At 40.9% G+C, this 144,179-nt stretch overlaps 2 protein-coding genes across 8 annotated transcripts in view; both read right to left on the bottom strand.

Annotated features, from left to right (window-relative positions):
* Positions 1–6,775, bottom strand: part of LTF (lactotransferrin) — a 21,330-nt gene extending 14,555 nt beyond the window's left edge. Inside the window, exons 1-6 of the mRNA XM_079795718.1 lie at positions 6,719–6,775; positions 3,715–3,878; positions 2,858–2,966; positions 2,370–2,552; positions 1,931–2,078; positions 1,198–1,253 (exon numbers count right to left, since the gene is read on the bottom strand). Coding sequence (XP_079651844.1) covers positions 1,198–1,253; positions 1,931–2,078; positions 2,370–2,552; positions 2,858–2,966; positions 3,715–3,878; positions 6,719–6,761 — 703 coding nt within the window. The 5' untranslated portion in view covers positions 6,762–6,775. The remainder of the gene's footprint in view (positions 1–1,197; positions 1,254–1,930; positions 2,079–2,369; positions 2,553–2,857; positions 2,967–3,714; positions 3,879–6,718) is intronic.
* A 14,306-nt stretch (positions 6,776–21,081) lies between these two features.
* GOLGA4 (golgin A4) lies at positions 21,082–113,512 on the bottom strand. Of its 7 annotated transcripts, XM_079795092.1 has the most exons (26): positions 112,984–113,512; positions 105,006–105,095; positions 96,071–96,169; positions 91,548–91,613; positions 87,152–87,466; positions 83,799–83,846; positions 81,330–81,386; positions 76,615–76,713; positions 76,136–76,265; positions 75,029–75,216; positions 74,654–74,737; positions 72,461–72,608; positions 59,599–59,777; positions 54,389–54,517; positions 53,246–53,401; positions 47,275–51,515; positions 46,650–46,771; positions 45,905–46,035; positions 43,632–43,745; positions 41,342–41,362; positions 41,091–41,159; positions 36,423–36,498; positions 33,376–33,479; positions 28,068–28,154; positions 24,868–24,930; positions 21,082–21,753 (listed from the first exon to the last, which is right to left on the bottom strand). In XM_079795092.1, the coding sequence occupies exons 1-25, from the start codon at positions 113,053–113,055 to the stop codon at positions 24,901–24,903; spliced, it is 6,855 nt and encodes a 2,284-aa protein (XP_079651218.1). In that variant the 5' UTR covers positions 113,056–113,512; the 3' UTR covers positions 21,082–21,753; positions 24,868–24,900. The 7 variants fall into 7 exon arrangements, with proteins under 7 accessions (XP_079651218.1, XP_079651220.1, XP_079651219.1 ...); XM_079795094.1 differs by lacking the exon at positions 74,654–74,737; XM_079795093.1 differs by lacking the exon at positions 24,868–24,930 and having other exon boundaries at positions 112,984–113,510.
* Positions 113,513–144,179: the final 30,667 nt, after the last annotated feature.

Consider the following 144,179-nt stretch of genomic DNA (forward strand, 5'->3'; position numbering starts at 1 on the left):
GTCTGTCTCAGGAGAGCTTGCAGAGAATGTCATGGGTCTGTCCCCAGTGGTTCTGGGTAAAATGTGTCATTTGTGCATACCCAGCTACTGTGCTTCAGAGTGTGCTCCCTCAGGACACTCTCTAACAAGACAGAAGAGGGCACACATAAAGGCATGAGTCGTGGAGCTCTCTGTGGTGAAGGGAAGGACAGGATGGCCCAGGCCATCACTAAGGTGATAGATAAGAAACCCTGGTGGACGGGTTCCATGGAGCATCCATCAGCAGTTAGAACCACTAAACTAGGCATTTGTACAACAGCATAGAGAAATGTCAGGACCGAAGTGCTAGGTGGGAATCCGTGGCAGCAGCATGACTTCTAATGCTCAGTGATGAGGGTTCCTGTGCTCAATTAAAACGTCTATGGGCTTAGAACCCAGGAACCCAAACGGGCCCTGGACATTAACAAGACCACGTACATCTCTGGGAGGGCACGTATCAAGCTCCTTGGCATGGAGTCTGTGAGGGGAAGAGAAAGGCAGTAGACACCGATCTAAAGAGAACTGATTGTATAAACTATGAAATTACATAAAATAAGAACTGTGCCCTGTGGGGAACCTTGATAAGAGTGCGCCATGAGCCCAGCCAGTGTGGCTCAGTGGTTGAGCATGGACCTATGAACCAGGAGGTCACAGTCAATTCCCACTCAGGACACATGCCCAGATTGTGGATTCAATCCCCAGTGTGGGGTGTGCAGGAGGCAGCCGATCAATGATTCTCTCCCATCATTGATGTTTCTCTTTCTCCCTCTCCCTTCCTCTAAAATACATATATTTAAAAACAGTGTTCCAGGAATTGAGGAATCTAATTAGCTCAGTGTTTAGAATTATCTATATATATAAAAGGCTAATATGCAGTATTAGACAAAGTGTCCCCTCGGGAGTTCAAACGGGAGACCGTGAGTTCAATTGCTTGCTATGACGTGCACTGACCACCAGGGGGTGACACGGAACATGGCAGGCAACCAGCAGCTGCGGGGCGCCGAGGGAGCAAGGAAAGGAAGAGGCGAGGGGGGGAGGGCAGGAGGCAGGGAACCTGATCAGCCCTGATCGCGGGCCAAGCCTAGGGACCCTACCCATGCACAAATTTCATGCACCGGGCCTCTAGTGATAAGATAAAAGAAAAGGAGGCAGCCCTGTAGCTCCTCTCTCTGCTCTTACCGAACAGTGTACTGTCTTTGACAAAAGCCACGTCTCCAACCCCATCTTTCAGACACCTGTGAAATGAGAAGGCGCAGGGGCGTCAGCCTGGACCAGGGCTTTCTCCATGGGTGCTGCTCCTCGGAGGGCAGGGCTCGGGGGCTTTGGGACACCCCGACTGAGAAGGCAGGAGGGGCCCCCTCCAGGTAGAATCGGAGGAGGAAGGACTCAGGTGCTGGCCGGAGGCCCCCACCATTCGCCTTAAGAACTGAAAGGGCAAAACCTTGTCTTTCTACGTAAAAGAGGACAAAGTCTCTTACACCAGAGGGCAAAGTCTCAGTATCCTTGGCCATGTGGTTCTTTCTCCCAAGACTGAGTGGGCAAGTGAGCCCTGGCCGGTAGGGAGGCAGGGAGGCCTCCCTCTGCAAAACTGCCTGAGTCCCAGAGGCAAGGGGAGGGGGACAATGTCAGCCTCAGCATGGGGGCAGAAAGGCCCAGGGGGTCCATTGGGCAGTGCTCGCTGTCTCCAAGCTTGTGGGGGGAGGGGGAGGGGGGGCCATGTAGGATAGACTAGCATCAGCCGGGAGCCTGGGACTGGCCGCTGTCTCGTGATAACTCTCCTTCAGCCTGTCCCGCACCTCCTCCCCGGCCCCCATGGGCAGGCTGAGCTCTACCTGGGGCCTCAGAAAAGGGCTCCTGGCCTGAGGACCTGTGGCACTCGGGCCACTGGGGAGAAGAGGACAGTCTCACTCACTTGAAGGCACCGGAGTAGCCAAAGTAGGGCTCCTGGGAGGAGCAGGCACATTTGTTCTCCCCTGTCCCCGCGCACAGGCGACACAGGTTGGGGTACTGTGTCCCGTCCGCGCAGGGCACACAGCTGGCCGAGAAGAAGTTGGCCGCGGCTGTGGACACAGAGAAACGGACCAGTGTGTGAGGCAGCCCTGGCCACAGCCAGCCTCCCTCCCGCGTGTTCCCCGTGGGCAGCCCCTCCCTCCACCCCCGCGGACCTGTCGCCTCTGTTGTGAGGTTCAAGTTCAGACACCAGCTCCCCAGGGCAGCTGGGGCAGCGAACCCTCCAGGTTAACCTTGGAGTCACCTGCACACTCCCCCCGTGTGGTCCCAAAGTGGCCGTGTGTGAACCGCATAGAGACCCCTCCCTGCCTGCAATCACCCCCAGCCCCCAGCCCGCTCACCTTCCTGAAGGGGCGTGGGGGGCCCTGCCCAGTTCAGGAACGGACGAAGCGTGCCCATGGGGATGTTCCAGCCGGCGGACCTGTTCAGGCCGGTGTGGCAGGACTTCACGCCTCGCGTCTGGTTCAGCTGGAAGTTGCTGTCCTTCTTCGCTACGGCCACGGCGTAATAGTGGGTCTGGGGCTCTGCGAAGGGCCAGGGAGAATGGAATGCTCATGGCCAGGACCCAAGGGAGAGGAGCCCCTGGTGAGAGGGGCCGGCAGCTGCAGTTTCTCCGGGTGCAGAGCTGCCCAGAGCCTGTCCTGACCCCCAGGGAGCAACCGGTGTCCTCCCGCAGTGGGTCACCTCCGGCCCCAAGCACCCGGGGACTCTGTGCCTTCCAGTGTGATGCTGTCCGAGACCCCACCTAGGCAGCTCATCGGCTCTGACTCCACAGAGCCCAGGGCCAAGGCCACGGCCACCCCAGCTCTGGGTTCCAGGGGGAACTCACTCTCTTCCGTCCCGTAGACCTCGGCTGCTACAGGCCGCAGTTTGTAGGGCTCCAGGCTGGCCTCAAACACCAGCCCGCCATCCAGGGTCACAGCATCCGCCCTGTTTGCCTGAAAACAAAGCAGCCAGGCCGGCTTCAGGAACGAACCCGCCCTAACGCAGGCAAGTGGGTCGCAGGACGTCAGAAGGTTCTGGGGCTGGAAGGATCTTCCGAAGGGTCAGTTTTGACCATGTCCACTCACGTCCTGGGACAGGCGGCACGAGCCGAGGGGCCCTCTTTTGGGACAAACGGGCACCAGCCCAACTGCTTTAACCCTTGAGGCTGGCACGCTGCCTCTCTCTCAGGTGCCCACCCCCCTGTACAGGGCGGGGCCAACGCAAGTTTACAGTTGTGAGTACGCGAGACACAGAGTTTGTTCTTGTGTTATTATTTCTTAATTATTGGATTCTTTCCCATATGAACAACTGTACACCTACGTTTGCCACACCCTGCAGAACTCTGGTGAGCACGCCCCTCACAGTGGTTTATAAATTTTAATTAAAAAAAGAGACACAAAAACAGTTTATGTTGAGATCCCAGGTTCCCCACACACATGGTCTCTCCACTTTAGAATGTTGATCTCTGCATTCAAAATAGTGTCGTGTCCTATGAGAGAGGCCCGCACCGCACTGACAAGCGCCCAGGAAGAAGAGCAGAGGGAGGAGGGGAGAGCACAGTTTTTCATTTTATTCCATGCTTTCCCCTCCCGTCCCCTCCCCTCCCCTCCTCTCCCATTCCCCTCCCCTTCCCTCCCATTTCCCTCTCCTCCCCTTCCCTTCCATCGATTTGGTCTTGCCCAGCATATGGCGCTGACTTACCGCGATGGCCTGGATACATTCCGTGTAGGAGGTTTTCCTTACGCAGGAGACGAAGGGCCCACCCACTTTTCTCAGACTCCGCTGGAATTCGGAGCATTTTCTTGCCTCGGCTGGTGAGATGGTGCACCATCGAACGCCCCTCCTAGGGGCGGCCAGACACAGTCCTGGGAGAAAGGCCAAGGAGGAAGGGTTCAGAGACTGCCTTACCCTCCCAGGGACTTTTCCAGACTCCGCCACCTCTCCCCGCTCCGCCCCTTCCCTCTCCACTCCGCCTCTAAGGCAGGCCTCTCGCCTCCCCTCGGGTGGAGGTGTCTCCCTGGCCTAGTAAGTGCGCCGTGCTGGCCAGAGGGCTGGTGCTCAATGAACCCAAGGGGACCTTCAGCAGCTCTGGGGTCTTTCCTTCCTGTGACTGACGCGTTTCCCACCCTAGAAAAGTGATGATGATCCCTTGCGTCCGTTGATGGGGTTCTCCCACCTGCCTGGCCCCACCTGCACTTGTGAGGTGGGCCGGAAGGGATTCCTGCTCCTCGTGAGGAAACTGGCTCCTGAGGAGGCTGAGTGGCCGGCTGCTCAGCAGCGGCCAAGTCCAGCCTAGAATCCAGGTCCCTCGAGTGTCGCGTCTATAAGCATCTCCCCAGGGGATGCCAAGGGAGCCAAGGACAAGACACCTGACTCCTGGGGAGTAGCTGCAGTAAGTGGTGGACCAAATGGGTCGGGGTGCCCCCACTGAGACTGCTCCTCCTGCCCAGCCTGCCTCTGTGGCTACCATCTAGGCAACTGGGGAGAAGGCTGCACCAGGTTTGCTCACAGCCCTGACAAGCCACACAGGTCCCTGGCCGGGTAGCTCAGTTGGTTAGAGCGTTGGCCCAATACATTCCCCAGAGAAATGAAAACAGGTGTCCACAAAAAGACTCCTGCATGAATATTCAAAGCAGCATTAATCAGAAGAGCCAAAAAGTGAAAACAACATGGACGTCCACATCCATACAACAGAATTGGCAATTAAAAGAAATGCTGAGCCTGAGCCAGTTTGGCTCAGTGGATAGAGCGTTGGCCTGCAGACTGAAGGGTCCCAGGTTCAATTCCGCAACCAAGGGCATGTACCTCAAGGGCATGTACCTTGGTTGCGGGCACGTCCCCAGTAGGGAGTGTGCAGGAGGCAGCTGATCGATGTTTCTAACTCTCTATCCCTCTCCTCTCCTCTCCTCTCCTCTCTATAAAAAAAATCAATAATATATATATATATATTTTAAAGGAATGACTGATGGGCACGATATCAATGCGCCTCCTTTATGCTATGTGGAAGGTCAGACACAGGAGACCACATATTGTATGATGTCACGCGTATGAACCGTCGATAAAAGGCAAATGCATAGAAACAGAAAGCAGACTAGTGGCCGCCTGATGCCGGGGTGGGGATGAGGATGGATGGTCATGAGGAAGGGGATGGAAGTGTTCTCATCGGGTTTACAGTGATGGTTCCCCCACTTGGCAGCACTGCTGAAAGTCACTGACAGGAGAATTCCGTGCGATGTAAAATGTACCCAGTAAAGCTGTTAGAAACCAAAACACCCGGTTGCATAAGCCCCTTCCCCTTTGGATGTGCCCTCTGCCTCCTCCACTCGTGAGCCAACCCTGCACAGTCAGCCCCGAGGTGTTTGAGGCACCGGGAGGGTGTGTATGAGACTTGTGGCTCCCAGGGCTCAGGGGCCAAGACAACCGAAGATTCCAGTGACAGTGGGTGCGACTCTGAGCCAAAGCCTGGCCTGTGGCCCAGGGCCACATCCGGGAAAGCAAGGCCTCCTGCCTCTCGGCCTCTCCAGGGGGCCCCGCCCTGTCTGCCCCCAGCAGGCCCAGGTCAGGGAGCAGAAGGAAGTTGGCCCTGAGCAGTTGGTCCTGGCCCGGCCCACTCCTGCCTGAGAGAAGAGAGGGATGCCTAGCACTCATGGGAAGGAGTGTGGAGAAGGGGACCAGAAGGCAGGGACATGGGGCACCGTGCTCCCTAGGTTGGGGACATAAGTTCACTGCTGCTCTCTAACTACCCCCTCCCAGCAGATGTCCCAGAGGAGGCTGCACTGGGCTGGCGTGGAACTGGGGGACTTCCCCCCTGACCCCCCCGACCCCCCACTCACAGCCTCGGTGCTGCCCATCACAGTCCTTCCTGCTGCTGCCTGGAGCCTCCCCTTCACTGAGGAAGCCCCGCCCCTCAGACACAACATTACTAACGTCCATCACTGGCCTGTGCCCTCAGAGCACCCCAGAAATTGCTTCAGATGTTTGGGTACAGAACTAACAATTGTTTCATCCCTTCTATGTCCCGTCCCTTCATGTCTGGGCACCTCTGAAACCAGAAATCTCTCTCTCTGCCCTCTGAGAAAGGTCTCCTCGGGAGGTCTGGGCCACCACCCCTGCCCCCGATGCGGGGAGTTGCCTGCCACTGAGCAGGCGGCACCCTGCTGCTGCCCCTCACAGCTGTGTGGGAAGATGTTTGGCCCATTCTTCACAGGAAGAAACTGATGCTCAGAAAGGCTCTGCCTTGCCCAAGTCAGCACAGCCCTTGCAGGAGCTGGGATCTTGAGCCCCAGGTCTGCTGTGTGTCTTGGGCAAGTCACTCCTCCTCTCTGAGTCTCCTTTGCCTCCCACGTAAACTGCCTGTAATGGTACCTCCTATCAGGCCACCTTGGAAAAGAGTTTGAAGAAGAGTCTTTGACCTGGGTGCCTGAAGGAAGGAGTAGGGTTTCACCAAAGGTCCTGGCAGGACAAAATGGGACGGGGTCCGGGAAGACCCCTCCCAGCAGACTTCCTGGAGGAGGCTGCACTAGGCTGGAGTGGAACTGGGGAAGCTCTGTTTAGAAGTGCTGGCTCCAGCTCCTCCCCAACCCCGCAGGACACAGGGACCAGGACACCCACCTGGGGGTGCACAGTGACAGAGGCACCCACCTCACGGGGTACAGAGACCAGGATGCCCACTCGGTGGGGCTCGCCCCCAGGACCCTGCACTCACCAAGGGCCAGGAGGGACAGCAGGGCGGAGAAGATGAGCTTCATGCTGGATCCTGAGGCGACTCCAGCAAAGGCTCTGCCACCTGCACCTGCTCTGCAGCCCTTTATGTAGGGCTTGCTGACATCATGGGTTTGCCCCGTGGCCCAATAGGTGCCCCCTGGCCGCCCCACCCTCCACCAAGTTCCTGGAGGCTGAGAAACACAGGAGGGGAGGGGACAAAGGGGGGCAAGGGAGAAGGAAAGATGCCTGGGCAGGGCTTGGCACCAGGAGAGGGAGGAAGCCCAGCCCGCTGCCACCTGGCAAGTGTGCCCTGGTGCTGCCTCCCGTTGATGTTCTTTCCTCCCCTGGGGAGTCGCGCAGCCCCTGAGTTTGGGCCTCCCTCTGGTCTCAGTGCCTCCTAGAGGGTGGGACACAGAGCCGGGGTCCCAAGGTGAATATTGTTGGATCATCTTGACAGTGACACAGACCCACCCAAGTCTTTGAGGCTCTCCAGGAAGCTCTGAGGTCTCCGCCCTGGTGGGGAGCCTGCCACAGAGAGTGGGTCTGATCAGGGATCCTGCTCTCCGGGCACAGAGGGGGGCCAGGGTTTGGCACTGGAATCACCCGCTGAGTTTGGGGTGACAGGTCCAGGGTCTCTCACTGTTTGGAAACACAGTATCGCAACACTAAGGGTGGCTTTCATCAATAATTGCAATAACTCTTTCAAAAATAGTGAAGAAATATGAAATTGACTAATTCTCAGGAGCGCTGAAGCATTTTTCTACCTAAATTAGCAGCTCCACTCTACCAATCCATGATCATAGAAGAATTAAGAAATGTTGCAACCTGTGTCTCTATCTCTGAGTGCAAATTAGGAAAAAGATTATTTGGGAGGTCAGAGCCTTCCAGACCCTCTTATGTCTGGCACAGCGTTGGCAGGAACACAGATCACCTGGGGCCACAACCAAGAGGCTGAACTCAAGGTGTGCCCTGGAGGCAGGACTGGGATTGGCAACAGAACAGACTCTTTCTGCTGTGTCTGCAGGAGATGGGCCGGCCCCAGGCCAGGGATGTGCTCAGCTAGACACACGCAGAACAGCCCTCCAGGCCCATCGGCAGAGGAAGCAGACGTAGGGGTAGGTATGCCCAGAAAATGAAGTTCAAACCATCTATTATTAACATTCATTCATTCATTCATTCATGCCAGAATTGGTGGGGGCCATGAGGGACACAGAAGAGGGGTCCATCTTTGCCATCAGGAGCACATGGCACAAGGGGACACAGGTAGACACCCCTATCAGGCCACCTGGGAAAAGCAAGGCAGGTGGGACCCAGAGGAAGAAAGACCAGGCAGTTCCCATCATGAGGGTTCCAGAAGAGTTTGAAGAAGAGCCTTTGACCTGGGTGCCTGAAGGAAGGAGTAGGGTTTCTACAGAAAGAGTGTTCAGGCAGAGGAAATAGCCAAGCAAAGGCTCAGAGCACAGACTCAGTGACCAGTGACCCATTACCTGGGCATGAGGGACAACCGAAGGTCACGCTAAGCTCTCTGGCCCAGAACTCTTGCTGGAAAGATTAACATCATCTCCTCTACTACTCTGAGCTCCATCTCCTCTATCCTGGACGGCTCCTCATGCAGATCCTACGGGCACCTAAATGCAATGTATCTAAAATAGGACTCATCCACTTCCTCCAGCCCTGTATCTTCTCTCATATTCCTACCATTTTCCACCAGACCCATCAAATGAAGAGCCTCAGGGTCATCCTCAAGTCCTCTGGCCAGCTAGTGCTGTGTGTGTGATGGGCACTTGATGGTCAACATTGGAAGAACAAATGAATGAGTGAGGAGGAAGAGGGACAGGAAGTAGGCAAAGGCTCCTGCTTGCTACATGTCAAGTTTGAAAAACAGTGAGGCCAGGGCTGGCTAGGCCAGGCTTCCCAGAGCCTGTGTACAAGCAGGAGCTGGACTAGATCTTGAAGAGCCTTTAGGGGGGTAGGATACAGGTTTCCAAGTGCTGAGATAGTGGTATAGTGTAAATATACAGTACAGAGAAGGTGGTCATGGTACAAACAACCACATAATGATAGGATTGGGCACTAGATAGCATGTCATGAGTGAAGGAGAAGGGGCAATTGGAAAGGACACAAAGATATTGACCTATAGCGACTAGTACTATCTTCCTACATCCTGCCTCTTGTGCCCACACATCCCTTTTCTTTCCATTGGTTAACAGGCAGGTGAGGAATGCTCACTCTCTCCCCCACTCCCTCTCCACCCCTGAAATTCACCCAGTGACCCTCTATCTCCTCAAGGACTGGCCCACGTTAAGCCGTCCCAACCGATGGGCAGTAAGCCCCGCAACTTGCCTGATATGGAGGCCTCTAGCTTCCAACCCCAGGAGGAGTTGGGAAGGAAGTGTGGGATCTGGGCAGAACCAGCTCCAAGTAGAACAAAGTAGATCTGCCACTGACCCCTGACCCCTATCCAGTGATCCCTATTGTTACTGATCATTCCTTTGCTGACCACCCTGGAGAGATTGCAGAGAGTGAAAAAGAATAAGGAAGAGATGGACAGAGAGCTCCCTGCTTCTTGGCCAATGTGATAACCATGAGTTCCAGAGCAAGGCCTTCACATTGGCTCCCATGCATAGAGCAAAGGTGCTGGAGAGTATTTGGGTGTGTCTGTGGGTAGGGGGAGTGGGTGGCATTAGGAGAGAGCTCAGCTGACGGGCAGCAGGAAGGAAAATGGTGGTTTTCTTAACTAATATGTCTAGTTGCCAAATGTTGCCTCATTTACAAAGAACCCATAGAGACAAAGAGCTTCTATCTCCTTGGACAGCTCTCTTCCTCCTCCTCCCCCTCTTCACCTACCCCTCCTAATCATATCCCAGGTTTCCCATTTGCCAGACTTCAGTTCTCTGGGCCAGGGTAGCACTCCACACCCCTGGCAGAAATCTGATCTCCATGGGCATCTAATCACCACAGCCACTGAGATGAGAATGTGCAGCAGGCATGGCCCAGGGGGGCTTCCGGGATGGTGCCAGCCAAAGGCACCCTGCATGGTGGTGTGTCTGGCACAGGGCCAGCCATGCAAATTTCTTCCCAGAAGGAATGAGGTCCCTATCCAGGGAAATCCCCAGGTGGAAGCACTGGCCCTGGGCCCCTTTAGCTCCCCCTCCCCTGCGGCTGCATTCTGGCAGGGAGGGGGCCTGCTCTGCTGCCTTCAGCATCCCTGCCTGCTCCCTATGGGGGAAGGTCAGTGGCCTTCAATGAGAAGGAGCTTGAGCTGGGTCCTCAGAGGGACAAGGAGGCATCCTCTTCCTCTATTTCCATGGATGAGGCTGGTACACTGACCCAGGGCATCCTGTCCACTTATCTTTAAGTTCCCGTGTGTTCACTGGCCGGTGTTGCTCAGTTGTCTGGGTATCGTCCCACACACCAAAAGGTTGCCAGTTTGATCCCTGGGAGGGTGTGTGTAGGAGGCAGCTGATTGATGTTTCACTTTCACATCAATGTTTCTCTCTCTCTCTCTCTCTCTCTCTCTCTCTCTCTCTCTCTCTCTCCCTCCCTCCCTCCCTCCCTTCCTCTCTCTCTAAAAATGAATTTTAAAAAAATTTTTTTAAAGAAAGTGACTAGGTGGGTGAGGGCCTGTGCTGGGGGGTGGGAGCAGGTGGGGAGAGGTCGATGGCGGGGGGGGGGGGGCAGGAGAAGACATGTGTGATACTTTCAACAATAAAGAATTTAAATTTTTTTTAAAAAGAAAGTGAGAGGAGGGGCAAAGAAGGGGAGCAGGTGCCCCCTTTTCTTGATCCACCGAGCAGATCTTGATCCTGAGCAAAGTCTTTCTCCAAAGGGTATTAATTTCAAGAAAAATCCATTTGGGAAGAAACTCTAAAAGTTTGGCCACCTGGTTGACCCTCTTGAACAGAGACTTGAAGTCCCCGGAGCATTTGGTGTTTGTAGGGGATTAGGAGGAAGCTGAGGGGGTGGGGGCAATGGCTCTGAATCAATAGTGCTGTTGCCCAATGTTGCCCCATTTGTAAGGGAAACTCAGCAATCAAAGAGCTTTTCTCTGCTTATCCTTCCTGCCCCTTCCTGCCCCTTCTTCATGTCTTCCTCTTCCCTCTCTGAACCGCTGATCCTCATTATGGTCCTCTCCTCACCCCTGTCTGGCAAGGGTAGGCCCAGGCTCTCAGTCGCTATAGGTCAATATCTTTGTGTCCTTTCCAATTGCCTCTTCACTCACGACATGAAATCTAGGGCCCAAACATACTAGTACTATCTTCCTTCATCCTGCCTCTTGTGTCCACGCATCCCTTTTCTTCCCATGGTCATGAGATGGCCTTGGGCCCCTGATCACTCTCTCTGCCTCTTGTCTCCCCCACTGCAGACCATCCCTCGGGGAATCTTTCAAGACCACAAGCTAACAGTGGCTCCAAGGCACTGCTCCGTGCCCCTCCTCTCTTCTCCTACACTCTGTCCTTGAGGAATTTCATCCTCCTCCCTCCTCTGGAATAAACTAAGGCTTTCCCAATAAGCCAGATCCACACATCGACCACCATTCACTCTAGTCTGGTTTCTGTTTGATTTTATTATAGACTGTGTTTATTCAGTAGAATTACTATTCAATTAGAATATTGCCTATTGAAAAAGAAAAGAAAAGAAAAGAAAAGAAAAGAAAAGAAAAGAAAAGAAAAGAAAAGAAAAGAAAAGAAAAGAAAAGAAAAGAAAAGAGGAGCATGAGTTCCTCCCAAGACTCTAAAACCATGACTTTGAATAAGCACCCAGCTAGGCCAGGCCAACTTATTTGAGAAATGCAGACTTAAGTGTGTGTGTTTGGCGGGGAGTGGGAGAAGACCCATTGTTCTTTGGGTAAACTCCCTGTGAGAAAAGATCACTTTCTTCTTGCTCTCCCTCCCACATCTCTCCTTGTCTTCTCACCCCTGCTGTCCTGAACCACATGGCTCTTTTGATCTGGCTACAGACAACTGACCATTATGGACCACCTAACTCAAGCTGCCCAAACAATATTTTTTCAAAAAATTTCTAAATGACTCTCATACAGAAAAGTGTAAAAACATTCACGTACAATTCAATAAGTTATCTCAAATAAAGCACTCATGTAACCACCACCAGGTTACAAAAGGAAACATTGCCAATGTCCAGAAAGCCTCTGCTCAAACCAGCACCCTCTCCCATCCCCAAAATTAACTACTATCCTAATTTCTAAAGCTATAGTTTATTCTTGCCTATATTTGGACTTCATATAAAGGGAATTAAACAATATGTATTCTTTGTATCTGATTTCTTTCATTCAACATGTTTGTCGGATCATCTTTTTTCATCTTCTGACTTCTATTTCATTTTCTAATGATTTATAGTATTAGAAATACAATCTATTTGTGTATATTATCCTTATATCTGGCAACCTCATTAAATTCACTTATTAATTCTAATTAATTGGGAATTTCCACAAACAGTAATGAGAGCTTCATTACTTCCACCCCTCCCCATCATTTTGTATGGAAGAGACTTTGAGTACAATGTTGAATAGATATGGAGACAATAGCATCCAGGTTGGAAAGCTTTCAACATTTCCCCCACTAAATATTTGTAAATTAAGGCATTTCCCTTCGATTCTAGTTTTTAACATAAATGAATGCTGAATTTCAGCATTGAGCTAGTCATTTGATTTTTCTCTTTTGTGATGAATTGCACTGATTTAGTTCTGAATGCCAAACCAACTCTCTCTCTCTCTCTCTCTCTCTCTCTCTCTCTCTCTCTATATATATATATATATATATATATATATATATATATATATATTAGATAGATACTATATATACTAATATATATATACATACTAATATATACATATAGTATATATATATATATATGTATGTATGTGTGTGTGTGTATATACACTAATATATATATATACTCTAATATATATATATATATATATATATATATATATATATACACTAATATATATATACTCTAATATATATATACACTGAGTGGCTAGATTATTATGCGTTCAGAGATCATAATAATCTAGCCACTCAGTGTATATATATATTAGAGTCCCGGTGCATGAATTCATGCATGGGTGGGGTCCGGCCAGCCTGGCCAGGGGAGGGGACATGGGCGGTTGGCCGGCCTGCCTGCTGGTCAAACTCCTAGTCAAGGGGACAATTTGCATATTAGCCTTTTATTATATAGGATATACACTGAGTGGCCAGATTATTATGCGTTCAGAGATCATAATAATATGGCCACTCGGTGTGTGTGTGTGTGTGTATATATATATATATATATATATATACTTTTAAAAGCTGAATATTACCAGACTGGGATATATATATATATATCCCAGTCTGGTAATATTCAGCTTTTAAAAGTAAGCTTTTTGTTGAAATGAAACTTACATAGTATAACAAATGCACACATCATAAGTAGAGTTTGATGAATTTTAAAAATCTGAACACCTCTCTAAAGAACAGCTCTCAATTCAAGGGACAGAATAGCACCAGCCCCCAGAAGCCCTACACAGGCCTCTTTCCAGTCACTACCCCAAGGCGTGACCACTATCCTAACATAGCACACAATGTGTTCGTTTTGAGTGTTTAAGGTTTTTTGCCACCCGACTCTCAGGTCCTTCCTCTACTCCACAACATCTCTCTCCCACCTCTAAGGTTCTCTGGGCTGCAGGGGAAGCCTTCCCAGAACCCATGTGGCCACTTGGTCACTTCCCCGAGAGCTGAAGGTCACAGTGTTGGTGACTAAGGACAGGTGATGGGCTTTGCCTATCAGCAGGCATTGACAGGGGCCATGGAGCGTGCACATGAACTCCAACGGAGGCTGAAGCTTTGCTCTGTTCAGTCATGTCTACTGCAGAGCCTGCCTCTGTGCGTTTCACAGCTCAGACTTATTTGTAGTTGGTTATTGGCCACACCGTGGCCTCTCGGTGAGAAAAGGAGCAGGAAATGTTTACCCTGGCTGCAGGGAGAACAATGGGCACGTTCATAAACCTCAGAAGGGTTTGTGTGCATTTTGCACAATATTTATTATTTTACAGATCACTCTGTTGCCCACAAATGTCAGCGCACCAAATAATTCATTGAGATTGGATCTGAGCAGTGCCATGTAAGATGTGACAATCAAACCTGCGAGAGATCAAGCTGGTTCTTGGCCATGATCCCCTGGCTATCGGGGAAGGTGCAGCTTGACAGGGAAGCAGCAGGTGCAGCGTGGCTGCTGGGGGGACCAAGTGGAGGCTGTGAAAGCAGAAGATGACTCGTAGGATGAGGAACTGGTCGGCAAAGCCTGGGGACCTGGTAGATGAAGCAGAACCCGATGGCTATTTGGAAATGAAGGAAAGTGTCAGGGAAGTGAGCAATTTCCAGGATATTTAGAAATACTCTGGCTTGAGGTTGCTCCTATGAAATAATTTGACCCCCAAAATCAGACGGTCTCAGAGCTGAATGTTTCCTTTGATGCCATTTTACAAGGGGGGTCTCCAAGCCCAAAGGGGGCAGGTGGCCTACTCAGACCTGCCCTGGAAGGGCTACACAGAATCAGCCTCCTTGTCAAGTTGGGGGAGGGGGTGTCGCTTCAGTTGAAACCATCCTCGTGGGGGGCTGGCTTTAGCTCAGATGTTCCTCCGAGTCAAGCCTTCATTTACTATCCACTTTTGCTTGCAAGGGTTCTTCGAGACCCGTGGGCATCGTCTATAAACTAACCAATGAGAATGCACCAAGTGCTACTACCTGCTCCGACTGGCTGGATCATCCCACAGATAGATTCCTGAACAGAAGAGGATGGACGCAAGGAGCACCTCCCACCTGACCTGACCCGACCACCTGACTGCATTTATAGGGAGCTCAAGAGCAGGTCCAATGAGCCTCTGATGTCACCAGATAGGAGAGAGGTAACTTTGGGGATGGGGGTAGGAAAGTGTTAGGGCAAAAGTGGCGCTTCAGGGAGCTGGTAACACGGCGTTTTTCTTTCTTTCTTTTTTTTTAAATTGATTTCAGAGAGGAAGAAAGAGGAAGCGAGAGATAGAAACATCAATGATGAGAAAGAATTATTGACCAGCTGCCTCCTGCACGTCCCCTACTGGGATTGAGCCAGCAACCCAAGCATATACCCTGACCGGGAAACGAACCATGACCTCCTGGTTCATAGATCAACGCTCAACCACTGAGCCATGCCAGCCGGGCAACATAGGGTTTTTCTTGACTCGGGTGGTGACTGAATAAAGGTTCATTTTGTGATGACTCACCTAGCCCTGCAAATCTTAACCCACTTTCTGCATGTATGTTACACTCCAGTAAAAAGTTTGTTTTAAAAGGCACCGTCATGGAGGCCTGCATATGACTGCAGCTCTCTGGGTAGTCTCCTCAGCACCCCAACATGCTGTTCTTGCTTGGGAGGTATCAGAAATGCTTCTCTGGGGGACCCCCTGCAACCTGCAGAACAAAGCTTTTCTGGAAAAACAACCCCCCTCAAACACCAACCTTTGTCAGTGGCTGAAGAGAGAAGGGAGGAGAGAGGAAGATGAGTATTTGTAAACAGACAAAAGTTATGGTACCCCGGTCGACAGTAGGCCCCAGGAGCTGTTCTCTCCTGGCCACACCCCACCACTGCCCCCTTAGAAAAGGAAGGGACTGTGGTGTCCCTGCTTGGAAGGCAGTGCCCAGAGGGCCTGGAATGTTCTGCCCCAGAATGTCCTGCCAATGTCCTGCCCATGTTCCCACACTTGCACCACGCCCTGCGTCCTGGGGGCCCCACCACATGGCTGCCCATCAGAATTAGCTGTGGTCAATGGAGCAGGGACAACAAAGGAGCCGCAGGAGGGATAAGGAAACAAATGAAAAATTGAGTTCTCAGCCAGTGCTGATACCTAAGCCGTGCTATCTGTTGCGTGTCGCATCCCCACCCCGCCCACCCCGAGCCAGGCAGGGCAAGAGCCCGCCACCCTGGGGCAGAGAGGCCAATTCTCCACACCCTGGGGTCTGTGGAGTGAGCTCAGACTGGAGCTCATGCCCTGTGGGCCCGGCCCCTGAGGCCGCTTCCTCCCTGGCCCGCCTCCAGCTCTCCCAAGCCTCTGCCAACTCCCAGGGGCGCAAGCCTTCTCCCTTTGCTTTTGTTGATTAAATTCTGGATCGGGTCAGACCTCAGTCCAGGGTCCAGCTGAAAACAAGGGATCAGGGAAGCTGGCATCAGAAAGTTCAGGGTGCAACCTGGCTGAACCAGAGCAAGTGGCCTAAAGGTGGTGTGAGGTCTGCTGTGCTCTGGGCTCAGACCAGCCCTGAGGGCAATACTGCCCCCACGGAGGGGAAGCAGAGCTCCCTGCTAGGGAGTAACGGTGGGCAGGAACGGGGGTTCTGGGACAAAGAAGCAAATTGTGGTGCAGGATGCCCACTCCCAGGTCCCGTGACAGCTGCTGGTGGCAATGGCGAACCGTGTGCTTGCTTAATGTCAATCCTGGGGATGCTGAGGTCACAGGCCAAGGCTGGCAGAGGTTGTGACTCTGAGGACACTTGACTCCTAGAAAGAGTATGGGCCTCCTCTAAGAGAAGAGTTTGCAGGAGGTGCCTGTCACCTAGAAGGCCCTGCAGCCATATGCTCGGTCCCCTGGGCGCAGCCCTCACTCAGCACAGCCCTCTCCTGCTGACTAGCTCCTCTGCTTCCTCCAGACATTGGCCATCACACAAAGAGTCGCTACCGTTCGCTATGCGTAGCAACCAACGACTAGTCAGGACCGTTGTCACTGGGGCCAAGGCCTCCGATGGAGTTGGGGTGTGTGCTGTGGCCCTTTGTGCAAATGTGTGACGTGGGCTCCAGCCCATGTGCTGGGCTCACATCTCCCTGAACCAAAAGCAGTTGGGTTTTTGTAGTGAAGACAGGGAAGCTGAGCAAGGAAATCATTTCATTGGCTGTGGCTGCAGCAGTTGCCTTATTTAGGAAAGCCCAGTGGGCTGTTTGATTGGCTGCTCATGAGTTTCATTTTCTCAGTTCCACACGTGAACTCTGGCTTAGCTTGGCTTGGCTAGACTACCAAGGCGTTGGAGCCCCTCTGCTACTTGCCTCTTTAATTACCTCAACAGAAGACTGGAAAAAAAATACATATAGTTTGATTCTATTCATGGAATAGTTTTTAAAGACAAAATTAAAATGTAGGTTAGAGTTGCTTACACAGGTGGTAATTATTACAGTAGAGTTAGTAGAGTGGCTACTTCTTCCAGAGGAGAGAGTTTGATAGGAAAGGACACTTGGGAGGTGGCCTTCTAGAATAATGACAATATTCTATTTTTTAATTTGGTGGTATTTGATTTATAACTATTCATTATGCTGAGCATATGTGTTTTATCCACTATTCTGTCTGTATGTTGCATGAAACATTTTTGAAAAAAAGAAAGTCAGGTCTTAAAAGCCAGAATAGACATGGGATGCAGAGGTAGCCCCGTGCATTTGGGGACAGACCTGTGAGGCAAACAGATACAGACAAATGCAAAGGGAAACTCATTCCAGCCATGAGAGCAGCCTACCTTGTGCTTCACTGGTCAAGCAAGGATTGCCAGGCACCGGGAAACATCAGTAACATAAAGAAAAATATTAACAGAATACCACCTCCAGAGAAAGCAGAGCTGTAGGATAAAGAAGAAAATTGTTTTTAACATCGTAATTAGTATCTTCAGAGAGATTTAAGAGTAAGTTTCATTCAAAGACTATTTTGGTTAAAAGGTTAATATTGAATTGATCAGATGTAGAACCATGAGTAAGTTCAGCTTAAAAATCTCATTATTCTAATTATAAATGTACCAAATTTCAAGAAATTATTTTAAAGATTTTTTATAACTTCACAAAACTCCCTTTAAAATATTTGAAATTTTTGCATTAATAAATGTATCTATAAAAAATAAAATAAAAAAATAAATGTATCTATATTGATTTTCTTTATAAGTATTCATGTATTTACCAGACTCAAAAAAACCTTCCAATTACTTATGTAACTCCTTATTTACTGAAGGTTGATAAATTTAACCAATTAAACTTATATATAACACGTATGGTAAATATTCCAATATTGTTTATAAACAATAAACGTTCAGTTTAAGATGACAAATCTAAATAAATTCTTCAATCATAACTTTTAAAATGAATCCACCAAAAAAAACACAAAGACTCAAAGGTTGAGCTGCCTGAACCTGGGCAGCTTTGGCCTCTCACCTTCCTCCCCGAACATGAGCTTCAGCACTCACTCCAGCTTCTCCAGCACCCAACTCCCAGGCCTGGGCTCCCTGCAGTCACACAGCCACTGGCCCGGCCCCGATGGCCAGCAGCGTGGCCAACACCTACGCAGGCGCCAGGGACTCGGGCTCCAGGATCTCCGTGTCCCACTTCAGAGCGGCTGGGAGTCCCCAGGCTTGGCTGTGGGGGTGGCCCAGGGTCTAGCAGGCATAAGGGGCATCCAGAGCAAGGAGACTAGGCAAGGCCTGAATGACTACCTGGCCTCCTGCCTGGAGAGGATGAGGAGCCTGGATGCTGGTGATCAGAGACTGGAGAGTAAAATCCAGAACACCTGGAGATGAGACCCTGGATCAGAGACATTCAGAGTTGTGATGGCAAACAGGTTTGATGTCATGTGTGAACTCAGCTGATTGTCAGTGGCTGCAGAGTACTGAATTGCGAAGTGTTTCGGTAAGTTGTTTGCATTGAAGGGCCTCACATGTTCACCCCCTCGGTGAATTCACATGTGATGTTTGAACACTTCTAAAGAATGTAACAACATCCACAAAACCTAACTAAAGAGGGTCCCAAATGAAGGCAGGAGGGAACTGTTATACAAGAGATGGTGTGAATCTCCCCAGCCCTGAGTTCCGGGTTTGGCCCAGGTTCTGACAGCAGCAGAATGCTTGCAGGTTGCCATTTCTGCCCTGGCATCTGTACCGTCACCATAAGGTGATGTTCACATGTATGGTGTTTGAACACTTCTAAAGAATGTAACAACATCCACAAAACCTAACTAAAGAGGATCCCAAATGAAGGCAGGAGGAAACTGTTATAAAAGGGGGACGGGAGGAATGCGGCTGCGGCTGCACCCACCCACCCTCCGTGGAAAGTATGTGTTAGGCACAGCTATTCCATTTGCCTTTGACATTTCACATTTGGGTGAAACCCAGTTTTGAAATGTAGTGTCCTCAGAGTGTACTGGCTGAGAGTGTTCATCCAGGCATCACATCTCTGGAATGTTAGAGGAAACGATGCCAGGCAAGCTAGGCACACAGCAATCTGAAATGTGTCCATGTGTTTGGCCCCAAAGGCAGTTGAGAGAAAGGTTGGTCCTGAAATGTATTTTCAAGAGTGTCAACAATGTGGACAGTAAAAGCAACATGGAGTACTGAATAAAGGGACTAATTACACATGACCTAAATGTTCAACAATGGAGAAAGGGGTTAAATGATAGCATATGCATAGGATAAAGTATTACGCAGCAATTAAAAAGTTTAAAGGAAATTTTGATGGCCAACAATATAACAGACATATAAATGTAGGCATGTATGCACACACACACACATATATGTCTTCCATATAGCTATTCATTCTTAGAAAAAATACTCCATTATTAAATGCACCAAAGTAACAGAGGTAATAGTTTTTAAATCTTTCAAAAATTTTTATTGAATTTATTGGAGTGACATTGGTTAATAAAAGTACATAGGTGTACAATTCTATAACACAGTGAGTAATATTTTGGTGGGGGATTCTGGAGGATTGTTTTTTAAATATATATCCTCCAAATCATCTACAATGAGCCCAAATTTCTTCCTCTCTCTCTAAAAATCAATTAAAAGTATTTTTTTAAATGTCCCAGACACGGGGCTTGCCTGGGGTGGGAATGGCTGGCGGGGGTGCGGGGGGGAGATTGGGAAAAAGAAGACAAATGTAAAACTTTAGACAATAAAAAAAAAAAAAGTTCCAGACAGATGAGACCCCAGCACTAAGCACAATGTAAGGCTTTGTCCTTTTTGCTGGAAAAGTAACAGGAGAGTATCACCATTATTCTTAGTCATGCCTGCACTGAGGAAAATGAGCAACTCCTGTTCACTCCTTCCCCCGCTCCGTGTCTAAAATCCAGCTTGTGTGCTTTCTCCAGGGTTGGCAAACCACAGCCCGCAAGGCAAATCCAGCCTGCCACCTGTTTTTGTAAATAGTTTTATTGGAATACAGATAATGTTCATTCATTTATGTATTATCTGTGACTGCTTCTGTACTGCAGTGACAGAGGTGAGAGGTTGTCACAGAAACTGTATGGCCTATAAAGCTGAAACCATTTACAATCTGGCCCTTGACAAAGAAAAGTTTGCTGACCTCTGCACTCTTTGATATGCTCATCTCAAGAAATGAGCTAGGGAGAAATTGTTGGAAGTTGTAAATGAATTTCACTAAGAATCGACAATCCACCCTAGGGAAAGACATTATGTCTGTTGTCAGAAATTCTTCAGTGGGACAAAATTTCACTCTTGAGAAAATCTTGATTTAAAAAGAAAGGAAAGAAGAAAGAAAAAGAGGGAAGGAGCAAAGGAAGGAGGGAGGGAGGGAGAGAGGGAGGGATGGAAAAGACCCTCTTCTTCCCTTGCTGGAACAATAGCCCTCCAAGCAGTCAGCTGTGGGCTATGGGAAGACCCCTGGTCATCCACCCGCTCAAGCCCCCCACTCTATCACAATACAATACACAGCAAGGCTAAGGTCCAAAATGTCTGGAAATGAGATTCCACCCTAAGGCAGAGGTTAGATAATACCTAGAAACTGAACACTGTATTTGCTAGAATATAAAGAGTGTGTGAAACCCTCTGAACAGTTCCATCTCTTGGTATCCAGAAATGTCTCTCACTAAGTTTTAAAAAACTCAGAGTATGGCCTAGTCCAGGAAGAGAAAGTGTCTCCAGGTTGGCAGACGCATACCATCTAGCATATACCATCCGTGGCCACGCTAATTTTGAACATAAAAAAACTTTTCCAGCCCTAATTGGTTTGGCTCAGTGGATAGAGCGTCGGCCTGCGAACTCAAGGGTCCCAGGTTTGGTTCCGGTCAAGGGCATGTATGTACCTTGGTTGCGGACACATCCCCAGTGGGGAGTGTGCGGAAGGCTGATCAATGTTTCTCTCTCATCGATGTTTCTAACTCTCTATCCCTCTCCCTTCTCTCTGTAAAAAATCAATAAAATATATATTTTTAAAAATAAAAATAAAAATAACTTTCCAAATACTCATCTTGACAAACAGTTCATTATATTCACCCAGATAGAAAATAAGTTCTTAACTATTTTGAAGTAGATTTCAACATAGAAAAAAAAAAGCATAATCAGAACATTTTATATAGTAAATAAACTTTATTTATCTGTTCTTCCGAGATGACATTGCCAACAGTCACAGGTTTGCATACAATAGTTATGTGTTGACTATTTACAATTTACAGTAGTATTTTTTCCTCTGAAAAATATAAGTACAAAAGCTAAGTAAACAATGAGGTACTGCAGTTTGGATTTCTCATATGTCATAACTTAAAGAACTAGTCTTCAGTAAATTTCAACAAATCAATCTGGATAAAATAGTAAATTAAATGCTCTAATTTATCAGAAAAAAAACCCCCACTAAGTTTCACCTCAAAATGTATTGCACAAGTCTTTTTTAAAAATCACTTTAAAAATAAATAGAAAAGGCAAGCAGTTCTTCTAAAAGAGAGACAAAAAGAATGGAAGAAAGAAACATTTAGTGAGTCCATAAATCAGGTTAAGTTATTTTTAAATTTTTAAACAACACAAAACTCTTCCCAGGAGAAAAAAGAAGAAAGAAAAAACTACCACCATTTCCCACTGATACAACCTATTTTAAAGGCTAAATGTGGGCCAATGTCAGATTTTTCTTGGTCTTTTGGCTGCAGGAAGAGCCCTGAACAAGAGCTTTTCTCAAAGAGCAGCAATGTGCACCCTTCCAACCTTGCCCAACACGATTCTCCTCATTTCTTCAAGATGAAGACCGAAGCCATGACTGGAAAAGGAAAAGGAGACAAGGATAAAGAAAAACACATCTTTAAAGCCAACCCTTTGGGAGATTAGTTGTTTCAAGTTAAACTTCAATTATATTCTATGGCCTGGGATTGAAGTAGAAATTTTCTAAGAATTAAGACCTACAGAAATCTTCTAAAAATCAATGTCCTTGGAATGATCTGACCTAGAGTCAGCAATCCTGACAAACAGTGTTTGTAAGTGACACTGAAGCTGTAGCCTTTCACCATATATTGAATGCTACCAGGTCATAGATAGAGAAAGCCAAGAGTCACCATGCTGACTCAGCAGTCTCTCTGGGATGCAGCAATTCAGACTGCAGTACAGAGGAGAGAGTCCCTCCCTTGCCCCAATGTGTGGTTTTCCTAGATACTGCAGTTCTCAGGGGTGGCATGCGTGGCAGCAAAGGACAAATAGCATTTTGGTGTAAAAGCTATGCCTCACCTGAAATTAACAAACTTAACTTTAAAAATGTAAAATGTTATGAGAAATAATGCCAAACCTTCCTAATAAGTTGTCTTAAAATGCTAAAGTCTCATAGTCAGATCAAATATGAGGTTTTAAAAAAGCCATGAAAATAAATTACTGAATAAGACTAATGAGACAAACTTTCATATATATTTACTGAAAAGAGAAACTTTTAAAGTCTTCTCAATTTATAAATGAACAATATAATCCACTACTTATGATGTACTTCAAATAGCATCATATTCTTTATAAAACTAGCTCAATTATCATGTTGGCCCTAGATATCTAGACAAGATAAAAAAAACCTTCTATTTAAATTCCCATGTCAGTTATTATTTCAAAACCTCACTTGAGCTGTTGCAGGAAAAAATTCATGCATGACCCAAAAATGAATGTCAATATCATGAAAGACAAAATGGCTGTGAGGAGTTCTCTAATTTAAAGGAGAAACTAGAAAAACATGACAATAAACAGCAATATGCAATCTCTGAATGGATCCTGAAATTTAAGAAATTATGGAAGACATTCTTTCAGACACTGGAAAAATGTAAGTATTACTATATACTAGATAACAGTATTATGTTAATATTAAATTTCCTGAGAGTGATTATTGTATTATGAGTATGTAAGAAAAGCCTTTGTTCTTAAAGATATTTGCTAAAATGTTTAGTTTATGTTTGCAAGCAACTGTCAAATGTTACAGAGGGGAAATACACATGGAGAGAAAGAGTGAGAATGAGAGCAAGTGAAAAAGTTTGGCAAAATGTTTGTAATTGGTGAATACAGGTGAGGGTATATAAGTGTTTATTATACCATTTTGCACATCAAACTAACAGTTGAGGAGACAGTCAATTAATCAATCAATAGAAATGCTACACAGTAATCATTTCCAGTGATTAATGACAGTACTTAAATGCAATAATGTAATAAGCATGATGAGATACTTATATTAAAAAAGGAAAATTTGCCCTAGCAGGTTTGGCTCAGTGGATAGAGTGTCAGCCTGTGGACTGAAGGGCCCAGGGTTTGATTCCGGTCAAGGGCACATGCCCGGGTTGCGGGCTTAAACCCCAGTGGGGGGCGTGCAGGAGGCAGCCGATCAAGGATTCTATCTCATCATTGATGTTTCTACCTCTCTCTCTCCCTCTCCATTCCTCTCTGAAATCAATATATATATACATATACATATATATATATATATATATATATATATATATGTGTGTATATATATATATATATATATATATACATATATACACATACACATATATATATTAAGGAAAATTTAAGACTTACTGAGTTTGATATGGGATTTACATGACCAAGATAATTCTAGGTAATCACTAAGGCGAATTAATTGATATATATTAAAATCAAAATGAGCCTCAAATGTAGGCAAAAAGAATTTTTAAAGCTAAAGTTTTTTTAAAATGTTGTATATTGGAATTTTAAACCTTGATACTGTTAGCTGAATACTAGCCAAATTAACAATCATAGGAAGTCTTTAATTGTAATTAAGTTTATTAATTGTGATCAGGTTATTTGTGATTTGTGAAAATTCTAGCTAAGTTTGAGGTAAAAATGTTCTCTAAATTTTCAGGGGCTGCTAAGTCAAGCTAATTGCATGAATAATATGTGGAGGTAATTGAAGGGGTGTTGAAATAGTGAAGACGGTTAACTGCTTTGAAATATTTTAGATGCCTCCACTTCACTATAACAACATGAAATCTATATAATAAAAGCCTAAGCGACCATTACAGTGGAAAGATCAGAATGACCGGTCGCTATGATGCTCACTGACCACAAGGGGGCAGATGCTCCACACAGGAGCTGCTCCCTAGCGGTCAGTGCGCTCCCACGGTGAGAGCGCCGCTCAGCCAGAAACTGGGCTCATGGCTAGCAAGCACAGCAACGGTGACAGGAGCCTCTCCTACCTCCACAGCAGCGCTAAGGAGCAGCGAGCAGTAAGGAGCGAGGGGTCACAGTCTGCGAGAGGGCACAGGCCGGGCTGAGAGACCCACCCCCCTCCCAGTGCACAAATTGCATGCACTGGGCCTCTAGTTAGAAATAGCCATCTTCAATTAAAGCAGGCTGCCTAAGGGTCTCCACAGGACAAATGTGTTATTTTGTTGATCCCAGGAAGTAATAAAACTGCATTTATTTTTAAATCAACTTTACTAATTTTCATTATTTCGGACTAGCCTTGACGCTAAGTAAGCTTTACAATATTTTAAATTCTGGATTTGTGAAATATATCACTTCACTTTTACCTAGAAAATGATTTTTCATTTCTTTCTTACAATCTTTATTGACTTCAAAGAACATTCTTGGGAATTAAAAAACTAAAATGAATATAGAATGCCTAAGTACTTTTTTGGATTCTTTAACAAAATTTCAAAAGAGCAATTCTGAAACTTTCAAGTACTATTTAAAGAACTAAAACTCCCTAAAATTATATAACCTTACTGGTGGAGGTGATTGTTAATCTATTAAACAGAATTAATGGAAAACACCTATATTAACCCATAGCAAAATCATATATATTCATTAAACAAAAAAGCAAAAGAATTCCAGAGAAATGGTTAGTATCATGCAACACAGAAGACACAAGACATTATTCTTCACTCACCACATGCTAACTAAGCACAGACTGATGGTTTACTCAGAAGATACCACTGCGAGGTGAAGTATACTACAAAGCCAGGGAGAAAAAAAGCTTATTGGGTTAGTTTTAAGACTTAATATAAAACATAGGTTATATGTGTATATGAGCTTCAAATGATTAAACAGATTCTACTTAAATTTTTCTCAAATCTCCTCAAATCAAGGAAGTATAGGCAAAGTATAAGGAATCTGTAATACCTCCCTCCTATTCTAAATATAACACTATGTAGCTGAGATTTTTACTTGTAACTTTAGTTTAAAAATTTAAACAACATAATTAAAAATGTACTTCCCACTTTTAAGTACGTATTGATATGCTACATTAATTAGAGTATAATTACTTGTTTTATAAAAAGATGTATTTCATAATTTCATTAAAGTACACATTCAAATTTGATTTACATAATCTCAATTGACCATCAAAAGGTTATGGGAAAATGTTGATGAATATGACTACAGTATATCTATGTCAAATTGTCATTTCAAATGTATGTCAATTTTATCACTGAGTAGTTCTCTTGTAATTCAACAGTACATCAGGAATAGTTTTAGGAAAGATGACCCATCCCAAATTTCCATTTAAAGGGACCCAATTTCAGCCCTTGCTGGTATTGCTCAGTGGATAGAGCGTCGGCCTGTGGACTGAAGGGTCCCAGGTTCGATTCTGGTAAAGGGCACATGCCTGGGTTGGGGGCTCAATCCCTAGTGGGAGGGCATGCAGGAGGCAGCTGATCAATGATTCTCTCTCATCACTGATGTTTCTATCTCTCTCTCCCTCTCCATTCCTCTGTGAAATCAATAAAAATATATTTTTAAAAAAAACTAAAAAAAAGGGACCCAATTTCAAACATAGTTTTAATACAGCAACCTTCTGCAGTAAATTCTATGTCCTGTTTTAAGATGGTCATAATCCAAGATTATTAACTAGCTTCCTGATCTGCTTTAAAAGAGCATCAGGAAAAAACAGGTGTTGTTTATAAAATCTGAGTCTATTCTTGGATAATGTGACCAACCTTAGAAGTACCACTTTACTTATTTATTTATATTTAATGTGAAGTTAGTAAAAAGTAGCAAAATCAAAAGGCAAACTAGAAAATATTTGCAACACACACAACACAATAAGGTTAATATACTATTGGAAAACTTGCAAAATATATGTATATGGATGCTCCCCTGTGTCTATGCTCGTAAGTATTGAAAAACTGGACACCACCTAAGTGTCCATGAATAGGAAACTGGTGAATTAAATTGAAGGACATCCATATAATCATAAAACCAGCCATTAAAAAGAACGAGGTAGAACTATTTGTAATGAGGTGGCATAATATAAAAATAGGGTAAGTGAAAAAAGCAAGCTGCTGCCTACTCTCATTTTTATGAAATAATTAAGTGATGAAGGAATAATTATTAACATATTAATAAAGCTTAGAAAATCTGGGACAGTCACCACACTATAAACAACGATGGTCTTGGCATGGTGAAACAGCTGGGGGGCTGAAGATCATGAAGGCCTCCCCTTCTGTGTAATGCTTCTGAATTGTTTACAATGTGTTTTGACAATGATAACTTACTACATAATTATTTTAAAAATCAAGAGTCAAAACAACTTTTAAGATTATAAATCAATATTTTACACGTGCAATCTCTTTCACTATGCATCAGTTTTATGGGTTAGAACCAGAACAAATTGCTGACCACTACTGAAAGGGAGATTTGGGCTCAAGATAAGCAAGAACTTTTCTAAGACACACACAATCTGTCTAGATAAGGTGGAATGCTTTGGGAGATAATTACTTATTGGTTTAGTCCTTCTTTCTGGAGATACTCAAATATAGGCTAACCCAGTGGTCGGCAAACTCATTAGTCAACAGAGCCAAATATCAACAGTACAATGATTGAAATTTCTTTTGAGAGCCAAATTTTTTAAACTTAAACTTCTTCTAACGCCACTTCTTCAAAATAGACTCGCCCAGGCCGTGGTCTTTTGTGGAAGAGCCACACTCAAGGGGCCAAAGAGCCACATGTGGCTCGCGAGCCGCAGTTTGCCAACCACGGGGCTAACCCATCACTAAGGAGAAGATCTTTTCTTGCTTCAGTGAGGAGAGAAGAAAAGAGAAGTGCAGTACTGAGATCATGAAACAGGGCAAAAGAAGTTAGGCATGGAGAATTTTGCATAACTTATGAAGTGTGTGTTTGTTCCAATTTAATCACAGCTGACTTCACACAAAGGTTTCTAATAATTTCGTTATCTACATTTCTCTGGTAGGATATGTCACAAGCTCAAAAATGCTTAAATTCACGCAGCCAGTGTGGTTCAGTAGTTGAGTGTCGACCTATGAACCATGAGGTCATGGTTCGATTCCCAGTTTTGGGCTCGATCCCCAGTATGGGGTGTGCAGGAGGCAGCCGAGTGATGATTCTCTCTCATCACTGATATTTTCCTTCCCTCTTCCTCTCCCTTCCTCTCTGAAATCAATTAAAACATATTTTTTTAATGCTTAAATTCTTTCACTCAGAATTACTGTATATTTGAAAATCAACTAAAATAGAATAAAGAACTGCAATCTGTAAAACATCATTATATACTTAATGGTTATACCAGAAAAATGCCTTTTCTATCCTTCCTATAAATAGCCCAAATTCTGGAAATCCAATATAGCATATATGGGCATCAACCTCATATTTGCTATTAAATAAGACAGTTCTTTCCTTGAAGACACCCATTCACATATCTGCCCTAAATTAAACTTTCTTATTGTGGATTCACTCTCATTTTTCAGACTATAGTATAATAATAAAAAAATTTTATTTCTTTTACCAACTCAAAGTCTTTGTAAATAAGACAGAATAGAAGTAGACTAGAGGCCCGGTGCACGAAATTCATACACAGGTAGGGTCCCTAGACCTGGCCAGAAATCAGGGCCGATCTGTGGGGCAACCGGCGGGAAGATCGGGGGCCCCTGCTGGCACCCGCCTTGGCTGGCCTGGGGCCTGCAGGCTTGGGGCAGCTCCTGTGTTGAGCATCTGCCCTGGTGGTCAGTGTACATCATAGCGACCAGTCATTCTGCCAGTTGTTCTGCCATTCAGTCAATTTGCATATTAGGCTTTTATTATATAGGATAAGACAAAGTCATCTTCTATTAGTAACCTATTTTTAAAGCTTACCATTAGTCGAGCATCTTCTCTTTCCAAAATTTTCTGAGTCTGATCATCAGGGAACTTCAGTACAGTGGTTATAACTTTTGCCATGGTCTACAAGAAAAGCAAGAGATGATGACTAATAGACGTTAGAGCAGAAGTCTTGACCCATTCTGACATGTCTGCTGGTGAGATTCTTAAGTGCTCTCAATGGAAGCCACGACCAAAGAAGTATGATGTGAAGGTATCAATCAAGGAAATAACAGCCAACACTAGAACTTCAATTTAAAAGGACTCCTCACAATGTCTGGCTGACATTATTTTAAGAAGATACAATTACAATAGCATTAAGCTATATAAAGTTCTAATGCTCTTGGCCCTTTGTCTTATTAATATACAACTTTATTACTCATTCATTTTATGAGGCTTTTTATTTGTAGAAATCTATCTATTAAGTGATGTATTGCCAATACATATGCTCTAAATAATCAGAATTAGATACTCCCAAGTTCAGCTTTAACTAAATCACATCATATATCTCATAAAAATGGGCTACTGCATGAACATGAACATGCTTAGTAGGTATTTTAAAACATGCAGCACATCAACCTAATAGAAATACAAATTACATTTTAAATAAACACAAGATGTTTTGTTTGGTAGAAAACATGACGAATCAAACAGTACACATGGTGGCTTGCAAAACAAGATAATAAATTGTGCAGATCTAAATAAATATACCGTAAGTCAGACTGTCACCCATAAGCTCGTGGAAAATTCTCCTCAAAGGTTGAAATTCCCTATTTTGTATCAAGATGAGATGTTTTGAGGGAGACAGAGAGGAAAGAAGATACCACTTATGAAATAAGTAGGACAACAAGTTTAGACCTTACATACAGATTCAGGTGCTAGTGCTCTCCTGAGGATTCCTACAGAGAAGGGGAGGATCACACAGAGAACTGACTCTAACATTCCTTGTTTATTGCTACACAGACTAATTGTGTGTGTGGGGGGGGGGGCGCAGGAGGGTAGTTGGGGGTGGAGGAGATAGACTAGATTTCAGAGGAAAAGATGATGTAATAGAGTTAACCAAAAATTTTGGGAACTCACATCATTACAAAAAAAAGTATAATTATTTCCAGGAAGGAAAGAAATAACATTTTAAAACTTCCTATTATGTGATAAAGCCTAGGCAAGGCACTTTACATATTTCTCATACTTAATTTCAACTAAGAGATCAGCTAATAACACAAACCCCAACACAGCAAGATTTTAGTTTCAGCCTCCTTCTTTCTTTTTATTTTTTGCCTCTGCCATTTTGATGATCAAAAAAATACCACTTAAACAACTTAGTTTTTGGAGAATTCCAAAGGCGTTTTACAAAAACCCTCATCCTTTAAATTATATTGGTAAACTGAAGTCTAGAAATGAAGCATAAATGTGGCAGGAAATGGCAAGAGAAATATTAAGTAGTAACTATTTCAATATTCTTTTTATTAACACTCTGAAGCAATTTTAAATGTTTTCTGGTATATTAACTATGAAGGCTGTTTTTAAGAAATAATAAAAATTTAAAATTCAGGAATTTACAGTTACAAGAATTTCTTTAATTTAAATAGCTTATGAAGTTCAAAGTACCCAAAAGTCCATTTATATTTATTATGAAACCACATATACAAGGATACACAAGCATGTCTGTCAAAACAATAAAAAAGCTTTGGCTAGTATCTCTTCACATTTCTAAGTAATGGGAAATGGGAAATCCACCTCTAAATTTGTCAGCAATTTCCTCAGAATTTGCAGCTGATCATCCAGTAAAGGCTTCAAGCTCCTCCCTTCAAGCCAGAAAACACTAATGGAGAAGCCCACCTCTCTGTCATACCTTGGGAAAGAAGCCAGACTGTCTACTCTCTGTACAGTATCCTCAGGCACTGGGAATAAAGTTCAAATGAGCCACCTGGTTTGGAAGTGGCCTCTAGTCAGATTTGCTTTAGGGAGAGACTTCAATAAAAGTTAGGATGAGAAACAATTTCTATTGAAAAGGAGAACAGGTTGAATTTTAGTATCAGTAGTAGCACAAAGGATCAAACCCAAGAAAATGAAAGTGCAACAACAGAAGAAAGGGAGCATACTTAACTTCATACTATAAGAAAGTGTGTCTTACATGTGGTCTTAAAAAAATCATCTGCCTCATGAAACTAACTAGAGACACTGTGTGCAAAGGCAAATGAAGAAATACATGGGGTGACAGACAGATCCTGCTAGACAAGAAACAACTACAAATGAGAATCAAATTGCAGAGGCCAATAGGATTCTGGTTTATTCTAAAGCCATAATCTGGTCTCCATTTCAAATTCTTTAATAATGTGTAAAAAATAGAAAAATCTGCCAAAAAGATGTCTAAAACAACTTTGATCTTTTAACCCCTACTCAAAAATTTCCAGGGCTACCTCCCCCCCACCACCACCACCCTCCAATATCTCCAGGTAAAATCTGAAAGCATTGTAGGCCCTCCACACTGGGCAGCCTTAAGCAGATCACTTCCACCTCACAGATCCAGTGTTTTAGTTGGACCAGACTACGTTTTCCAAAACCCACCTTCAATTTCCTGCCTTGGACATCCTGTCTAGGCTTTCCCTCCTATCTGAGCTCATCTATCAAAATCTAAGCCCCGTTTAAAGCCCAGTAGGCACACCTGCTTCTCCATGACATTTTCCTTGGCCTTCCCACCCTGTGCTTATCTCATTCTGCATCACATATGCTTCACTGAGAACAGTTCCCCTTTCCTACGACTGAAGGTCCCTGACTTATAATGATTCGACCTAAATTTTTCAACCTTATGATGGTGCAAAAGCAACACGCATAATAAATAACATCAAACATTCAACACTTTATTATAAAACTAGTAGCCCATTTGCAGGAAGAATCCTGCAAGTGGCCGCTGCGGCCGCATGTGCTGCCGCTGCCACCGCTGCTGCCGTTGTGGCCGCCGCGCCTGCACCCGTGCGCCACTGCCGCCCGCCCCGCTCCGCCCCACCCGGGCTTTCCCTCTGGCAGCCACCTTGCTTTCCACTTTTCCTCCCTCTTCCTTCTAAATTGTCTTCAGTCTTCACTCCTCCCTCCCTCAGCGTATGCAAATTAACCGCCATCTTTGTTGGGTAATTTGCATACTCACCCTGATTGGCTGGTGGGCGTGGCTTTGGCTGGTGGGGGTGGCTCGGGCGTAGCGAGGGTACGGTCAATTTGCATATTACTACTTTATTAGGTAGGATAGACTTTGTGTTAGATGATTTTGCCCAACTGTAGGCTAAGGTAAATGCTCTGAGCATGTTGCTATGACATTCAGTAGGTTAGGTGTCTTAAATGCATTTTAGACATGATATTTTGGACTTGTGACAGTTTATCAGGAAGTAACCATAAGTCAAGGAGCATCTGTATATGGTAATCTCCTTAAAGTTAGGGATGTCGTCAAATTTCACCTCCCTATCCATCCTGGCGATAAACAAAGGGCCACAGGTAGTAAGTGCTGAATAAATATGCAGTAAATTAAGTCGAAAATCTACTACCAATTTTCAATATTTACCTCTAAAATGTGAATGCAGAATGATAAACTACTCAGCACTTTTAGTGACTAGAAAAATGCCCTGCATGCTGAAGATGAAGAGTAGAGAGAGTACTCCTGGACAAGGATTCCCAGCCAGGTACTAGTTGGGGCAGCCTATCCCTTGAGGACATCCCTCTCAGCTGTCTCCCAAGTCACAATCTAAAACTACCTGCAAAGCCTTGAAAACACAAGCTTACACATGGCTGAACTGGCCCTGCCCCAGAATATGCCTTATGTCTGTGCTGGGTCTTTCTTCAGAAGGACTTAAACGCTGTAGAGATTTTATCCCACATATATTCTCAACCTCCAAAAGAAACAGGCTGGGGCCGTCAGTCTCTTCATTCCACAGACCAAGAAAAGGTTAAATAATTTACTTAGCCACAACACTGGGATCATAGTTTTAAATTCACAAATGAACCAAAGTTGCTAAAGTTCTGAGAAACTTTTTTTTAAAGACATGCCTTTCCCCTTTTCCTGCAATAATAACAAGACAACATAAACTGTCTACCTCACCTCAAACACAGGCTACTATCCAATAAAGACTTAATAAGAGAAACTTATATTTCATTAGCTTTGTTTTAATAAGTTTAGGAGAAAATTGGTATTAGCTACCCTTTGAATTAAAAAAGACTCCTTAGGAAACAAAGACACTGAATCACTATGAATTAATATATACCTCCTGTGATACATTTCAGACTCACAATAGTTACTATTTTACTTTGAAACTATTTGATACAATGAAATGAGATTTCTATAGGTATCAAGGACTCAAAGGACTTCCAGCCCTATATAACTCCTAGTGTTTAGCTGAATCTAAAATCCATAAATTCATAATATTATTTTAAGAGTTTTTCTTATGCCCTTACATTTCAGGTTTTTAAATATATTTCAAATCAATCCCTGAACTGGCTTAACAACCTATGACTCAGTAAACCCCACAGACCTATAAATTAAAACACTGATTGCTTCAAAGAATAGAAAACTCATTGTTCCATTCTCGGCCAAGGTATATAGACAGTGTAAAAGTTCATGTAAGTAAAAACTTGAAACAATATCAGAAAAAGAAATTGCTTTAAATGGAAAATTTTGTTTGAGAAAAGACTCATAATTTTCCTAAATGCATTCAATTCAATTCAAGATATATTTACCAAAAGTCCAATATAAGGTTATTTTAAATGCATTATAGAGGAAATAAATACGCTCAAAGACCTTACAATAAATTTAACATTCTAAAAAACAAATTAGCCAAGCATTATTACTCATATGATGTGGTAATTTTTAAATGATCAATATTCCTTATATGAAGGAATGATTTTTTTACAGTGACTAATGTAAAATATTTGTAAATATCCCTAAGCAGTCAGTCTTAATTATGATCATTTCCAATACTTCCACACTATCCTTAAGTTACCCTTATTCTAACTTTAAGATCCTAAGTCAAAAATAAAAATAGCCACATGTTTCACAAAGTATTAAGTTAATGAAATCTTAAGTTTTAGTATTTAACATCATCCAACAGTATTTTTTATATTAATATCTTATAAACGTAAGAAATATAAGCAAAATCTGCCAATTAACTTATGTGAATTAAGAGCAATAACACAGGTACCTGTCACCTACTATTAGCATGTATGTTCTGTTAATAGTAAACATATGGAATTAATATGCATATTAAAAATGTATTTCCTTTTAAATTAAACCACATGTCAAATCACTAGATATGATTTATACCTTAGTCTCTCGACCCATCATATACTCAAAAAGCACTTTTCGCAAATACTCAAACTCAGTAGGTTCTCCAAAGAGTGAGACATCAGTACGGTACAAATTGCCACCTGTCAAATAAAAAACAGGTCAAATTGTAAAGACAAAACTAGATAAACTTAGAAAACAGGCAAACTAAAAAAACAACAACACACAATTGAACAAAGAGATGCACATTCTTGTATTAATTATATTGTATTGCATGGTATTGTATTGTGTATACATAAAGCATTCCAATTGGTATTCTTCCCTTGTAAGAGAAAACAAAAATTAATATAGCAACCTTATTTCTCACATTTTTCCTCTTCCATCTCCTCCTCCTCTTTCTTTTGGTATGACAATTTTAAGACTATACAAAGATTCCTTAAATCTGAAGTATTATGTGTTGGCTTTAGCTATTCTACAATGATGATTAAAATTTAAAATTAACAATCACTTTTATTTTATTAAGAGTTTAGTATCTCAGAATAGTATTCTAGTTTTCCTAGTATCCCAAACCAAAAAGCACTAAGTTTAAATCAAGTTTTCAAAACTGTTTTTGAAACACAGGATAAATAAAATAACTTGAAAATGCATGAAACATTAATGTCATTATAAAGATTTTCAAATATTTTGATGCAACATCTTAAAAAGACTGCCATAAAAAGTTATAGTTCGTTTGTTAAGCTCTATTTCAACCTAAAAGTAAAGAATAGATACAGTTCAGACAAACTTTAATCTAATAAATTCATAATTATACATTATGTGAAGTCTATACTTGCATCAACTTCCAGTAGTATGGCACACTAGATAGTCTGAAAAGCACTCTGCTACAAGGAACATCTAAATGCTGTATGAAAACATTCTAAGATCATAGGAAAGCCCTACAGGGATAGAGGAACACAGGAAAATAAAACCACAGAATCAATGGGAAGGCAAATGGGAATCTGGGGATGCCTGGACAGTAAAAGCCCATGTTTAAGAGTTTTATCAAGAAGCCGAAGACTAGGGAAAATGTTCTGATGCTTTAATATATAACAGTGGTACCCTTGGAAAAGAACAGCGAGATAGGAGATTAAAGAGCAGCACAGGGCACTTCAGAGGTACAACAATGTTCTAGATGGCAGATTCCTAGGTGTTAACTAGTCTTCCTACTTGATATTTACGTCGCATGTATGTGTATGTTTGGAATACTTCATTTTTTAAATTAAATTTATTGGGGTGACATTGGTTAACAGGATCATATAGGATTCAAGTGTACATTTCTATGACACAAGATCTGTATATTGCACTGTGTGCCAACCACCCAAAGTCAAACCATCTTCCGTTACTATATATTAGGCCCCTCACCTACCCACCACCCCTTCATTTTTTAAAAGTATATATTTTTAGAAGACCCAATTCACTCAAACCACGCTTTACCCAAGAACCAAATAACGATAATACAGTATTTTCTCTTCAAAAAATAATGTGTTTCATCCTTCTAGATCAGTGATTTTCAACCTTTTTTATATCATGGTATATATAAACGAATTCCTAAAATTCTGCAGCACAGAATTTTTGCCGATCTGACCCAAAAAAGGGGGTATAATTTTGATTCATTCACACTGGACAGCTATTCTTGTCATTTTTTTATTCAACAGACTAAGGGAAAAGAGGTAAGTGCTCCTGACTAAATAGTCAGGTACTGCATGTTTTAAAAATTCTTGCAGCACATGGGTTGAAAATTGCTGCTCTAGATCAACAAAATGCAAGAGTTCATAATGTTTTTCACTTTTCAGAAAATAACTGATTTTATTGTTTTAAACGTTAGATTACTTATTTATATCTATTTTCCTGGAGAAGCAATTAATACTTTTTCCTGCATGGTGGGTGCTCATTTTGCTCTTACTCTTCAAAGACCCAGCATGGTGAAGAGAGATGACTGTGCATATTCAACCAAACCACCTGGGTTGTTGAGAGGATTAAATGAGTTGATACACAAAACCTATTTTATAACAGTGCTTGGCACTTAGTGTTATACCTATATGTGTTGCTTATTAAATAAACTACGTATGATCATTTTATAACTTTAACTGAGAAAAAAAATTATGTATGAAATTCTTAAGTTGAAACTACCAAAGAGAAGCAGTCCTGTTTCTCTGCACTGCTGAGCACTGACTCAACAAATCTATGCTGAAAATCACATATGTTGACAGAACTGTAGCAACTAATCTTTGTAGCAGATTAATTAATCTCTGCAGCAAAGAGATTAATAATTAATCATTAATCTCTGCAATGAGCTATAGGAAACTTCCAAACTGGTTTTTCCTTGTTTTTAAAAAGCATTTTGGAAAGAATCCAAAGCAAGTCCTTATTTAATTTAATTAAAAATTGTGTTGTATCTCCTTAAATCCTAGTTTAAAATTTAGTAATTAAATCTTTATTGTAATAGTAAAAAACAGAAGCATGTAAAATATATAACTGTGTATGCCTGCATGTAGTGGATTAGATAAATGTTTGCACATATACAGAAGTCTGGAAAAATATACATAAGTTGTCAACTAGGTCCATTTGGAGAATGGAGACTAAAGTAGGAACTTGCAGTTTTACTTATACACTAAATTTGAATTTTTAAACAACAAATATGCATTAATTTTGTTTTAGACTCTGCTATTCTTTCCTTAAAACCAGCTATTATTGGTGAATCACAAAAGTAAATATATTCATTATAAAAAATTAGATTGGCAAAGACAAAAATAAAAATCATCCATAGCCAAAACCGGTTTGGCTCAGTGGATAGAGCGTCGGCCTTCGGACTGAAAGGTCCCAGGTTCGATTCCGGTCAAGGGCATGTACCTTGGTTGTGGGCACATCCCCAGTAGGGGGTGTGCAAGAGGCAGCTGATCGATGTTTCTCTCTCATCGATGTTTCTAACTCTCTATCCCTCTCTCTTCCTCTCTGTAAAAAAATCAATAAAATATATTTTAAAAAAAAAAATCATCCATAAATCTACCAACAACATGGTAATATCATATGAGAGAGATCATTCTTACCTTTGTAAGGTGTCCCCACAGTTGTTGCATATACGTTCTTTTCATATTTCTTCAAACGGTCTTCTAAATTGTGAATCTAAAAATAACAAATATTTTAATCACATCATAAAATTCACATGGAGACCATATGTAAAAAAAAAGACTGCTGTATCCACTAGATTTTTTATCCCAAAAACAGAATAGAGATAAAATACAAATGGTTTCTTAGATATGACACCAAAAGCACAGACAACAAATATATATATATGTATACACACACACACACACACACACACACACACACCTATACTAATAAAAGGGTAATATGCTAATTAGACCAAACAACTTTTGGATGACTTTCTGGATGTCCTTTCGGACAAAGCCATGGTGGTGGGGCTGAGGCAGAGGCAGGTAGGGGTGATCAGGCCGGCAGGGGAGAGCAGTTAGGATGGTCAGGCTGGCAGGGGAGAGCAGTTAGGGGGATCAGGCCAACAGGGGAGAGCAGTTAGGGAGATCAGGCCGGCAGGCAGGTGAGCAGTTAGGAGCCAGCGGTCCCAGATTGCGAGAGGGATGTCCGACTGCCGGTTTAGGCCTGATCACTGGGGGATTGGGCCTAAACCGGCAGTCGGACATCCCCCAAGGGGTCCCCGATTGGAGAGGATGCAGGCTGGGTTGAGGGAACCCTCCCCGCCCCGCCCCCATGCATGAATTTTGTGCACCGGGCCACTAGTGTGTGTGTGTGTGTGTGTGTGTGTGTGTGTGTGTGTGTATCCTATATAATAAAAGGCTAATATGCAAATAGACTGAATGATGGAAAAACTGGAACAACTGAACAACCGGTCGCTATGACATGCGCTGACCACCAGGGGGCATGTACGGAACAAGGCAGGTGTTGACCGCGGTGGGATGGTGGAGCAGGTGAACAGGGGTGCCAGACCAAGGCGGGGTGCTGGCTGCTGTCATTGGGGCGAGCCTCTAGTGGTTACTGAAAATTCTTTGCTCCCGTGTGCCGCAGTCCCACCTGGCACTCACACCTACTGCTGGCGCTGGCCCCGCTTGCACCCGCAGCCAGTGCCAGAGTCGCTGCTTGCACCTGCTGCCGGTGCCCGGCACTGGTCCCGATCACTAGGCGCCATCAGTGGGTGCGAGCAGCAGCTGCCGGCCCTGATCACCGGAGGGCTTCTCCACCTCCCCCTGCTCCTGAGGGGCGATCAGGGCAGCAGCCGCCGCTCACACCCACTGACACTGCCGGTCCCACTCGCACCCACTGCTGGCACCGGCCCCAATCACTCCGTGCTGTCAGTGGGTGCGAGCAGGGCCAGCGCTGTCAGCGTGTGGAAGCGTTGGCGGCAGGTGTGGGGCTGCCGGCAGATGGGGGCACAGAGGATGGGCCGAGACCCGCCCCTTAGCCTACTGCAGCCTCGTGGCCCACAGTTCTTTCAAGGTGCACGAATTTGTGCACTGGGCCCCTAGTATATACACACACACACATATATATGCATATATATATATATATATATATATATATATATATATATATATATGCATATAGAGTGTCTGGCTGACACTCTAACCATTGAGCACACCAGCCTGGCCAGGAAAATGCCAATTAAAACCATAATGAGATACCAATTCATACTAGGAGGGCTATAATAAAAAAAAAAAAACTGGTTGGTGAGAATGTGGAGAAATTATAGAGTCCTTATACTTCATTGGTGGGAAAGTAAAATAGTTTGGTGGTTCCTCAAAAGTTAAAGATATAATTATTATATTAACATATATATATTGGACTTGAACAAAAGTAAAACTTTTGTGCCTCAAAGAACCTCATCAAGAAAGTGAAAAGACATTCTACAGAATGGGAGAAAATATTTGTAAATCATGTACCTGATAAGGGACTTGTATCCAGAATATATAAAGAACACTTAAAACTCAACAACAACAAAAACAAATAACCCAACTAAAAAATGAGCTAAGGACTTGAAGAGACTTTGCTCTAAAGAAGATACACAACAGATGATAAGATACTCAACACTATTAGAAAAATGCCAATTTTTTGTTGTTGTTAAGCCTCACTTGAAGATAATTTTTCCATTGATTTTTAGAGAGGGAGGGATAAGGAGAGAGAGAAGGAGAGAGAAACATCGATAGAGAGAGAAACATCGACTGACTGCCTCCCGCAGGAGCCCTAGTGGGGGCTCAGGGATGGAATCTGCAACCCTTCAGTGCATGGGCTGACACTCTAACCATTAAGCACACCAGCCTGGGCAGGAAAATGCCAATTAAAACCATAATGAGATACCAATTCATACTAGGAGGGCTATAATAAAAAAATTAAAAAAACTGGTTGGTGAGAATGTGGAGAAATTAGAGTCCTTATACTTCATTGGTGGGAAAGTAAAATAGTTTGGTGGTTCCTCAAAAGTTAAACATATAATTACCATATGATCTAGCAATTCCACTCCTGAGAATATACCCCAAAGAATTGGGAACAGGTGTTCAAATAAAAATTGTACACAATATTCCTAGTAGCAATATTCACAACAGCCAAAAGGTAAAACCACCCAAATATCCATTAGCTGATGAACAGATAAAGAAAATGTAGAATATTCATACAACAGAATATTACTCAGCCATAAAAAGGAATGTAGTACTGATACATGCTACAACATGAATGAATCTTAAAAACATCACGCTAACTGAAAGAAGCCTAATAAAAAAGACCATGTATTATATGATTTTATTTATAGTAAATAGAACAGGCAAACCCATAGACCCAGAAAGCAGATTAGAGGTTGCCGGGGGTGAGGGAGAAGGTACTGAAGAGTGACTGCTCAATGGATAAGAGTCTTCTTTTTGGGGTGATGAAATATATGGTGTTGTGAATGAACTAAATGTCAATGAATCGTGTGCTTTTAAAAATGGTTCAAATGGCCCTGGTCAGTTTTTCTCAGTGTTTGGAGCGTCAGCCCTTGGACCAAAGGGTTGTGGATTCACTATCCGGCCAAGGGCATGTATCTCCGACACAGATTCCCTACCCCTTGTTGGGGAAGTGCGGGAGGCAACCAATTGATGTATCTCTCTCACATTGATGTTTGTCTTTCTACCCCACTCTTATCCTCCCACCTCTCTTTTCCCCTCCTTCTTCCTTTCCACTCTCTAGAAGTCAATGGAAAAAATATCCTCAGGTCAGGATTTTTTTTTAAATGGTTCAAATAGTCAATTCTGTTATATGTATTTTATCACTATAAAAATAACTAATATAAAAACTGTTATGTTAGGACAGTTTGAAGATTTGAGGATGGTAAAGAAGAGACGTTTAAAGCAATAACCTTGAGAATAGATGAGAAAAGTTACAGCGCTAAGAACTAGAAAAAAATAAAGTAAAACTGAAACTTAGTCCTCAAATAGCGTTGTTTCATTCAACTTGTTATAGCATTGATGAGGAAAAAAATTCAATTCCCAGCAGGGCCCACTGTCTGTGTGGAATTTATATATTCTCTCCATGTCTGTGTGGGTTTTCTACAGGTACTTAGGTTCCCTCCCACATCCCAAAGATGTGCACAGTAGGACTGTCTACATTGTCCCAGTCTGAGTAAGGATGGGTGTGGGTGTGAGTGTGTCCTGCGATGGAAAGGCAAAGACTCAGGTTGGTTCCCACATTGGGCCCTGAACTGCAAGGACAGGCTCCGGCCACCCACAACCGTGAACTGGAATAAGAGGGTTGGAAAAGAATTTTACTTGTTTTTATTAATCTATCTTAAATATATATATATATATATATATATATATATATATATATATATATATCTCACATTTATTTCAATTTTCACTATTCGAAGTATTTTGGGTCTTTAGAAGTTTGGTAATATTTTTGTGATCAGAAATATGCCACAGCAACTTAACTCTTATTTAACCAGCCTATGGTAAAACTGATTTCACTAAATGTCATTTTGCTTAAAGTTGCACAAGAACCCATTGAAAATGTTAAGTGATGACTTATTATACCTATCTTTATAAATTTAAAAAATGTATATTATGAAAATTTTCAAACATATTCAATTCAGGAAGCATAGTACAATTAATGCCCATATATCCATCCATCACCTAGTTCCAATAATTATCAAGATTTTTATGTTCGAATTTTAAGAAAACTGGAATATCCTTAGAGATTTAGCCTTCAAACTTAGCCTGCTGACCTGACTCACTATTCCTCCAATTTGGAAAAAGACCACTAAAGATCATGCACCACAGATACACATATAGTGGTGTTTCTATGTTCTGTGCATCCTTCTAGGTGTACACACATGGTCCTATTTAACTCAAATTACTGGATAACATGTGGACAAATCATAGTAAGTCAAGATAATCTAGCTACTAGAAAAAAGTAATAAAGATTGATGTGTTTTTTTCCCTCTGATAAAAGCAAAAATGACTTTCAGAACTTGTTATTACAAATTAAACACAAATTTGTATCCGAAATGTTAAGCATTAGAAATAAGATGCAAATGTTCTTGTTTAGGTATATATAATCATGAATTTAGAGAGATATCCTCTATAAATGTAAAACAAAATTGCAAAGCCAACTATTAAATCAGTTCTTTTTTAATTAATTAAAAGAGATCCAAGTACATACTAACATAAATTAAGGAAGGTAGTTCAAATAAAAGGCACCAATTAGACATGTACCTGTTCTCTGAACTCCTGCTCTTTCAACTTTGAGTCACTGATCAGACTAGTCTTCTGTGCTAGTTGTGTCTGAAAGAACAAAAAAATCACATGTGAAATGCATATGGGTTTCATCACTGTCCAGACACTTTTCTGTACTGCTTGGGAATTTTAAAAAATTAAAAATAGTCTCTTCATGTTTTAACTTAAAACACAGAATGCTCCTGAAAATGCACTACCTTCAGTAAAATTCAATGAAGATTTAGTCTTACCTGTAGTTCCAATATTGTTGCCTGAAAATGGAAAAGAAAAAATGAGTGTATACAATGACATTTTTAAGAAACAATAAAATAGAGTAATATGAAATTACAAGGAAAAAAGAATTCAGTGTTATAGGCTTAAGAGAGTGGTCAGATTTGAAATGAGATTACCTGATTATTTGCTTTTAAATCTGGTCTATTTTGCTATACAAATTATTATATTGTGAATATACATAAACATTGGTAAACACAAGAAAAAAACCTGAAAGGCCACTCATGGAACTTCTAACAATGATTACTACTTAGCAGGGGAGGTGTGTTATCTGACTCTTTAACAACAAGAATATATTCATGTATTTGTTTATATAATTTGTAAAAATTAAACATATTAACATCTATCTGAAGCATATAGGCCCTTTAAGGAAACATCTAAACAACTACTTATGGGAATCCACTCTGAGCTATAATCACAAATTATTTTTCATTGAACTCAGTACTGATATGCAATTCAAGATATCACAGAAACAACAAAAGATGCTTGAGAAAGAAGAGGATAAAAATTTATGAAGAATAAATTAAAAAGGTATTTCTTAAAGTAGGAATAAAAATGAAGGCTATTTTATCTCCTTTCTTATGACACAAGGTAAAGGACTCAGAAAATCTGAATATTAATCTCATAATCTTTCCATATTCTATGGCATCCCAACACAAATCAAACTGTCATTATATGTAACATGAATACTTATTTTGATACCAAAGAAAAGAACATGTATTCTTCTCATAAGAAGTAATATTTTATAGCACCTGGTTTATTCACATCATGATCAAATAGGAAAAAAAAAAACTACAACTTAGTAGCTATTAAAGAAACAGAGAAAAGCCCATTTAGCTTGCTCAGTGCTAATAAATAAGATATAGGTACCAAATGGCTCAAAATAGCAAAGCACTTTATCCAGGCTTCTTCTCTCCAGTTTGGGAAGGTTATCCATGTAAATGGTGTCTGGAAAATTGTTACCTGGTAACTAACATTCTGTAATGAATTATCTGTAACTCTCAACAATGAAGACATGAATAGCGCCTACCTACTTTCTCAAGGCCCTCATGACAGTGCTATGAAAAGACCACACTGGATGAGTGAGAATATTTTCGGAAGTAGAATGGTACACTGACAGGATTCTCAAACTCAAGCCTACATGCCCTGTGAGTGTACACTTATTGGGGTGCACAATGGGACAGGAAGCCACAGGGTAAATATGGCTCATCTTTCATAGAATCAACTTAACTTAAAGACAGGTATTGCCCAGCCAGAGTGGCTCAGTTGGTTGACCATTGTCCAGTAAACCAAAAGGTTGCAGGTTCAATTCCTGGTAAGGGCACATGCCTGGGTTGTAGGCTCAATCTCACGGTCAGGGCATGTGCATGAGGCAGCAGATCGATGTTTCTCTCTTTCCCTCTCCCTTCCTCTCTCTAAGCATGTCCTCAGGAGAGGTTTAAAAAAAAAAAAGATTGGAATTATAAAAATGCCTTGATACACAGTACCAGATCTCTTTGAATTCAGTCCAATATTTCAAAATAATCTTATTACATTTGTATCTGACCCAATAACCAAGAAGAAAAATAGGAAGTGTTTTGCTTTTTTTTTTTTTTTTGGTAGAACTCACCCAAGGATATATTTTTATTGATATTTAGAGAGAGAAATGGAAACATCAATGTGAGAAAGAAACAGCAATCAGCTGCCTCCCATACACAACCCAACGGGTATGTGTCCTGACCGGGAATTGAACCTGACATCTTTTTGGTGTACCAGAAGATACTCCAAACAACTGAGCCATTCAGCCAGGGCAGGAACTGTTTTTCTTAGTGGTATATAATTTAAAAAATTTCTAAGTGACTACAAAGCTATATTATAGAGTAGCATTAAAATTCACATGAATTTTTAACACAAAAATATAAACACTTAAAATTATCACACTTTCTATAGAGCATTTTAGCTATGCCTCTGGACTGTGGGGTTCATTTTCCTCTGCTGTTTTTTCCACAGAACAGGCTGAGAAGTACTAGTATAACCAAAATGGCTAGGCTTTAAAGTCTGGCAGGTTGAGTTTAAATTCCCAATACAACATTGATTGTGTGAGCTTGAACATTTTATTTAACCTCCTTGAGCCTTAGTTTCACTGTCTATAAAATAAAGGCCAGGTTTTTGTTAGGATTAAATGAGGTAGGTATGTGTGTTAGTAAGGGAGTCAAAAACTGGAAATGACATTTTCAAGAAATGTGTGACGCCAAGTCTTGTTCCTCTCACTTTATCATTGCCAGGGTTTTCTTCCTGCTGCAGCCTTTGCTGGTATTTCTTCTGCAGCTCCTCAAGTTGAGTCTGCAGGTCCATTACTTTTGCAGTCATTTCTTCTTCACGAGCCTTCAGAATTAAAAAATGTGTTAATAAACATTAAAAAGAACACAGAGAAACAATACGGTATAAAGAAAACTACCTCTGTAAGAAAAAACAAACAAACACCTAAACATTTTTTGAATCACATCTGTGCTAAAAGAACATTTGGAATTGCAATACTGATCAAATTTAAGTAATATGGGGTTTGCTGAGAATTATTAATATCCTCTTTTGGAATGTTTATATTTTTACAAAGAAATTCTTCAAGACAGAGTATGTAGTTGGGGCGTTTAGATGAGGACTATCTGTTTAATCTCAAAGTCAACCCTAGTAGACCTTGCAGTTGAAATCTGGGGCCACACTGTCCAATACAGTAGCTACTAGATACCTTAGAACTGTGGCCAAAAGCACCTGAAATGTGCCTAGTCCAAACTGAGGTGGATGGTAAATGTGAAAACTATTGATATCAAAATTTAATTCATATGTAATTTTTATACTGATTACATTGACAAGATAACGTTTTTATATAATTAGTTAAAATATTAAAATTAAATTCATCTACTTATTTCTTTAATGTGGCTACTAAAACGTCTAATTACATATGTGGCTCATATTTGTGGCTTGCATTATATTTCCAATGGAGAGTGCTGGTCTAAGACACAGGAAGGGACTTGGGGGAGAGCAAACCCAATTCCTTTGCCACCCTCCACTTCCTGCCCAATTGCTTTGCTACTCTAAGCCCAAAGCTTGAAGGACCATTCCCTTAATTTTCTGTAGTAAACAGCAGATTTTCAAGGATTAACCATACGAAAGGCTAACTTCTCTCCCTGCTCCCTCATCCATCCCTCTACCTACACATTTGTTATGACCTAGGAAAATCTACCTTCTGCTACCCCACACATCCAGAAACAGAGAAGTTCACAAAAGGGAACTCTATAGCTGTGGTACAGTTTACCCCCTGCAAAGTGCTCTATGAAAGTATAAGAAAATGTGAAATTATTCCAATCTTTTCATAATGAGATCTAAAGCTCAAAAAGTATAAAAAGGTGTCATTTATATGCATGTGTCATACCCTGGAATTCCAGCCTTTTCAATTACATTTAAAATTATTAGAATCTATTCCTGGCTGAGACTTCTATTGCTGCCATAATCCGTTGAGGCATGATTCTCTGATTTATGCATTCTTAATCATCAAATGGTTCATCAAATAAGGCTTGGAGTAACTAAATAATCTGCAACCCAAAGAATAATAATTTACATTGTTTTACATTTTAAAATGTTCTGGAGTCCCTCACTAGCATTCATAGCTTATCTTCACACACAAAAATAACAATGATAATCCACCATTAGTGGAATAAGTACATTGAAGTATTCTTTCACTAAATATAAAAAATCTGGCTGATGCATTCCATTTTCCCCCCATCTTTTTCATCCCTTGAAACCAACAAAACAAAACTAAACAAAAAAAAAAACAACATGCAAATTGGGTAGGGATGAAATAAAGCTAACTGGCTCCTCTGGAAAGATCCCAGCCTAGCTAAGTAGCCACACTAAAACATACATTTACACTTTATTCAAGCACAAGCTCTCATTGCTTAGTCTAGTTCTCTCACAATTTAACCTAACTTTGGGAGAAAGACAACTAAGAGAATAAATTCTTTCCTTTAGTAACTCTATTGCTCCAATGCCTGCCAACGGGGCTGTACTTTCTAGTTACCAGAATCTGATCAGGAACTACAGTCTTGGCAGAAATCAATTAGACTCCTTATAAATCTGCATACAGTGTAGAAACACAAATTTGGATAATATTAAACCAAGAAAACAGCCCTAGCTCGTTTGGCTCAGTAGATAGAGTGTCAGCCTGCGAACTGAAAGGTCCCAGGTTCGATTCCAGTCAAGGGCACATGCCCGGGTTGTGGGCTTGATCCCCAGTGGGGGACTTACAGGAGGCAGCCGATCCATGATTCTCTCTCATCATGGATGTTTCTATCTCTCTCTCCCTCTTCCTTCCTCTCTGAAATCAATAAAAATATATTAAAAAACAAACAAACAAGAAAACAAGTAACAAACCTCTACATTAAACACATACACACACAACAGGAAATCCGACAGCCCAAGCCCAATCTTCTTTAGCACTACCATGAAATATCTTACAGCTAAATTTCAAAATAGAGAAAATAAGGTACATCAAGGATTTCTTCGTATCTTTTAGCTGTTCTTTTTAGATCATCTTCTTTGTCTGCAATTTTTTTATATAACTGATTTGTCTCTTCTTGATGGTTTTCCAAAAGTTCAGCCTCCACTTCCTGGGCTTTATCTAATAAATAAAAAATGGACACACACAAGAAAACACATTAGGTAGGAATTAATATCTATGTCCCAATTTAGTAAGAATCCATGTTCCAAATAAAATTTTATAAAAATCAACTGATCAGCCGAAACCGGTTTGGCTCAGTGGATAGAGCGTCGGCCTGTGGACTGGAAGGTCCCGGGTTCGATTCCGGTAAAGGACATGTACCTTGGTTGCGGGCACATCCCCAGTAGGGGGTGTGCAGGAGGCAGCTGGTTGATGTTTCTCTCTGATCGACGTTTCTAGCTCTCTATCCCTCTCCCTTCCTCCCTGTAAAAATCAATAAAATTTTTTAAAAAAAATCAACTGATCAATGTGCCCTTCTCACAGAGCAGATGTGTCTTTACAAGGCAATTAATTTGCTAATGCTTTCAGGTTCATTTACCTGCTCCTCCTCTCAGTAAGGCAAGCCACGGCCAGGCAATGAAAGTTCCCATTACAGAACTATCTTGGGCAAGAATAATTTTTCTCCAATTTAATTACTTAAAGCACTTAGCACAATATGAAAAGACTGAGCTTAAATTACAAATAGTCTCTGCGGATACTGATTTGTTCTTTATTGAATTTAAATTTTTCCTTACCGATGGTTTCTTTTAGAGTTGTTTCCAGCTCCTGTTCCTTTTGTGCCAGCTGTGTATGGAACTCCCTCATCAGTTGTTTCAATGTGGAATTGTGCTTCAATTCAAGATCTTCCTGCTCCTGCCTGGACAACAAAAATAGAAGGTTAACTAATGCCATGCAAAAAAAATAAGCTGTAAAGAGTTATCCAGTCTTCATAATAGTGCATACAATCTGATCTCAGTAGGGCACACATGAGTATGTGAATCTGTGTATGCATGTGTCAGTATGTATGTCAGTATATGAGTGCAAGTGTGTGTATGAATGTGCGTGTGTGTCTGACACAGTAAACTTTGGAAGGATATGTAAACTATGATTATCTCTACAAAATGGTTGTGGAAATATGAAATTTTTTCTGTTCCACTTAAAATTCCTTGATTTTACAGGAAAAATAAAGTTTTTCCCCCTAAATGGACATGGAGAAACACTGCCTCTGCCTGGAATTGTTCTTATTTCTCCTCAGTATTTAACTTATTTGATTTACTAATACTTCAGGTAGGTGAAACTTAACTGTATTAGGCACAAAAAGGGGGCTTAATTAAGAAGGACTGCCTTCAAAATATCCATGTTTTAAAAAAAAAAACTTACTTGATTTTCTCTTCCATTTCTTGTTCATATTCTTTCCTTGTTATATCCAATTCTTGCTGATGCTCCTTCCGCAACATTCGAAGATCTTTCTGCAACTTCACAATCTCCTTGCTCAGCTTCTGCTTCTCCTGCTCTGCCGCTGCTAATTTAAACTGCAGGTCACTGTGCTCAGTCTCCATGTTACTAAGCGATTTGGGTTGGACCACATGAGATTTGGACTTTTCTTCAGCACTTTCCTCCGAATTTTCTGTGGCTTTATTTTTTCCATCCCTCTGTTGTTGCAAAGCCTGTAGTTTTTCATATTTTGAGGTCAACGCTTCCATTTCAACTCTATGTTCTTCCTTCTCTCTTAATAAGTAGGAATCCAGCTCTTTTATCTTTTGCTCCAAAACCTGACAGGTTAGTTCCTTCTCCTGGAGGGTTTTCTGGACATTGTCAAGCACGTTTTCCAAGTTTTGCTTTGCCCCTATGTTATGTTTACCTCCTTCTTCTTCCATGTGCTGGGATACTATCAAGGAATATTTGCTTTTTCCTTCAAGTTCTTCTTGAAGATGATTAATCATAACTTGATCCTCGTGTTGCTTTGCTTCAGCATGCTCTAGCTTTATTAAGAGCTCCTGGTATTTGCACTGCATTTCAGAATGAGAAGAAATGGTCTCTTTTTTTTCCTGCTCTAGCCTCTGCAATAGCTTTCCTTTTTCGATTAAATTGCTTTGTAAAACACTGATTTTTTCCTCACATGCCTTCTGCACACAGCCTTGGGAATCAGCTTCTTCTTGCTCAGTACATGCTGCCACGTTTTTTGCTGATCTGGGTACAACTGGTGTTTCTGACTGTGGTGAACTTTCCACTGATTTAAGTTTTTCTTCCAATATGTGAATTTCTTTTTCTCTTTCCTGCAATTTTGTATTTAGCTCACTCAAATGGCTTTCCATATCTTTTTTATATTGCTGTTCTTTCTCTTCCATTTGAGATAATAACTGCTTCTTGATGGAAGCAATTTTTTGTTCAGCTTTCTTCTTCAGTTCTGCTAATTTTGCAGCACTCTCTACCTCAAGTCTATCTTCCAATGCCTTTAACGCCTCTTCTTTGCTTTTCACACTTGAATTCACATGTTCCAATTCTTTCTTCTTATCTTCAAGTTCAGATTTCATGAAAGCCACTTGCTTTTCAAGTCTAAAGACCTTTTCTTCAGCTTCTTTGACCCTGTTGTCTTTTTCTTCTCCTAGCTCTTGAATGTGCTGAAGTTTCTGAACCATTTCGTTCTGTTCAACATCCTTTTGTTGATTATAAGTTTTAAGAACTTCATTTAAGGACTCAATTTCATTTGTTTTCTGAGTAATATGCTCCTCTAATTCCACAATTCTTGCTGTTTGAATTTTTAACTCAGTCTCTAAATTACACTCCTTTTTCTCCATCTTGTTATTCTTATCTTCCATTTCACCCTTTAAACATTCAAATCTTTTATTTTGCTGATCAAGGTCTTCCTTCAATAAAGTTATCTGTTCATCCTTTTCACTGGCTTCCTTTGTTTTTAACTCAATCTGCATCTGTAATTCTTTAATAGTATTTTGATACTGTGTAAATTTTGACTGTGCTTTTTTCTTCCATTCTGAGAATTTGTTAGATAAGTGATCTACCTGTTCAAGAGCAGAAATTTTCTCTTTACTCAGAGTTTCAACTTTCAAAGATAAATCTTGCACTTGATCCAGCAATTCACGCTGCTCCTTATCATGTCGCTCACTTAGTGATGAAATGGCTGCATCTTTCTCAGTTAGACTGATACTGTTCTGAAGTTGAGCATTCAAATCAGTTAATTGTTTATTAAGACTACAGATCTCAGATTTTTTTTCTTTAAGCTCTTCCTTCATCAATGTGACAGCATTGATGTTTTCTGATAACTCTTTCTTCAACTGTGTAATACAAGACTCTTTTTCAGAGGCAGCCTGCTGCTGACTGCCGCCCTCCCTCTGTAAGGCTTCTTTTTCTGTTACAAGACCTTGGATATCGGCCTTCATGCTCTTAATTTGATTTTCTTTTTCTTCTAACTGGTGGGTAGCCTGTTGAAAAGAACTGTTGAGTGTATTTTGCTCTTCTGTTAGCTGTCTAAGCTGTGCTTCTAATTCAGAAACTTTGCAAGTTTTAATTCTTAGTGCCTCCTTAACTTTAGTTGTGTGATGTTGACAATGGGAAATTCTAGAGAGAACCGCATTAATCTTACTATTACTGAGGTTGATTAGTTCATTTGTTTTAGCTTGTAGTAAGGCTTCAGTTTTCTTAGCATAAATATCCAGCTGAACTGCTAGTTCCTCAGACAGGTTTTTGAATTCCAAGCTTTTGTCTTCTAGGTTTTTCTTACTTCTTTCATGTAAAGATTTTAAACTCTGAAATTCTTCATCTGTGGCTTTCAATTTGTCAGTCAACTCAGAAACCTTAAGCTTATCTTCTTCTGACAGTTTCTTCAGTTCAACTACATGCTCCTGAAGAAAAGTATTTTCCTTCAGAGAATGCTTCAAGTCACCTTCCAGCTTTTCAAGTTGCGCTCTCAGTTTCGTTTCATTTTGTGAGAGAGAATTTGTGTGAGCAGACTTCTGGTGGACTTGTTCTTGTAACTCCTTTATTACTGTATCTTGCTTACCACCTTCCTCCTTCAGCCATGCTATCTCCTTGCTCATCTCTTCCTTTTCACACCCAATTATGAGGATCTTTTGCTTCAGTTCTGCTACCTCTTGTTCTTTTTCCTGTAACTGGATTTCATGTTTTTCCTGAAGTTCTTCAGCTTGCTGATGAAGTTTCTTCTCCCAGACTGAGATCACATCATTGAGTTCTCGCCTATGCACCTCAGTAAGACTTTCTATTTGCTCCCTTTGGTTTGTTTCTAGTCTTGACACTGCATCATTGATTCCAGCTGAGTTAGCCTGTGCCATTTCCAAAATTTTGGCATTGAACTGTTTTTCTTTCTGACTAAGCTCTAGAGCAGTATTTTCAAGCTCTTTTTTAAGCTTGGCTTCCTGATCCAACAATTTCTTCTTTAACGTTTCTTGCATCTCCTTTGCTTTCTGCTTAATTTTTTCCATCTTTTTTTCTTGATTTTTAAATTTGGTTTCATATTCCTCATGCAAAACACTAATACTGTCCTCCTTGGCCAATAATTTCTGTTTGAGTGTTTCAATTTCTTTGCTCTGTCCTTCTCTCATTTGTAAAATTACATTTTCTTTTTCCATCAAGATTTGCTTTGTCTGTTCCTGCTCTATATTACTATCTTTAAGTTGGGACTCATAGAGTTGGGTTAAAGATTTTATTTTTTCCTCCATTTCACTATTCTGTTTTTCAAGTTGCTGCCTTAAATCTTGCACCTGGATTTTGTGAGTGTCTAACTCAGTACAAACATCTTTCTTTTGTGTTTCAACTTCAGCTACCTGTTTTGTAAGAAGAATTCTTTCTGCTTCCAAATTCAACAACTTCTGCTGCAACTGGGCCAACTGCTCCTCATATGCTTTTGCCTGCTCATGTGTGGTGCTCTGGTGTGACTGAAAAAGATCCAGCTTAGCAGAGGCCTGCTGGAGTTCCTTTTCTGACTTTTTAATATCTGCCTCTAAACTTTCCACATGAGCCTGATGCTCTTTCAAATGCTTATCCTTTTCCTTCAGAAGAAGCCCAAGTTGATTAATTTCATCTTTCAATGCCTTCTCAGTTATCTGGATAGACATCTCTTGCTCTTTAATAATATTGACAACTTGTTGCTGGTGATGATTTTTCTGTTCATCCAACTTGGCCTCCAATTCCTGCTTCACTTTATTTGCTTGATTCTTTAGTATAGAAAGTTCCTCTTCTAGCTTGTCACGGACTTTTAATACTTCTGACAGTTCAGAAGATAATGACTCCAATTCTGTTTGCTTCACATCTAGCTTTTCTAATGTCCTTTCATTCATCTCTTCTATGTGGGCCTGGAAGAGACTCTCTTTGTCTTTCAACAATGTTTCTTTTTCTTGTTCATACTTTTCTCTAAGTTTTTCCATTTCAGTCTGATGCTGTTGCCTTAAGTCTTGGAGTTTTTCAGTCCAAAGGTTATCCTGCTGATGCTGCAGGCTTTCCAATTCTGTCTTGTGTTTTTCAACCATGATTGTAATTTCTTTATTGTGCTTATTTTTTTCAGCTTCCAAATGAGTAGCCAAATCTTTTGATTGAATTTTGCTTTCTTGTAAGCTTTTTTCCAAACAACTTTCCAATTCAAGAATTCTCTGTTAATAAAAACAAATGTATTTTTATTAAGTACAGTCTTGTTTATTAGTAAAAATACACATGACCTGATGTCTACACCTATTTAAAGATTAAAATTTAGATAAATAACTCTACATATCACACCAAACACAAGAAAGAACAAACAATCTGTGCTCAATTCCTAAATGAATTACATAACAAAGAAAATATTCTATTTTAAGCACAACCCATAATTCCAGATTCTTTCTACCTACATGGATAACTATTTAAACTACCTATATTTCAAGAATATTTTGAATGGATAGTCAATAAGAAATAAATTATAAAGTAGATAACAATAACCGTTGGTAGAAAGATGGGTATTTTTTCTGTGTTTTTTTAAGGCCTATAATATTCTACTGCTTACATAATTTAATTTTGGAAGATAAATAACATATTATTTTTCAACCCCAAAAATTATTATTCAGGAGATAACTTGAAAAAAGAAGAAACTTATACAAATTTTATCAAAGATTACTATTATCTCATAAAAATATCAATCCTGACTCTGAAAGAAAAGGAGCTAAATAAGGCAGAGCCACAGAATGTCAAAGCAGGTCTTTAGGAATTATCAAATCCAATCTCTTCATGTAACAGGTAAGAAAATTAAGGTAGCCCTAACTGGTTTGGCTCAGTGGATAAGCGTCTGCCTGTGACTGAAGGGTCCCGGGTTCGATTCCAGTCAAGGGCATGTACCTTGGTTGCGGGCACATCCCCAGTGGGGAGTGTGCAGGAGGCAGCTGATCGATGTTTCTCTCTCATCAATGTTTCTAACTCTCTATCCCTCTCCCTTCCTCTCTGTAAAAAATCAATAAAAATATATTTTTAAAAAAATAAAATTAAGGTAAAATTAATTTACAAACCTAGCAATTGGAAGATCTAGGCTTGAGTACCCATTCCCCTCCATCATGCCATCTATATAATAAAAGCCCAGTGACCTTTATGGCGGAACGACCAGTCACTATGATGCGCTGGCCACAGGGGCCACCACCAGTACCATTGTTAAGCCTGATCGTGGCGGGCTGGCCGGACCTCATCCGTGCATGAGTTCGTGTGCTGGGCTTCTAGTCTTACATAAATGTTGGAAATGGGAAAATAAAGCAGTTCAGAATTACAGGTAAGTATGACTGTTTCACTATCTAAATCAGAATAAAAAGTCTAAATAAATGACATCAACTTATTCAAAACAAGGTGTACATTTCATATACTCCTGAGGGGTGGGCCCAAGGGCCTTAAAATTGTGCACATTGAGACATGTATACAAATATGTTTATTATAAGGCCATGTTTAATATGGGGAAAACTTAAATGTCAAAGTGGGGCATTGGGATAACTAAACTGTGATACAAAGAATAAATTATGTCCAGGACATGACTGAGATAAAGCTGGACAGGCAGGAAGGTCCCTACAAAGTGAGGCCAATTCCTAAGGACCAGGGTGAGTAAGCAATGGAGTGGAGATGTTAACAGAGTGTTAGTGCAAAGAATCAGCCTGAGTGGCTGACAGTACTGCAGCCAGCTATAGGCAGCGTCAGGAGCACCCTGCAGCAAACATCAAACCTCTCCCATTAATAACTATTACTATCAAAACTCAAGTGCATGTATATGCAAATCTAACTCAGTAAAACAAAGCTTCTCTACAACTGGAGAGAGAACATAGTTCTCATATTCAACCAATTTGAGCTCTGGAACCTGAATATTATATAAACTTACAGTTCTGTAAGTCTCTGCTTCTTGCTGAATGTCCTGAAGTTTATTTTCACTCTCTGTGAGGATTGCTTTTTTCTGCAACTCTAACTCTTCCAGGGCCAGAGATTCTTGCTGTTCTTTTTCATGGGTGATCTTCAAATATTCTGATTGACACTTTTCCTGTGCCAAAAGCAATACCACCTTAGACTCACATAAATCTTCAGCATTCCCAAAGTACTTCTATAGGAATCATACATTTCATTTGATCTGCACAGCAGCCCTGTGACGTAGGCAGTATCATCACCTCTCTCTTCCCATGTTCTAGTCTACAAGAACAAGACACTGTGCCTTTTACAATGTGGTCTGGCCAGTCTTTGCCACAATTACTATTGATATGAAAAATCTTATTCCAGTAACCCCACTACATCTACTAGTTTTCCACTACTTAAAATGTTGTGGAAAACACTGCTGAATGTGAAACATCACACAATCGCCACTACCTCTTCTCTGCACTCCAGAGTTTCCTTTTTAAACTCTAGGCAGAGAAACTAGATTATAAATGTATGTAATTTGTGAGAAACAACTCTTTATAATAGAAAGTCCAACATGAAAAACCAGTCAAAATCAGAGGATTACGTAAGAATAGATGAATTTTCCCTAGCTGGTTTGGCTCAGTGGATATAGCGTTGGCCTACAAACTGAAGGGTCCTGGCTTCTATTCCAATCAAGGGCACATGCCCGGGTTACAGGCTCTATCCCCAGTAGGGGGCACGCAGGAGACAGCTGATCAATGATTCTCTCTATAATTGATGTTTCTATCTCCCTCCCCATTCCTCTCTGAAGTCAATAAAAATATATTTAATAATTTAAAAAAAGAATACATAAATTTGAACCATACAATTCCTATAAAAGCCTACATAATTATTTTCGATGATCTGGGCTCTTTTACTGTCTCATCAATCCTGAAAAGCTTCTTCTTTGATTGACCTTATTATTTATAAACATTCACCATTTGATAAGCTCTGACAGCCCCTTTTCTGCCTCTATCCTATCTCTTCTTGACTCAAAAGTCAATGCTGCCAGCAGTCTGACCCTGGAAGCCAGGGGTAAGGAGACGACAACTTATAATGCTGTGAAGTTGACCTATAGCAAAAACAAAATACTTACAAGAGCTGCTTTCATTTGCTCCTGAAATTCCCTTTCTTGGGTCTGAAACTTCTTGGTCATCTCCTGCTCTTTGTTGGCCAACTCTTCTTCATGAAGTTTCTGTAGTTTAGCAATTTGTTCTGAGGATTTCTAAAAATCAGCCAGAGAGTTAAAATGAAACATCCAGAATAAAATGTTACTCTACAACCAAATAATACTTTGTTACAGTTCAATTTTCAAGCTACAGCTTTTTAAGAGGAAAAAACAGAAAATACTTCCCATATAAATCAAGTCACCAAAGTCACAAGTTCAAAGAGAAATCAGTAAAGTATTGCTCATTTAATATTACTGTTGCAGTAGTCAGTCCTGTGGGGTCAATGCCCCTTTTCCACATCTTGCAGGGATTCCCTCACCAATTGGGAAGTACAGTAGAGGAAATAAGGATGTTCCCAGAGAGGGCGCTCCACTATAGTCAAGCTGCCCAGTCTGCACCAATCTAATTATGTCTAGCTTTCCAGACATGCACTATTTATCAAAAACGATTGACCTTGCCCTGGCTGTTGTGGTTCAGTTGGTTGGAGCATGGTCCCATACACCAAAAGGTGGTGGGTTCGATTCCTGGTCAGGGCACATACCCAGGTTGCAGGTCTGATCCCTGGTTGGGGGCAACCAATCAATGTTTCTCTCTCATATCCATGTCTCTCTCTCTCTCTCTCTCTCTCTCTCTCTCTCTCTCTCTCTCTCTCTCTCTCTTCCTCTCACTGAAATCAATTTTTTTACAAGCCACTGACCTTGTTCTTTCTCTAACAGAAGACTTAATCTTATACAAATGTGAAACCTCCCCTAAATAAATATTTTAATATAATCAAATAAAATTACCAACAAACTAGGGTGAGGGGTCCACTAGACAAAATAAAAATGTAAGAAAAGCCAATACTCTTCTGAAAAATAAGAGCAATAAGAGGAAGTTATCAAATCGTAGAACATATTATAAACTAGAATAATTATAACCATGTAATACAACACAGGGTCAGGAAAATCAGTGGGATAGTAAGGAATCCAGGGAGGAAAAAAACCCATATGTAGCATTATAATAATTCAGTATGTAATCAAAATAGCATGTCATGTCAGAGGTAGTAACATGGATTCTTTTAAAAAGTGATTTGGAGACTATTTAGTAGTCATTTGGAAAAAATTAAAATTGGCTCCCTACCTCACCCTTTATACTAAATAAATTCCAGTTGGATCAAAAATTTAACCATAAAAAATAAAAGCATATAAGTGCCAGAAGAAAACACAGAATTTTCAAAAATGATCTCAAGTAAGAACATATTTTTAAAGGACAATAATACAATAGCATTTTTTTTTATGTGCCTTAGGCATGAAACAGCTCTGGCCACCGACACAAGCATCAAGCTAGGATGAACTAAGGACTGTACATCTGCTTTGCCCCTGATTGATATAAGAGCAACACCACCAATCAGGTGTCTCCTTGCCCATTGCCAGGGGGTTCCAATAGCATTTTAAAAAAAGAAAATTTTCCACATGGCCAAAAACAACTAACAACATAAACAAAGTCAACAAGTAAAACAGGGAAATTATTTGGATAAAAGCATCTTATATCTGAACAGATAATCCCTACCATATGTAAAAATCAGTAAGAAAAATTCTAAGAACCCAATAGGAAAATGAGTCAAGGACTTGAACAGGTAGCTCTAAAAGAAAAACTATAAATTCTTTTTAAATATATAAAAATGTGTTTATCATACTGGTAAGAGATATGAACATTAACACTACAATGATATCTTTTTTTTTAACTAATGAGCTTGGAAAGATAACAAAGTTAGGCAATACCATCTTTGTGTAGGGGGAACATACTCTAACACATTACTTGTGAGAATATAAACTGTCCTTCATGGAGTTTGTAGCAACTATGCAATAATTTAAAAATAACATAAATCTCTGCCTAATATTCCACTTCTAGGGAATCTACCCTGAAAAAATACATATGTGATCAGATAAGAATACTCATCTGCAATAGTGAAAAATATACTAAACATCTATTAGTAGAAGACTGATTAAATTATGATACATTCATATAATAAAATCCAGGAGAAACCAAGATGGCGGCATAAGGTAAACACCTAACTGTTGCCTACCACAATTTTGAAACTACAACTGGAAAACAGAGCGCACACCGTCCAGAACCACCAGAAAGCTGGCAGAGTGGAAAACCTACAACTAGAGAAAAACAGAGAGGGGGACGCTGAGCCTCAGGAGCTATGGAGGTGCGGAGATCCATGAGCGCGGAAAGGGCGGGCGGCTGAATACGAGGCAGGCTTGCTCGCAGCGCGCGCGGAGAAGGAGGGCAGCAGACGCTGCGTGGCTAGCTTTCTCGTTTGGGAGAAAAACAAAACCTCCCGACCGCACTGAAATCCAGCTGCGGTCGGGGAGAAACTGGTCTGTTTGGCAGCGGACGAGGCTCGAAAGCTGCCTTCTCTCAGAGGCGCGCAGCCATTGATTAGGGCACGAAGAAACCTGCCCGCGCGGACGGAAACCAAGTTTGTCTGCACCATTCTGAGACTCCGCCTTATCCAAGCTGAGCACAGCCCTCCCAGTGGCTGGATTTCTGGTTCGGGAGAAAAACAAAACCTCCAGTCTACACTGAAATCCAGCCCCAGCTGGGGAGAAACTGGTCTGTTAGGCAGCGGGAGAGGCTCGAAAGCTGCCTTCTCTCTGAGGCGCGCAGCCATTAATTCGGGCACGGAGAACCTGCCCCTCTTAGGGCGGAGCAGACGGGAAACCAAAGCTTGTCTGCGCCACCCTGAGACTCCGCCCCATCCAAGCTGAGCACAGAAGCTCTCCCAGTGGAGACACTGCTGATCCTCACAGCCAACTGGCTTGGAGATCAATTCCCGCCAGTGATACCAACAATCCCAACCACTCTGAACTCCAGTTTCTGGGGACACGCGGGGGACCCAGACGCCTACGGGACTCTCGGCCGGTCGGAGAGTGAGAGTGACTTTTCTGTCGGTGTGGACGACACCAGACTTCAACCACTCTCATAAGGGACACATTCAAGAGGCAGACTCAGTGAGCACCAAAGCCCTACTGTGTCTCCAGCACAGCAATTCTTCTGTTATAGACACAGCAGGCCCTCACAACCAATTGGACTGGAGGTCAATTCCTCCCAGTGAACCAACAGCAATCAGGGCTTTTAACTACACCAAGACTTTCCACTCAGCCCACAAAGGGGAGTACCAAGAGCGACCACCTAGGGTGATAGGGGAAGCTGAGCTACCGGCCCCTATAGGTCACCGACCACACAAAGCCACTCCATCAACACAGGGAGGCAGCCAAAATGTGGAGACATCGCAGTATGTCACAAGTAGGAGAGATAGATGAAAGCAAACTAATGGACGACACAGTGTTCAGAACCGTATTTATAAGGTTACTCAAGAATCTTCTAAAAACCGCTGAGAAACTTGAAGAGACCTTCAAGGACCTTAATGAGAATACCAAAAAAATGGAAAAGGACCAGTCAGAAATTATGCATACACTGTCTGAAATAAAGAATATACAGAGTAGACCACCGCACCCGAAGAGTCAAACCAAAGATCTGGAATATGAGGAAGAAAATAACACCCAACCAGAGAGGCGGAAAGAAAGAAGAATCCAAAAGTATGAGGATAGCATAAGGAGCCTCCAGGATGGCTTTAAGCGTACCAATATCCGAATTTTTGGGGTCCCAGAAGAGAGAGAGCAAGATACTGAAAACCTATTTGAAGAAATAATGACAGAAAACTTCCTCCACCTGGTGAAAGAAATAGACATACAAGTTCAGGAAGTGCACAGAACCCCAAACAAGAGGAATCCAAAGAGGACCACACCAAGACACATCATAATTAAAATGCCAAGGGCAAAAGACAAAGAGAGAATCTTACAAGCAGCAAGAGAAAAACAGTTAGTTACCTACAAGGGAGCACCCATACGACTGTCAGCTGATTTCTCAACAGAAACTATGCAGGCCAGACGGGAATGGCAAGAAATATTCAAAGTGATGAATAGCAAGAACCTACAACCAAGACTACTCTACCCAGCAAAGTTATCATTCAGAATTGAAGGGCAGATAAAGAGCTTCACAGATAAGAAAAAGCTAACGGAGTTCATCACCACCAAACCAGTATTATATGAAATGCTGAAAGGTATTCTTTAAAAAGAGGAAAAAGAAGAAAAAAGTAAAGATAAAAATTATGAACAACAAATATCTATCAACAAGTGATTCTAAAAATCAAGTGAATTCAAAATCTGAGGAACAGAATAAACTGGTGAACATAATAGAATCAGAGGTATAGAATGGGAGTGGATTGATAACTCTCAGGGGGAAAGGGGTGTCTGTGTGTGGGGTATGGGAAGAGACTCGACAAAAATCATACACCTATGGATAAGGACAACGGGGGGGGGGGGGGGGGGGGCGCGGAGGGAACCGGGTGATGGGGAGATCTGGGGGGAAAAAAGGAGAAACAATTGTAATAATCTGAACAATAAAGATTTATTTAAATTAAAAAAAAAATCCAGAGCAGTCTTTAGAACAAATGGGCATCATTGCCCTAGCCGGTTTGGCTCAGTGGATAGAGCGTTGGCCTGCGGACCAAAGGGTCCCGGGTTCGATTCGGTCAAAGGCACATATCTTGGTTGCAGGCTCCTCAGGCCCTGGCCCTAGTCGGAGGCAACCAATTGATGTGTTTCTCTCACATCAATGTTTCTCTCTGTCTTTCCCTTTCCTTCCACTCTGCCTAAAAATTGATGGAAAAATATCCTCAGGTGAGGATTAACAAAAAACAAAAATAAATAAATAAATAAAAATAAAACAAATGGGCATCATTATCAATTACCAATGATAAAGAATAATCTCCAAGGCAGATTATTAAGTGAAAAAGCAAAATATAGAACAGCATATATAACATGCTATCTTTTGTATTTAAAAATTAAAGAGAAGATTTTAAAACATAAAAGAGAAATTATATGCAGAGACTACCTCTGGGACGTATATCCAAAAAGATATAAGCATTTCTCTATCAAAGTGCTTTTTTCCTATATCCTGAACATCATGAAATGGTCAAGTTCTAAAATACAAAATAACTCTTCTTTATATGCAAAGATTATCAGAAAAGCATAAGACTCAAGTTTTCAAATTACTGTAGCCCATTTCAATCTAGGATTATTCTTACTTTCATTACATCCACAACCTCCTGTTTCACCCGACTTAATTCCTGTTGAAGACTGGTGCGTTCCTCCTCACTTGTTTTTTCAAGAGCTTTTATTTGTTCATCCATTTCTGCCTTCATTTTTCTCCGTGATTCTTCTGTTTTTTGGGCTGTACTCAAAGCTTTTTCAAGTTCCTCAAAAGCTATAATGAAAACAGCAGAAAACAAGTATCTCAAGAAATACTATCATTGAGCTAAAGTGTTTTACATTCAATTTAAAGAACTAAGAGCAGCAGAAGCAGGACAGGTTAAAAAAAACTCATCAGTGTTTAAGCCAGGAGATACTTCTGAGTGGTTCAACAAAGCCACAAGAAATGTTCAGTCACTGAATCCAATTTGTTATCGAGTTCTGGATTAGGATCGTACAACTGTGTATATGAACTGAAGCTCAGAAGTCTGAACCAAATATTTAATTACTAATGGTTCCCCACTCTACCCACAATTGCCCTTATGGATAAGAAACTCAAAGGCTTATACCTACTTCTGTACTATGTAATTTTAATTGCTTCTTTTGTTTGATATGCAGTTATCTATTATCAATAATTAGTTAATATTATTTATTCACTAGCACATTTTTAATGTAAAAGTTATTCTTTGATGACTCTTACTTTTAAAAACCTGTTAACAATATAGTAAAGGAACAGAATGTTGTTGTTTTTAACATATACTGGCTGAATCACATAATTAAACAATGTATTTTAAAATGAAAACTACTTCCTATATAAATTTTAAACTAGGAAGGTTAACTAGAAAACTTTACCTAATTCATCGGTGTATAGAAAAGTACTACCAGCAGGGAATTCTTAGGTGAAATAAGTAAAAATTCAGGGCCTGCAAAAAACAAACATCTAGCCTAGAGTATTATGATCTTCAAGGAAGCCAAACAGCTCACCCAGATCAAACAAAATTAGATGTGCTGGGTGCAACAGCTGGGTAACTTGGCACCAACAATATGTATGTATGTATGTATGTTTATGTATATTTGTGTGTATATGTATATGTGTGTTTGTGTATGTGCATGCCCATGTGCAATGTATACGTATGTATATGTACATGCACACACACTCTCTACTGGCATAATGATACCCTGTAAAAACCTACTGCTTTTATCATTCTAGATTATTTTCTCTAGCCCTCATAGAACAGAAGACATCAGACTTCTCTTTGCCACTGAGATGGACTATAAATAAAACATCAATTATTAAGACAGGTTTTAATCCTATCAAGAAATGTATGTCAGGGGTGATAGTTCATTGACATATGTAGGGCATTTTTACTTCTGGTGGTATAAGAAATGTGGAACTTTAACCTATGGCATCTCCGGGGAAAAGCCCTTTTATTAACCACACCGTGGCTTAATAGAGAGTGGTTTAAGCACAGCCAAGTTCATACCTAAAGGTAGAATCTGTTCTAAAGCATTTTCTTAATAGCAAATTGCATTAGTACAGAAAAAGGCAAGAAAAAGGCTGAATTCAACTAACAACTGGGAAACATAATTTACATTGCTTAACATTTAAACAAAAACTTCTCTGGACAACCATGTATCTTTGATATAAAAAGCAAATCTATCTGATTTATTCATTTTATATGTCCAAAGCATAAAACTAATGCTGACACTCTAAATTTCAAAGAAACATTAATTAGCTGAAATTGTTTTTAAAGATTCCTATACTAGTTTTACTGGTATTTGTCTGCCAACAGCAAGATGATAATTCTTAAGATATAAATATATTAGAAAATAAAGTATTTAAAAGACAACGTTGTCTTTGTTTAATTTAGATATTCCTTTACTATAAATTCTTTACTATAAATCCTGGCCAGTGTGGCTCAGTTAGAGCATTGTCCTGTACACCACAAGGTTGTGGGTTTGATTCCTGGTCAGGGCACATACGTAGATTGCCGGTTCAATCCCTGGTTGGGCATGTTTCTCTCTCACAATCGATGTTTCTCCCTCCTTCCCCCCTCTCTCTCTGCCTTCCTCTCTTTAAAATTCAACAAACATATCCTCCCCTGAGAAATTTCTTTTTCAAATTCTCATGTCAAACATAAAAAAAGTCTATTCCTACTAAGAAATTTCATTTCCTAATTTCTTATAAATCAAGTTAAGTGATCAATTATGGGAAAGAATCTGTAAGAGTGCTCACTGCTTAGTTTGTGCTGAAGGTTTAAATGTGGAAAAGGAAAACATGTAAAAAGGAATGATAACATTTTTGAATGCTTGGATGTCATCAGCATCTTTGCATTACTGTCATTATTCAGCATGTAAAATTATAACTTAGCATTTCAAAGCACTTCTCAGAAGTATTTTAAATCAGGCTCTGGAGAACTCGAAGATAGTTTTTATATTCTTTCAGCAAAGTAGAGTTTTAAATGAAAAACTTTTGCCAATTAAGCAAAATACAACAAAACTGTATATAGTCAATTCCAAGTGAATTTTCTTTGTTTTTGTTTTTAAAATTCCAGAATCCAGTACAGTATAAAAATAGATGTAGTGCTCTCACTTTTTCAAACAAAAAAATCCATGCCACAAGTTTAGATATAATCTTCCAATAATGAAGTTTTCTAATCACAACCAGAAAATTTTATAATATTCCCCTGCATTAAATTCTAATTTTAGTGTTTAATCCACTGCAAAGGTTTTCTTAAGTCATTTGATTATCCATCAGAATAATTAAAATAGGATAGATCTGGTTCCACAGTTCTTTCCATCTAAATGTAATCTTCTCTCCCATCTTCTGCTACCATGTCAGAGAACCATATAATTTTACTAGAGGCCTGAGGCACAAAATTCATGCAAGGGTAGGCCTTCCTTCCCCCTGCTGCCAGCACCGGCTTCCCTCTGGCACCCAGGACCTGGGCTTCCCTCCAGCTGCCAGCAGGCAACTGGGACCCGGGCTTCCCTCACATCCCCCACTTCGTCCGGAAGGTCATCCGGAAGGACAGCAGATCTAATTGGCATATTATGTTTTTATTATTATAGATACCTAGAGTTCTTTTTTTTTTAAGTTTTTATTTATTTCAGAGAGAGGAAGGGAGAGAGAGAAATAGAAACACTGATTGGCTGCCTCCTGTACGTCCCCTACTGGGGATTGAGCCTGCAACCCAAGCATGTGCCCTGACTGGGAATTGAACCAGCAACCTCTTGATGCAAGGGACAACACTCAACCACTGAGCCATACCAGCCAGGCTACCTAGAGATCTTTTAATTCAATGTCCTCATTCAAATGCAAGAGATGAGGCACCCAATTTTTTCCTCAGATGATAAATAAACTTGAATATATAGGCTTGATGGTAAAACTTTAAAGTTGTATTTAAGAAACAACCCTTACCTTGCATTATTTTTAAAAACTAAGAATACTGATCAAGTTCAGATGAGCAATAATATATCTTACTAAACCAGAATTTTTGGACCATGCAATTACTGATGGCTTCTAACTCAACAAAATATATCATGTTATACCTCAGACAGATACAAAAAAAACTCAACTGCTTTCCATTCTCATCCTCCTTTACAAAAATGTTAAATACAAAAAAAGCATTAAAACACATTGCATATATCCACATATAGGAAACATATTTCAAACCCAGTCAGGATTCTACACTGTATCACAAATGAAGCCACCTCCTTACAGGAAGTCTGTCTTCAATAATGAGTCCCATTTCAATGCTGAAGGAGGATACACTGAGAGTTTACTTACTAACCAGAAACATCTCACTTTCTGATGTTGCAAAAACCAGGTACAATAAATTGGTGTCCCAAATGAAACTATGCTAGGACTTTAATGTGAGTACTAAAGAAGTATGTTCTGAACATCTACATAGTTTATCTTGCAATTACCAACAAAGGACAAGTGAGTGGAGAGAATGAAAGCATACATCAGCACAGCTGACAAGTCTCTGCCAACATGCAAGAGTGCTCAGGAAAACCACGGTCACAACACACACCAACGGGACGCTAAGCACAAACTGCCACCGGATGTTGCAAGAACACACTGTGTTCTTCCAAAGCAAAATTCAATGTATCTCAGGCAATTTTTATTTAAAAAAAAAACAAACTTTGAAAGTATTTCTGGCAAAAATTTAATGGTCCCCCGCCAAAAGAAAAATATGGAGGCCTTTTATTGCTAGCTCCTCACTTTCCACTTTGAATGAGGTTCATTCACATCTATGGGAATTATAAAAGGGACAAATGCTCACTGCAAGAGTTAAATGAGAATTGTTGGCAACAGCTCAATAATCCAACCATTCATTCATCATATATTTTGGATCTTTGCCATCTGCCAACCATATGCAAGGCACTGGGTGACATAAAGAAAAATTTTTCACACACACACAAAAGTTGAAGTAGTAAGAAGGGGAGTGAAATAAAAGAATAAATCCTTAGGAAAAGGCAGGAAGAATGTGGCATTTGCTTTTGCCACTTCACCACCTTTTCCTGTCCTCATCCTTAATGCCCTTACTAACCGTATAACAAAAGCCAGAATTCTGAGATTCCAGGTTGCATTACGGGTTTGTTGCACTGTTCCAGAGGACGTTACTATAAGAATAACAAGACCCACTTCTACTCCCACTATAGGGAATAAACAAACATGCAGAAATGAGGAAAGGTTGCCAATCCCTCAATGGAATGTTGATCCTAAGACGCTGATTGAGAACATCAAAAAATGAGTAAGTAAGCTAGCGCCTAAGTCTTTATCCCAGTTTAAAAAAAAAAAAAAAAAAGCTACAAAATGCATGTGATATTAAACTAAAAAAACACAGGTTATACTACAAAATGAATAAAATGCAAATTAACAGAAAAAGCAACCAAAAGAATTTTTATCAGAATTCCCATCTAATCATCAAGACTTGTGAATAAAAGCCAATCTAGTGGCAGTTTCCAAAGTGTGATCCAAAGATCCATGGGTCCTGAGACCCTTTCAGAGGGCCTATCAGGTCCTCCCTTTTCCAAAACATATCTACATGAGAGGAGATTTTCTTCATATATTTCCAACAAAACAACATATCACAACAGATTAAATGCAAAAACAGATATAAAATCCAGCTATCTTCTATTAAGCTAAACAAAGAGATTAGCAAAAATATAAAACAAGGCCACTCTTCACACAAAATTTTGTTTTGGAAAATACAGGTGATTTTCATAAAAGTATTTAACTAATATGTAATATAGGCTTATAGCTGTTATTTTTAAATGAACTAAACAAACATTTTTAAATTTCTAATACAATAAATATCACTACATATAACCCACATAAACAAAAGCTCTTTGGAATCCTCAGTAAGTTGTAAGAGTATAGAGAAGTCCATAAAACGAAAAAAATTTGAAAACCACTCCTCTAGAATTTAACTGAAAATAAAGTAATATTACCACCCAGTGGCACAAATCAGACACTGCAATATTTATATACAAATTGGGGCCTTCGGATATTTAATAAACATCACATGTACAATGGAGATCTACTTTTTAAACCACTTTCCAAACTGCATAAGAAGATTCATTCTGTAGATCAATTATACTTTGACTTTTTAAAATGTATAGATCTATACAAAGTTTCATGTACTTTATATTAACCATATAGATTTATCTATCAATAAACCTTAAAAACATCAGTCTGATCTTAGAAAACATTAGGCTAAAGCTGAGTAAATGAAGATACGATTCTATAGCAAAGAAATGTGTTGTTCTGCTTGCTGATGCTTTCCAGAACAGTGACAGTGCCATAAACAAATGCAGGGTAACCATGACTACCTAGATATATGGGTGCATAGCTACTACTGTAGAAATGTGTTGAGCACCTACAAATACATGACTATTAAATAAACAATCTATAATGAATAAAACTCTAATTCCATTTAAAATAATACACTTTCCATCAGATATTCATTTAGTGCCAAAATATGTAACTTACCTAACATGGCAGACTTAACTGTACTTTAAAACATAATTTTTTTTTTCTTTTTGCCTGAGAAACATGGAATTTTCTTTGTAAGGCTTATCCTAAGCACCATGATAAGAAAACAAATAGCCCTTACCCCAATCCTGTTCATACAAGGCTTGGGAAAGGCAGCATGATTCACTTATTGGCATGTGTGGATGTACAAAAATAAGATGTTTTGTGAGACTTAAGACTCCAAGAAAACTCTGTTACATAAATTATCAACAACTAACAAAGCACTTAAATACACCTGTGATTTTTGTTTATTATATAAATATGCATAAATCTTATACATTACTTAAACATATAAGCTCTATTTTAAAGGGTCTTTCAAACATCAAATAAATACGTTCTACTGAATGTCTTTGGTGTATCAAACCTATATTATACAAATTAATTTTAAAAACTTATTTTCTACACAAACACAACATGGCAATAAAAAAGCAAAGAATGTCATAAGCTAACCTAAGTTTTTAAATGCAGCCAATCATATAAAACACATAACTTTAGCAAAGACAGGGTGCATGAAAGGGAAACAGAACTTACAAAGATAGTGCATTCTGGAAACTTTCCTAATCCAAGCAGAATATTTTATTCATCTTGCATACTTGTAGGCAAGGACATTTTAAAGGAAGGGTAGGAGTTAACATTCTGACATGAGTTCTCTTTTTATATTGGCTTTATTTAAATCACTTAAAGGTAACTAACAAAAAAAAAAAGACTAAAAGTCTATAGGAAAGAATTAACCCTGAGAAAAAAATGAAATATGAAATGGGCTGTATCACAGGGTTGTTATAGTATTATTCATAATAGCAGAAATATAAAATAATCTAGACATTAATCAGTAGGGAAATGGTTAAGTAAATGATGTGCATGCATTCTGACACAGCCACTAAAATGTTAGTACTTTAGCAACGTGTAAAAGTACTCCTAATATAACATTAAGTGGAGAAAAAAGGAGCATGCAAATTAGTATATACAATATGATAAAATATTATTTACAATAATATAAAAATAAGTATTAGAAAAAATACTTAATGTAAGTGTACTGAAACAACAGTGATATACTTTCATTTTTTCTTTTTTCCAGTGTTTTTTGTAATATCCTGTATTAGTAACTAGCCAGCTACCCTCACCTCATATCCTGGTTGAAACACACACACACACACACCACCACCACCACCACCACCACCACCACCACCACCACCACCACCACACACACCACACACACCACACACAAAAGACCTAGTGTGAATATTAGTAGCATTAACATTCTGTACTGGTACTGTATTGAAGAGATAATCTAGACAATTAGTAATAATACCTAGCACCCATAAAATACAGCATTATGCACTAAAGCTAAATCACCAGACTTCTCTAAGTTTAAAAACCTGTTTACTTAAAGATATGACTATCTGTTCTTAAATGGCGTCTTGAAAGAAATACTATCAACAGTTGTAGTAAAATGCTTATAACAAGTGGATTTATTTGGCTTTTTTTACCAAATAAAGTAAATAATTTTAACAGGACAAGAATGATATAGTATGATACTTTAAAAACATGCCTAACAATTCCACTAGAAAGTAGAATAAGTACCATAGGTTGATATAGCATCCTAAATTAGGCATGTCACCATGTTCACATAGTCTCAATATTTTATAAAATTGTCCTTTTGAAAAATAATAAGCATTCCAATTTCCTTTGTCCTCCAACATATGGAAGGCACTACAGTTCATCTAGAAAAACTAAGAAGAGCAGTGCAATAGACTGTTTTCCATTAAAAGTATGGGGAATGTAGTTGAACCAATTTTGACCTCCAGAATAAGCAAGCCAAAGAAATTAGTTGTCTACTAATATCTACATGTCAAAAATTATTAAATATATCAGAGTTTAACTTTTTACAGTTGAAAATACATTAGGAGAGTTTGTATTCTTTGGTAATTATTTTATGTAGATATTAAAGGCCCAGTGCACGAATTTGTGCATGGGTGGGGTCCAGTCAGCCCTCCCCAATTGAGGGGGGGTCAAGGGGGGCCAGAGGCGGGACCAGTTGAGGAGAGGGGCCACGGGGGGTTGGCCAGCCAGCCCCATCCCCTGGTTGAACTTCCAGTTGAACTCCTAGTGGAGGGGACAATTTGCATATTAGCCTTTTATTATATAGGACAATTTACTTCTAAAAACCTTAACTGCAAGCTTTAATATTGTTAATGTTTCCTTCTCATGGTCAGCTCTTATGTATTTAGCCTTTGAATTTTAACTCTAAAAAAAAGAAAAATATTTAAAAGAGCAATTGAATTCTCCAAGAATCAGATGATGTTCACAGACTATTTATAGAAACTCTACTCCCTTTCAAAGACCTTTTCTTACGTTTAGTACTAAGTTGGAATTTTTTGTCAGTTGGCATATCCACTTTATATGTGAACTGCCTAAGAATCACTTTATATATGAACAATTCAGTTCAGACTCAATTATGACCATTAGATGAAATGCAGTTGGTGTCCAAAACTAGTTACCATAATAGACTTAAAAGACAGTATCTTCAGTGTGAAATAAGTCTGTTATAACTTTCTATCACAGCCCTCAATAATTATGACCCAAAATAAAATTTTAAATATCTATAAAAGCACTTATAACTGTGGTCCAAAGACTTTCCAAAGGGAATGTATATTAAATAACTTTAAGTCTTAACCCTATCTTTATTAATTAATTTTTAATATTTTGACAGTACTATTAACAGAAAATTTTCTCAATTTACAGGCTATCAATTATTTACAAGAATAGTCTTATGTAATTCATATTTAAAGACAAAATACATCTGAATTTTGAAGAAGCAAGAGGAGGAAGACTGTATTATTAAAAAGGTGAGTAGAATAGTTATCTAGGTAATTTTTACCCCACATGTGAATTACCTATAATCCAGTTTCTACATTTCTGAAACTGCATCCTGGGAATCAAACCCTCACCAAATTCAAAGACCCTTTTTTTAAGTTTTCATCCTATCTCCCCCACTTCTGGAAATGATTCTGATATTCCCAAAAAAAAAGTATAATTTTCCATAATTCCTATGACTTCTTGGTGCCTTTTTAACTGATTTCTCTCCGCTAAACTCATCTCTCTGGTTAAGAGCAGACTCTGAACTCAAAATGCCTGGAATCAAAATCTGACTATACACTTACTCTCTGTGCATGAATGTAAGCAAGTTACTTACCTTCTATGTTCTTGCGTTTTCTTATTTGTAAAATGAGAATAATAATAATACCTACTCCGTAGGAATTGTGATGATTAAATATAAGTGCACACACAGGTAAATACCAGTGAGGCATTTATAATAGAGCCTTGCATAAAATAACTGTTAGCTATCAGTAGGAGCAGCAGTGTATACAAAGTGGGTATATTAATCAACTGAAAATCATTCTGCCACTGGTTTTACTACTGCCACTGCCTTTACTACAATTGTAAAATCTCATCTTTTAGAGAAATCAGCCTCTCCTACAGATTGAATCATAGGCTTCAACCTTAAGCTAATGACTCCTGAAAGTTGCTCCATTTTCTTATTTCTAAATTTCTAAACTAGAGGCCCGGTGCACAAAATGTGTGCACTGGGGGGGGGGGGAGGGTCCCCTCAGTCCGGGACATCCCTCTTGCAGTCTGGGACCCCTCAAGGGATGTAGCAGTGCGCCAAGTGGCAGGCAGCCAGGGAAGAGCCTGAATCAGGGATGGGTGCCGCACTGCACAAGCTCATCCCAGCCCACTGCGCCTGCTGCTACTGCTCAGTAGTGCTGCCGCAGAGTCGGGAGAGGCTCCTGCCATGGCAGCTGCGCTCGCCAGCCATGAGCCAGGCTTCTGGCTGAGCAGCGCTCCCCTTGTGGGAGTGCACTGACCACCAGTGGGCAGCTCCTACATTGAGCATCTGCCCCCTGGTGATCAGTGTGTATCATAGCGACTGGTCATTCCGATAGTTCCACCTTAACGGTCGCTTAGGCTTTTATTATATAGACTAGAGGTCTAGTGCACGAAATTCGTGCTCGGGGGGGCCTGGAGGGGGAGGTCTCTCAGGCCAGCCTGCACCCTCTCACAATCCAGGACCCCTGGCTCCTAACTGCTCACCTGCCTGCCTGCCTGATCGCCCCTAACCCCTCTGCCTGCCTGCCAGATCGCTCCTAACCCCTCTGCCTGCCTGCCTAATCACCCCTAACTGCTCGCCTGCCTGCCTGATCACCCCTAACCACCTTTCCTCAGCCCCTGCTATCACAGCTTAGTCCAGAAAGACGTCCAGAATGACACCCAGAAGGTCGTTTGTCTGTCCAGTCTAATTACACTTTTATTATTATAGACTAGAGGCCCGATGCACAAAATTTGTGCAAGGAACTCAGCCCTCGAAGCCCCGGCTGCCTTGTGGCCCCAGCTACCTCACAGCCCCGCCCACTGATGGTTCTGGAAGGTTGTTCTGCCATCTGGTCTAATTAGCATATTAGCTCTTTATTATATAGGAGGATTACAATGGACATCTGTGTACAAATCCTTGTGTGAACAAATGTTATGATTTATTGATTTATTTTAAATACCAAGAGGTAACATTGCTGGGTCTATGGTAAGGGAATGTTTACCTTTCTAAGAAACTGTAAATACATTTTCCAAAGTGGGTGCAACAGTTTATACTCCCACCTACATGAGAGTTGTAGTGGCTCCTCATACTTGCCAATACTTATTGTCAGTCTTTTTAATTTTAGCCTTTCTAGTGTGTTTTGTAGAAAATCACTGAGGCTTAATCCACATTTCCCTTATGACTAATGATATTAATCATCACATGATGGTATAGATCTTATTTTTGTGATGTGTCTGTTCAAATCTTTTGCACATTTTGAACATTGGGTTGTCTGTATTCTTACCATTGAATTGTAAGACTTCTTCATAGATATTCTCCATAAAAGTCTGTTTCAGACATACGTATTGTGAATAATTTCTCCCTATGACTTGCTTTTTTATTTTCATAATGATGTCTTTTTTCAAGAGAAGATGTTAATTTTAACAAATCTAATAATTACTTTTTATGGTCAGTGTTTCCTATGTCCTTCTAAGCTATCTAGCTACCTCCAAAGTAGTAAAGATTTTCTCCTATTTCTTTACCTGTAAGTTCCATAGTTTTAGTTTTGAGTCCTTTCCTTAGTAGCGGTTTCTTTCTTGGCATCTTATAGTCTCTCCGTATGCACAGAGAGACACCCAGCTCCCGGCTTTCGATGGCAGGGGAGCTGGGTGTCCGCTCGTGCACCAGGCTAAAAGCCTCCGGCGCCTCTCAACGGCCAGATAGGCCACCCCGAGTCCCGCCCCCCAGCCTCCCGCTGGCCCAATCGTGGGCGTAGCAGAGTGATGGTTATTTGCATATTACCCTTTTATTAGGTAGGATTCCTACAAGTCAATTCCATTTGAAAAGCTCATGATTGGCTCAAATTCAAAGCATTTAATAAGCAAACTCATCATTTCACCCCATTCCTCAATTTTCCCATTTAGATTCCCTATTCTGACTTCACACTATTAATTCAGTTTCCTAAGCTGAAAATTTGGAGTCATCCTAGATCCCTCCTTTTCTTCTGCCTCTCTGAGTTTATGAAATACCAAATTCTGCAGACTGTACACTTCCTCCTCCCCAGGCCACAATCCTAGTTGAGGTGGCCTAAAGCACTCAGTCCCTCAAACCTGGATTTCTACCTTTGCTTGTAAGTTTAACTTCCCCTTCATTTCTTTTCTCCATAAAACACTAGCTTCCATACATTATACTTTCCTACTACTGGTTTCTTTTTGCCTTGTACAACAAATCTAAACTAAGCTACTCACCTTTAAGATTTTAATAGTTCCTTCATAATCCAACTTTATTCCCCACTTCAGCAGGAATAGTTTCCAGTTGATTTACACACCCACTGAGGTCACTGTGCCTGTTTATGGTCTTGTAGCCTCTGAAATGTGTGCTGCCCCACCTCACTCTTTATGCCCATCCTATTCATTTGAGACCCAACTCAAAACTCACATCCTCACTAACCTAAAGGCACCAGTTCATTCTGCCATCTCCACTTTCTAATGCCTCTCCCTTCTTTCCTAGCATTACTCAGTATTGTATGAGAGGGCTGGTTGGGTCAAAAATAACTATGCTGGTCCCTACACTTTACAGCCTAGCATTTATTATGTCAAAACATAATGCTATTATGTGTAACACTGAATTAATCATTATTCCTTTAAAAAGCAGACTATAAAAAAAAAAAAAAGCAGACAATAGCCTTGGCCAGTATTGTTCAGTGGTTACAGTGTCAGCCTGGCCAGTTTAGGAGCACATAGCTGGGTTTCAGGTTCAATCCCGGCCCTGTCAGGGCATGTGCAGGAGGCAAGCAATTGATGTGTCTCTCTCACTTTAATGTTTCTCTCTCCCTCCTTCCCTTCTACTCTCTCCAAAGAAATATAAAATAAAATAAATGGGAAAAATATCTTTGGGTGAGGATGAAAAAATAAAAAGCAAACTATATCTTATACTTCGTTTACTCTAAAGCATCTATAAGGTAGCAATTATTTAAGGTAGTGATCAGCAAACATTTTCTATATAAAGAGCAAGATAGTAAATACTTTAGGCTTTTTAGGACACATACGGTCTCTGTTACATATTCTTCTTCTGCTTTTATCCAACTACTTGAAAATGTAAAAATCATTACTAGCTGAGAACCCTACATAAATAGTCCATAGTTTACCATCCCCTGCCTCCTCCAAGGAACAGCCCAGTGTCTTATACAGAGTCTCTACAGTTAAGCATTTCTATCAATCTTTAATTTTTCTAAATGTTGATTGGAAGTCGCACTTTATATGACTTTCGAGCTCTAACATAAAATGAGTAACCCCTGAGTTCTTACCAGCTCTTTCAGACTTTTCTTTCTGCTCCCGTAATTCCTCTCCCTGGGTAGTCATCTGTTTGATGCGACTGCGAAGTTGAGCAATTTCTTCTTCTTTCATCTCCAGGGTTTCATGCATCTGCCGTTTTGTCTCTGCTATTACCATTCCCTAAACAGAAGGGCAGACTCTAAAGTGTTTGCATAACAAAACTGCATCATCAATAGCATGTATCAAACTTATTTTAAAAGGCAGAAAACAAAGTACTTCTTAGTAAATACAGCATAAGAATTTTTTCATTATTTTATAAACTGAAGTTTGTGTTTTTCACTATATACTACACTGTCTACTGTAATAACCTTGGTTACCTGACTTATCAGTGTATTTTTTATTTACTGATATCAGAATAGTAAGATTAATCTTTTAAGTATTAAAAACATATTTTAGTTTAAAAACTTATTTTATAATCTTCCTATGAATGTTTGCAAATTTCCCCCATCTTAGCAAACAATTTATAATGAACAAATACAGCCTTTTGTATTTGGCTCAGAGTCATCATGAACTATAATTATGAATCTGCGCTGTAATGTGGAGAAAGCCTCAGAGGCTGCTGAGAGAGTAAGGTTACTGCTGCCACACTGAGTGGACCAAAACCGTAGTGCAGATCTACCTGGTTTTTCTCTTTACCCTTGTGAAAGTCTATGTATCCACCACTAATTCTTATGTCAGTGAGGAACCTCCATTCCTCCAATTTGCTAATTGCTACTGTCTTCCCACTCTTGGGTAACCTACACAAGAAATGAAGGTCACCAAGTCAGTCAGTCATGACTAACAAAAAATGGGATGGTTTAACTTGTCCTTGAAAAGTAAGATTTTGTGACAGCTATTACCTTAAGAAGATTATTACTTTACTTCCAGGGTTTGTAAACCCCTATTATTGTATGACTCTTCCAGATGGCTAATTAAAGGGACAGATAAAAACCAGGTAAGTGAGGCATTATTATATAAAATTTCAAAACAAAATCATGGCCTTCAGTTTCTTCAAAATACCAAATCACAAAAGAAAAAAGAAAGAGAGAAAGAGGGCAGTGTAACCTATATATTAAAAGAAGTTTTAACAGTCATATCAATCACTTGCAATGAAAGAATCTTATTTGAATCCTGATTCATAAAAATGGAAAAATAATGTATGAGACAAAAGGGAAATCTGAAACTAACTAGTTAATCATATTAAAAAATTAAATTTTTAATGTGATCATGATTATGTGGTTATATTTTTATAAAAAAACAGAGTCCTTTACTTTAAAGATACATTAAAATACTTGTGGAAGAAATGATAAGATTTCTTGGATTTGTTCCAAATGGTTGAGGATAATGGGGGTTGGGAATGTACAAATAGATCAGCCATGCAATGTTAACTGTTGAAGCTGGGTGGTGGGTTCATAGGAATTCATAACATTAATCTTTCTACTTTTGTAAGTGTTTTAAGTTTTTCATAATAAAAAGGCTTTTTTTAAAGTGGGACTTCATACATTCTATAGAGTAGAATCTAGCAAAATGATATTATAGAATGAAAAGATTGCCAATACATTTCAATAGAATGGCTCTGACATGTTCTTAATTGCATAGCTCCTGTAGCTATAAAGCAGCATATTAAAGAAAATGGTGGATGGTGTATAACCAACTGGGAGCAGCTTTTTAAAAAGGACCCAAGAACTTGGGACTAAAAGAGTTAAGTCAAAACTATTTGCCCATGAATTTTTCAGTTGTCATTGCTGCCATAGCTACAGCTGCAGCTCCAACTCTACACTACCAATCTCTTTCTATTTATGCTAATTATACATTACAACTTCTCTATTTTTTAGGCAATTTATCTAAAAGATTATTCTGTTTCCATTTTATTTGAAAGACAATACTTTTATCATCCACATTTAGCAATGCCTTAATTATAAATAACTTTTCTCTGAAACATGTTATATACTATAAATAAATTTCTTTTGCAACAGTTATTCTAATCTATAAATCAAAATACTGAGACCCAGAAATCAGAGAATCAGCTTCACATGACACAAAACTAATGCTAACAGTTATATAAATCTAGAAATTAAAACAAAAATATTTTTCATGGAAGCAGCTGCAATAATTTTGGAAAGCCAAGGTCTGAATGCTTCCAATTGCTTCCAAAAGTGAATTTAGTATCGTAAGTATTGTTTTACCTTATCTTGTTCAAGCTGTTCAATTAAGTTCTTTGCATCACGTAACTGAGTGATAAGTTTAGTCTTCTCAGCCATATGAAGCTCCTAAAAATTTTAAAAATTTTAAAAATTCATTTCCATCTCTAATAAAGCTTCTCCTCATATGAGAACTCTAAACATTTTATCTAATTTGGATACTTCTCATAGTCTAGAAGAAAAGTACACAGGATGTCTCAAAAGTATTGTAACTGCTATGAAGCCCAGAGCACTTGGGTGCCCTCTCCATGCTGTCTACAGGGGAAGGGAGAAGGCTTTGCAGAGGAGGTGCAGGCCACGCTGGGGCCTGTGCATCTAGCTTGATGGGGCTACGTGAAACAAAACTCATTTGCTCTTTACCTTAATCTTTTCTAGCTCTTGAAGTCTTTCATCTAGTTGTTCCTGCAGTGCTTCTTTTTCACTGGTTAACAGTGTACATTGTTCCTTACGTGACTGAATTGTTTCCTTACAACGCTGCAGTAGGTTCTCTTGACGCTTAACTCTTTGCTGAAGTATTTCCAGTGTGTTAGCAGAAGCTCCATCTCCAACTAGTAACAATAAAGCAGCACAGCCGGGGCAGTGAGTAAGAAATACAAGGGCTTTCTCAGAAGAGTTAATTCTGTTAGTACACGGGACTGTCCCAACACTCTGCTATACTTCTAAACCAGATCAACAGAGAAAGGCACCCTTCCTTTGTCTTAGCTCCCATCCCAAAAGGATTAATTAAGTATTCCTTCCAATGTATTCTAATCTCTTCCAGAAAAGAGTTCTGGTAAGTACACCTTTTTCCATTTCCTTACATTTATGAGTGAAGTTTTCACACTTCAGGGGAATTTCAGAGCCCCTTACAGGATGGTTGCTCAGACAGACAGCCACTGTGGCTCTGGCTAGACCAAAAGTTTATCATAAATCTCTTGGAGACAAAGAGCTGGTAAATAAAAAGTAGAAATTTCATTGAATATGCACCTCAAAGCCTCAAAGAGTAGGGAGGACTATACATGGATTTTAAGAAAAAAATTAAATACTCTTTTCCAGTTAGATAGCAAATAATAAGGCAAGAACAGACATGTTTGAATACAGAAATATGTAAGTAATATTATTTTTAAAATTATAAACAAGTACATATTCATTAATCTTGAGTGGAACTATCCTGTTTATATGAAAACTATTGCTAACAATAAAACAGTATAAAAAATAAAATCAAGTATAAGCTAATAAATTTATTTCAATTATAATGAAAATGAGGTGCTACTACTCACAGATTGTCAAGTCTTAAAACAATTACTTTCTCCTGAATAACAACAAAGAACAGAAAAAAGCAACAAAAACTCTTGCATCTTCCTGGAAATGTTAAGATCAAAAATACTTTACTTCTATCTTGGCTCATGTCTAATAGCTCATATCCTAGAGTCTCGCAACACCCTCCTCTGATTTTTAAATTAACATTTTTGACAAGATGAAGCTCACCTACTGCCGCTACATCATTCTCTGTGTTTTCTTCAGTGACGCCTTCAGCCTGTGGTTCCATTTGAGGGAGTGGTTTTGTTAAATCAATATTCATTGGGCCATTTCGTAGCCGTTGTTTCAGCAGAGAAACCTAAGAAAAATGTGCTTCATTAGAAAAAATAAATGATTCAAAAGAAAATATAGCAGTAGTACTTTCTTTACAACAGAGAGAATAGAGTAAAAGATACTCTTTTTGCTATACCAAGGGAAACAATTAAAATAAAAGGTTTACTCCCAATGCAGTTTATTTTTTGTTACTTTCAATTATATCACAGTTAGCCAAAGGATAATAAATCAACAATTATCCTTAAAATTAACTGAGAAAAAGCAAGAGTTTTAAAAATACCCCATTTTTAAAAACATCTGGAACCTATTACATATCCCATCAAAACTCCTTATATTTTTCTTTATCCAAAAATTTCACACTTTTAATCTCTTGCCTGAGTCTGGAGAACACTGATATACTGATCTTTTTCCTCTAAAGATGCATCAAACTCCTCTTGGAGGTGTTTCTTTGCTTGCTGGTCCATTTGGAGCTCCTAAAACATAAAGGATTTTATAGGTAGTTTTTAGCATAAAACAAAAAATACAGACTTGAAGTTTTCAAAATTTAAAAACATAATCTGGATTTGCATTCCTCTTAAGATAAGGTATCAACAACAATAATTAAAATATAATCAGCATTTAAAACATTAGTATTTAAAAAAACTAATATTTACACCAGCAAATAAATTTTGATCCTTCAAGAATATCAAGATCCAAGAATAATATTTTGTAGTTGTAATGACTGCTGAATTGAGGATTAAAAAAAATACTGAGAATAAAAAAAATCCTGAAACTACTACTCAAAATGCTGCTTTCTTTAGGTCCTTAAAGAGCCTTCCTAACTGAATCCAATGATCTTTACCTCTGTGCTATAGCAGTCACCATAATGATCTCCTCAACGTACCTGCTTTCCATGGCTTCAGGGCTCTTGTCTGTATTCCTGTCTCTTCCAGTTTCCTCTCTGCCCTTCCGAGTCCATTGGCCGCTATCCCTCTGGGCTCAGTCCTGTGTCCTCGGTGCTTTTCCCTTACACTTATTCCACTGGCATGCTAGAAACTAACTTCTAGAACAATTTAGATATCCCATCAAAACACCTCTATTTTTCTGGGATTCCTACTTTTCTTACCTCAAGTCTTCCTCTGACTCGATCCATCCCTCACACGTTTGCTAGAAAATTTTCCTCAAACGATATTTTCAAGGACTTACAAGCAACGCCCTCTTCTTACACTGTTTCAAATGTACTAATTCTCAAAACACTGAAGCACGAACTGTCCTCTATTCCCCATCACGCCCACAACGCCCAAAATCTCTAAGTTCATTTACTGGTTTTTTCACTAAAGACTCCAAGCTTGACCTTCCCTCACAGTAGTAGTTTCCTAATGATGGTCTTCCAGAACATGTCCAGAATGAAGTTTTCATGAATCCATTTTTAGAATAAAGGTCAATGTAGAGAGTTTTTCTTAGATCCAAATCTTTTATTTAAACAGCTGTACTTTATTCTAAAAATATGTCCTTCCTAACTTTTTATTTAAAAAAAAAACAACCTTTATGAAATAATGAAAACAGAAGAATCTGGTTCCTTATTCTTAATGTCCACACTTGAAGAAATAAAAGCAGCCCTATGACAATTCTCCTGTCCCCCATTTCTGGAAAGAACTGGAGATCATTTTCCAACCCATGAAACCCACAAGTCTGGAAAGAGCTGTCTTCCATGATTTTGCACAGGCCAATCCTTTAGTCTGGAACATCTGCACTACGATACCAGACTCTGTTACCTGGCATCCCTAACAACCCATAAAAATGCCTCAATTTATGCTACGGTTTTCAGATTTTGAATGTTGTTGTTTTTTTTTAAAACATTCTAACAACTTGACTATATCCTTTAAAAAAAAAAAAGTGATGCTAAGTACTGATTCTAAAGTCCAATCTTAAAATTCAGTATCTTACGAGAAGGGGTGGGGGGGATCTGCATGTTAGCCACTTAGAGATGAAAAAATATGTTCAAGATTTACTATCATCTGACAGTTTATATATCAACCTTAATCACCCAAACTATTTTGTTAAAATGTAAGCCTATAGAAGAAAAGTAACTCTTTCAGAAATCTAAATAAACTGTATTTCCAGTTAAAGTTTAAATCAGTAATGATTTTAAAACTATTTTCCACTTAGTTTATCTGCCATTGAATAAAGTCAATAATGTTCCCTTCAGTGAACTGCTTAAACTAACCCTGTCCAAGTCACAAGAATAAGATACTGAAGTTTAATTAAACTTTTTAACAAAATAAAAAATGGCTATAATGTTACTAAATATGACAACTAATTCAATAATTCTCCTACTATTGACCATTTTGGCATACCCTGGGATTAACATTTATATGCGTTAAGTTTTGCAAAGTCTTTTCTGATTAGCTTCTTACAGAGAAATTTTGATGAGTGGATGTATCAAATACCTTAATTGTTTCACTATATTTATCTCAGTCCTATGTTATCCATTATGTTCCAAGGTGATTTCAGCTGGAAAAAAATGAACCCTCCCTTCCTGAAGTCAGCTTTGAGAAAAGCAACTGCTTACAACAAATAGCATTCGGATGAGCCTGGAAAAAGTACATGCCATACACAGAGAGAAGGACAGAGAAAGGAGGAGACATCTAAGACAATGTCTTCATTTATTCCTCATTTAACTGGCCTTAAACTGTTTCTACTTACCTTTTCACTTCTTTATCTTATTCATTAAAAACACCTAACATGCTAGGTACTAACATAATATTTGCCTATATAGATCAGTTGTTTTGTTTTGTTTGTCCTCCAGAAAATACTAGGAGAGATGTTCATGAACTCTATTTATATATATACTCATAACCACAAGGGGAAGAAATAAAACACTAAAAAATACTTTCAGAATACCTTAATAAAGCAAAATAAAAGTATTGTACTCAATTTTAGTCTGTCTAAATCAGTAAAGTACTACAGAAAAGCATGCATGAGGATTAGGGCATGCAGTGGAGAGGTTGGAGGAAGAGAACATAGGATAGCCTCTTTCTTTGGCAAATATTAAATACTAGTGGCCCGGTGCACAAAATTTGTGCACGGGGAGGGGTGTCCCTCAGCCAGGTCTGCACCCTCTCCAATCTGGGACCCCTTGGTGGATGTCCGACTGCCGATTTAGGCCCGATCCCTATAGGATTGGGTCTAAACTGGCAGTCGGACATCCCTCTCACAATCCGGAACCGCTGGCTCCTAACCACTCACCTGCCTGCCTGCCTGATTGCCTCTAACCGCTTCTGCCTACCAGCCTGATTGCCCCCTAACTGCTCCCTTGCCAGCCTGATTGCCCCCAACTGTCCTCCCCTGCTGACCTGATCACCCCCAAGGCTTTTATTAGTATAGATACCACAAGGGTTAATAAGGAAAGAATATATACATAATGGCTTATGATCTAACAATATAGATAGATATGGAAAAAGTTTTTTAAATGGTGGAATGGGAATAGCATATAAAAATGTATTTAACTAATTTCAGTAATCATAATTCATTTTGGTATATTAGTATTGCTATTCCAAGACTGTTGGTTTATAACATTAGAGTAAGACAAATGAGTAGTTCTGGATGTTCTAATTTATCAGCAGATTCTTCAATAGATGAACAATAAAAAAAACAAAGGGATGCAGGAATGTGTACATTTAGAGACTTTAAAAATATATCAAAAATATGGCCTGGCCCTAGCCGGTTTCGCTCAGTGGTTAAAGTGTTGGCCCTCAAACTGAAGGATCTCAGATTCAGTTTCAGTCAAGGGCATTTACCTCAGTTGCAGTCTCAATCCCCGGGCCCCTGTCAGGGCATGTATGGGAGGCAACCAATCAATATCTCTCTCTCACATAGATGTTTCTCTCTCTCTCTCTCTCTCTCTCTCTCTCTCTCTTTCTTTGTCTCTCCCCCTCCCTTCCACTCTCTGTAAAAATCAATGGAAAACATATCCTCACTCATCAGTTGAAGATTAAAATATATATATGTAATATTTTTACCTGGACAAGACTATAGTGTCTGAGAGACACATGGTGATAAAACAAAGAGACACAACAAAGTACAATAAAAGACAGGATAATAGTTACTTTTGAAGAAAGAAAGGAAACTGTGATTGGGTTAGGAAACAGTGAGGTGTTTTGAAGTAACTGGCAACATTCTATTTCTTGACCTTGCTGGTGATTATAATAGTGTTCACCATATACTGTACACGTAAGCTATATATATTTTTAGCATGATTTTCTATATCTGTTTTATTTTATAATTAAAAGATTTTAAAATGTTCTTAAGTGATGTAGCAGAGATACAGAATGCTATTCTCCAACCAATATAAGCCATTATTGTCCATCCTTTTCAAGACAGGACAGAAGCAGAAATTAGTAAAGCATTATTTCAAATAATAAATATTTGCCTGAATTCTAATATGGCACTGTAAAAATTATCCCCCAAAATTACAATAAACAAAATGTTTATTTTATTTTATCAAAAAGACTGTTGGTTATACACATACATACATACATACATACACTGAGTGGCCAGGAAAAACAAAAAGAAGCCAAAAACACCTAATAGAAGGGACAGTTTAGCCTTGAAAGTTGCCACTGACTATTCATGCAGGTAAATGATATTCTATTGCTAAGACTCCTATTTCACCAATTCCACCAACAATATACAGGCTGTAACAAAAAATGTATACACACTTTAACAGCTGATAGCCCAATTTTGAAAATGAAATATATTTTCATAAACAGTGCATATATATATATATATATATATATATATATATATACACATACATACATACATACACTGAGTGGCCAGATTATTATGCGTTCAGAGATCATAATAATCTGGTCACTCAGTGTAATAATTCAAAGTGTGTATACATTTTGGGGGGATACCCTATATAGCTGAGGAAAACCATGCAAATAAAAACTGTAAGAACTGGCCCCTGGTTTTGTAGCTTGGGTTGGTTAGTTATTGCTATAGCTACTGAAGTACATATGAAACTATCCCAGCATGTACAATAGTTCTGATAAAAACAAGAGATTTAATTACTATTCTCAAAGTACTAATCACTACAACTTACCTCTCTTAATTCAGAAATTCTCCGAAGTGCTTTATCCTGGCTCTGACTTAATATACCCTTTAATTAAAAATAAAAAAAAATAAAGTTGGGTCAAACAACTGCATGACATAGTAATACAAAGCAAGTACAAAAGAATTATTTTTTATATATATTTTATTGATTTTTTACAGAGAGGAAGGGAGAGGGATAGAGAGTTAGAAACATAGATGAGAGAGAAATATCTATCAGCTGCCTCCTGCACACCCACTACTGGGGATGTGCCCTCAAACAAAGGTACATGGCTTTGACCAGAATCGAACCTGGGACCCTTGAGTCCGCAGGGCGATGCTCTATCCACTGAGCCAAACCGGTCAAGGCAAATAATTATTTTTACAATATTACAACTGTTTATCCAAAAATAACCTGAGAATGGAGAACAGGACTGAAAATCTTAAGGATGTAACCATGTTGAAAATCTGTTAAAAAGTTAAATCATGATGCGACAGAACTGTTCTGCATCTGGCTATGGTAGTGATTACACAAATCACATGCAAACCACAAAAGTCAATTCTACTATATGTTAATTTTAAAAATAAAAAAAGTTGTTTAAGTTAAATCAAATTCCAAATGCAATTTAATTTATTTCATTGTACCCTATAGTGGTACAACAATTGGTCAATTACCAATCTGTTTAAAAGGGGTTTTTTGTAATTTAAAAACCGTATTAAAAAAGAAAAAAGAAAAGCCTAGCCAGTGTGGCTCAGCAGTTGAGCATTGATGCATGAACCAAGAGGTAACCAGTTCAATTCCCAGTCATGGCACATGCCTAGGTTGCAGACTCGATCCCTAGTAGAGGGCATGCAGGAGGCAGCTGATCAATGATGTTTCTCTCTCATCTATGTTTCCATCCATCTACTCCTCTCACTTCCCCTCTCTCTAAAAATCAATTTTAAAAACATTAAAAAAGAAAAGTCCAGGAGAAAACCACAAAGAGAACTACAGATTGCTAAATTAGTAATCATATCTAAAACTCAAGAAGCTAAAAGAGTAATAATGAAAGATGAAGTGATTCATCCTTTCCTGCAAGGGGGGAAAGGGAGAGGACAGGAGACAGGAGCTTTTCACTAAATTGAAAATTAAACCTGAAAAGTTATGATCTATGGAAACAAAGTAACTGTATATTCTTGCACAATATATAGAGAGGTAAAGAAATAGGGTAATTTGGAGCTTCACTGATCTGTGTAGATTAATAACAATAAAAAACAGAGATACAGGTAGGCAAATGGTTTGCTTTATGGTCCAGAAGAGTATGACTGGGTTGTATTTGTGGGGCCTGGTAAGTGAATAAAACAAAAACCAAAGGCTTTTTCCCATAAAGCCATAAACACAGGTTTTATTTGGTATAATATAAAATTTTTAAATGCAGTGCTGAGAGAGATGAAAAATTGCAGTGTGTTATTTACAAGCACCCGCTCTGCCATCTAACAACCAGGAAGGGATCCCAGCTCTCCTCCCTATTTCTTACAAGTTGTGCAACAATAAACAAGTCGTTATTCCTCAATTTCCTCACAGGAGAGGTTTAAGGACTAAATACACCATAATGCCTGGCACCCAGTAAGAGCTAAATAAATGTTAGGTAGTATGAACAGTACTGATAATAGTGTTGGCAGTACTTATAATTTTCATTTCATTGGGTGTACTGAAAGGATGTTTGTCAATTTAATAAAGAGGTTTCTAGGAATGCCAATACGGGCATGTATAGAGATGTAGAAAAAAGGCAAAAGTTACTGCGTTTTATCTCTAACACTCTTTATATTTGAGACTATGCAACCACAATTCTCTACCGCCACTTAGTGGTAGAAATACATACACCTAAAAATAAAAATCTATAGACAATTCATAGAAACACAAGCAAGGAACTCACAGAATTTGAGAATAAGATGACCTTTTGAGAACGAATGTATGTAATATTAATAATACAATGAATTAAATCAGAACCACTCCCCCCCAGCTGGTGTGACTCAGTGGTTGAGTGTCAATCTATGAACTAGGAGATCACAGTTCAATTCCCAGTCAAGGCACATGATTCCTAGTAGGGGGGCATGAAGGAGGCAGCCAATCTGTTTCTCTCTCCCCCTCTCTTTTCTTCTTACTCTAAAATCAATAAAAACGTATCTAAAACAAAAATTAAAAATGATGCAACCTGCAAACTAAGACACTAGGAAACATGTCTAAAAGAGCAAAACATGCCATAAAGCGAAACCTCTGAAGCACTTTAGGGATCAGAAACTGGAAGACACCCATCCCTACCATGTAAGATCTCTGGGATTCCTCCCTCTTTCTCTTTATCAAATCTCCAATAATAGTAAAGCAGATTAAATACTTTAATCATATGATTATTACAATTGAGGATTGAGCTATTTTACTATGAGATCCTTTCTAATTTTAACATTATGTATGAATCGATATCATAGCCAACAAATCACTTACTTGTAGCTTTTTCTTCTCTCTCTGAACAGTCTGATAAGCTGTTACAAGCTAAAATAAAGAAAAAGTCATCAATAACATGTCATTCCTAAATAAATGCAATTAATTATTCTAAACTCCACTAAAGCATCTTGTTACAAAAGTCAAAAATAAATAAATCATAATAATTCTTTTACATAACAATTCAACCTAGTTAGATGCGTAGATAGCCAAACTAAATAACATAGGAAATATAGTTCTAAAAAATAAAAGGAGAACTCAACTCTATAAAGATAATAAATCTCCTTTTGATTTTACCTTAGACACATACTTCTTTAAATATCAGGACCTAATACATCGGTGGGAATTAGAGCCTACTTGCCTAAAGGCTGAAGACAGCTCAAACAATAGTCATAGACCAGTACCATCAGCAACAGCATCTCCTGGGAGCTTGCTAAAAACTGAAATTATTGGGCCCTACCCCAAACTAACTGAATGGGAATTGGGGGAGGAAGAGCAGAGAAACACAGGAATGTGTGTTTTAACAAGCTCTCCAGGTGATTTTTTGCTTGACCATGGATCTCTAAAAGTTCCTTTTGGTTATAGGACCTGTGACCATGGCTGTGTAAAAATCTGATGGAAAGAACTCATAACCAACCGTTGAAAACTGGTTCCTAAAGAAATGTTTAACCACGTAATCGAACTATGATATTTAAACATTCTAGCACAACTTGGTGAAATTATATATTAACAAATCTTTTAAACCTGTAAACAAAGCATGTCAAACTCACAGCCCACAGGCTGCATGCCTCGTTTATTTGGCCTGTTAGCCTTTAACCTTTTGCAGTCGGATGTCGAGTGTGACTCGACACGGTTAGCATTAGAATAAAGGAATCGAGAAAAAAGCAAGCGAGTGCAAAGGGTTAAGTTTGACATGCTCACTATAAATTATATAGCACTACTCATCTGAAAGCTAAGCACATGGCCTCAATTTAGATCTTACTTTAGAAGTGCTAGTGGCCTGTGAAGAGATAGGCTGCAGCTTTATGAGAAAGAACTCCCCTATTCTGAGCCTTGCCATTTTCCTTGGAAGGCTGCTCTGTGCCCCTAAATGCCTCTACAGAAATACTGAGTGAAGAGGCAGATAGCATCGGCAACAGAGGTTATGAATACAAAAGAACACACAAAATTCTATCTAAGACTAGGACCCTCCCTTTCTTGTTACCTTAAGACCAGATAGGGGAGGAAAGGTAAAGACAAAGTCTATGGGCTCTTTTCCCTAATGAGCTGTATAACTCTGAGGTAGCACAAATATCAGAACAACCAGAAAGACATATAATCAAATAGGACTCTGTCAACTGCTACCTATGTGACCTTAAGCAAGTTACTTAATCTCTATGATTAAGTCTCTATGAGTCTCTAACCCCTATTCTACAAACGAGAGTTAATTGATACCTACTTCACAGAGATGATGCAAAATTAAATGGCACCATAAATATAAAATGCATAGTGTCTTACACACTTAAATATTAATTTACTGTTGCCCCAGCTTCAAACTTAAAAGCCATAAATAAGCTAGTGGAAATAATATAAATTTAAACAAACAAAAATCAAGACCATTATTAAGTTTGATAGAAATAAAAAATAAGTTTTAAAGGAAAAAGTTGCCTGATTTCATAAGTGCCTCCTGAGATACATGGCTTTCGTGCCCTGTTTATATCTCTGGGTTCCAGCCAGCCTATAGCTTTTAGCCTTATAATTCCTTCCTAGTTTGCCAGTATTGTATAGTTTTTTAAAAATACTTTATATATTTCACCTAGGGGTTTTTGTTCTTTTTGGCTGCAGGGTAAAACTACCCATATTGTAGCCATAATTGGAAATAGAAGTTATGGCTAACTTTACATACTAACTTTGAATTTTATTATTCACTAGTGGCCCGGAGCACGAAATTCGTGCACAGAGGGGGGGGGGGGGGTTCCCTCAGCCCAGCCTGCAACCTCTCCAATTGGGGACCCCTTGGAGGACATCCCTCTCACAATCTGGGACCGCTGGCTCCTAACCACTCACCTGCCTGCCTACCTGATCACCCCTAACTGCCTCTGCTTGCCTGCCTGATTACTCCTACCCCCTCTGCCTGCCTGCCTGCCCCTAACTGCCTCTGCCTGCCTGATTGCCCCTAACTGCCCTCCCCTGCCGGCTTGATCTCGCCTCCAACTGCCCTCCTCTGCCAGCCAATTTGGTTCTGATTGGTCAGTTTCTATGCCAGTCAGTGTCAAAAGCTCCGCCTCCTAGGCAGCCATTGGCTCCTCACACTTCACCCAGATTTGGTTCTGATTGGTCGGTTTCTATGCCAGTCAGTGTCTCTGGGTCTATCAATGGGGCCTGATCAGAAAGGTGGGGCTGATCAGCAGCCCTGGTGGAGGCCTAGAGAGAAATGGAGGTGCAGCTGCTGGCCAGACTGGGAGAGAAAGAGAGAGGCAAGTCCTGATCAAAAGCTGTCCCTGCTTCTCTCTTCAGGCCTCTCTCTGGCCCTGATTCGCAGCGCCCTCAGCAGTCAGTTTTGGGGCACCGCGCCTGCAGTGGAAGCAGACTGCAGGACTGACTTCTGGTTGGTTGAGCCTCAGTCATTACCAGACGTTACGACCCAGGGTTTTTATATATTAGGATTAGTTAAAATTAACTACAATGCTGATTTACAAACTGCTAAGACAATAAACTGTTAGGCATTGTAAAAAAATATAATAAGCCATAGGCAACTTGCTGTAGAAAGGTTTTTCCTTAGGAAACACTGTTTCAACTGCACAAGATGGGGAGAACTAATACAATTCAACCAGAAGGAAAGATACTGAAAAGAGAGATGGGCAACACTACTTCCTCACTTAGACCAAAGAGTGTCATCCTCAGGGGGATAGAAGTTAAAAGATTCATTTGAGGCAAAATTTAAATGTAGATACAATGAGAGTGAAACAAATGTGTCAGAAAATCAAACTACTTAAAACATAATTGGGGTCTATAATAATGAAAATCTGGTTAGCAGAAGAGGTCATGTTGCAGCCACAGCACTTAGATGAACAAGGGAGAGGATGTGAGGAGGAAAGATGATGAACTCTGCACTGGGCGTCCAAGCAGAAAGGCAGAATGTGAGAACTAGAAGGCTACAGACAATAAGCTCCAAAACTTTACTAAAAGTCTTGCCACAAAAGACCTGAAACACTGAAAGTCTTTAACTAGATACTGCCAGAGATTAACCAGCATTAGTAGCCAGCATATCTAAGGAACTGAGTTTTGCCAACCACAGGTATAAAAGCCACACAATAACATGAATTAGAGAACAAGGGGAAGAAATTTTCCTGTAGGCAGAAAAGGCATGCTCCTACCTCAGAATATTTCCCTTTGTAGCTATTCAACCTTCGTTCCATTCTTCGCAACCACTGAATCAACTGTTCTTTGTTGAGGCTGTCGAAGTTCCCTAGCGAATCTTCAGCCTCGCTCTCCATATCAGAGGGTGGATCAAAGGTGGCAGCAGAGAGGTCCAGGTCAAGTCGATTCAGGGATTCTCTGGAAGACGTTCGTACCAAAGACTCTTTTGAAGAAGATCGGAATAGAGATTCCTTTATTGGACTTCGAAACAAAGACTCCATGGAAGGCACCCGGAGCTGGAGTTTCTGTGCAAAAGTCTGTGTGTCACCTGACTGTAACCAAAAACCACAGAATATGTGGGTTAAAAATACACATTTAGACTTCTATTATTCCCTATCACCAGCAATAACCTATTAAAAGCTCTAACATATTCAATTAATATCCCTGACATTTAACATAATACATTGTTTTCTGAAAAATAAGAGACACCTGGTTATTTCTGAAAAAGTGCTGGACCTGGAATCAGAGGACTGGGGTGTAGGTCCCAGGTCTGTCACCGAGCAGTGGAATGACCTTCACTAAGTCACTTCCTTTCAGTCTGCACATCTGTAAAAAAGAAGGAAGCCTTCTGTTCTCTTGTCTCAAATCTCTTACCTACAAATCTGCCCGTTACACTGTCACCAGTATGAGAGTTGCAAGAAGGGAGGGGGTGGGAATATGGGTGAAAAAGGTGAAGGGGAATATAGTCAATAATATTGTACACAACAGTTTAACTGAATTTTTCTCAAGACTGAGACTGGTTGAACGAGATATATAACAATTTACCAACCCAACTCCAGGGAAGTTTCAGAAGAGGGAACTATGGGGATTCAGAATGAGTCACCCCAAGATATGCCTCTGTGCCTCTGTGGTATGCCGACTGTTTTGAGGTAAAGGCAAGTTTAACAGCAGGCCCAAGAGAAAATTCTACCTCTCCCTTAACTACCTAGAACTTGAATTAGGGGTCTTGCCCATAAAAGACTAGCAGATAACCTCTTTTGACCTATCCATAGGGCAGGACAAACTCCTGTTTACCAAGCATTTTCTCTTCTTCTCATCCTGCAATGACCCTGTGAAGCCCCCCATGGCCCCCTACCTCATTCCTAGCTCAGGATGTCTTATATGCCCATGTTTCCTTTCTATCTCTGAACCTGCATGAGAGGTCTTGGGCTCTCTCATGTATGTGGGTTCTCATACACATGTATGTATTACATTTGGTCATTTTCTCTTACTAAAAATAAATTTAAAAAATAATAATATTGTAATAAGTTTGCATTGTGACAGATGATTATTAGACTTAGTGTGGTGATCACATTATAAAGTATATAAATGTTGAATCACCATATTATACACCTGAAATATATACCAACTACAAATAAATAAAAAGCACCCCACCTCTTAAAAACAAAAAACAAAAAGTAAATATTGAGAGACAGATAGAGGCAAGTATACATAGATAGGTTTGTGATAAAATAAGTACAGTGAAGTATCAATGATAAAATCTAGGTGGAGGAACAAAACAAAAAAATAAAAAAAATCTAGGTGGAGGGTATATAGCTGTTCACTTTAAAGTTCTTCCAACTCATATATGTTTGAAAATTTTTGTAATTAACTATTGAAAAATAAAAGGGCAGTATTCAAAAAACAGCAACAAATAATTTAAAATGCAACTTTAATACTGTAATTTATTTTATATTTAAAAATTCATACATGGTTATCAAAAGAATTTTCCTAATAATTAAAAAAAGTAACATAAAAACTGACATTTAAATCCCTGTATTTTGCTCTACTGAATGTAATCAATTCAGTTCTCATTCTGTTTTAATAGCATACAAATTCAAATGAGGCAATACATGGTAAAAAAAATATATAGCTAGAGTGATGTTTTGTGTCTAGCGATGATAATTCCATAGTATTATCAGTAACTAGCCACTGGTCGTTGGGAAAATAATTCAAAATTTCATGCCTGATATCTCATCTATATAATAAGTGAGTAATGCTAAATCCAGGGATTCTCTGGAAGACGTTCGTACCAAAGACTCTTTTGAAGAAGATCGGAATAGAGATTCCTTTATTGGACTAGATTCCTCCTAAACTGCTAAAATACTAACACTATGGTTCAATAAAACCATTTTATAGCTTCTCAGATAAATGCTCACATATTACCTATGGTTTTATAAAAATGTATTTTTCTCTATTGTGTGGTGGCATGTACTAATTATTTTCAAAGATCTGAGTTTTGTAAGTCTGTTTGAAGTAAAAGGTCAGCTCTCCGCGTTCTCTTTTGGAGATAAATGAAGAATCAATTTCTTTAGCTGAGTATTATAAACTGCATTAAACAATTTAAAATTTAATGGTATTTAATAGAAATTTTTCTAAAATACACACTTTTCTGCCTTCTTAAATAAGGACAATGAGTAAACCTTTAAAACGATGTCCATGCCACAATTATTATATTGTGTGCCAAAATTATTAATTTACACAAGATGTCCTACCCAGTATTAAGAGGGTCATAGACAGCTATGCCTTATGAACTCCTGGGCTTGTTTTTACCATCTCTTCTAGCTTGGTATAAATTCTGATTTCCTGCTGCAGTCAAGATGCCCAACCACAATAAGCATTCTACCCCCTTCATCCACATACACTGTTCCTAATTTGCTAACAACCAATACCCAATTTGTCAGAAATCTGTTTAAAGGTAAATAGACTTTAAGTGAAAACATCTCCTTGTTATGAGAATTAAATGAGATCATGTGTGTGTGTGTGTGTGTGTGTGTATGTGTGTATATGTGTGTGTGTGTATGTGTATACGTGTGTGTGTGTGTATATATATACATATATATATATATATATATATATATATATATATATATATATATATATATGTTAATAATGCCTGACAGAGTAAATACTCAGTAATGCTATCTTATTTTTTTTAGGGAAATATTTGTTGTTGTTTTTTTAAAGAAAGTTCAAAGCCTTTAGTGAGCCTTACTTTCTGAATATCACCCATGTTCATTATTTAACTTAATTAAAACTTACGTCTCTCCCAAATGGTTATCTTTCATTTTACTTTTTGCATTTGTAACTGTATTTAGTCTTTTTAGACTATTCTATTTAAGAGAAGGAAAAAAGTATTCCAAAAAATATTCTTTAATAATATTCCTTAAAGATCTTTGGATCTGTCCAGTACCATATTATACACCTGAAATATGTAGATTCGTGCCTCTCAATTTTTACCCTTACCTCATGGCACCTAAAGAAAATGATGTATTTGTAGAAGACTTGGGATTTAGTGGGGATGCTGCTCAAGGCCAGAGTCCACAGGCCCAGGGACTCAGATTATGGCCAGAACCTTATCAGCCTCTCCAAAGGATCTCAGCTCACAAGTGACCTTTTTTTTTTTTTTTCTAATATATTTTATTGATTTTTTTTACAGAGAGGAAGGGAGATGGATAGAAAGCTAGAAACATCGATGAGAGAGAAACATCGAACAGCTGCCTCCTGCACACCCCCTACCGGGGATGTGCCCACAACCAATGTACATGCCCTTGACCGGAATCAAACGTGGGACCCTTCAGTCCACAGACCAACGCTCTATCCACTGAGCCAAACCGGTTTCGGCCACAGGTGACCTTTTCATGGAGTTTGGGGAGCTGTAATTTATACATTTGCTAGACAATACTTTAGAATGTTTAGTCTACATAATTTAGTTAATAAATCACTTAGGTCATAAATTGTATACATTCATGCTCCAGATTCACAAAATTAGAAATGTTATTTCCCTACAAAAGAGACTCCTGAGAATAGCCAGGTCAATGATAATAATCATCACTAAAGCCAAAGTACTAAACAAATGTTCATTTCAGATACTGCCATCATTATTATGTTTTTCATGAATTTTTTCTTTCTTTTTTTGGAAGGAGTCAAAAGAATGTCACTTAGCCCCAATCTCCAAATAACTTTTGAGTATCAAAGATAACCTAAATTCTCTGCATTAGCACATTTAAGAGCAAACTTTAAAATAAATTTCATTTTTCATAATCCCCTTTCAAATTATGTAACGTGACCTATCTTTCAATATGACTTCCTCTATTTTCTTTACAACTATAAAGTCAGATTCCTATTTTCAAAACGTTTACTCTTTACCACAATTAATTTTTTAAATGAGTAATAACAGAATCTTATATGACTGGTGTATATATAAAAATCACATTTTTTCCCAAGAAACCATCAACAAACCTGGATTTACCACACATGTTGTATCAAATGTTTGGACATCACTGTTCCAATGTAAAGTCAAATGCTACTAAAATAGATTGACCAACACTCTGAAAGGACTTGCCATTTTTTTAAATAAAATGAATAACACACCTGAGGAGTCACCAGTTCACTTCCATTAATACTGTCCGGAGATTTTGTGGCTTGGAGAGATATATTCTAAAAAGAACAAAGAAACATTGTAAAGAAAAGGAAAAAAAGACTAAAGTTTTAAAACTGTTAGGAACAAAGGCCAAGTACCAAGCCCTATTAGGTACATTTATCAAACAAAATTAGTAATTCTTCATTTATTAGAATGTCTTCATGCAAGGCAAAACTAGTATGGTAAGTATTTTAGAAAATTCATTTTGCTGCAATATAAATAACTAAATAGCAAAGATTAGTATGTAGCAAAACTTATTTCAAGCTAATCGCATATCTTTCCCATTATAATGTCCCCAGTTTTTCCCCCACAACAAAATTAACATAAGGGTTTCAATTAGCTAAACTCATTCAAACAGAAATCTATCCAGAAAAAGAAATAATATCAATAGTTCCCTACAATAAAAGAATATTCAAATTAAAGTTATTTGGGCTAAGCTCTGAAAATTATCTTGGTAACAAGAAATACAAATGCCTCATTCATTTGAAGCCAACAGTATAAATGACATTGTTGTGACAATTTTCAGAAAAACTTATAATTACAAATAATCTTATTCCACATGTGAATGTTTTAATTTTATCCTGTTCATATGACAAATGCTCCAAATTAAGCAACATTCTGCTGATTACATCATAGTGGCCTAGGTTCTATGATAATGGATGATATTCTTTTATATTCAAAATTCTATATTGCATTCATAATACACTAAGTAGCTAACTGAAATTACAGCTTTAGAAGTAGCTCGTGATAAAATAACTTCAATTCTTTCAACAAAAGCATTTGACCAAATACTAGCCACTACCAGTATGTTTCAATAACTTGGTCTTTAAATAGCACATTTCCCCTACAATTCTACAGCTGACCAATAAAAGGTCAAATATCTGATCTTACTTATTCTAAAATACAAGTGAAGGCACTCAGCTTTGCAAAAGTGTTCTCAAATTTTTGAGCTCTCATTAGGTATTTGATACTAAGAAATTGTTAATTTTTAGGTATGATGAATGTATAGTGGGTCTATATTTTGTCTTTATCTTTTAGAAATATATACCAAAATATTTAGATGCAATAATAGTTCTGAAATTTGCTTCAAATAATCCAGTGGGGATGAGGTGGGGATAAGCTGCATGTATGGAGAGGCTGGTAATGGTATAGTTAGGGAAGTGGGAAGGGATCCTAATAAGATGGGCATGAGTTAATTGTTAACACTGATAATAGACACTATAGGAGGAAAAGAATTCTTATACCACTATTGCTACTATTTCCACTTTTGTAATATGTTTAAATTTTTCCCTAATAAAAATGTAAATACCTTCTCCCTCTAATGTAAAAAGTTATCAAATTTTACTAGTCCAAGACATTTTCTTAAAGTTAGACAGGAGAGAAAGGTTGGAAGAACTTAGTAATTAACTTTTATCTTCCTGTTCTCTGCCATTTCAAAGAATTAAAAGTTGTATACATGGCATATATTTGTATAACATCATAAGTAATGTTTTCTAGCCCTAAAAATATACTACAAACTATAAAATAAAAAAACATTTTATAGGGATCAACAAATCTCTCAGCCAATCAGTACAGTGAAAAGCAATAGTTAAGTTATGCAGAAAGGAAATGAAAGAACTCCATAAGATGGAGTTTTAGGCTTTTGTGTGGGAGAAAGCCTTCACAAGTCTTCTTTCACTGATGTTATACAAAAGTTATACAGAAAGGAAATGAAAGAACTCTTATGGAGTTCTTTCATTTCCTTTCTGCATAACTTAACTATTGCTTTTCACTGTACTGATTGGCTGAGAGATTTGTTGATCCCTATAAAATGTTTTTTTATTTTATAGTTTGTAGTATATTTTTAGGGCTAGAAAACATTACTTATGATGTTATACAAATATATGCCATGTATACAACTTTTAATTCTTTGAAATGGCAGAGAACAGGAAGATAAAAGTTAATTACTAAGTTCTTCCAAACTTTCTATCCTATCTAACTTTAAGAAAATGTCTTGGACTAGTAAAAGAACTGCATATATAGGTTAGAAGAAATAGTGGCAAGAGAGTCCATATTCTATTTTAGGTAAATTACTTGACACATGATTGTAGTCCATACAAAAAAAAAAAAAGCTATTCTACGATTGCTTGAAATATCACCCTATCAAACACAGCATAACATTTAAAAACCTTTCCTCCCTGTGTAATATTTCAGTTTATATGTTATACCATATATCTAAATATAAGGAAGACAACTAAGGGAAGTATTGGCCTATGTTTCCCTGAAATTTAAATTAGGAATCTCTAGAAGCAAAATTAGAGATTTTGTCACTACCTGTAATGCCTTCTCTATTTCTGTCCAACAAATGCCCTTTTTTAATAAAGTTTCATATGATTTGCCTGAAGGACTAACACATTCCCTACATCTGTATTTTCTTCTATTAAGCCTTAATTCCTGTGTGTTGTAAGTGTACTAGTATGTTGATATTTTTATCTCCATATTAACTTATAAAATCTTGGAGAGCAGAAAACCTTGCATTTTCGTCTTGGTCCCAGGACCGTTAACATCTTGAGGATTGGTAGTACAGGCTCAGTAAATGCTTGTTAAATCCTATACAATTACTTCCTTCAGTGAAAGAAGACTTGTGAAGGCTTTCTCCCACACAAAAGCCTAAAGAACTAGCTCAATACAAGTCAATACTCAACAGTCATCAATACTTTCTCCTGGAGGCAATTCCTAGATACAGGAAAACTCTTCTAAAGTGCATTTAATTTAAAAGCACACACAGGTTCCCTGCCAGATTTGTGTTCAATTATGTTTTGTTCAATATTTATTGGTTGCTGAGCACTAAGGATACAATAATTTTTAGATTTACAGGTAAAGATATGTATTTTTTTAAAAAAACTAAATTAAGGAAAAGTCAGCAGCTGGTGAACTCCTAATGTAATGAATTAGGCCCTCACTAAATTCGATAACCTAGGTTATGATATAGTTTCCCTTTGTTATGTGGGGAAAAATAAGTTTTTATCTGAATAAAACTCAATTTAAATAATATTCTAAAGACTTTTAGTCTAAACTACTTCTAATGCCTTCACTTAAAATTTTTTAGCATTTCTTTCATGATAGGCTAGGACTCCATACAAATTACTTTTATGTACTTACTAGAGGCCCAGTGCACGAATTCGTGCACAGGTGGGGTCCCTCGGCCTGGGCAGCAAATGGGGCAATCGGGGATGCAAGTAGTTGGCCTGCGGGGAGAGGGCCCGTGGGAGGTTGGCTGTGGGAGCACACTGACCACCAGGGGGCAGCTCCTGCGTTGAGCATCTGCCCCCTGGTGGTCAGTGTGCATCATAGCTACCAGTCAACGGGTCATTTGGTCATTCAGTTGTTCAGTCACTTAGGCTTTTATATATATAGATGGAAGTGGGCCTAGGAGAAGCTCTTCTTTTTTAAAAAAAGTCTCTATTACTACTACATGAAGTGTAAAACAGTATCATTTTGTTTTTAAATAAGTTGGTAATTTATCTTTAACTGGGATTCCTGTGTCCCTCTCAAACCAGTTTTGAAAATAGTGAGGTGTTACTTGTAGCCAGAACCAAGGAGACCACTTTCCCTAAGTTCCAAGTGAAGGCATCACCAGAACTCTAAGCTGCTTTCTTTTCTAAAACCAAGGTTAGAATGTAGTTTAGGATTGCTAGTGGCTAGCAGACCAAGTCTTTCCTGGCTGCAGGGATTAGTACAGAAATGTTCCAATTTCATCACCAGCTTAATAAATTCAACCAATTCTCATTGTTTAAAAAACAAAAACAAAAAAATCAATCCTAGTTCAATGTCCAATTTAACACCAAAAGCTACCTTACTGAGCAAACACCTCTAAATTTTAACTTGCTAAATTAAGAAATTAGATACTTGAAGAAACAAGTCCACTTTCCCAAAATTATATACAAGACTCAAAATTATATGAATTCAGTCAGTTGAAAAATAATGAGATCATTATTTCTTTTCAGATATTTAATACACAGAAAACTTGTCCTCTCCCAAAATAAGATGCAATTATTTGTTACCGTAAAATCAACTTACCTACTAAATGTTATTTAATTATGGATTTACACAAATGCATTTTTCCCCTAAAAATGTGAGTCACATTTCAAAATATTCTTGGCCTCCACCACAGTTTTCTAACAATGCATACCTTTTTAGTCAATGAACAAACATTCCCTAGGAAGAAAACTTAAAAGAGTTTAGATTAAATGAAGGTAATCTTCACTACATTAATGAAAAGTGTTATTTTGTTGCTGTTAAAGAGTTACCAGAAAACACACCAGCCATCAGAATTCAGCAATTTACTCTTATTTTTTAAAGCAGGGTTAGCAACAGGGCACTGAAGATGCTTTGAGAGATGGTAAGTGACAAGCAACATGAGATTTGCTTCTAGAATTACCGAATTACTTAGCTTCCCCACAAAGGGAATGCAGAAAGCGGTGGAAGGACTCACCACACTGTCAGTCTGTGTTTTAGGCTGTTTGGAGGAATCCAAAGCAAAGATAGTATACTCAGAGAGAAAAGCAGGCTCTGCTATCATCCCGGCTAGTAGCTGTCTCATTCAGTGTAACAAGCAGATGTATAAAAATAAAACAAATGATGAAAAACAAATCATAAGGGCATGTTGCAAAGTTTTCTCACCACACAGCATGCACAACGCTATAATGGCCTTGCAGCACCACGACTACCACCGTCGTTCCACCCCCAAAATAATAAGTGGCTGGGAAAGGTCAGGAATGGAGAGGAGTTGAACTATTTAGGATCTCAAAGCCCAACTTTAAACAATTTGCTTATTGGCATATAAATAATATATACAACAGGCACCACAGCACAAAACATGTCATTTGGTATAAGAGTCTATACCAATTAGAACAATACATGATAAAGAACACAAAGCTTTAGCATAAAACAAATACTGTGCCATTCATTTTTATACATTCAAAAACAGAGCATGGCCGAAACCGGTTTGGCTCAGTGGATAGAGCGTCAGCTTGTGGACTGAAGGGTCCCGGGTTCGATTCCGGTCAAGGGCATGTACCTTGGTTGCGGGCACATCCCCAGTAGGGGGTGTGCAAGAGGCAGCTGATCGATGTTTCTAACTCTCTATCCCTCTCCCTTCCTCTCTGTAAAAAATCAATAAAATATATTTAAAAAAAAAAAAAAAACAGAGCATGGGAGGATAAGACACATAAAACTTTGATTTTTTTTTTTGAGAGAGAGAGAGAGAAACACTGATTTCTTGTTCTACTCATCCATGCATTCATTGGTTAATACTGGTTGATTCTTATATGTGCCCTGACCCAGGATCAAAACTGCAATCTTGGTATATTGAGACAATGTTCAAACCAGCTGAGCTACCCAGCCAGGGCCAAGACATATAACACTTTAAATAATCATTTATCTGTACTTATATTCAAAAAGTTTTCTCCAAGTCTTGGCCAAGTAGGTCAGTTGGTTAGAGCATCATCCCGATACACCAAATGTTGTGGGTTCAATTCTCTGTCTGAGGCACATATAAGAATCAACCAATGAACGCATAAATAAGTGAAACAACAAATTGACATCTTTCTCCCTCTCCCCTCTCTCCCTCCTCTTTTTCTCTCTCTCCCTTCCCACCTCTCTCTCCCCCTCTCTCCAAAATCAATTAAAAGTATTCTCTAATACACACAGAAGAAATTTTGAAACTGAAATTTATAAGTTTTAAGGATAAATTCTATAATATTAGTTCTTTTGATTCTCTTCTGTGCTTCAGTTTTCTTTCAGAAACAGTACAATACACACCAAAATACTAATAATCATAAATTAAATGTATAATAGATTATAATTAAAATGAACTTCTTGATGATGGAGATTATACAAATATACATGATAAAACTGCATAGAAACACACACACGCAATCTATATATAGAAAAGCTTAAGCGACCATTCGACCAGTAGCTACGATGCGCACTGACCACCAGGGGGCAGATGCTCAATGCACAGGCATGGAAACATGGAACAGACTGATGAATCTCAGAGGGAAGCGGGGGAGGGTGGGAAGAGATTAACCAAAGATCTTATATGCATACTAGAGGCCCAGTGCACATATTTGTGCACCTGTGGGGTCCCTCAGCCTGGCCTGCGGGGGTCAGGCCAAAACCGGCAATCTGACATTCCCTGAGGGGTCCCAGATTGCAAGAAGACGCATGTCAGGCTGAGGGACCCCACCGATGCACAAATCCATGCACCAGGCCTCCAGTGATACATATAAAACTGGTGAAATCTGAATAAGCTCTGTGGATGTCACATAATTTACCAATGTCAATTTCCTTGTTTTCACAGTGTACCATAGTTTTACAAGGTGTTACCTTTGGGAGAAACTGGGTGAAGGGTACACAGGGCATACCTAAAAAAATTTTTGTAACCTCCTGTGAATCTATGATTATTTCAAAATACAGTTTAAAAAGTCCTTTGAAACATTAATTTAGCAGCTAATGTGAGTTATATTATCTATTATGTGATATATAATAAAGAACTTATATCAGAAAATAAATATCTACAGCGGGATGGAGGGGGTCAATGGGGGAAAACAGGGAGACATCTATAATACTTTCAACAATAAAGATAAATTCTTTAAAAAATAAAATATACAAAAGGAAAAATATAAATATCTGCAAAAGCTTAAGAGCTTACACTTTTCATCTCAGTACTATAGAGTTATGGGTACTAACTATAGCCTTTACCAACTCTTCATCTGGTCCTATAATAGAGGCCATCTAATAGATAAGGCAAACGTTTTTTAAGTCATTATTTGTGTGTTTATGTTAACTGGTATCCTTGGGTAGGATTCAAGAACTAACTTTATACTAAATCCTAAAATTTAGTATTAGTACTAAAATATACTATTATGCCTGTTTGGCTCTTGAGAATCATCAATCCAAGTTTCTACTCTTGCTGCAAGTCTACTGCCCTGGGAACTCAGCAAGCTTTGAATGAATGTTATTTTAAGTTAAAGGCTATACAAATTCAATTTTTTAAGCTTCCAAAATTAATTTTTGAAATGAAGTCACTCTTGCCCACACAAGGAAGTAACTTAAAATTGCAAATTTAAGAGTACATTTGAAACTTTAAGAGAAAAACACAGAAGCTAATTAATACCCAGTAGAGAAAAACATGTTGACAAACATTCAAAAGGTGCTGCCAAACAACAATTTACATTCTGGCCCCATAACAAAGCAAATTACATTAAAATTAGTTCCCACTGACAGCTACCTCCCTCCACTTGTCCTTGTCAATTGCTTCTTATGTTCATGAAAGTCCCACTAGCATTAATTCTCAAATATTCCTCCCAATAAAATTCAACCTCAACTCAATCTCTTTCAAATTGTTCAAATTCTGATCTAATTGTGCTAAGAATTTAATTTGGCTCTTCCTCACTGAGGCCATCAGTTGAACTTACTGACTGAAGTTGTACGTGCCTAAACATTCATGAAGCTACCTAAAAACTCATATTACATGTGTGTTGAAAGCTTTTAATCTATCCTCCATGTCTCTTGCTCTTAGAAAAAAAAATTTTTTTTTCTTAATCTCTATCTCTGTGTGTTTTGAGTGGGACTACTTGGTATTCTTTTAGAATTCCCTAATTTTCTCTTGAACTGGGACTAGTGTGAGTTTTATTTTTACTTATATTTTTATATGATTTTTCTTTCATTAGTAGCATTTCTACTTAGTTCTTTTTCACATCTACATAGTCCAGTTCTATTTTCCCCCCACAATTTTCTGTTCTTAAGAAAAGTATTAATTCATCTATCTTATTAAAGATACTTGTTTTAAAGTCTTTTCCAAATTGCTCTATTTTTTAAAATATATTTTTATTGAATTCAGAGAGGAAGGAAGAGGGAGAGATAGAAACATCAACGATGAGAGAGAATCATTGATTGGTTGCCTCCTGCACACCCCCCACTAGGGATCAAGCCCGAAACCCAGGCATGTGCCCTTGACTAGAATCGAACTTGGAACTCTTCAGTCCGCAGGCCAACGCTCTATCCACTGAGCTAAACCAGCTAGGGTCAAATTGCTCTATCATTTTAATTTCCCCTGGAGTAAATTTATATCCCAATTCTTGTTTTTATTGGCTGTCTTTTTAGCATTTGTTTTAGAATTTTCATTTACAGGCTCATTTTGAGAAAGTATTATTTTTCTCCTTCCTTCAGTGCTCATCCTTCCTATTCCTCAATCTTATTCCCCAGGTCCCACTTTGGGTTTCCTAACCTATGACAATACTCAGGTTATCACAGACGCAATCACTAAACCATTATGAGGTTTGGTCCAGTTCTTAATCATGAGGCCTCCCTATGGACAGAAGCTTCTTATAAGAGGCCACAGAGAGCTCTAGGCAGCAGTCAGCAAAAGCTTTTTTCAACCTCCTTTCACCAGTGCTGGAAGCCCCACTTTAGCCTCTAGCATGTAGCCCTAAATCTAACTCTGGCAGCATAGAACCCTTCCATCCTTCTTTTTTTTCTTTTTCTTTTTTTGGAATGTATTTTTTTTAATTTATTGATTAAAGTGTTACATATGTGTCCTTATTCCCCCATTACCCTCCTATCCCCCCTTCATGCCCTCACCCCCCTGTTGTCTGTGTCTATTGGTTAGGCTTATATGCATGCATACAAGTCCTTTGGTTGATCTCTCCCCCTTACACCCACCCTCCCCTACCTTCCCTCTGAGGTTTGATGGGTCTGATTGATGTTTCTCTGTCTCTGGATCTGTTTTTGTTCATCAGTTTATGTTGTTCATTATATTCCATAAATGAGTGAGATCATGTGATATTTATCTTTCTCTGACTGGCTTATTTCACTTAGCATAATGCTCTCCAGTTGCAAATGGTAAGAGCTCCTTTTTTATCACAGCATAGTATTCCATTGTGTAGATGTACCACAGTTTTTTAATCCACTCATCTGCTGATGGGCACTTAGGCTGTTTCCAAATCTTAGCTATTGTAAATTGTGCTGCTATGAACATAGGGGTGCATATATCCTTTCTAATTGGTGTTTCTAGTTTCTTGGGATATATTCCTAGAAGTGGGATCACTGGGTCAAATGGGAGTTCCATTTTTAGTTTTTTGAGGAAACTCCATACTGTTCTCCACAGTGGCTGCATTCCCACCAGCAGTGCACAAGCATCCTCACCAGCACTTTTCCTTTGTTGATTTGTTGATGATAGCCATTCTGACAGGTGTGAGATGGTATCTCATTGTAGTTTTGATTTGCATCTCTCGGATGATTAGTGACTTTGAGCATGTTTTCATATGGCTCTTGGCCTTCCTTCCGTCATCTTTAGAAAAGTATCTATTTAGGTCCGTTGCCCATTTTTTTAATTGGGTTATCTTCCTTTTGTTAAGTTGTATGAATTCCCTGTAAATGTTGGAGATTAAACCCTTATCGGTGATAACATTGGTAAATATGTTCTCCCATGCAGTGGGCTTTCTTGTTTTGTTTATGGTTTCTTATGCTGTGAAAAAGCTTTTTATTTTTTATGTAGTCCCATTTGTTTATTTTCTCTTTAGTTTCCATTGCCCTAGGAGCAGTATCAGTGAAGAAACTGCTTCGGCATGTCTGAGATTTTGCTGCCTGTGGATTCCTCTAGTATTTTTATGGTTTCCTGTCTTATGTTTAAGTCCTTTATCCATTTTGAGTTTATTTTTGTGTATGGTGTAAGTTGGTGGTCTAGTTTCATTTTTTTGCATGTGTCTGTCCAATTTTCCCAACACCACTTATTGAAGAGACTGTCTTGATTCCATTGTATGTTCATGCCTCCTTTGTCGAATATTAATTGAGCATAGTGGCTTAGGTCGATTTCTGAGTTCTCTATTCTATTCATTGATCTATATGTCTGTTCTTGTGCCTGTACCAGGCTGTTTTGAGAACAGTGGCTTTGTAATACAGCTTGATATCTGGTATTGAGATCCCACCTACTTTGTTCTTCTTTCTCAGGATTGCTGCAGCTATTCGGGGTCTTTTTTTATTCCAGATGAATTTTTGGAAAGTTCGTTCTAGGTCTGCAAAATATGCCGTTGGTATTTTAATGGGGAGTGCACTGAATCTATAGATTGCTTTGGGTAGTACCTTCCATCCTTCTTAACCAGAGTTCAAAGAGAAAATTAAGTCCTAATGCCTGTTCTAAGTCATCTGCCAGGATCCACTGTATATAATGAATTAATGTGTCTCCTATGAATTAATGTCTCCTATTAGGGAAGGGACCCTAAAAAATTTAGTAGCTCAGGAAATATATGTCTCTCTGCCTTAAAGAGGAGGTTCTGTTTCTATCTTCCAAACACTGTTATATATAGCCGCTAGTATCAGCACTTTTTATTTTTAAAATATATTTTTATTGATTTCAGAGAGGAAGGGAGAAGGAGAGAGAGATAGAAACATCAATGATGAGAGAGCATCATCAATTGGCTGCCTTCTGAACGCCCCTTGATGGAGCCCCCAACCCAGGCATGTGCCCTGACCAGGAATCGAATTGTGTGCGACCTCCTGGTTCACAAGTTGACACTCAACCATTGAGCCATGCGAGCTGGGCCAGATGCTATTTCTTGAGTTAGACTTTATAAGCACAGAATTTTTAGTATTAAAATTTAGAAATTAGAGATAAATTTTTTTTAAACTTTAAAGCAAACAAAAACATAACCTATTGTAAAGAATGATCAAATATCCCTTTCAGAAAGGATTATTTTATAAAGATATATTCACTTAAAACATTTTAAAGCATTCTAGATAAATCCTTTTTTAAAATAGTAATCAAGTTATTTTCAGGGTTTCAACTGTACTGTATGTAAATCAATAAAATACTATAGTATCAACCAATATCCTGGGTATAAGAATGATACCATTAACAGTGATTGTAAAAACAGTATTGGTACTGCAAATTTCATTCAAATTGGTTACATCTATAAACTTAAACTAAGTTCAATACCATTAAACTTAAAATCATAACGTTAAAGAAATGCAATACTGCAAATAATGCACAAAAAATGAGATCTCAAAAGAAAAGTATGCACATTCTTTATACTTTTAAAAAATATGTTTTTATTAATATAGAATGAGAGGAAGGGAGTGGGATAGAGAGATAGAAACATCAATCAGCTGCCTCCTGCATGCCCCCTACTGGGATTCCAGCCTGCAACCCGGACATGTGCCCTGACTGGGAATCGATCTGGTGACCTCTTGGTTCATGGGTAATGCTCAACCACTGAGCCACACTGACTGGGCCATACTTTATACTTTTATACATCTTTGTCAGATCATGTCAATATATGCACCAAGGACATAGTATCACAGTATATATGCCATTAAGTTTTAATGCAAAAACTATACTATCAAGTGTTTATTTTGCTATCAACATTACTAAATAAAAGTTTTAAAATTGTTTAAAGTAACCTTCAAGACAATTTAGAAATATCTTTCCAATTTTTAAATTAGCCATCCCATTCTTAGAAATCCATCCTACAGAATAATAGCATTATAAATGTGTGTGTAAAATGCTCAGTACAGTACTACCTCTAATAACTAAGATATTCAAGAGAACAAAGTGAGCACTATGGACTGAATGTTTATTCCCCACAAAATCGATAGTTGAAGCCCTAATCCTCAATGTGATGGTAGAGCCTTTGGGAGGTAGGGATAGATGCAGTCATGAGGATGGGGTCCTCATGATGGAATTTTTGCCCCTTATAAAAAAAGAAAAATGCCCTCGCCAGTTTGGCTCAGTTGATGGAGTGTCCACCTGCGGACTGAAGGGTCCCAAGTTCGATTCTGGTCAAGGACACATGCCCAGGTTGTAGGCTCGATCCCCAGTAAGGGAAGTGCAGGAGGCACCTGATCAATGATTTTCTCTCATCATTGATATTTCTATCTCTCTCTCCCTCTCCCTTCCTCTCTGAAATCAATTTAAAAAAAAAATAGAAAAGAGCCGAAGCCGGTTTGGCTCAGTGGATAGAGCGTCGGCCTGCGGACTGAAGGGTCCCAGGTTCGATTCCGGTCAAGGGCATGTACCTTGGTTGCGGGCACATCCCCAGTAGGGGGTGTGCAGGAGGCAGCTGATGGATGTTTCTCTCTCATCGATGTTTCTGACTCTCTATCCCTCTCCCTTCCTCTCTGTAAAAAATCAATAAAATATATTTTTAAAAAAATAGAAAAGAAAGAAAGAGACATAAAGCTGCCCCTCTCCCAATTCTCGCACACCTCCACCTTTCCCTAGGTAGATGCACCAAGGAAAGGTCATGCTAGGATATAATGTAAGATAGCTGTCTGCAAACCAGAAAGAGGGCCTTCACCACAGAATCTGCTGACACCTTGATCTTGGGACTTCCCAGGGGCACATGTGGGAGACAACCAATCAATGTGTCTCTCTCACATCAATGTTTCTCTCTCTTTCTCTCTCCCCTTCCTCCCTTCCTTCCACTCTCTCTGAAAAGCAATGGAAAAAATATCCTCATGAAAGGATGAACAACAAAAACAAAAACAAACAAAAATACATATATTTTTGAGGGCTATGTGTCCTCCTCTATAGTACCACTTCAGTGGTACTATAAAGAGAAGGAAAGAAGAAAATACCAAAAAGTCAGTAATCTTTTGGGGGAAAGGAGAGGCAGCACTTTAGCTGATACTGTCCTTTTCTAGACCTGAGGGGTGGTTACATGGGGATTTACTTTGTAATAATTCATTGATTTGTGCATTTATCATTTACCTTCTTTTCTGTTATTTGTGTCAAACTTCACAAAAAGTTAAAAGGTTGAAAAAAATCTAAGCTGAGATATGGTGCCAGGTGCAAGTCACATGGAATGAGTAAAGTTACTTCACAGTTTCCAATCACTAGCTTGAAACTATAGGACTCTTCCCCATATAATGCAACTGAACAAATTGTTATCAAATTATTCTAAAAACTTCAAATATTAAATGTAGAGCATATTATACTCTCCAATTAAGATTCTCAAAGAAAACACACTTTACAAAAACCTAACTACTATTTGCAAAAAAGAATACAATACCACCCAGCTGATGTGGGTCAGTGGTTGAGCATTGACCCAGGAACCAAGAGGTCACCGGTTCGATTCCCGGTCAGAGCACATGCTCCAGTTGCAGGCTTGATCTCCAGTGGGGGCCATGCAGGAGGCAGCCAATCAGTGACTTCCTCTCTCATCAATGTTTCTATCTCTCTATCCATCTCCCTTCCTCTCTCTCTAAAAATCAATAAAAAAGTTTTTTAAAAAATAAAAAGAATACGCCTCAGAATTAAAAATTGACCTGTCAAAATACTTTTCCATTTTGTTATCAACAGTAGCATTACATTTTAAATTAATAAGTTTCTTGTGAGAGGTTTATTAAAGAAGAAACTTAAGACTTACCTCTCTATTGGGTGTACCTTCATCAAATTGCTCTGTAAATGAAGATGTCCTGCTCCTGGTTCCTGTTGGTGTTGAAGAATTGGAGGAAGCCTAGATTTAAAAATTATTGCACAAATTAGAAAGACATTGACTAGTACACTATGTGCTGAATAGTCATTCTCTCAATCCATGATCAAAGAACCCAGGAAAAGGAAAAGAGCAAATACATGAAAACAGGAAAGGATAACTAACACATAATCAACTAGGAAACCCAGGCTACCTACTGGGTCCTTGGTCTGACTCTGCTAGCAACCAGAATTATGATGTTAGCTAAATTAACTTTTAGAGGGCTGTGTCTTCATCTGTAAAATAAGGTTGTGATGGTAAAATAAGATGGTAGTATTAGAGGAAACTAAAACCAGTTGAGGAGTATATGAAAACTCTCTGTATTACCTTTGCAACTTTCCTGTAAGTTAAAATTATTCCAAAACAAAAAGTTCATTTAGCCCTGGCCCATGTGGCTCAGCTGGTTGGCAGTTGTCCAGTGAACCAGAAGGTTGTCAGTTAGACCTCCAGTCAGGGTACATGCCCTGTTGTGGGCTCCATCCCCGGTGCCGGTGCTGGTGCCGGTGCTGGGTCGGGGGCATACAGGAGGCAGCCCATATTTCACTCTCTCCCTCTCCCTTCCTCTCTTTCTTTAAAAATCAATAAAACTATTCTTTAAAAAAAAAAAAAAAGTTCATTTAAAAAATGCGATTGTCAATTCCATCTTTAAAGTGCCTTCCAGATCTAATACGCAATACTATGAAATGCACAGGTAAGCATCTCTCTAGTAAAGGGCCTTGCTTTGAGCCTACCTTACACACTACAGCTTGATAGTGAGAAGCCAGTCTATTTTTTTTTTCACTAACTAAAAAGTTATTTTTTTATTTTTTTATCATTATTGTTGAAATGATTACATGCCCTCTATTTCCCCAATTGACCTCTTCTACTCCGCCACCCCACCCCAGGCCTTCACCACCCTATTGTCAGTGTCCCTAAGTGCTTGTATACACATACAAGTTCTTTGGTTGATCTCTTCCCACCTACCCACCCTCCCCTGCCTTCCTTCTGAGGTTCCACAGTCTGTTCCGTGCTTCTATGTCTCTGCTCAGAATGTCCACAAGAGGGTACTATTGCAACTCCAAATTAATCTATAATAAAAGCTTAATATGCTAATTAGACCATACGTCCTTCCAGACAACCTTCCAGAAGAAGCCACCATGGCGGGGAGAGGCAGAGGCAGCTGCTGCCACGGTGGGGGCTGAGCCCCTTGCACAAATTTCATGCATTGGGCCTCTAGTACAAAATAATATTGAATGTAGTGATTGCAAAATAAAATTTTAAAATAATTAATTTTTTTTTTAAAGACAGGTGTCCAATAAATGGTGTTGGGACAAATGACCATCTATATGGCGGGAGAGAGACACCAATCAGACCCTCACTATATTTTTGAGGGCTATGTGTCCTCCTCTATAAAATATTAAGCTATATTACAGCTTTAAATGATCTTTAAAAATTAAAATATAAAAGAATATATGAGAGTATATTTCTATAATCTCTGAATAGGACAAAGATTTTTATGTCAAAAGCAGAAATCAAAAGGAACAGTTTAATTGGGAGGAGTAGGAAATTATCAAAAAAATATGACAGAAATTTAATATCTTTTTTTTTTTCCCTAAACAGTTCTTTTAACTCCCTAAGTTAAAACTCAGAAAACCACTGACCCAGTCTTCTTTGCACAGAGGGCAGGTGACCAAAGAACACACTCACATGAGTCAAAAGTGAGTGATGTGAGGAAATAAACATTGAAAACTAAAGTTCACCAGCTGAAGAGTATGGAGACGGCTTCATGTAGTTGTACACAGGAGCTGTGCAGGGGGAGACTCAATGCTGCTGCCCAGCTGAGGCAGCTGCAACATTCTTCTTAGTGCAGCCCCCATGTATGGCTGGACATAGCAATCAGCCCAGACTTTCAGGCCGTCCTGGAAATCTGTAAGCTACCAAATATTCTTTAATAAATTCCTTTTCTGCTTAACTAGCTTACAACTAAAAATCCAACATGCACACACCTTCTAAAAGATGAACAACAACAAAATCAACAAGTGATAGATGAAATTAACTATATGCAGAAGTTACCTTAAGGAATAAGATAACCTCTCCCAGGATAAAAACTGAAACAGTAACATCTTAACATTTTAAACAAGAAAATGTTTGAATGTGAAATGAAGCATAAGCCTAACCAATGTCTAAAATGTCTAGAAAATGTATTACTAAAAGTCAATATTGTGCTTAGAAAATGGGAATGGAAAGCAGTGACTGGATAGTGTTTATCCAGGACTGAGACTAAAATGCAAATGTTCAGAGCACTTCAGAAATAGTTTTCACTGAAAATGAGAGAAATTCAATAAATCCTTCCTACACCCAGAACCATAAATTTCAAATCATGCCCGCTTCAAAGGCTGCAGATACTTCAAAGGCTGACACGATGAGAGGGAGGAGCTCCATTTCTATCTACTTTTAAATGGTCATATATAATATCTCCTTTAATAAAAGGACCACTGAGGGGGGAGACAAAAAGATAGGAGAGTAACTAGGAAAGTACTACAAGACTAGAAGGAATAGCTCTTGACCTCTCTGCTGTGATTCCATCATCTCCAAGTAATCTTTGCCTTGATAATTCAGCTTTCCAATTGCCCAGATGCCAGAAAGGGCTACTCCAGACAGTGACCTTCCAATCACTTGGAAAGTACACCACCACTGTGAGTTTTAAAAATTGGCACTATGCCCAGCCGGGTGTAGCTCAGCAGTTGAGCGTCGACCCAGGAACCAAGAGGTCACCAGTTCGATTCCCGGTCAGGGCATATGCCCAGGTTGTGGGCTCCATCCCCAGCGGGGGGCGTGCAGGAGGCAGCCAATCAATGATTCTCTCTCATCATTGGTGCTTCTATCTCTCTCTCCCTCTTCCTTCCTCTCTGAAATCAATAAAAATGTATTTTTAAAAAATTGGCACTATGTCTTTTTACCATGGCCACATGTGAGCCTAATCAGTAACTGAGAGCCTCTTCAGCTCTGGATAAACTGGCAAAATCAAATGTTGGGATTTATAAATTTGAAGACAAGGCTCTAAAATACACTATCCTCAGAAAAGTGGTACCACCTGGCAAAATTTGGCCTGATAACTTGTAAGTCTTCCTCTGGAATTGCAAGAGTACAGATCACATGAAGGAATGGATGTGACTACAAAGTATAAAACTGTACTTGAGCATTTATCCCAAGGTCCTGGATCCTTAATGTGTTATCCTCACTTCAAAATATAAAAGGATTTAGATTCATTCAAAATAAATTTGGTCTAATTAGTTTTCATAGAAAACTAATGAGAAATTTGACAACAGATTTCTAGGCTATCTGTCAAGAAGCCTGATGGTTATATACAAGCTCACAATATTTTTATTGCCAACTGACTGATTATTATTATTATAACAAAGACCCCAACTTCAGTATAAGAAAAACCATTTTAGTCTGCAGTACATAGAATTCTAAGATGATCCCAAATGACCCTTGCCTTGTGAGTCTGATGAGATATCATTCCCCTGATTGTCTGACCCTACATAGCAAAAGGGATTTTGTAGGTATATTTAAGGTTATTAATCAGTTGACTTTGAATTAATTAGAAGAAGATTATCTTGATGGGTCCAACCTAATCACACACCCTTCAAATATGAGTCCAGAGTGCAAAGGCAGAGGCAGAAAGCAGAGATGCACTCCTGCTGTCCTGAAGAAAGCGAATGCCTATGGGGGCCAAGTGGCAAGGAACTCTGGGCAGCTCTTAGGAACTGAAGGTGGTCCCCTTCAACAGTCAGCAAGAAATAAGAACCTCAGTCCTACAACCACAAAAAATTAAATGCTACCACAACCATCTGAGTATGGAAGAGGACCCAAAACTCCAGATGAGAACACAGTCTGGACGACACCCTGATCTTAGCCTTGTGAGATCCTGAGCAGAGACCAGGTCAGACTACGCCAGACTTCTGACATACAGAATGTGAAATAATAACTGGGTTATTAGACACTAAGGTTGTGGTAATTTGTTGGGCAACATTAGAAAACTAATAGTCACCTTTAGAAATAATAAGGCTTAAATGCCTTGTCGGTATATACCATGACTTTTCATTATCCACCAAGACTCTACTCAGATGTCACCATGACTGACCCTTTCCAGAAATGCCTTCTTACTAGGATATGCTGCCACAACAGCCTGTGAACACTACCACCATGCTAGGAGTACATGTCTCTCAACCCCATGGTAGAGAAACTACATCTACCCTTCAAGGCAAATGTAACACCCAGCATAGCACCTTAGCAGGCTCTATTAAATAAATAAGTGCTCTATAATTACATCTCTTATCTCTTTTGATCCTCACAACCAATCTGAAAGGTAAGCAGGGCAGATAGTATCTCATCCCCAATTCCTGATGAGAAAATAAGAAGTCAGAATGATTATGTGGCTTGTCCAGAGTGCATACTGCAAGATATGGGTTAGCACACAGGTCTTCTGATACCCTTATCCACTTTCCCAGTATTCTTTAGATCACTGTTTCTCAATTTTTTCCCCACTGGGACTCACAGTTAAAATTTTTAACAAATTAAAAAGAAACCATTCCACACAGGCACCTCTAAAACAAAAGTTTTATAGAACCTTAATCTTTATGACATAAGATGCCATATTTTCTGACCTAATTTAGTTCTTCATTAAAATAGAAAAAAGCTAATCCCAACCCACTTGAACTGCTTTTACCTTTAAAAAAAAAAAGATATATCAAAAAATTTCTCCAGAAAGACTAAGATTCAGCCCGGCCAGCATGCCTCAGTGGTTGAGCATCGACCTATGAACCAGGAGGTCACAGTTCCATTAGTTCAGGGCACATGCCTGGGTTGCAAGCAGTCCCCAGCAGGAGGCAGCCAATCAACGATTCTCTCTCATCACTAATGTTTCTATCTCTCTCTTCCTCTCTGAAATCAATTTAAAAAGTTTTTTTAAGTAAAAGAATAAAAATGGAAAAACTAGAAATTTTATAAAATCAAGGGAGAAAGAATATTCAAAGATCTGTTTAACTAACAATGAATAAAGAACAGGTTTGGAATTAGACACAGATTAGGGAGAAATATATTCAACACCACCCGAGGGAAAATTTTTAACCTAGACCAATAACAAATAAATCCTCTTGAGTGGGGGGGAAAAAAAAAAAAGGCCTTTCACGCCCTATTAAATTCTTGAGGGCATGGTGCCTTCAACACAAAATAATTTATAGCCAAAACTGAAGAAATGATAATATACAAATTCAAGAGCCTCTGCTTAAGAAAACAAGAATTTGTGTAATCTGTTGCAAAAGGATTGTCATCAAAAAAAGGTGTTTTGTTTTCTTTTTCAATTCATGCATGCAATAAATCCTTAACTCTAAAAACAATAATCCAGAACTACTCATCCTGAAGGGTTCTGAATAGATAAAAATCTGAGGCCAGAACAGAATCCAATTTCTATCAGTAGTTGATCAGTAATGATTTCCTTTTGCATTCTGGATAAATAAATATATATATCAAATGGGAATGTTTTAAATCTTTTGTACACAAAATGATTTTATTTAATCCAGATGCACCGTCTCATCAGAGGCAGCAACCTATGGAAACTGGAAACTCTAACATGTTAGCTTGTAACTAGCTTTTTTACTTCTATTCTAAAAACGACCTCTTTTTACTAAAGCATAAAAGCAATTAATTTTCATGAAGAAAAACTAACATTACAAATAAGAAAAAGAATACTTATCTCACCAGCACCTTTGGGCATATCCTTCCTAAACTACTGTCACTGTTTGTATATAAATATGCTTATATACATATTTTTCCCACAAAACTGGGATCATATGTTGCTTTTTTTTTTTTTTTAAATCCTCACCCGAGGATATTTTTTCATTGATTTTTAGAGAGAGTATAAGAGAGAGGTAAAGACAGAGAGAAATACCGATATGAGAGAGACACATCGATTGGATGCTTCCTGCAGGATCCCCGACCAGGGCTTGGGCTGGGAGGAGCCTGTAACCAAGTATGTGCCCTTGATGGTGGCCTGGATCGAAATTGAACCCAGGACCCTTTGGTCCACAGGCAGACACTCTATCCACTGAGCCAAACCAGCTATGGCCATATGTTGCTCTTTAATCTGTCTCTTAAAACAAGTATCTCTGCATGTTAATAATACTTTTCTGTAGGCTCTCACACTAGCTGTGTGATATTGGGCAACTTACCTCTTTGGGTCTCACTCCTTCATCTATAAAAGATTATCTTCCTCATAGGTTTATAAACAATTAAATAAAATAATCCGTGTAAAATAATAAACAAAATGCTTGGCACACAGTAAGAACACAATAAATTCTGGTATTTTTAAAGGCTGCATAAATTGACCAACTGATACAACTTTCTATTTCTATTGAACAGTTTTAGCCAATTTTTACCTATTAAAAAAATTGAAATGAAAATCCATGTGGATAAATCTTTAGCACATCCTAAATTTTCTTAAGACTAAATTTCTAGAGATGGAATCTTGGAACAATGATATTTTACACTTTCCCAAATGTAAACATCTCGTGACATTCACTAACATGACCACTTCCCTACATTCTTCATTGTTTCTTAAGTAGCTGTGTTTTGTAAAGTCAGAAAAGTACATGGTATGAAAAGTAAAATATTTTACTATTTAAATTTTAGTCACTATTTACATTTTACATGAGAATGAACAAGCCGTCACTGTCCTGCACGCCTGTTCCAATGTATTTCAAGCACTGTTTTACTCTACACAAGCTTTAAGTTTAAGAGAACTTCAATTTCGCAGTTCAGAACAAACTCAATGCACTATGTAGTTCTACGTAGTTGTTTAATAGCTTTAGTTACATAAGATACATGTTTTAAGTGCATTATAAATGCCAAACTAGTCAAAACTCAGTCTTCCTTGTCAAAATTAAAATTAAGAGAGACATTTGCTCAATCTGTTGAGATTCAGAAAGGCAGGGAAGAAATTTTAGCAGGAGCGCTCATCTTCATTGTAGAGACCACGTTCTGCCGCCACCGAAACACACTTTCATTGGTGCTAAGGAGATGATGGTTCCTTTAAATTAACACGCCCCCCTTCTCCGGGAAGCTGTCATTTCCTGAAGCAACAGCATTCGTGAAAAATAAACGTATCGAGACTCTTGAAGCAGCAGCAGCAGCCAGGTCGTGGACAGGCACCAGCCCGGCCGGGCCTCCGTGTCAGCCCCTCCACCCGCCCGGGATCAACCAAGTTAAGCGAAGTGACTAACTCGTGACCGCCTCGGGCGCTGGACCCCGGCCACGCCGCCGCCTCGCTCCCGGTCCCGACGCTCCTGCAAGCAGCCTGGCCTGGAATGGCTCGACCCCTGGCCCTCACCCCGGGCCCAGGGTTGGGAATTCGACTTCCATCTCGGGTCAGGAGTCCTACGGGACCCTGGCCCCTCGGAGAGGGGACTTCAGCCAAGAGGTCAGCTATTTGCAAGGGACCAGGTTTTCCCACGCCGCCCTCATCCCTGCGACGGGTCTCAGCTGGGTGGGGGAACCTTCGAGATGGGTCCAAAATCCTGCAAGTCCAGAGCCCCTCTCGCATATTCTCAGGCCGGGGTCGGGCATGGGGGGTGGGGGGGTGGTGGCGGGGTTGAGAGGAACTCCTAACAGAGGTCAGCGATCGGGACGGATCCGGCCACCCCCACCCACTCTCCTGAACGGAGTTCTGCGGGGGCCGGGAGGGGAGACCCGGGTCAGGAATCATTCCCAGTCCCGAGTGTGGGGGGCATCCTCGGGTTAGAGGTCAAGGGTCACAGAAGAACCTCGCCTCCTGTCAGCCCGGAGCCGGTGTGGAGGGATCTGGGCACGGGGGGAACCGAGGCAGCCACAGTACCTGAGAGGAGGCCAGCGCCTGCTGGAACTGCTGCTGCTCCTCGCTGACCTTTTGCTTCAGTTTCTTGAACATGGCGCAGCGCGGGGTGGGGGGAGGTCCTGAGTGTGAATGAGACCTGAGGGGCGAGTGCCCGGGAAGACCCAGCCGCGGCAGCGACGCCGGTTTCTCTACACCCGGGACCGCGGGGGCCGGGCCCGGCCGCCTACTCTCTGGGCTCGGAGACGGTTCGGACTCTCGTCCTGCGGGTGTTGGCGTCGCCGCCGCCGCGTGTCTTTCTTCTGGGTGCCCCTGGCTGGCCTCGGCCCCCCATCCAGCCCCGACAGCGGCGGCGGCGGCGGCGAAAACGGCAGCAGGTGAACTGGGTGCCCAAGGCGCCTGCGCGGCCGACGTGGAGCTCGCCCCGGGAGCGTGTACGGAGCGCCGTAGGGGACAAGCACAGGCGCGCTCGAGTGTCGCTGCGAACGCGGGAGCGTATTCCCGGGAGAACCTGGGTTCTGTGCCGCCACAGCCATGGCGCGCGGAGAGGCGCTCAGAGCGGAGCCAGGGCCCATCTGAGCACGGCTCCGCGCGCACCGGGCTGGGCGGAGAGGGCGCTACTTCTGTCCTTGAACCGGGCGGGCGGGCGGGCCCGCTGCTGCGAAGCACGTGTGTGAGCGTTCAGGTGGGAGAGGGGCGATCGGGGAACCTGCTACGGGCTCTGAAGGACAGTGTACTTGTGTTCCCTGTTCATGGTTAGGAATTTGTCTCTTCAGGGCCCAGTACTCCGACTGTTCCCCAGAAAACTATACTCTACAAACACTGAATTTCACTGTGTAAGGAAGTTTTAAATGAAAACTTAAAACCTGAGGTTCAGAGAAGTTAAGAATCTCACTGAAAGGAGCACAGCTTGGACATAGTAGAGGCAGCATTTGAACCCAGAACCTTCCTGGCTTTAAAGCCCATAGCCACACCACCACCACACTGCTTCTGGGTCCCTTACTGCAGAGGCGGAGACTACCATTAACACTGTTTCTCTGTGTTCACTCTGTTCCCAAACGATCTACCGATTCTTTCTTGATTGCAAAAAAAAATAAGTATTTTATTTTCTACCTATATTATCAGAGGGTTATCCTCAAATGTGAAAGTGCTACAGCTGTGTTGTTCATATGCCAGATTTGCCAACATTTGAATGGGATGGGACACACACACACACACACACACACACACACACACACACACTTGGGCTGTAGCAAGTACCAGAGATCCAGAATAGATAGAAATATTTGTATTACTACATACACTGTGTTAATGTACTTCATTAGAACACTTTAAAACATATTATGTTTTTGTATTTACTTTTGCAAAAGAACACACTATATGGCATATAAATTAAAGTTATAAAACCGTTGGAAACCTCCCATGAAAGAAAGATCTGCACATCAGTGCCTAAACTTAGATGATGACTCTCCCAGGAATTTAGCCAACTTTCCAGCCTGAAGCTTTTCCTTTAAATAATTTTTTTCTATCTTTGTTTTATATATTTTTTTAATTTTTAAAAATTATTTCAGAGAGGAAGAGAGAGGGAGAGAGAGAAACATCAATGATGGCAGAGAATCATTGATCGGCTGCCTCCTGCATGCCTCCCACTGTGAATGGAGCCCACATCCCAGGCATGTGCTCTTGATTGGAATCAAACCTGGAACCCTTCATTCCGCAGGCCCACGCTCTATCCACTGAGCCAAACCAGCTAGAGCTCTATCTTTGTTTTCTATTGAATTCCCCTTGTAGGCAGAAAGTAAGCAAACTAGGGGAAAGTGAGGGGGGCTGCATTATTATTGCTTTTGCCCATGTTACGCACAGAGAAAAAAGAGCAAAAAATGACTTTCCCAGAGTCATCTGATCTGTGGCAGAACTGGAAGCCGACCTCAAGCCTTCTTGCCCTTTTCCTGGCCTCCAACTGAAATATGTTTAACACTCCCTTCTCTTCTGAGACACGCCCTGCTCAATTTTTAACAGTTTTATAATTGTTTACATGACAAGCCTCGGTCTGTTTACACAGCTGATGACAACAGTTTAATGAGAAAAATCATTGGAAGGGAAAACCCAACACTGGGCTGAGAAAAAAAATTCTTATTTCAAGAATGAGGCTTCTTGGAAACTAGAGGGTTGATGAAATGGAGGGAGAAGGTGTCAAATTCCTTGCTCCTTACTAAGTAAGGACTTGATAATCAGATTCCTGAGTAAACAAACACTTGAATAGAGTGTTTGTGTTGTTAAAAAATAAAACAAAACAGCACTTGCCTCATATTCAAGCTGTATGGGTGGGTTCCCCCAAAGTGGAAAGGCTGGGTAGTGGAATGAATAACCACATAGACCAGTGGTCAGCAAACTCATTAGTCCACAGAGCCAAATATCAACAGGACAACGATTGAAATTTCTTTTGAGAGCCAAATTTTTTAAACTTAAACTTCTTCTAACGCCACTTCTTCAAAATAGACTCGCCCAGGCCGTGGTATTTTGTGGAAGAGCCACACTCAAGGGGCCAAAGAGCCGCATGTGGCTCGCGAGCCGCAGTTTGCCGACCACTGACATAGACATTAAACTTAACGGGCTGGGTTCATATCCCGGTTTTGCCATTTATTAGTTCTGAGATGGGGAAAATTAGTTAACTTCAGCATATTTCAGTTTCTTCATCTGCAAAAAGAAAACATGTCATTGTATCCATCGTAAAGTTCCTGTGAGGATTAAAGGAGCATTTGGTTAATAAGTTGGTATCATGAAAAAATAAAGTTGCATTAATTTCTCATACCTAAAAATTTAAAGCACTAGAAGAACACATGGGAGGATTTACTTTATAATCTTAGGTGCTCAAGGCCCTTCTACGTATAATACAAAGTCCAGAAACCATTAAAAAGAACATAGTTCAATTCATTATCTATCTAAATGGTTTTTTTAATTATGCATATCAAAAATGCTATAAATATAATGAAATATTGTGCAATTCATTGCTTTATTGTAATCACATGACAACAGGAATAAATGTGGGAGCAAAAGATGGCAAGCAAAAGAAAGTATACTACATGATTTCATGTAGGCAAAATTAATGGAAGTGTTAGAAGTCAAGGAAAATATTATCTTGAGGTGTAGGGAAGGCATAAAAATGGGGATGGGGATTGAGGGTACCTGCCAGTAGGTAGTATTGTGTCTTACTGCCAATAGTATTCTGTCTTTGTCATTGGTGGTGATTACAAAGATATGTTCGAAATATTTGTTTCCTGATTGTGGTGGTAGGTATACAGATCCAAACATGTGTTAAAACTCACAGATCTGTATCTAGGAAGTAAGATTCATTTTTACTGTATCTATACTAATAAAAGGGTAATATGCTAATTAGACTGGGAGACCTTCTAGGAGACCTTCCAGACGTTCTTCTGGACAAAGCCATGGTGGTGGGGCTGAGGTAGAGGCGGTTAGGGGCCAAGAGGGGAGGGCAGTTGTGGGTGATCAGGCCGGTGGGGGAGGGCCATTGGGGGTGATCAGGCCGGTGTGGCGGGGGGGGGAGGGGCAGTTGGGGGTGAGCAGGCCAGCAGGGGGGGCCAGTAGGGGGCAAGCAGGCCATCAGTGGGGGTTAGCTGGGGGTGATCAGGCCAGCGGGGGGGGGGGGCAGTGGGGGTGAGTAGGCTGTCAGGGGAGGCAGTTGGGAGTGATCAGGCTGGTGGGGGGGGCAGTTGGGGGCGAGCAGGCCACAGGGAGGGCAGTTGGGGGTGAGCAGACCTACAGGCAGAGTGGTTAGGAGCAATCAGGCAGGCAGGCAGGTGAGCGGTTAAGAGCCAGCAGTCGCCAAAACCGGTTTGGCTCAGTGGATGGAGCGTCGGCCTGCGGACTGAAAGGTCCCAGGTTCGATTCCGGTCAAGGGCATGTACCTTGGTTGTGGGCACATCCCCAGTAGGGGGTGTGCAGGAGGCACCTGATGGAAGATTCTCTCTCATCGATGTTTCTAACTCTCTATCCCTCTCTCTTCCTCTCTGTAAAAATCAATAAAATAAATTTAAAAAAAAAAAAAAAAAGAGCCAGCAGTCCCAGATTGGGAGAGGGATATCCGACTGCCGGTTTAGGCCCGAGCCCACAGGGATCGGGCCTAAACCAGCAGTCAGACATCCCCTGAGGGGTCCCAGATTGGAGAGGGTGCAGGCCGGGCTGAGGGACCCGCCCCGCCCCCCCGTGCACAAATTTCATGCACCGGGCCACTAGTATAAATTGTAAAATAATGGTTTGCCATGAAAACAAATAAATAGGCACAAAATACAAAAAAGAAGGAGATAGCTCCATGCATACAAATATGGGAAAATCTCAAGATTTTTTGTTAAGAGAGAAATCAAATGCAGTGTATGTAGCATGCTACCATTAGTGTGATTAAAAATGAAAATGCTGATTTTTTTAAACTTTAAAAATGGCAATTTCATATGGTTCAATAAATGTACCTATATAATGCTTTCAACAATAAAGATTTTTAAAAATAAAAAAATGTATGTATGTAGATTTGTAAACACACAGATATTACAGAATATATCTAGAAAAACATGTAAGAAACCAGTGAATTGGTTGCATCAGTGAAGGACACTAGGCCACTTGAAGTATCAGCATTGAGATTTACTTTTATGTCTCTTTTATCTTTTTAATTTGTTGTGGAGGAGAATTCCCCCCTCTCTACCCTGCTTTAGTTCTTACAGCTGGACTAATAATAAAACAATAAGACTGACACAAGACTACATTAACAGGGGAAACAAAACAATTCAATACGTGTGCATGGGAGAATCACCATAGGTTGCTCAAATCCTAATATGAGGCTCAATGATAGAAGCGGGCATCTTTTTATACTTTTTAGGCAAAGAAACAATAAATTTGTGAAGAATTGACTGGACAAAGTGTGTGTGGGCGGGGGGGGAGGTTAGTGCTCATTAGAAAGGACTGTGAGCAAGGTTTGGGTATTTGTTAATGAGGAATTTAAACAAAGTAGTAGATTAGAAAAGAGGCAACAAGTCTTGTTTATACAGACTGTTTGGCTCTGAGTTGTTTAACTCCAGCAATAAGAGTTGTCCTCCAGGTGCAGGGAGGACAACTGTCACATGAAAGATTTATTTCCTGTACTCAAAGAGACAAGGGAGGGTCAAGGTGCTTTTCTGGCACCAGCTGCTTGTCAGGTAACTTGAATCCAAAGTCATCAATATGCCATTGTGGGCTATTCCAGGTGGCCTGTCTTGGGCTCCAACAAAGTCATATCCCAAGCATGTATTAACTATCCTAAAAATGTTAACATGTTGAAGAAGAAGTAGGCAATGGAGATTACCTTCAAAATGTTATAGAAAAATTGTTTTCCACCTCAAATTCTTTTTGAGCCAAAAAAATCAATCTTGTATGTGTCCATAAGTACTTAGGAAAATTTCAAAGGAGACACACCAAACAATTAGTTGTGGATAGGTCAACCTTGAATAGTTTCATTAAACTGGGGGAGTACAAATTTCACTTTTCATTTTGTGTGTTTCTTTATGTTTTGAATATTTGAAATCCTATATAGTAAAAGCCTAATATGCAAACTGTTTGACCGAGAGTTGGACCATTCACTATGATGTGCTCTGACCACCAGGGGGCGGCATGGAACATGGCAGGCGTCGCAGGCAGCGCCAGGCCAAGGCGGGTGTGAGCGGGGCCAATCGCTCTGCCGATCACCCCACAGACAGCAACCAGCAGCAGCGATGGGGAGAGAGGCTGCTGCCCGGCTCCCAGGTTCTGAGGGAGCCGGGTGGGGAGGGGAGGGCCCTCCCTGATCGATCGCCCTGCAGGCAGGATGGTGGAGGGGGTGAGGGGACAGCGCCAGGCCACTGTGGGATGCCAGGCAGGGCTGCGGGGCTAAGGCTGGGGGTGTGAGCTGAGGCTGCGAGCCTGGGGGCGCGAGCTGAAGTCCAATCCACACAGGCCACCCCGAGGGACCCCACCCATGCACAAATTCGTGCACCGGGCCTCTAGTCTGTATATAACACTTTTATATAACCAAGATGTGCCTGAACCCCAGAGGTAGGTGCTGCCCCCTCCCACCTCCATCTCAGGACAGGATAGTACTTGGACTTTCCAAAGGAAAACAGACTCCCTTGTGCAATCGAGAAATGTGGGTATTTTACTCCGGAGTCTAGAATTTCTAGAGTCTAGATTTTTTAGGGGGAACAAAAGCCATGATTTACATTGTCTAGTGCGCAGTACTTTACTCCAACTCGTCTTACTGAACCTACCTTTTCTACCAAACCACCTACTCACTGACTTAGGGTCGCCATCAGTCTCCCCATGCAGATATCAGCCTTGCTTGGCTCAGCCTTTTCCACCTGGTCCAGGGTGGTCCAGGGCCTCTGGCATCTCTGTGTCTCCTCCCCTGAATCACAGCCTCCTCTGCACGCCTCTCCAATCTTGCCGTCTCATATCTATCTCTTCACTCCGTCCTCCTGGGCAGGAAAGGCCATTGTTACAAGGAAGCTGCGTTTGCACTCAGCAAACCAAGGATCCTCTGGTTACTAGGCACTGCCTCCTTAGAAGGAAGGAAAGGAATTGTAAACAATAAGTCTTTTTCTAGCATCAATCATTATTTAAAGAATCCCACTTGTAATTTTAAAAAATTAGAGCTAAAAATAAAGCCTTTTCCTGACCTTTTCCTAACCATAGAAATTTGTTTTTAACACATGAGCTAAGCATCTTTACTGAACAAAGGTTTCCAGGCACTAGTTCCTAAAGGAATAGATGAAGACAATAAAAGTGGATGAGGCATACTAAAAGAATCAGGCTTCACTTTTCAACCCAGGAACAAGAGGACACGTGTTCCACATTTGTAAGGGTCTGGGATGCTTGTGGCTGCCCCTTTTAGACCCTCAGAGAATGAGCGTGTGTGCCCACCTTGTACTAGGAGCAATTACCCACCGGTTGCCCTCCTTGGTTGCCATGGCAGCCAGAAGAGTGTTGGGTCACTCTCTCCTCACTCCAGGCAGGCAAATGGGGCCTCTAGTCTCAGCCAAAAGCCCCACCCACCCCGCCTCCAGCAGCTTGTGAAAGGTAGAGAAGCATTCCTTTCTGGAGAGTGCTTTCACCTTAGTCAACTCCCCAACACCAATTCCACAGCTCCCCGACGGGCACACCCCAGTTCTAGATTCAGCCTCCAGAGAAACCAGAGACACCTGCCCTGCACTCAGCCTAAGGATTGTCTACAGGGGAGGCCCAGTACAATTCTCACCTCCTGATCCTCGGACAGCTGAAAGGTGATGGATTTTAACAAGCACTCATGCGATTTTCTGAAAAAGTACATTTTCTTTATTTTTGGATGTTAAGGCTTACATCTCATTACAGGACCAGCCCGCAAAAATCATGCTTGGTAAACTGTCCCAGAAGTGTGATTCTAGAATTCTGTTCTTGCTCCATTTGAAAGGGCATTATTCAGAGTGCACTGGCCCGCTTCGTGAACAGTCTTTGAGGGGAAAAGACAGTCTCTCTTGTCTTTTCCCATTGTGTATGAAAGAATTGCCTGTCCTCCCGGGCTAAGGGACAGATGCCAGGGCGAGCTATAGCTCAACGGTGTGGGATGACTGTGAAAATATTGACATTTGACAATAGGCCCCAACCACCAACTGTGACAATTCAGTAACTGCCCCACCCCAGACAGGTTATGGATGCAGCCAAAATAAGTTGTTCCCAAAAGAAGAGGTTTCTGTTGTGGGACAACTCCTCTGACTTCCATCGTAGGCAACTGCGCAATAACACTGACTTGTTTGTGACTTACTGACAACAACCAGAGAGAATCAAACGCTGCCGTGCAGGGAGCTGGATTGTCCTCAGTAACCTGCCCTTTTCTCTATTTATACAACTTTCTCACCCCAGCCTCCACCCCCAGGATGGAGGACATTAGCACAAAGGAAAGTGCTATTAGATGCCTCCTGGTCTCCATTACTTTCCCTGATGTTCCTTGACTTCAAGGTAGTCTACCAAGTCAAGTAGTGTTGGCCTAGTTCTCAAATGTTCTCTCTCCGCCAACTCCCGTTTTTGGATACCTCCATGTAACACATACCAGGTATGGGGACCTAGTTACATAGGTATTGGAAAAACCAAAAAGCCAAACAAAGGACAGTGAGGCAACCTAGAGCTTAGTAAGAGCAGGGAGCTGCTCCCATCCCTAGGGCAGGGGGCGGTGTTAACAGAGTCCAGGACCGGACCAGAACCACAGAGGTGGAGCCACCTCAATATAGACACTCCGGCTCCTCCCACCCTCAGTCTTCCCGGAGTTTTCCACTGGCAGCACCCAGTTGGCAAAGGAGCCTGGGAACTGTAGTTGTAGGGTCAGCCCCTTTCAATTCCATGAGTGCTTCGAACAAACAGAAAATGACTGTCACTCTCTGAAAATGTCATTTCTACAACAGATAAAAGCTCAACATCTTCTACAAGTGGATTCTGCACTCTTAGATTAGTGCAAAATTCATAGAGCAGACCAGCTGGTGTGGCTCGGTGGTTGAGCATCGACCTATGAACCAGGAGGTCACAGTTCGATTCCCAGTCAGGGCACACACCAGGGTTGCAGGCTCAATTCCCAGTAGGAGGTGTTCCGGAGGCAGCAGATCAATGATTCTCATCAGTGATGTTTCTATCTCTCCCTCTCCCTTCCTCTCCCTTCCTCTCTGAAATAAAAAATTATATATATATATGTGTGTGTATATATATAATTTCTTTTTTAATTCACTGAGCAAGTGAGTCAGGCACCAAGGTGGAACAAATGACTTGCCCCATTGTTAACCAAGGAGATTCTTGGAAAACTAGTTTGGGGAAATGTTAGCAGTTGCAAGAGGGAGGGAGAAAGGGAAAGAATCTGAGAAAACCGGGAGTTTTTAGCAGAGATTAGATAAAACCTGATTTGCATTTTTATAAGAGAAACCTGGTTGTGATTTAGATCAAGTCTTCTAAAGCTTTAATGTGCATGCATCACCTGGGATCTTGTTAAACTGCAGGTAACAAACAGCAGGTGGGGCTGGAGCCTGAGATTCTGCATCTCTATCAGGCTCCTAGGTGAAGTCGATACTGCTGGTCCATTGACCACACTGAAAGCAAGGATTTAGAGAGACTCTTGAGTTTGTGTAAATGCAGATTGGAAAGGTCCAGGAGGGGGAAAGTGTTGATGCAGAAAGAGATAAGAATGAAAGATTCCTGAGAATGGGGGAGGGAATATGATGCTGGGTGTAAATGAGGGGATTGGCCTTGGGTGGAAAGAAACAGATCATCTATGAAAACAGGAGGGAACAGAGATGTGTGTAGAAGCAGGAGGTTTAGCAGGAGGTTGATCAATGTTAAGCAGATTTCAGATCATGTAGGTTTCTTAACTAAGGTTCCTTTCAGAACCTTTACTATATTAAGGTGTATTATGAATCAATCAGAGGTTTCCTAATCATAATTGACAGCAGAACCCCTTTTCATGGATTATCAAGGGGACTTATGCTCTGAAAAACATACCTTGGAAAACCCTGACCTGCCTAATGTATGCCTGAACTTTCCTAGCCATTAAATGGAGACAGTAAGATCTTATCTGACAATCAGAGGCCCAGTGCACGAAAATTCGTGCCCTGGGCGGGGGGGCGGGGGGGGGGGAGAGGTGGTCCCTCAGCCCAGCCTGCGCCCTCTTGCAGTCCGGGACCCCTCAGGGGATGTCCACCTACCAGCTTAGGCCTGCTCCCTGGGGGATCAGGCCTAAGCTGGAAGTCAGACATCCCTCTGGCAGCCCAGGAGCCCTCGGAGGATGTCTGACTGACGGCTTAGGCCCACTCCCCACAGGCCTAAACTGTCAGTCGGACATCCTTAATGCTGCCACAGAGGTGAGAGAGGCTCCCGCCCCCGCCACTGTGCTGACCAGCCATGAACTGGCTTCTGGCTGAGTGGCATTCCCCCTGTGGAAGTGCACTGACCACCAGGGGGCAGCTCCTGTGTTGAGCATCAGTGTGGTCAGTGTGCGTCAAAGCGACCAGTTGTTCCACCATTAGGGTCAATTTGGATATTACCCTTTTATTATATAGGACTAGAGGCTCAATGCTTGAAATTTGTGCAAGAGTAGGCCTTCCTTCCCCTGGCTGTCAGCACCGGCTTCCCTCTAGCACCCAGGACCCGGGCTTCCCTCGCAGCCCCGGCTTCATCCAGAAGGTCTTCCTGAAGGACATCCAGTCTAATTAGCATATTACTCTTTTATTATTATAGACTAGAGGCCCGGTGCATGAAATTCGTGCACGAGGGGGGCTGTGTCCCTCAGCCCAGCCTGCACCCTCTCCAATCTGGGAACCCTCGAGGGATGTCCCACTGGGATTGGGCCTAAACGGGCAGTCAGACATCCCTCTCACAATCCAGGACTGCTGGCTCCCAACTGCTCGCCTGCCTGCCTGCCTGATTGCCCCTAACCACTTCTGCCCACCACCCTGATCACCCCCTAACCACTCCCCTGCCAGCCTGATCAACGCATAACTGCTCCCCTGCTGGCCCGTTTGCCCCTAACTGTCCTCCCTTGCTTGCCTGGTCGCCCCCAACTGCCCTCCTCTGCTGGCTCGATTGCCCCTAAAAGCCCTCCCCTGCCGGCCCGATTGCCCCTAACTGCCCTCCCCTGCAGGCCTGGTCACCCCTAACTGCCCTCCCCTGCCAGCCTGGTCACCCCCAACTGCCTTCCCCTGCCGACTTGGTCACCCCTAACTGCCCTCCCCTGCAGGGCTGGTCCCCCCCAACTGTCCTCTTTTGCAGGTCTGGTCCCCCCAACTGCCCTCCCCTGCAGGCCTGATTGCCCCCAACTGCCCTCCCCTGCAGGCCTGATTGCCCCCAACTGCCCTCCCTTGCAGGCCTGGTCCCTCCCAACTGCCCTCCCCTCCTGGCCTGATCGCCCACAACTTCCCTCCCCTGCGGGCCATCTTGTGGTGGCCATCTTTGGCCACATGGGGGCAGCCATCTTGTGTGTTAGAGTGATGGTCAATTTGCATATTACCTCTTTATTATATAGGATTACTTCATAACAATATTGTGTAGGTAAGTTTGAAACACATAGATTTCATAGTTAAGGTCTCAGTGTAGAGAGTCAAGTAGAGAAGACATATTTCATCAATAGTATATTCCAGGTGATCATTTGAGGAAGCAGAGCTGGCTGTGGTCCAGGAGGTCATTAATTACCTTACTGACCCCTAACCAGTTTGGCTCAGTGGATAGAGCGTCGGCCTGCGGACTGAAGGGTCCCAGGTTCGATTCCAGTCAAGGGCATGTACCTTGGTTTCGGGCACGTCCCCAGTGGGAGGTGTGCAGGAGGCAACTGATCGATGTTTCTAATTCTCTATCCCTCTCCCTTCCTCTCTGTAAAAAATCAATAAAATATATATATTTTTTAAAAATTACCTTACTGAATTCACCAAAGCTCTCCATCTTGCAGGCTCATAGACTGTTTCCTCAACTCAACACACTGAAAGGAGACAGCTCTCAGAAGCTAGTACACATAAGCTAGTATCTCAAAATAGAGACATAAAGTTTATTAATCTACAACAATGAAGGCTATCTCTGTCACATGGGCCTTTATAACCTTATTCATTCATTCATTCATTCATTCAAGAGTATTTATTTTTATTTATTTCAGAGAGAGGAAGGGAGAGGGAGAGAAAGATAGAAACATCAATAATGAGAGAGAATCATTGATCGGCTGCCTCCTGCACGCCCCCTACAACCTGGTCATGTGTCCTGGCCAGGAATTGAACCAGTGACCTCCTGGTTCATGAGTGTACACTCAATCACTGAGCCACACTGGCTGGGCAAGAGTATTTATTAATTGCCTGTTGTATGCTGGGCTTTGAAATGGCATAAGATCTCAGCAGCGTAAATCAGTGTCCTTCGTGGGAAGTGACAGACAGATCTCTTTCCAATGACATGAGAAGCTTGAGAGGCCGTGGCTCTCGGGCTGCCGGGGGATTAAAGGTGTTGTAAAGGCCTGCCTGCAGAGAGAATGAGATGAACATGCAATGAGAAGTGAGGGCAAACTATGTTGAGAACTGGATGGAGAGAGAGTCCTGTTGGCAGTGAGGCCATAGTTCGGGTCCCTGAGACTCTTGGTTCTTTGGTTTTCCTCCCACCTTCTAAGTTCACCCTCAAACTGATAAATTCTCTCTGGGTAAGCTGGTTTTAGTCAGGTCCCGCTGTAACGGACAGAATCCTGATCTGTACACCGGGAATGTAACTTGACTGGATCGGCTACATTTGAAGTCATTTGGAGCAACTGGTGTTCCCTCATGATTCATGAACCTTAACAGAGAAGATGAAAGACACAAGCCAGGCAGGAGGGCTTTTAAGGCTAACATCTGCAAGATCTGAGGAAGAAGACTACAGAATGGCATTTTCCTCTCTGTGGCTTGACAAAAGATAGTGTTGCCTCTTTACAAACAAGAAGGGAAGACTTGAGCTAGTATTTTATTTTATTTTTTTATAATTTTTTTATTTTCAAGTAAAACGATTTAAAATATAATAATGTTACATGCAATAAACATTAATATTTCAAGAAAAACGATTTTAAATATAAAATATTACATGCAATAAACATTAGTATTTCAATTGAGCTAGTCTTTTAAATATTTGGTCACAGAATTCATCAATACCAGCCTGCTGCCTTAGCCATTGGTTCTCTCTTGTCCACAGCTGCAGCCCAGGTTCACTCACAGCCTGTGAAAGGAGGTATCTGACCAGCTCCGCCCCCCAGGCTATGCATCAGCTCAGATGGTGTTACCTCATTCTGGCTGCAGTGACCCAGGTCTGATAACTGAGCTCTGGTCTCATCAACAGGATCACATCCCCAATGTTCTGATTATTCATTTGGCTTTGGCTTTTGTCCGTTCCTGAATTCTATTCTAGTATGTCACCTAGCATCTCATTCTCCCTCCTCCTCCTCTGTGGACCGTAGACTTGCTCCTTTCCTAAGGCCAGTGACCAGCATTTTGCCACCCTCTGACTCATCTCCCTGGATTTAGCTCATTCTGAGTTCCTACCTTCTACCATACTCATTGTAATGATCTCAGGAGGCTCGATTAATAACCTGCTACTCTCCTTTCAGGTTCTGAGCCAACTGAGAGATAAACACGGGAGTCAGGCAGATGGAGGACAAAGTATCAGCTTTATAACTGATGAGAGTGATCAGGAGTAAGAGGCATGTAGTATGCCTTATGCCCTTGTTAATAAGCTTCACTCCAGAACTAAATGAACTCTTCAGCAGAGGAGGAGGCATGGCATTTTACTCCAGCCTCTGTGCCCCGATGATGGTGCTAGGGCTTGGGCTGGGCAGCTTGCCAGTACTATGTCCATATCACCCAGTTCCCAGTGACAACTGCCCTGGTGGGCTTTACCTGGTGTCTTCATTGGGTTCCCCCAGAAGCCGATGCTGAGACAATGACTCAATGCAAGTCATTCATTTGGGAACTAAAGAAACACCAGGGGGAGGGGAAGTGAAACAGTATGGGAAAGGCAGACAGAAATGGGGACATTATCCAGCCATCTACCTTGGGGACGACTGGAGCTCCGTTGTGATTCTGCGAGCCAGTGTAGACTCACACTCCGGTATCCCACCCAAGGGAGAGGAGCTTTGGTATTTATACACTAACTTCCATTCGTCATTAGTTGAAGGCAAGTGGGGAGTGGGGATGAAGCAAGGGGAGGGACAGTAATTCTTGGACACCGGCAGCCTGCCACACAGGTGAGCGAAGTGGGCTTCAGTGGCCAGAGAACCGCCCTCAGACAGAGTGGCAGGAGCTGGCAGCTGAAAGTTGGGCTGCTGTGCACTGAGGGGAAATGGATAAAACACCCGCTCTGTCTTTGGCCTCTGGATTCTATCTCTGACCCCAAGGAGAAGAATCTGAATGAGAAACTCCTCTGCTCGGGCATGACTATGACTCAGACTCATGCCGCCTCCTCCTGCACCACCAGCACTGGCAGCACCTCCCCACCCCACCCCCAGGGCAGTGAGCACCTGACTGGAGCAGGACCAGCCCCTTTGGCAGCAGCTATTGGAAGGCCAATGAGAGTGCAATCACATGGCAGATAACAGAGAACTTTCCCCCAGATGAGAAGTAACCCATAATTGAGAAGCTGAGGAGGAAGTAGAGATGTGTCATTTCCCATACAAGCTCTGAAGCAAAAAGAAATGTTTCTAAATAGCAATAATTAGAAAAAAACAAAACACTAATTTTGATTAACCATGCAAGAGGAAAGACTGAATTACTTCTATTCTCTTTATAAAAGACTAGAGGCCCAGTGCATGGATTTGTGCACCAGTGGGATCCTTCAGCCTGGCCTGCGGGGATCAAGCTGAAACCAGCTCTCCAACATCCCCCAAGGAATCCCGGATTGCAAGAGGGCAGTTCTTGGATAACACACCCCAGAATCAAGCTCCCTCCTCTCTGGTTCCGGGTACATCACCTGAGAACCGCAGCTGCCAAGTCACCGCAGCTCAATAGCTCCTGCGTTGAGCGTCTGACCCCTGATGGTCAGTGCCCATCATAGCTACTAGTAAGAGCATCTGCCCCATGGTGGTCAGTGCACATCACAGCTACCAGTCGGACGGTCAGACAGTCGCGTAGGCTTTTATTTATATAGATGGTGTTACAAAATTGGTGTCATAGGAAGAGGTAACCAAAGAATAGACCATCATGAAACAGAAAAATGTACTTATAGTAGCATACTGACATTATAGTAGCTAACAATCATTTATATTCTCAGGTTCTTTCTAATAGGACACAGAGGCTGGATGAGACAGCCCTGGCAGCCGCTCCACGCTCTGTCCAGTGTCACCACCGCTCTTTGGCATTCAGGCACTTTATCTAGATCTTACTCACTGGGCCATTTCCCTTTCTCCATTGTTCCCCCTGAAATCCCAGTATCTTTGGAGTAACCCACCCATCAGATATGTTTATCCAGTTGATAAGTGTCTGAACCATAAGGATGGATAGGGATCCAAGATGCTCCCAGAGAGATTCTGAATTTGAATGTGGATCAGTGGGAAGGGGTGCTGCCTAATCACTCTGCCAAAGGCATTGCATCCCAGCTCATGCCTGGTGACACCACGATAGTAGTCGCTGTGGGTACTCCACCCAGATATTTTCACCCCGTGCTGAATTTGGAGCTTTGTGGGTTCTGTGCTCTGCCCTGGGGAATGGCCCTTGACTGATAGAACCCACCTCTCTGGATCTCCCTGCAAGGTTATTCCCACTCCCCACAGGGCAGCCAATGATTGACCATCACTGGAATGCAAACGCATCAGGGCAGGGCATCTCCGTGTTATGATTTGCACTTCACAACGCTGTCCAGTATACTTTTCTGTGCTGATGGAAACGCTTATGTCTGCTCTGTTCAATATGGTAGCCACTGGCTCTATGTGGCTATCAAGTACTTAACATGAGACTAAAGAAATGAATTTTGAATTTTTATTCATCTTAATTTTATTTAAAAAAATTTTTTTTCAAATATATTTTATTGATTTTTTTACAGAGAGGAAAGGAGAGGAATAGAGAGTTAGAAACATCGATCAGCTGCCTCTTGTACACACCCTACTGGGGATGTGCCCACAACCAAGGTACATGCCCTTGACTGGAATCGAACCTGGGACCCTTCAGTCCCGCAGGCCAATGCTCTATCCACTGAGCCAAACCGGTTCGGGCTATTCATCTTAATTTTAATTTAAATAGCTACAGGTGGTTCGTGGCTACCATATTAGACAATGCAGATCAGGAACCTCCCATGTACCAGGCTAAGGACAGATTTTGCCTGAGACCACTTCCTTATTCATCTCTTCCCCTTTTCCTATCCTATTTCACCCCCCTGCCCCTTTTACTGGCTTCTCATGAGAGCACAACCTCAACCAATCATGTACACTTGAATCCCTATTTCAGTATCTCCTTCTAGGGAATCCACCTGAGATGTTATGTTACATTTTTTAAATAGCAAATCACAGAAAGCTTAAACCCTGAATCAAATGTGCACACACAGCCCTGGCTGGTGTGGCTCAGTTGGTTGGAGCATCGTCCCATATACCAAAAGGTCTTAGGTTTGATACCCCGTCAGGGCACATACCTAGGTTGCAGGTTTGGTCCCCAGTTGGGTTGCATACGAGAGGCAACTGTTTCTCTCTCATATCAATGTTTCTTTCTCTCTCTCTCTCTCTCTCTCTCTCTCTCTCTCTCTCTCTCTCTCTCTGTCTCTCTCCCTTCCTTTCTCTAAAATCAATATTGGTTGAGGATTTAAATATATATGTTTTTTTAAGTGCACAAACAAATTCAGTACCAGCCAGAATATTTTAGCAGAAGGTATAAAACAATCTCAAGTTCATTGGGTTAAACAACCAGGAAATGGATTGCCCCGCACCTGGAAGTTCAAGGGAAGGACAGCTCCAGGGCTGGATAATTAGGTGGCTCAACAACATCCTCAACATTCTTTCCGTCTGGTCGCCCGGTCACCCTGGTGGACAGCCTTCATTTTTGGACTAGTCTCCCCCTTGCTGTCACAAGGTGGCTGCTCCAGTGCCAGCCTTCATATCTGGATACATCCTTGTCAGGGCAGGGAGCGGGGGGTCAGGGAAAGACCATCTTTTCCAGTGTGTCTCTTTTTGGGAGCAAGACGATCTTTCCCGGAAGCCTCCTACAGATTTCCCCTCAGTTTCTCTAGTCAGAACCGCATCACATGGCCACATCTAAACCAGTCCTTGCAAAGGGGAATGGGAAAGCCATGACTGCCACAGAGCAATCAGGACCTGCCCTGTGGGTCTGTGGCCAGCCTTTCCCGAAGCACAGGGCTGAGCAGGGAAGGGTGAATACCTAAATACAACACAGCATCTGCGTGTACGGGTTAGGAGCCGGACAAAACGGATGTTCCAGGACCTCTGTCTCCATTACAGGTTTCCTGAAGCCAGCTCCTCCTACAATGTGTTCTGTGAACCAACTACATGAAAAGCACTTAGAGGGCTTGTTAATATGCAGATTCCTGGGCCCAAGGCAGTGTCTGATACAGGGCAGACGCTTAAGAGACATTTGTTGGAAGGGAGGGAGGGAGGGAGAGACAGAGGCCGATTGGGTAAGAATCATCCTCAGGTGGCTTTTCTGCTCACTAACCCTGGAGGCACACGACCCTAAGCCGAAAACGAAAGCTTCCCCTCTGGGCCCTTCTTCATTGCCAACCTCCCGGCAGAAGGGAGGCAGATTGCGAACCATGTTGCCACCTGGTGCCTCTTTGCTCTAACACGTTCAGTGATGTTGCAATGACAAGAGTGCCTATCAGTTGTACTGAACATGCATTATTAATACGGCTTTCAGCTTCGCTCGCTGAATCCACGATTCCTGTTACACTTCATGAAACATAAATGAGTGTGATAACGGCTTCCACTTTGTGGACTAATATATTGAGAAACACCTAAGAAGAATTAAGTATGAGGTTTGTGAAAAACAGCACCTGGGACCATTTTCTTAATGCCATAAAAGAGCTCATGGGTTTTGAGGAAATCCAAAAAGGTGATCGGAAAGGAGCGAGGATTTCTTTAAATATTACTATAACACTATTTCTTTCTTTTTTAAAATAGTATATTAAAATTCTCACCTAAGGATATTTTTCCATTGATTTTGAGGGAGAGTGGAAAGGAAGAGGAGAGACAAAGAGAGAGAAACATCAATGTGAGAGAGACACATCAATCGGTTGCCTCCTGCCCACACCCCAAACAGGGCCGGGGATTGAGCCTGCAACCGAGGTACATGCCCTTGACCAGAATCGAACCCGAGTCCCTTCAGTTTGCAGGCCGACGTCCTATCCACTGAGCCAAACCAACTAGGGCTAGAACACTGTTTCAAGGGAATGATGAATGTAGTATGCACATAGCACAACTTGGAAGGACAGATATGATTCAAGAGGCACAGACACTGGTCACAGGGAGGGTGTAATAAGGGAACTTACTCTTCACGGTGACCTTTTCTAACTTGAATGCTTTTGCCTAGTTAGCGAGACTTACCTATTTTAAATGTAGACAGACACAGTGACTCTGAAACCCAGTTTGAGCCATCTCAGCAGGGAAGTTGCCTGGTGCCTGCCTACATTGGGGGCATGCTTTCCTTAGCCCTGGGATCTGCTTGATGTCAGAACCACAATTTCAATTGCCTTGTAAAGGAGCCCAACTGCGGAAAAGACCTACTGAACTTGGTGGACAGAGTAACAAAGAAAAGAGGACTTAGCTTATGTAAATCAAGCTCTGTGGCTCTAACTAGGGGGCAAAGTGCATTTCACAGCCCATAGGTAGTTCATGGAATAGGCTGCTACTGTGGCTCCCAACCCATATGCAGTCTCATTACCCTCAAGGTTTTGAGGTGTTCAGTCTGGAAGTGACTGAGAGGGTGGGAGGACGGAATCTCCATGGAATAATCAGATGATTCTCCACTTTAGAATATATGCTACAAGCCAGCGTTTCCCAAAGGGTGGGCAGGGCACACATATCTCTGGAGTCCAGGAGGTGACATTAGGTGGTCCTGACCCTTACCCATGCCCTTTGGGAGAGAGGGCTTGCCAGTGCTAGACTAGGCTGGCAGAGGGAAATATGGGTGACCTGGCTCCTTCTGCCGATGAAGGCCTGGGGAGAGAAGGCTGTGCCCATCACCTCGATCAGGTTCCGGGAAGAGGGGTGACCTTGTCCATCCCAGCTACCGGATGGAGGCAGGGAGAGAGCATCATGCATCTACTTTCTCTGGTCTCATACTGAAAGTGGTGCCGTAGTTGGGTACACAGAAAACATTACCCCAGAGGATGGAGGATAACTATCAAGGATAAGTCTCTACAAATTATAAAGTTCAAAGCAATCATAGTCCACTCTGGATCTTAGTTAAATACATTCCTGCATCATTCTCAGACACCTCCCCCACCTTCTGTCAAGCTACCAGAAGGCCAAGACTCCTATGCTGGTATTCTCGAGTTTTTAGTATTGGTCACCCAGCATTGTTGCCTTAACTCCCTGGGTTCTGGGCTGTCTTTTCTTCTTCTTCTTCTTTTTTTAATCTTTATTGTTGAGAGTATTACAGATGTCCCCCTTTTTTCCTCCATTGCCCCCCTCTACCTGGTTCCTGTCCCACGCTAGGCCTTCACCACCCTCAGCCACAATACCCCTGGTTTTTACAGCCCGAAGTTACAGGGACTTCTCTTCCCCGCTCTGGAACCCTGGACTAGGGGTCTGGTGTGGGGCTGGGACCTCTTGCTTCTCAAAGGAGGCCTCCGCAGTGGAGATATCCCTCCCGATTAAGAACACCCTACACGTGGGTGTCAGAACAGCCCGGTCTGCACCTCCGCCCCTCCTTCCAGCCCTGTGTGCTTCCTTCTTTACTTCTCCAGTGGTAAGGACTTCCAGCCAGCCAGCTTTCAGGCGGTTCTGAATGATGGTTGTTGTGTTTCAGTTGTAATTTTGATGTGGTTGTGGGAGGCGTTTACCTGCATTGCCATCTTGATTCTCCCCCAGGCTGTCTGTCTTCTTATCTCAGACTGGGGTTTCTGTTAGACCTTGGCTGACTTTGGCCTCAGGCATTTGAACCAGAGTTCAAAGGGGATGCTAAATGGACCGCAGCAACAGAAAAACCGTGTTGCGGGAGCAATGAGCCAGACCTCAGAAGAGCTAGATGTTAACAGATGAGCAGCCATTAGATGTCAAGAACAGACAAGAAAATTGAAAGTCACCAAAGAGAGACACTTAAAAGTCTGCAGGTAACAAGCAGAGAGTGCTGGGTTAGACAACAAAATCCAGATTCAAGGAGCACTCGGGTGGCTAGAATGTGAACTCAAAACAGCACCATGGCATGTTAACGTCGTAAAAGTGCTTTTGCTTTTGGTGTCACCATGCCGGAAGCAATGATGGAAGACTCTTGGGTGGGGAACAATTTTATGTGAAAAACATCTCGGGGTTTAGATTAGCCCAGCCTCAAGGCGAGCCTACACTGTTAATGCTGAGCTAAGGAGACTGAGATTTAATGGTCTCCTTGAATTCCACACGTCAGAACACATCTGAGATATGTGGGTCCCGGTCTGGGTGTATGACAACTCACAGCTGTACCCTGCTCCTAGAAGTCCCTTGCTCAGCCCGGCCAGTGGGGCTCAGTGGTTGACCTATGAATCAGGAGGGCACATACCCGGATTTCAGGCTCGATCCCCAGTATGGGGCATGCAGGAGCCAGCCAATCAATAATTCTCCCTCATCGTTGATGTTCCTATCTCTCTCTCTCTCCCTTCCTCTCTGAAATCAATAAAAAAAATATATTTTTTAAAAAAGAAGCCCCTTGCCCAAACGGGAAGCACTTTGCTCAGGAAGGTTACCCCGACCCCCAAACTCCCAGAGCCAATGGCTGAGTGGCACACAGTACAAAAGGCTGAGCCACACGTCTCAAGATGGGATAACTCTGGGGTACCTGGCAGGCTTCAGAGCTGACCCGGGGATCAGCATGAGGCTCATCAACAGCTGAAACCACATCCTTGCTCTGCTCTGTTCCCTGCCCCATCCTGCATCCCTTATGCCCCTACAGGTGTCCGCTGAGGGCATACACACACACACACACTCCTGGAAATCACTTGCACTAGAATCCTGATCTCAGACTCTGCTTCTAGGGACTCTGACCTGAGAGAGAAGCACAGAATGAGGGCTCTGAAAATCATATCATGTAAAGAGAGGGAAAGGAGCTAAAATATTTAGTCAAGAAAAAAAAAGTGGAAATATGATACTAGTAAACAGCTACTCTCAAATATAAAAATAAAATAAAATAGCCCTAGCTGGTTTGGTTCAGTAGATAGAGCATCAGCCTTCAGACTGAAGAGTCCCAGGTTCGATTCCAGCTAAGGGCACATGCCTGGGTTGCGGGATCGATTCCCAGTAGGGGGCATGCAGGAGGCAGCCAATTAATGTCATCATTTATGTTTCTATCTCTCCCTCTCCCTTGCTCTCTGAAATCAATAAAAATATATTAAAAAAATAAAAATCAGACAATAGAAAAAGGACAGGTTGGATAGAAATTAGACCAAGGCAGAATTTGGCTCAGTATCAGAAAGAACTCCTTTATAATCAAAGCTTTACAACATAGGTATAGACTGCCTTACAAACTGGCAACTTGCATGGGAAGTAGTCACCCAGAATCCAGATGACCATTGGGTAGTAGAGGACTATAGGACAGTAAGATTCTTAATGGCCATTTGTAAGCTTTCTGTCACAGGAGGACAAAGACCAGGGAAAACGTGTTGGACACCAGGAATCAGACCATATAAGGAACTGAAACTGTCTTACAGACACCTGATCGCACACCCGCATTCCATCCGCATTCCAAGCCCCCAGTCCCACTGAAGATAAGAGTTTTCCACCAGTGACTGCATATAAGGATGAAACTCCAGCTCCTGGATGCCTTTCCTTTGGATATTCCATCCTCCATCCCCTTTCCTTAAATAAATTCAATTTTTCGTTATCCACCATCTGAGATGGCTATTTAGCCTGCCCGCGCACCACCATGTTAACCTTTCAGGATGGTGCAGGAGGAGGCACTGTGGGATTGCCTGGTGGAGGATTTCATTGGACCAAAGGCATCACTCTAGTTGTCATTACTCTAAGTGGCCACGAGATGGCAGCAACAGAATTCACCGAGAGGTGATTCCATAGGAAACTAGTTATTTGCACAGATTTGACTCACATCTTCAGACGTTATAGGCGGTGTCGTGTATACCATCAAAATTATGACACACAAACCTGCAAAGTAATAACTTTTCCCCAAAGTCTTCTATTTTACTTATTGGAAAAAATGGAATCGTAAAGGTAGAAAGAGGTAAACCCTGATCATTCAGGCTACCCTGAATCAGGGTAAATACACTTTTTTTATTCTGAGAATGATGCTACTTCTATCTTGTTCCACGGGTTTCTAGGTCCAGCCATTGTGTACTTCCCAAGGCGTCTGTGTTTGAAATACGCTTCACAATCGGGCTCCATGTTAGACCTCAACCTGTGCTGGTCTATGGTCCTCAGAAAAACATCTCCATGTGACTCAAAGTCTACAGGAGGGCGTACTGGCACAGAGGGCCTGGCTAACAACTCTGTGGGGAGCCCAAATATACCTGGGATTTCATGAAGCATATCAGAGTCCTGTTTGCAACCCTGAGGCCAATTAATCCCACCAGGCCTACAACCCTGCCATGTCTGATTCCAATTGTGGTTGCCAGCCTCCAAGACGCACCCACCTCCCCCCCCCCCCCCCCCCCCGCAGTGATCGTTTTCTCCTGGCATCTATGCGCTGCCATCCACACTGAATCATAGCTGGTCTGTGTGAATAACAGGACACTGTGGAAGTGATGGTGTGTGTCTTCTGAGACCAGGTCATAAAAGACACTGCATCTCCTATTGTACTCTTACTGGATCACCCACTCTGGAGGAAACCAGCTGGCCTATTGTTAGAATATGCTAGAATATTTGTGGCGAGCTCCTCCTGGAGTGGGCTTAGGCCTCCTGCCAACAGCCAGCACTGACAACAGCGAGCCGCCTTGCTCGCTAGGTCTTTTAGCCTTAATGCCACAGATGACCAGAGCCTGGCCAACATCTTCACTGCACCTCATGAGAGGCTCCAGGTCTGAATGACCCAGCTGGGCTGCTCCTGAATTCCTGACCCACAGAAGCTAGGAGATAATAATGTTGTTGTCGTTTTAATGACTGTTTACAGTTGTTTTAAGCCACTAGTTTTGCAGTAATTAGTTATGTAGATAAACGAATAGAACTCCCCAAATGCCAGCTTCCTCTCTGTACTCTGGCTGCTGTTCTCCCCACTCAGGCTAAGTAACAATAACCTGCTAACTTGGAAATGCAGCAGACACTTTCCAAGCCTTGCATCACTGAAACTCTGCTTTATCTGGCAGCGGGGATCTTCCTGAGAATTCCTACTCCCTGGCGTCCAGGACACCATAGCGTACGCCTTGGTGCTACCGATGTTCTCTTTGGAGTCTTCTGTCCCCTTCACAGAGGCTTCTTTCTCACGTGACACGTACCAGTAAATGCTGGTGTTGCCTTCGAGTCTATCCTTGGTGCCCTTCCTTTGACCCTGAACCAACGCTGTGGGTCATCTTGCGGCTCCCCTGGCTCCGACGACTAGCACTCTGCAGAGGACCATCAAACCCATTTCTCCAGCCCACATCCCACTGTGAGCTTAATACCCTCCCATCCAGCAGCCTGCTGGCAGAGGTGCGCTGGAGCCCGCTCATAGCGACTCTCAAGAGCCAACTGTACAACATCTCTTCTCAACTCGATATTTAGCAATGTCACGTTGGTAGGCTGAAATCAGCCAGGACGGTAGGAGTATTTACACCATGGCATTCAATAAATGCTACCGGTCAGGGCTTTGTCAAGGGCCAGTTAATGCGCCAGATGACCACCGCCTTGGATTAGCACATAGCTGTTCAACCAGATGCTTCTGCCTTCCGTGCTACAGGCCCCTGTCCTCCTTCCCTTTCCTTGCACACATTAGGAATACTTCTGCCTCAGGGCCTTTGCTCCGGCTCCTCTGTCTGCCAAGAATCCTCTTTGCCCACATAACCCATGGGTCAGTTGCTGATCTTGGAGTCTTTGCCCAAATGTCACTTTCTCAGTGAGACTTCCCTGACATCTCCATTTACAATTGCAACCCTTGCCCGGCTGGTGTGGCTCCATGGTTGAGCTTCAACCCATGAGCCAGGAGGTCATGGTTCAATTCTCAGTCAGGGCACATGTCCGGATGGCCCGCTCTACCCCCAGTAGGGGGCATGCAGGAGGCAGCCGATTAATGATTCTCTCTCATCATGGATGTTTCTATCTCTCTCTCCCTCTCCCTTCTTCTCTGAAATCAATAAAAATATTTTTAAAAAAACCACACACACACAAAACAAAACTGAGAAATCCTGGGAACATCTGGATGAGGTGGGTAAGTGAGATTAGGGTGATTCAGACAGAGTGGTCTGTATTCACTTTTCATATGTACCAGTAGACTCTCTGTGGACTCCAGGACTTCTAACTCCCAGATTAGCACTTCCTCCATCACTCCACATGCTTGAAGGAGTGACCCATTTTCAGATCTAGTTCTTTGAAAGCACCAAATACTTCATGGACCATCACACTCCTGTTTAAGCAGCATGGGCTGTATCTGTATCTAGTCTCCAAGAATCTTATCAAAACAGAAAGTAGCCCATGTTATTGTCCCAACTCTACCAGTCATCTGGGTCCCTGTCCATTCTACAGCTCAGTGTTGCAGACCACCATTTCCCTTTCAACATAAAGGGAGAAGTTTATGCCTGTTGGATCTTTCCTTTTATGACATCTCATTGGCTTTGTCTCAGGTATGTTGTTCTGTAATTTCAGGCTGGGCCCTAAGGGTATTTCTGAAGTATAATAGTGTGGTTTGTGGGTGGGTGGGTGGGTGTGCATGCAGGGATGGTCTGTGGCTTTGAATCTGAAGTTTAACTGGTAGTAATAATAATTGTTAATAAACAATTTGGATTAATATCGTCACAATTTATTGATCAAAATAATAACACTAAGGTATCATTATTGAGTGCTTGTTTTTTGCAAGCCACTAAATTAAATTGAGGTAAGGAGCATGCAAGGGTAAGGAAACCAATCACACAAAGTTAGTGATGGAGGCAGGATTCAAACCCCAGCAGACTGACTCAAGAGTCCATTCTGTTCTTTACAATCTTGCATCCTCATATTCTCCCCCTTCCATAGCTCTTGTTACCAGAGGGGTGATACTTCCAAGCCCATCCCCAGTTTCTCAAGTGCCCTGCACACTTCTCTGGTGGCTGGCTCCAAGCCCATCTGCAGCTCTGGTTATGGCCCAGAAGTGTGTCCAACAACATCACTCTCAGAGAAAGGCCATACACCTCCAGACAAGTAAAAAGGGACTTTCCCATCTTCTACCTGATTTCTCACACTTCTTTGAAGACTCCTCTTGAACCAGGCCAAGCAGAGTTCTTGAAAGGTTTTGCTAATAATGTCCTTCTCTGCCCTAGCTGGGTTGGCTCAGTGGGTAGAGCATCGGCCTGTGGACTGAAGGGTCCCGGGTTCGATTCCAGTCGGGGGCACGTATCTGGGTTGTGGGCTCGATCCCCAGTCGGGGGTGTGCAGGAGGCAGCCGATGGATGATTCCCTCTCATCATTGATGTTTCTCTCTCTCTTTCCCCTCTCCCTTCCTCTCTGAAATCAATAAAAAATTTTTTTAAAAAAATAATGTCCTTCTCACCTGGAACAAGCTACTCGTCCTTCCCAGCTATTCGTGTAAGGCTCACTCACATCTCACATATTCCAGGGACTTTTTGTACAAGGCAGGATTCTCAGGTTGCCAGCAATAGAAGCTGACCTTTAACAGACCTCACTGGAATGATATGGGAAAGCTCACAGAATTTAGAGAATTTGACCTGTCTGGCCCCTCAAAGAAGAGAAATAAGGGTAGTCTAGGTAATAGGAGTGAGCAGGCAGTCCCTTTAAGAAGCCTACATCGGGATAGATTTTCTACCTTTATGTACCTGTGCTCAAGACTCAGATTTCTAGAAGAAAGAACGTGAAGGGCTTGGTTTGGGTTACTCAGTCACACATACCCCTTGGCCATTTCCAGCCTCTTTCTTGAAGGTAAGAAGCCTTCAACAGCTCTCGTGGCTTTTTCAGAGCTAACATTCTAGAAGAATATATAAAGAAACAATAAGGGAAAAAATTGTCTATATCTTGTTCAAGGCAAAGGGGTATCAATGTACCTTAAGAGGGAAAGCAGCAATGCCTGACACATAATGAAAACACCCAGTAACTGGGTGGATGAATCACAGGGAAAGGGGAAGGAGAGTTAAAGAGTGATTAGGAGAAAGAATTTCCTCACTGACTTGAGGCCCTCACATACACCTCTTTCTCTCTCCTATCTTGGGAATACTGCTCCTTCAACATAGCCCCTTCTGTAAGTCCCCTACCTTCTCAGGCATTTGGATCCAAGTAGGGTCCAGGTCTGAAAGGCCAGAACAGGACTGTGGATCTGCTTCTTCCTGCTCTCCAGGATGCTAAGAATAGCCCTGGCTTATTATTGACTCTAATTGGCCTCTCCCTCCCCTGGAGGAAACCTTCCTTCCCCTCTTAGTCTTCCTGTTTCTTTCTCAGAGAGGAGAGTAACACAACCTTCCATGATGGGTTTAGACCTGGTGCACACAGAAAGAAGCCAGGCAGGTAATGCCAGTTGTGATAGACAATAAGGAGTGCTGGGGACTGTGGTAAACTGGCAAGCTGAGCCCTTATGTGGCCAAAATTATACTTAAAAAAAATAGTGTGTGGGTCAATTGAACCTCATCGGTGGGTGCTCTACAAACAGTGGACCATCAGTTATTAGGAACCTTTGGCAACTACCCGCTATTAGGAACAAGCCAGAAAGACTTGTCAACTTTTTATTCTTCACTCGGTAGCATGTCTGCCCTGAGACTGGCTACTTGAGTGGACGGAGGGGAGAGGAGGACATGCCCACGGGAAATCAGAATGTAGGCTCATATCTTAAAATGTTACCTGGCTATAGCTACCTTTGGCTCGGGTTGAAACTTGTCTTGGGCTAAACGACATGAAACTGGCGTAGAGGCACAATTACTGGCTCTGACAAAAGCTGCCTTTGACTATTGAGAGGGCAGAGTCTGGGTCAGAAGGATCTATTTTCTGACGGATCAGTGAATAATTCTGAGTGGAACTCATCAGGCTTGTGTGGTGTCGCCCTTTCTTCACAACCCATACTTCAGTGATGTGAAATCTGGCCACCCTCCTGTGACTTCCCCACCACCTCCTCCTTCTGCTTTTGTAACGTGTACACAAACTCCCTGCATATGTGTGCACACACATGCTCACAAAGAGAACAAGATGTAGAAAAGTAGATTTTAGTGATAAGAAGCCCCAGAGAGATTCTGGAGCCTTCCTGAACAGGACTGGAAACAAAGAGATACACCAGAGGATGATGACCAGTGGAAGGAATTTAGCTCTCCTTGCCTCCAGGGAGCCAGAAAGGTCTCAGGGAAACAGAACCCTGGGTAACAAATGAGCTCCTCAGCAAGGCGAATTCCTGAAGGATTAAAGGATGGGAAGCATTCCCAGCAACACTTCTAGTTACTTATGCCAAGGAAATAGGAGAGTAATCAATTCGCTTTTCCCTGAGGATTCCAACTGATGTTATCCCACCAAGTATTGGGTCATATCTCCAAAGCTATGTTAAGTCAGGCCCGAATCACCCATCATATTAGCGAAGGTTATATTGGTTGCAGGGAAGAAAATGGACTTGGGCTGACCTAAACCAAAACAAGGGGGATTATTGGAAAGCTCCCGGGGGCTTTTATGAAATCAAAGGAAAGCTGGCAAGCGAAGAAACGGAGCTCAGGGAATTCATGGTTGTGTTGCAATGGACATGATGCTTTCAGCATGTCCAGGCTCTCTGGCCCGTTGGGGAAAAAAGGATCCTATGGTCCCTTTGACTTTGCTTAGGTTCCCTAGAAGCAGATAGATTCTGGCGCAAGTGATTTATGGGGGAGTGCTCTCAGTGACGGAAACAGGATGCAGAAGAAAATAGAACGAAGCAAGTGTAGCCTCAGCCTGATCCCACGGTGAGATCTGGAGAATGAAGGACATTGCAGTTATCGCATCTTGAAGCAACGAGCCTGCCCTTTGTACCCCCCCTGACCATCAGTTATTGGCTGAGGGCTTAGTTTCTCAAACATATTGGGGCAAGGCGATTAAAGAGAAGGGAGCAGCGGTGAGCTGCTAGCAGTCAACACTCACAGCAGCTGGGAGATGGTGCACTCCCCTTCAAGGAGACCTGGACAGAGTACCAACTGTATCATTGGCACTTGACATGGGTAAGGTGTCTATCCAAGAGCAATCAGCCACTGAGAGGGGGAGGCAGAACCTTGAAGTCTAGACATGGTGCCAGAACAGAAGAGTGAAGGGCGGCTATGCCAAAGGGTGTCCAGTGTATACACTTAAACCACTGCCACTAAAAATGCCCTTCTGGCCAGCAATTACCACTACTTGCCTGATCCCTCTCTCTGTATGTATTTGAACTTGTGACTCCAGGTCTACACCCATTAAAGAAAAGTTAGGTGCCAAGTAAGCACCTGGAAGTGGAATCTATAGGTCATAGGGTATGAGTGTGTTCAGCTTTAGTAGACATTACCAAAGAGCTTCCCAGAATGGTTGAGTCAATTTTTAATGGACTCACTTGACTCAAATCTAGTCATTGCATATTAAACCATAACTGTTATTTTCTGTTATTGCCTATGCATAAGTTGAGTCCATATAATCCAGGTTTATTTATCCTAAGAGATAGCTAGCAACCTACTTTTTAAAAAATTTCTGTTCCTTTGAAGCCTCTATTCTAGGGATAGGCAAGCTCTTCTGCGAAGGACCAGAAAGTAAATACTTCAGGCTTTGTGGACCATATGGTTCCTCTCACAACTCCTCAACTGCCGTAGCAGCGGTAGTCGGTACATAAACAAAATGGGTGTGGCTGAGTTGCAATAAATAGACACTGAAGTTTAAATTTCATATAATTTTCTTGTGTCCTGAAATATTGTTCTTTTGATTTAAAACAAAACTAGTTCAAAATGTCAAAAATAATTCTTAGTTTGCAGGCCATACCAAAGTAGGTGGTGGCCAGATTTGTTCCATGGGCAATAGAACAGTTTGGCAACTTGTGCTCTAGAAGTTCCCAATTGAAATAGAGAGGAAATATTGACTTATGAAATTGAGATTATAAGATAGTAATAGGCATTATTTATGGAATATATAGTAACTTATTTGTCTCCTCAATTGATGAGAATGTATTCAAGGATATAACTGTTAAATATTAACTGGATAAGATTGTTGTAATTTGCAGGAATTCCTATGTAACATAGAATTCAGGAAGATCACACTATATGCTAAACTTCTCTGTATTTGCTTCTTACTATCTAATTTTATAATGTACTAATTACACATTCATTGTTAACATAGAATAACAGGAAATAAGGGGCTTTTAGATATAAATCACCTAGTCCCTTAGAGTAATAAGGATGCCTAACATTTGTATAGCGTGTGATAATTCACAAAAATTATAGTTCCATATTTTCTCTCTTAAGATCATCACAACAACCCCGGAGGCAGAAAGGCAAGGTATTTATTAACCTAATTTAGAGAAGAGCAACCTGCCCAAGATTACACAAGGGACAGGGAGTAGGAAGAATACTCTGGGGCACACCTCTGAATCATAATCCGAGTTAGTAGTTCCCATAAACTGTAATGATACAATTGTGTAATTCAAGAACTGGGTAATGAGTAAATCCTGCTTCACTGACCGAAGAACGCACAACCTCTCACCATAGGGATGTCTCTGGTTTGTCAGCACAAGCCCACAGGTCTAGATCAGTGGGAAATCTAGACCTCCTCTTCTCGCTTGGCTCCACCCCCTTATCCCACGTGAGGAGCCACAGTGATCACAGTCAAGGCTGACTGCTCTGGAAGGTGTCGCCCTAGCTGCTGTGGAATCTGGGAGCCGGGTGTCATTGCTGACTCTGAAACATCCCAAAGCTATGCCCTTGGAAAGCAAGGCCCTTGTCAACTTCCACTGCTGTCCATGGGAGTGTCCTTATACCTACTGAAGCCTCAGCTGAGATAATTATCACACCCAACCTCCAGCTGACGTGTCAGGGAGAGCTTCAAGCCACCTCTTCTTTGATCACCTGTTAACTAGTGCACTTCCCCTCAGTGGTTCCACAAAGTAGAAGAGGTTTACACAGTTAGACCTACTGGCTCAGGAGTCCCAATGTTAGAGTTCATATTCATTCACTCAGTTTCTTCCCCAGGGCCCAAGACAGGTATAGATATAAGCTGCCCTAAAGCCTTTATGTATGTATGTATAGATTTATTCATTGATTTTAATTTTTAACTTCCCATTCTGGAATATTAAAAACACACACACAAAAATAGATTATGCCTATCCTGTCATGTGCCTATTACTCAGCTTTAAAACTTATCAGACCATTTCACCTAATCTTGTTTCATCTGACCTAACACTTCCCCCATGCCCTATGAAGCATTTTGCAGGAAATTCTGGAGGTCACAGAATTTCATAGTGTATGTGTCTAATAGACAAAAGACTGTTTTCAAAAACACAGCTACAGTATGACAGACAAAATGATTAACCCTTATTTAATAATAAATCCTTTCTATCATTTAATATCCAGTCTATGGTCAAATTTCCCCATTGTCTCAAAAACGTGTTTAAAACTGGTTAGTCAAATCAGGATTCATGTGCTATATTTGGTATATGAAGGTAATCATATGTTAAAGAAATCCTGTCATTTGTCCTGGAGAACTTCGCATATTATGGGTTTAGTTAATTAATTACATCTTCTTGGTGTTGACACTTTCCTCTATTGTTCATTCTCCTTCCTTCTCAAAAATGGATATTTACATTTACAGGCTTGACTGGATTCAAATTCAAAGTATTTTGGGGTGGGCAAAAATACTTCACAGGTGATTTGATATATTTTTTATTGCACTACATATGATGCATATGATGTACGGCTGTTCGACTTTTAGCGATGTTAAAATTAATCAGTGGGTCCAAGTGTTGCCAACCCCAACCACCCATTATAAATTCTATCCATCAATCTTTCACCTAATGGTTTTATTAGCCATTGAGGATTGTTATTTAAAATCTATTATTTTATTAGATGTTTCCAAAATTGCGATTTTAAAATTTTATCATTCTGTTTACATTTGTTAGTTGAAAATACGTGATACAAAAGGACTTTTCCTTATTAGTTCTTTGGCTACTCTAAAATACAATATGTACAAAAAGGGCAGATTAAATATCTTATTCTTCCTCTTCATTTACCAATTACCTTTACCATATAATAAAAGGCTAATATGCAAATTGACCAAACGGTGGAATGACCACTTGCTATAATGTGCACTGACCACCAGGGGGCAGACGCTCAACACAAGGGGAGTGCCGCTCAGCCAGAAGTTGGGCTCATGGCTGGCAAACACAGCGGCAGTGGCCGCTTCCGTGGCAGCTCTAAGGATATTCAACTGCCAGCTTAGGCCCGCTCCCCACAAAGAGCAGGCCTAAGCTCTCAGTCGGACATCCCCTGAGGGC

The sequence above is a fragment of the Cnephaeus nilssonii genome, assembly GCF_951640355.1.
Source record: "Cnephaeus nilssonii genome assembly, chromosome: 17".
Classification (NCBI taxonomy): Eukaryota; Metazoa; Chordata; class Mammalia; order Chiroptera; family Vespertilionidae; genus Cnephaeus; species Cnephaeus nilssonii.

Coding starts and splice junctions, on each gene's coding strand:
- GOLGA4 (XM_079795092.1), bottom strand. CDS start 113,055: ATGTTCAAGAAACTGAAGCAAAAGGTCAGCGAGGAGCAGCAGCAGTTC. Junction 74,738..75,028: donor AAGAGCTAGAAAAGATTAAG/GTAAAGAGCAAA, acceptor TAAAATTTTTAG/GAGCTTCATATGGCTGAGAA. Junction 53,402..54,388: donor AGCAAATGAAAGCAGCTCTT/GTAAGTATTTTG, acceptor CTTTTGGCACAG/GAAAAGTGTCAATCAGAATA.